The following is a 144,179-nucleotide window of genomic DNA, read 5'->3' on the forward strand; positions in this document are numbered from 1 at the left end:
ACTTTCTTGGCAATGAAAATCAAGGAAACAAACTCTTTATCTGTTCCAAAGCATACAACACATGACCACTAATTACTTCACGAAAATTCCTTTTCTTTTCAAAGACTCAAATGCTACTAAAGCAAACTTTTCTTCAAAAGAGTTTTTTTTGTATTTTTCCCTATATTAACAAAGCATGTAAAACTTACTTTAACAGAAATCAAAGTTAAAAAATCTATGGCAATCAAATCAACTCAATTTCACCCAAAAGAAAATCTAAGAGAAATTCACCTAAAAGTAAATCTAATGAGGCAAAAGCCTACCAAGTATGATTCCAGGATGTTTTACTCAGTCAAAATTTAACTAAGGACTAGTTAATGCAGAATCAAAAACCAATCAAAAACAAAAATCAAAATCTTTTGTTCTTTTTCTTAAGAATAAAATTCAAAGTTTAATCAACAAACTTTTTCGAGATTCGGCAAAGAGACAACACAAAGGTAGGTTTCTCACAAGGGTGGATTCTATGACAGGTCTGACTCCTAAGAAGACTAAAAAGACCAGGGAGATCCAAGGGTTTACAACTTCTAAAGCCAAAGTCACTACAGGACCAATGCAAAAATCAAACCCTAGGGCAAAATCTCTATGAATTTCACTAAAAATCTTGACACTGATGAAACAAGATTAGGTGAAGATTTATGACAGGCAACCAGTGGATCTGGGTAGTAAAAACAAATTAAAAACAAAATCTAAGAGGCAAAAAAGAAGAAAATTGAAATTTTCTCAATTTTGACAGGGTACGCAGGCAACCTGTTTGCACAGGTGCGTGTACGCTCTGTGCACAAAGCTGCAGTGCATACAGGTACGCACTGTGCTTAACTCAGAGGGTGCGTACTGCTAGCAAAACCAAGAAAAACTAAAATCTAATTTAACCCTAAGCTATCCCACCCAAATACACAGTCAAACAGCCAAAAACCAGAAAACAAATGACTTTTCTCAGATCAATGTTTCACACAAAGGAAAAATCATTCACATCAATGGAGTTCCCCAGCGGAGTCGCCATTTTGTCATGTGGAAAGAGTCAATTTTGTGGACAAAACCGACCTCCCTAGAAGCTAAGGCTTTCTAGTGACAAACAAGACAAGTAAACACTACCTTTCTCTAAATATGCATTTAGAATACAAGTAATCAGGTGATAATAACATACCTCTAGTCCAACGCTTTGTAGTAGTCCAGCCTCGCCGATCCAGATGAGCTCCTCCTCTTCGAAACCTACATTCACTAACAAGCCAAAAGATTACATAGCACCTGATAAACTTATAAAATAACACATATTCATCATACAGACCAAGGAGTATATGAAACAAATCATGAATAACAATCTGTTGAGAAAAATGATTTTATTTGCATTAAGTGGAAACAAAAGAAACCATTACAACCTGAGCCTTGGTGTTGTGCAGGTCCCTCCTAGGGTCCAGCAAGAGTTTTCCTTTACTTTGATCAGCTCACCCACTTCCAAATAAGGCTAGGAAAGGATGGGAATCTCTCCTCTCAAGCTCTATAAGGGAGTCCTAATTCCAGCAGCATCTACCCTTAGGAATGTTCAGCTTTCAACCTCCCCTCCCTCTGGCCCAATGCCTGTATTTATAGTGCTCTAGAGGAAGCTAATCAGGTCCACCATCAATGGGATAAGCCCCTCTTTGAATGGGATAGCTCCCCTCTTGATGGGATAAGTTCCTCTTTCATAGGGATACATGAACCATCTGGAGGCGCTCAATACACGTCAAACAAGCTTCTAGAATGCTCTAGAAATGACCACAAGTAACTTTTTTGAAGTGAAACTTGCGCCTTTTGACCTTTACAGGAGTACGCACCCACCCCTTTATAGACAGAGCGTACAAGTACGCAGGTATTGTGAACTTGAGGTGCGTACACGCAGGTAAGGCTAAGAGAAACTGCGTACCCAGAGATATATAGATTTTTAAAGACTTTCTCTCTTTCTTGGAGTTTGACATGAAGAGCAGAGGTATGAGACTTGCCAAGGAGGATAGTATGACAGTTGATGGAGCCATACTAACTGCAAATAGTCATGGTGACAAATTTTAGTGTAACAAATTCCAAATAGTGCTGCAAAACCCTGGTCTTTCCTTTGCCAAAATGCTGAAGTAAAATGTACAATAAAGTCTCCAAGCCTCTTCCCAAAGAGTCCAACCCTGAAAATGACTAAGAAAATCCATAATATAGGCAAGCTAACACATTCCCTTGCATCTAGGGGTCAAGCTCATCATCCTAGGAGCTGTTTCAACCAATTCTAAACAAAGCACTACAATCTAGGTAGTCAAAACAACTTGCCTCTATAAGCTAGGAAACCAATTCATTCATTAAATTTTTTCTATTTTATGAATTAATCATCTAGAATAGGTAAATAAGTGTCAATTCAACATAAATCTCCATTAATTACATCAAGAAGGGTGAAAAATCCCATCACAAGTAAAAACTGGTCAAACTGGCTACGTTTCCTGAGCTGAAGATGAAAATTGTGCCAAAAAAAAAAAACCCTGATGCGCCGCGCGCCTGACCCCTATGCACTGCACGCCTTTCCACCTACATTTGGGGCACTTCCTGGCATCCAAATTGATCTCAGGTTGGCTTGTTGGAAAGCCCTAGATGTCTACTTTCCAACCCAAGTGGAATTTTCCAATTTGATGTCCATTTGCCCCTCTAAAAGTGCATTCTCCCAAGGCTGCTTCCTGTGTGTCCAAAAAGGGGCAGTGAGGTCATTTTTTGCATGTTTTTTGACCTTTTGGGGACCCAAACCTTGATGAAATGCCTTGGCAATAGCTGAGCAGGTATATTTCATCATGAAAAATCCAAAAATGCAAACCATTTGTGATTTGGACCTCTCAATCTTATGGGTCGCGCGCTGTGCGCTACGCGTTGAGCCAAAAAACCTGTTTTTTAGAGCCAAAAATTCAAAATTGACAAAATTTCTTCCAAATTCCTTGAAATTTGGGCTGGGGGTCCCCAATCAAGTACTATGCTCAGCCAAAGAGGCTTCGGCCAAAATCTGAAGACGATCAAGCTCCTTTTGTCTTTTTTGTTTCTTGACCGCTTTCTTCAATTTTGCCTTAAGACTCCTAATTCGCGCCTTGCAAACTAGGTTCCGGACCTTGTAATGCATAGCCATGTGTTTCAATAATGCATTGTCTCTATTGGCCTTTTTCAGCTTTTCCTCCAAGTAGATGTTGACCCTCTCGAGATTAGCCTCTCGATCCTCATTTACCTATTGCTCTAGAGAGGTGAACTCAATTTCTCTATGTTGGGCAGTTTGGCGATTCTCACGGATGCTCTGTAGCTCTATGATCACGTGCTGGTCCTCAAGCTGTTTATTCCGCTACTCTAGATACCTGATATATTGGGTCTTCTCTAATTCTGAAGCTGTCTCATCATCATGAATAGTAACAAAACCCGATGGCTCACCTGAAGGCCTCTCCTCATGCTTGGGCTTCTTGCCCTTATCCTGTACTTGCGGTGCTACTGTCGAAAGCGAGGCCCCTTCCACACGAGGTGGAGATAACACTCGCTGTGCTGATGAAGTCAACGAGACCCCTTCCACCCCGGGTGGAGATAGTACTCGTCGTGTAGATGCAAATAAGACCCTGTAGCCTCACTGGTATGTCACATATGGAGGAGCACTTATATGCTCAGTCTCGGAAATGTCTGGCTGGTGTGAAGGTCCTCCCTCGTCATGAACTATCTTGGGAGGTGGTTGTAATGCTGCAAAGTAATCATGGGAGATGAAATATTCCCAAGTAATGCCCTGCTGTGCCAACTGATGCATCACTACGATTTTAATCAATGCATAATGATAGATGCTCTTATGCTGATGTGCTGGGCTCTTCCTTTGTACTAAAGGCACCATCCTTTCTATGTTATGACACATGAAAAATGGAATGTTCATCATACGTACCCTTGTGAAATGCATCAACAAACGAACATGGTACGCATAGAGTCATGAGAATCTGCCCTCGCAACTGAAATATCGGATGATGAGTTTCATCAATGGTGCATACTCATCCTTTAGGAATCTGAAAGGAAAAACTGCACTCAAATGTCTTATATACCCAGCTTGATATATGGCTCATAGTAGAATCTGTCTAACTGCTGGCGTTTACTCCATTCCTCCCCTACATTTGGTATCCCAGTGGCCTGAGCAATAGTCTTGGGTGACAAGGTGAAATTCACTCCAGCAAGGTTTACATGACCATCCTGCAAATGTAGAACAAATAAACGGACTAGTTCCTGATGATGCTGGATTTGTGAGATCCGCTCACAATATTCAAAACATGATTGATACCGAAAACAGTCCATTGCAAGTGGACAGGCTTGCAATTGAGCCAAAGAGGTAGGCTCCTCCCTAACATGTTGTCCACTTTTTCCACCTTTGTGATACCTCCGTGGCACATTAGGTACATTTACCTCCGATGTAGAGTCATTATCATAATCCTGCTCATATACTGACTCGGTCTCTGACATGTTCTTTAAAAACAAGGTAGCTGGAATATATATATGCTGATATACAACTGTGTGCAAAATTGACTGTAGACTTTTTCTTTTTCTCAAAAAGTTGTGACCAAGGGGACACAAATATACAAGGGAATTGTTAAGAAAGGGAAAACATTAGGGAAATGGGGAAAATGGAAATAAAACAAGGAATTTAGGGAAGGGAAGGGGCATGGAAATCTTGAAGTTTTAGGGTTTGGGATGAGGTAGGAATATATGTTTGTAGTAGAAGGGAGGGGTTAGGATTTGAGGGAGGATAGTGTAGGGTTCTATGAGGAATTATTGGGGAAAATATTGGTGAATATAGGGGATGGGAAACAAAGGAAATAGGAAAACCTTGACAACATTTATTTTTGAAAACCCTACAGCAATCTTGGCATTTAAATCCTTACAGCAAATTAATGGACAAGGAGGGTTTTTACACTTGGTTTTTTCATGGCAAATATAGCATAATTTCTTTACATAAACCTTTCAAAACCAAGAATGAGCCGTGGATAAAAGCCTACCTGTGATTTGATGCGTGAGAAGAGGTGTTTGAGTGTGTTTTGGACAAAGTCTGGGCATAAACTTCAATGCGCCGCGCGCCTCACCCAACGTGTCGCGCGCTCCTGATGCGCCGTGCGCGTGTAAGATAGCACTGGAATTTGTCGCCTGATGCACTGCGCGCCACTGATGCGCCGCGCGCCCTGGAAACGGCCCAATTTGCTCACAAACTCACAAAATCGCCTGAGAACAATTCTCTTTGCTCTTGTAATGTGGAATAGGTTGCAAATGAGGAGAAATATCTTCATATAGACTCCTTGTTGATTTTTGCTTAACCCAAAACCCATTTTCTTATGTTTGGTTGTTGACACTTTTCCAAAATTAATAGGCTCTATCCTTTTTGGTTTCCCCTTTTAAAATTGGTTGAAATAATGATTTTCTCTGATAATTTTTTGCAGGGATAGCTCTGATATGCTCTGGCAAAGGAGACCAAGGCTGCACTTGAACGATTGAAGAACTGAAAATTTTGACAACTTTTACAAAAATGAGATGGCGACTTATCTTCAAAACAGAGTTTTGAAGAGAAGTCCTAATTCAGCTGTAGAATGATGAAAATTATTGAAGTGATGATCTATCAAAGACATCCCTCTGGCCTGCTGGTCTTCTAAGACTTTTCAAGACAAAATTGACTCAACCCTAGACCTAAGACCTCAAAATTTAAAACATGATTGTAAATGACCTTTGAAGACTTATTTTAATAAACAGGCCTGAACCAGCAGTGCTAAGCACGAGGGGAATGAGTGACACAACCCGCTCCATCAGAGTTATGGCATGCCTAACGAAATGCAACTGATCAAAACTGATGGGACACCTGATCATGAAATGCAAAAGAGCTTTGATCTCTGACGGAGGGATAACTAGACCGACTCTAACAGGTGGCAGGTTCTGAACTAATGTCTTTCTTGGATGGATTTTCAGGGTACAATCAAGTGTTGGTACATCCTGATGATCAGTTGAAAACCACATTCAGAACTAAATGGGGCACATATGCATATCGGAAGATGCCATTTGGTTTGATTAATGCTGGTGCTACATTTCAGAGAACCATGGACATCGCATTCAAAGGTTTAGTCAATAAATCTGTAGTAATTTATTTGGATGATATAACAGTGTACTCCAAGAAGCGAAGCGACCATCTCAAAGACCTCAAACAAATCTTTCAACGGTGTCTAAGGTATGGAATTTCACTTAACCCAAAGAATCTTTTTTTTCATTAAGTGAAGGGAAACTTCTAGGATTCATAGTGTCAAAGTCCGGTATTCACATTGATCCCGACAGAATCAAAGAAATTTCTGAAATATCCCTACCTCATAAAAAAAAAGCCATGCAATCTTTCCTTGGTCAAATCAATTTTGTAAAGAGATTCGTTCCAGATTTTTCGCGAATCGTGTCTCCTTTGCAGACCATGATTAAAAAGAATTCAAATTTTAAATGGGGTCAAGATGAACATGAAGCATTCAACCTAATTAAGCAAGCTATTATTAATGCTCCATCTTTAGCAACCCTAAATTTTTCAGAATCTTTTATTTTATACATATTAGCCTCAGATAAGTCATATGTCGCGATACTAACTCAAACGAATTAAGAAAAAGTGGAAGCTCCAATTGCGTTTTTTAGCTCAAATTTACAAGGTGCTGAACTCAATTATTCTGACGTGGAGAAACAAGCTTATGTTGTTTTCAAAGTGGTCAAATACTTCAGACCTTTCTTACTTAAAACCCATACTAAGATCATAGTACCGTTTCCAGCGGTAAGGAATCTTCTAGTGCAGAAGGATGTGGGTGAGAAAAGGGCCAATTGGGTTACTGCCTTACAGGAATACGACCTTGAGATCAAACCAGCAAACATTGTAAGAGGTCAAGGCTTCTGCAAAATGTTGGCCGAAGCATCGCAAATTTCTGAAACTCCATCTAAAGAGGTACAAATGGGTGAGGTAAGCCTAAACGAAGCAGAATCATTATATGATGATATCATTTATTATCTTAGGAACAGGTATGCTCCTTCACACCTTGATCATACTAAGAAAAGAGCTCTAAGATTGAAAGCTAAACAATATCAGCTCATAAATGATATTCTTTTCAAAAAAAATTATGATTCTGTTCTTCTTAGGTGTCTTGAAAAAACTGAAGCTGAAAAAGTTTTGCAGGAACTCCATGATGGGCCAGCAGGCGGACACTATGCTGGAGATGCTACTGCACATAAAATCTTACGCGCAGGATATTACTGGCCCATGCTGTTCAAAGACTCACACAGTTACGTGAGAAGATGTCAAGTCTGCCAAACTACTGCTGGGAGACAAAAGAAGCCATCCCTGCCACTACAACTGGTAAACATCGACCAACCTTTCAGTCAGTGGGGCTTGGACATAATAGGTGAGATCGTTCCTCACTCTTCTAAGCAGCATAGATACATCCTCATGGCAACAAATTATTTCACAAAATGGGTAGAAGCAGTTCCGCTCAAGACAACTAATTCTGAAAATATTATTGAATTCATAGATCAATTTATAATCACTAGGTTTGGATTGCCATCTGCTTTAATGTTTGACAATGCATCATACTTTTCTGGAAATGCAATGACTGATTTTGCACTTAAAAGAGGATTCAAACTTAAATATTCGGCCAATTACTATCCGCAAGGTAATGGGTTAGCTGAGTCAACAAATAAAAACCTAATTAGGATTATTAAAAGAACAGTTGACCAAAATCAAAAGAATTGGCACAAAGCTTTGGTATATGCTTTATGGGCAGATAGGATAACGCAAAAAGCTTCAATCGGCACTTCTCCCTTTAATTTAGTTTATGGGAAAGAAGTGGTTCTTCCAACTCACTTAGCCATTCCCTCTTTGTCTTTAGTACAATACATTGATGAAGTACCCACTTCCTCCTTACAGCTGAGACAAATGGAAATAATTAAATTAGAAGAACAGCGAGAACAAGCTAAGAAAACGCATGCTCATCATCAAGCGCTTGTAAAATCCTCTTTTGATTCAAACATAATGACCAGAAAAGATTTTCAGATGGGAGATTTAGTTTTAAAGTGGGATAAGGCTCATGAAGAAAAGGGCAAACACACAAAATTTCAAAGGATGTGGCTTGGTCCTTTTCAGATTGTTGAAGTCATAGGTCCATCAACATTTGTGTTACAGGATTTAGCAGGTAGGAGGGATCCTTTGCCTGTTAATGGACAAATTCTCAAGAAATATTTTCCATAGAAGATTATTCTTCTATTTTTTGTAGAATAGTTTTTATTTTCATAATAAAACTAGTTGTAAGTGGTTACATTAGGTATTTACAAAAAAGACACCTATTCTCTTTCAGATTTTGAGCTTTTCACTTGTATAAATAGCAAATCTTTTGGAAAAATGATCTTTATTATTAATAGATACAGTTAAAAACTTTAGCCTAGATATGATACGAGTTTCAACTTCAAGGTATTTGATGAAAGCAACCTTTAGTGAAGAAATTGTTTTATATCAGCATAATGAAAGGTATCAATAACAAAATGAAGATTCTTTGTAGAACAGTTGTTTCCAAAAACTCTATTATTGTCGTCCAGAGCCATCTTAAGGAAACAATGACTTCCTCCCTGTTAAAGGAAAATCGAATCTTTTAGAGGGATAATCCAAGGATACACTATATCTTGAAGAATAAGAGGTCTCATCACGAGCCGACTTATCATGATCACAGATATCATAACTTGCTGACTTTGCCAATACTGTCTACCACAACAGGGCAATGACTCAAGATTGTTGCAATCAAAAGACAAGGGGTCTCATCACGAGCTAGCTTGTTCAGCAAAGTTATGAATCAAGTGAGTGACTATGTCATAATTTGGCTACCAAACCAAGACATTGTTCTTTAAGAATAAAAAGAAAATCAAAACAATAAGTGTAAATATGGATTTTTCTTTGAAAGTTGTAGGTCACCTTAAGTAGGATACAGGATCATTGCTGGGTAACAGGTAACCCTATCGAGGCTATAAACGCCTGCTGGTAGCAGAGGCTCTACCTACGACAAATGAGCATATTTAAAAACTGGTTTACATAGGAGACTTTATTTTATCTTTACAATACCAACTAATGACTGATGTAAATACGAGGACTAGCCTAAGGAAGAAAATAATTAGAATGAAAAGAGGTTGAAACAAAATATCATTGACAGTTTAAAGCATAATGTACTCTATCTGTCCATAACAAAGTTTAATTTTCTGAAAAATTTTCTGTTTTGGAAGTTTGAAAAATTCAATAGGAAAACAGAGATAACTGGTTCTTCCAAGTGAATCTCCAATTTTTGTGGCCACCAACAACCCCCCCCCCCCCTCCTTATTTAGTATTAGCAATAACACTAGGTAAGAAAATATCGCATTGCACGAAGAAAATATCGCATCGCGCGAAGAAGATAGGGCATTTCCTTGTGAGTAAAATGATAAACTGCGAGAATGCGACGCGAAATCCATCGCATTGCATGCATTAAGAAACTCTCATAAACGAAAACTTTAAGAAATCGCCGATGGTCGATATGCAACATCGCATATCGCAACATCGCAAAAACAGCACATAACTATTTAACGAATTGTAACAATCTGCGATCTTGCGATCGCATGAAACAACAATCTACGATTCTGGAATAAACGTGATCGGCTAACCCTGCGATAACACATATTGATAAAATGCGATAATGCGATGATGTGATGCTGTGATGCGAATCGCAGAAATCGTCCATCGCAGATTTTCCCCAGCTCAACATTCAAGAAAAATTGAATACGTGCGTTAATGAAAATTAATGAATGTACGCCAAGTATTTTTTTTTTTTCTAGGTTAAGACTAAACTAAGTACCCACGGGGAATTGAACCAGTGACCTATCGCAAGGAGTGCCTTAACAACGCACCCATTCACCGTCAATCCAAAGCCCCGTGGGCTAATGTACGCCAAGTATTAATGAAATACAGTTTTGTGTTTTTTGAAGAGTTAGTTCACATCAGGTGGCATGTTTTTGTACATCCGTAGAGCTCAGAGCTTTCTTGTTAATTTTTATTATCATTACGCTCTCCTTATGTGTGAACTGTAGGAAGGAAAGACAGAAACAATATGAAGCAATGTGCAGGAAGCGATTAAGGAAAAAGGTAAAGCTCCAATGCTCGGAAGAAGAGAAGAAATGCCCACATGAACGGATACCGCATGCAACAGAGCCACAAATTTCAGAGTGCTACTGAGCTATTCATTACAGATCTATCAGTCAGAGCCATGGTTCAATGAATGGTTGAACAATGTTGATATCAACATGCGATTTAACGCTCAAGGGTAGAAGTTCACAAAAGCAGTATGTTTGCAAAATTTTAAAGCTTATACCCGGTAAAGGAAAGGCGCTAAAGGCGAAAAACGCACCAGAAAGGCCTGGATCAAAGAACGGAGGCAGTTTTCGATGCGCGATTAGCGCCTAGCGCTAATCGCGCATCGCTGAGAAAATTTCTCAAAAAGAAAAGTCCTTAACTGCTTAGTCACTCGTAAGCCCGGAAACGCAAGAAAGCAAAGGCAGAGGCAATTTAAGGGTTAACCAAGTGGAATTTAGGTTAATACTGAGCATACACAGTAAATCCACATAGCCAGAGATGATTCTAAAGCATATCTGCTATTTTTGTGGAAAAAATGATGCCAGCACTTGCCATTTCTGTTTGTTTAGCTCAACCAAAAGCGGAAGACAGTCAGCCGCTCTACCCAGGCAAGTATTGAATGCTCGCAACATTAAGGAGCAAATGTAGAAATAGTTAGATATTAGATTTAATTTTTAGAAATAATTTTGCTTAGAAAAAAGGCGGTCATTTAAACCGTATCCTGAATATGTGTAATTAAGTTATTTAGTTAGTAGTATTTAAACCATTCTCATGCATTTAGAGAAGGGTCCAGAAATTTACCAAAAACTTGTCCTCAGAACATGCACTTTTGCACCCTCCGAGGAGGTTTTGGTGAATGAATGGATCAAGATTTGTTGATGTTTGCATTTGATATCTGCTACTGATGTTGCACTTCTGTACTCTTAGTAGATGTTAGAGCAAGGAGAAATAAATTCTTATTGCTTGAAGCTTATGAGTAGGACCAGTCATAAATGGTACTTTTATCTCTTGACCATTTCTGCTTATATGTTAAAGTGATATATAGTTTTTAGTTGTTTATATGTTATTGCATGAATGCTTGAGTTACCATTTGGCACTTTTGTACGGTGGTAGTTATTTATTTATGTTTAATGTATGAATAGCTTATTATGCGATATGCTGCTCATAACTGTTTTGCCTAACTTTTTATGCGAAATAGTTCATCTTAATTGATTTCCTTTCTTATAATTACTGAATGATCTTTATTACCAGTTGTTATATGAAATCTATTTAGATCGCATAATACAAGAGTTACATCCCGGGTTAGCATAGATTAGATGTGTTGTTTTTATTAGATTACCATAGCATAGAATTAGATTAAAGTTTGAATTAGAATAGCTTAGATAGTTACTGTTAGATCAGCAACATCCAATTCTACACACACACACCCATAGATTGGGAAACTGGTCCCATTATCCCCAGTCAGACCCGTTATACCAAACGGATAAGGAGCTGCCAACCAAGGTCCGGACCGGGCGGGTATCCCCCTTGTTGTCGACCCGATTTTCGGGGCTTCAACAGAACCGACAAGGAATTAAGCCATGTTTTAGAGGGGATTTGGAATCTATTTGATTTCCATGGTGGAGGAAGAACGCATCCACGACGTAACTGAAGAAACGAATCGACGAAGCATTGTTGGCGCCGTTTAGAGGAGGACAAGTGGCCACTCCCTGAGCGTTCATGATGACGCCGAACAGGGAACTCCAAGCGTAGCTGCAGAAGGTGAAGAGACAGAAGCGGAAGAGGAACCAAATAGGCATAGGGATTGAATGGCTAAAAGCCATGAACATAGATAGTCAAATCAGTCAAGAAGAGATAGAAAGTTGAGAGACGAAGAAGTGGAACAATGAACCCGAGAGGAGGACTGAACACAGAGAGCAGTAAAGCAAAGCAGAAGAGACAGAGGGCCGAGCTGACCAGAGGCAGCATCGAGCACTAGAGAGCTTGAAGATTCAAGTCATCCCGTAGAGGAATCTATCCGAACTAAGCATCACATTTGGCTCTTTCCACTGTAGACCAGAAGGTCACAAATCTGGTAGGAAGAAGAAGAGTCTGTGTACTCCATTTGCTTGGGAAATCCAGGTAACCATGCCAAGCAAAATCTACTTCAGGAGAACTCACATTGAGTCCCTATATTGTAATTTCTCTGCTTAAAGACACAATAAAACAAGGCCACCACTGAAAGCTGGACCGGAGATGTAGCCTTGGAGAATAGGGTGAACTCCTTATTAAAATTACTTGTGTATTTATGTTTGCTTACTGTATTTCTCTGTTGTCTTTCCATTTAAATGGCTGTGTATTGGTAATTTGATCGATCCGTTGTTTTAATAACACAGAATACACACACCAGCACATGAGTTTGTAATACCTTAGTTTAATAAATCTTTAACTGATGTCACTCATAGGGTGAATATCAGATCAAGTGGTATTAGAGCTCTAGGCTGTAAGGTTAGACAAGCTTGTGTTAGTTTAGCTGTGAATGCCTCAAGATCAAAGCTCAAGTTAGTAGAAGGAGAGTTGGTGGAAACTAATCCTAAAATTGGGAGAGTCTATTCTCGAAAGACAATGTCAGAGGAAGGTTCTGCAGGCCAAACCCTCAATTCATAGAGAGTTTCCTAGCTATAAAGTCTATGGTTAAAGAAATGTACAAAGACTTTAGAAAGAAAAAGGTGGAAGATGCATCAGGCTATAAACAAGATAAAGAAGAAGATGAGTTTCACTTCCATGACCACTCCAAAGGAAATGGGAAAGAGGAAAGTTTTCTCACACCTCCTAATTGCCCTGTGCATAATAAGAAAGAATATTTGATTAAGCTAGATGTTAAATTTGATTTGCCTATATATGATGGACAGCTAAATGCTAAAAAATTGGACAATTGGATTAGACAAATTGATGTGTATTACAGGGTACAGAACATAAACTCAAACAAGAGTAAGAATCAGCTTGCAAGCCTATGCCTAGGAGGCACTGCCTTGGTTTGGTGGGAAGGCAGAACCCAAGGTGATATGAAAAGACATGGCAAGACCATCTCTGTCTAGAGTGAATTTGTTGTTGCAATAAAAATTCAGTTCTATCCATTAGCCTACATGCAACAAACCATGATGAGTTGGCAAACTCTTCGATAGTTGAAAGGGAAAAGTGTGCAAGGGTATACTCAAGAGTTCAGAAAGAGAGCATTGATGTTGGGTATCTCATTAGACTCACTAGAGACTCTTTTGAAGTACATTGGTGGTCTACACAGCTACATGAGGCATGCCATCCTCATGTTTAATCCCACTAGTATAGATGAGGTATCTGTACAAGCTACTCATCTAGAGGCTAGAGGAAAGAATGGCAATCCAGAAGTGTGGGGACCATCCCAACCCACTGTAAGCAAGAGCAAGGAGAAAAGAAAGTAGAAGTGGAAAGCAAGGAAGGCTAACACTGCACAGAAAGCCAAAGCTTCATGCACTCACTATAAAAAGGGGGGGCATGATGATGAGGATTGTTGGATTCTGCATCCAAAGCTGAGACCTAAGAAGTCCGAGGGCAAGAAGAAGAAGACAGCTGCAGCTATTCAGAGATATTTGGGGTCAGACTCGAGAGATGAAACAACTATAGCAACCACTTGTATAAAAGGTAATAATTTTGAAGCATCTACTAGTAATTCTGCTCAATCTGTTATTGATGAAGAAAATGAGAGAAATAGACATGAGCTTCTCCATATTCGAGTTATTTCCAAAAATAAAAAGATTGATACTTTGTTTGATAGTGGCTCACAAGTAAATTTAATTTCTGAAGCAATTGTAAAGAAATTGGGATTAGCAACTACACCTCACAAGAAACCATACCCATTAGGATGGTTGAATGATAAAGCACAACTACAAGTGACTAGACAGTGCAAACTCAAGTTTTCTTTTGGGTCAGCATTTGTAGATGAGGTTGAGTTAGTCATAATTCCTTTGGATATATGTGGAATTGTTTTAGGAAGTCCTTACTTGTATGATAGAAAGGATATATTCTATAGAGCTGAGAAAAAGTATCTACTTGTTAAAGATGGAATTGAATACTTTGTAAGAGCTCATAAGCTCAAGAATAATTATACTCTCATAAACTCAGGACGGATGAAAAGAATTATAAATTCATGCAAATGATTCTTACTGATAGTTGTAAAGGAAAAGAAACCTGATAAAACCAATGTATTTGAGGGCTGTAATGCTGAACAACAAGCTGATATAGAAAAGGTTGTTTTAGAGTATGATGTCTTGTTTCAAGAACCTAAAGGTCTACCACCCAAAAAGGGAATAGTACATGATATTATTTTGTAGCAAGATGTTCCTTTGCCTAACATTGGGATGTACAAGTTGTCTGCTTTAGAGAATGCTTAAATCAAGAAGTAGGTGCAGGAGTTGCTCGAGAAGGGCTTCATCAAGCCTAGCACATCACCATGTGGGTCACCAATCATTTTGGTGAAAAAGAAAGATGGCTCTTAGAGAATGTGCATTGATTACCGAGCACTGACTAAGATAATAATAATAATAAATCGTGATCCCCTTCCTCACATAGATGATCTTTTAGATCAATTGATGGAAGTTGTTTATTTCACCAAGCTGGATTTGCACAGTGGATACCATCATGTCAGAGTTGCAGAGCAAGATGCATGGAAGACTGATTTCAAAACAAAGCAGGGATTGTATGAATGGCTAGTTATGCCTTTTGGCTTAACTAATGCTCCTGCTACTTTCATGAGATTAATGAATGATGTACTCGGCCACTTCGATATCTACACTCCCAAACTAAGTTGCAGCAATCAAGACATTACAAATGGATGGGCTTTATACAATAGTTTCATTTAGTCATCAGATATAAAAAGGGCATACATAACAAGGTTGCAGGCATGTTATCTAGACCCATTATTAATGCATCTACCATACTTAAGCATAATTATGTGCTACCTGAAAGCTACATAGAACAGTATGCTCAGGATATGGACTTCAAAGATGTATATGCAACTTCGAGTCAAGGAAAAAGAGTAGAAGAATTGGACTATCATATAAAAGACCGACTCTTACATCATTGTGGGAAACTCTGCATTCCACAAACTGAGAGGATAAAGATAATTAGGGAAGCACACACTTCTCTGATATCAGGTCACTTTGGGGTAAGTAAAACAGTTGCACAGCTGCAAAGATTCTGCTATTGGCCGAAAATGAATGAGACAGTTTCTAGATATGTAAGAGAGTGTGCCATGTGTGCTAAAAGCAAGCCCAACAATAGAAAACTAGGCTTGTACACTCCATTGACAGTTCCTTTTCACCCTTGGGAAAGTGTTTCCATGGATTTTTTTGGAGGACTGCCTAAATCTAGGAAAGGTTATGACTATCTATATGTTTTTGTGGATAGGTTCAGCAAAATGTGTATTTTGATACCTTGTAGTAAACAGATCACAGCTGAACAGAATGCAAAATTGCTCTTAGAACATGTATGGTTTCATTTTGGATTACCCACTTCCATTGTATCTGATCGAGACGCCCGATTTGCGGGGAAGTTTTGGTCGAGTCTGTGGGAATTTATGGACACCAAGTTGAATAAAAGCACAGCTTTTCATCCACAAACAGATGGCCAGACAGAAGTAGTAAACAGGATAGTGATCTAGTTACTGATGGGATATTGCAGTAAACATCCTAAGCTTTGGGATGAACACTTGTGTTATGTGAAGCATGCTTACAACAGAGCCAAACACTCTTCTACACAAAGATCTCCTTTTGAGACATGTTTTGGTTTCACACCAAGGTCTCCTTTAGATTTTGTCTTTGGTAAAGATACCATGGTTGATGGACACAGTGATGTGAACAAGGCAGCTAGGTTCATTGAACAGATCTAGGAGATCCACCAGGCAGTACAGGAACAGCTGGGAAAGAGCCAGGCCAAGTACAAGGCTAGGCATGATAAGCATCGGATGGAACATAGTTTTCAAGTTGGAGACCAAGTCTGTCTATATATCAGCAAGGATAGGATGTGTTACGCATTAAATTGTCACTGTCTCCCTGTCAGTCTCCCTACTGTCTCATGAAATCAAATGCACCATGCTCATGCTCTCTAAACTGGCCAAAAGACCCACTTTGCCTAAGTTTATTGCATCAGCGCGTCTGTTATTAAAATAACCGCGCTGACGGGCGGCTTATAGTGTAACTGGTGCGCTGCCAGCGCGGAAGCACACGGGTTTCCCGCGCTGGTCGAATTTTATGCGCCAGCGCATCCTATGAAAGTATTAAGCCGCGCTGACACAGTCTGCTTTGTTTATGTGATGCACTGTCAACGCGTCAGTTCAGTGTTACACCCGCGCTGATCCAGTTTGGGCGAATTTGTTCCAATAGCCAGCCTTCCAGATGGTTCCAGGCTTGGTTGTTAGCCTTGTGAGTATCGCCCTCCCTTCTATGGCATGTTTGCTCGTCATTTGGAACCACCTTCCTTGAAGATAAGCTTGTCCTCCCATCATTCATGGAGACTCCTTCTCTATTTAAACCTCCACCATTACCATGAGCAGCTAGTTTGGATAGTGTGGAATTCATAGTGCTTGGATTGTTGCTGCTAGTAGGTAGTTGGTGTGACAAGTGTGGTTTTGTTAGAGGAAGCTTAAGGAAGGTTGTGAGTATTGCTTGTGTGAGAGAGAGCTTTTGTGTTGGGAGAATCTACCTCCAAGGGTGAATGCTTAAGAGACTTGCTGGCTGGACCCTCTAGAGAAGGACTCAGCGTCAGAACTTTGGTTGTACCTTTCTCTGTTATTGATTTAATAATAGATGACTACTGTTATGGTTCCATTCTCATTTGTCTCTGTAATGGTTAATGTGAATTACATCCTTTCTGACTAATGTATAATTGCTTTTATTAGATTTCACGCTTGTGTTTGTCTTTCTCTTTGTGTGTGCAGGTATCTATTCGCGGAGATCGCGGGAGATCGTGACCGGCCAGAGCGAAGGAGCGAGAGCGGCATCTCTTCATCAAACAATAGCGTTGGAATCCAAGTAGGTGTTCATTGCCTCTCTTTTAATTGCAATTAGGAACTTGCACAGTAGCATTGATTGATTGTTGCTAGACCCATTCTGGGCTAGTAGGGATCGCCTCTATCCGTAGAGGGGATTTACCTCTCCAACAGGATGCAAGGTGAAGGTAAAAAGCTAAAGCCCATCAGGTATGGACCTTTTAGGATACTTGAGAAGATTGGTGAAAACGATTTTCACCTTGATTTACCAGCTTACATGCACATCTACTCAGTCGTAAATGCAGATTACTTGAGATTGTTTGAACCTTCAATGATTGAGGACCCTCAAGAGCAAAGTCAATTGCCTTCTATTGATGACTTTCTACCTGAATACCTTGTTGAAAAGTGTGCAACAAGAAATGCTTGTTGAGAATGCAACAAGATTATGGAGCTTAGTGAAAAGAGTCGCCTTCACTAAGTGGGCCCGCAGGAAAATTATGGCGCAAGTTCTATTTTTGATCCCAGCAGGGATGATCACAGTGTGGGTGATCACAATGTGGGTGACCACATTGTGGGTGACCACAGTGTGAGTGATCACAGTGTGAGTGATCAAAGTCTATTTTTAGACTGGCTGTCAAAAATAGAAAAGTCAAATATTATTGTCTCATAATAATATTTGGACTATAAACTTGATCTTATTCTCTTGGAGCACTTCAGGATGAGCTACGGATGTGGTACATGCAGATCCCAGAGGGAAATACTTGGTTACCTATGGGATGACTAATATTTGCATGCAGGACTTCAGTTAGAACTCAAGTGAGTTGAGTTTAGTGGACTAGAGGTGCAGTTGATGGAGTTGTGTTCAGTTTAGCTTTGTTAAACTGGTTGTATTTAGTCTAACTGATCAATAGACTAGAGATGAGTTGGGTGAATTAGTTATTAATTAATTCACAAGTTATTAACTCATAATGCAACTATAGAATACATCAGTTAACTCAGTTGCATGTCAGTGCATGTTCAGTTCAGCAAGGACAGGTGTTAGAGGATCAGATTGCTATCAGTTGTGACTATAGCTGTGCATGATGATTTGCACAATCAGAGGGATTGAGTATGCCAATGAATTCGCCAATATCAAGAATTGTAGCTTGTGTTCACGTCCAACAGAGTGTGAGTGATTATTTGCAGGTCAAATACGAGTTTGGTAAGCCATTCTCATCAGTTCTTGAGCAGGTATTGAGCTGTAGAGGCAGGCAAGCAGTGGAATAGATTTGGAGATCAGATCTGAGCTGTATTGTGTGTAACAGGTGGAGCTGGTACTGGATTGCTTGTGATAAGCATTGTACTTTTTAATGTTACGTGATTCAATCAATATAATATACAGATAGTGTGGGGTTTTTAGCGAGATGCTTTCCCCGGGATACATATTGTGTTTATGAGTTTGATTGATGCTTCTATGTGTGCCTGTGAATGTTTCTGCTTCTGTAAATTGATGATCAACGTAGAGGAGATTATGTATTATACATGTTCCGCTTATAATTGTATGATCAGGATAATATCTGTGAATATGTGTTAAATTATTCAAAATTTCTACATACCTCAATTAGTTGCAGGAAGACATAGTGCTGGACAGGAAGGTGAGGACAACGTGCAGGGGAGATGTTAAGTACCTCAAGATTGGGCTCAAAGGGTCGAAGCCAAGCAGTGCAAAGTGGATTGAGATTGGACAAGTGAAGAAACAATATCCTCACTTAGTCGATGCTTGAAAACCAACTTTTGGTGGTCCAAAAGCTTTTTCAGTGGGAAGGCCGTGATCCAAATTGGATCCATATAAGACTGTCAAAGAACCATGACTGTATCATGTCAAAGAAAATCTCTAAATAAATCCAAAAAAATGATCAAAGACACCCTAAACCAGTGGAAATGGCAACCAACGTGGAACGACGAGGACCTCGGTCAAAGCGGGCTAACCGAGGCCCATGGAGACTGCGCAGGAGGTCAAAGTAGCCCCTGGGAGCCCCAGAATGGGAAAAGGAGGTGGAATTTGATGCGTGATTAGCGCATCACTGGGCGAACAGGGCCGTGAAGGAAAAGCCCAAGCACTCAGTCGCGTGGGGGAACCGGAGGACCGCGGACGGAAAAGGGAAAAAGAGCTAAACGTACAAGGTGGGACGCGCACTCTGGAAACTGACGGTTTTTATCATGGCGTCCTTAAATGGTAAGAGGTTTTGGACGAGAGCGGAGCGATTCCATACATCGATCGATGCATGGTAGGCGGAGGTGAGATAAAACCGTCGTTGATCACGTGCTATTGGTCGAGTAAGTCAATCACACAAAACGTGCGTATGGCGTCGGATCTAGAGGGTCTAGATCGGACAGTTGAGATCGCGTCTGATGGAGGAAGCAGAACCGAAAGGGAATTAAGCTGTGTTTTAGAGGGGATTTGGAATCTGTTTGACCACCATGGTGGAGGAAGAATGCATCCACAATGTAATTGAAGAAACGAACCAACAAAAGCATTGTTGGCACCATTTACAGGAGGACAAGTGGCCACTCCCTGAGCGTTCATGATGACGCCGAACAGGGAACTCCAAGTGCAGCTACAGAAGGTGAAGAGACAGAGGCAGAAGAGGAACCGAACAGGCATAGGGATCGAATGGCTAAAAGCCATTAACATAGATAGTCGAATCAGTCAAGAAGAGACACAAAGTCGAGAGACGAAGAAGTGGAACAATGAACCCTGAGAGGAGGACTGAACACAGAGAGTAGTAAAGCAAAGCAAAAGAGACAAAGGGTCGAGCTGACCAAAGGCAGCATCGAGCACCAGAGAGCTTGAAGATTCAAGCCATCCCGTAGAGGAATCTATCCGAACTGAGCATCACATTTGGCTCTTTCCACTGTAGACCAGAAGGTCACAAATCTGGTAGGAACAAGAAGAGTCTATGTACTCCATTGGCTTGGGGAATCCAAGTAACCACCTTGCCAAGAAAAATCTGCTTCAAGAGAACTCACATTGAGTCCCTGTATTGTAATTTCTCTACTTAAAGACACAATAAAACAAGGCCACCATTGAAAGCTGGACCGGAGATGTAGCCTTGGAGAATAGGGTGAACTCCTTATTAAAAATGCATGTGTCTTTATGTTTGCTTACTATATTTCTCTGTTGTATTTCCATTTAAATGTCTATGTATTGGAAATCTGATCGATCCGTTGTTTCAATAACACAGAATACACATGCCAGCACATGAGTCTGTAATACCTTAGTTTAATAAATTTTTAACTGATGTCACTCATAGGGTGAATATTAGATTAGCGGCTCATTCCTTTGTCGATTCTGCTTCATCCATCAGGTGCGATCTCATCCGTCCGATCTGAATCCCCCAGATCCAACACCATATGCATATTTCGCACGGTTGACTTGCTCGACCGATAGTGCGTGATCAATGGCATTTTTCTCTCACCTCCGCTTACCATGCGTCGATCAATGAGTGGAATCGCTCCGCTCTTGTCCAAAACCTCTTACCATTTGAGGGTGTCTTGATCAATACCACTGGTTTCCTAGAGCGCGGGTCCTGCCTTTGTCCTTTAACACTTTTCTCTTTTTCGCCCATGGTTCTCCGGCTCCCATGCATCTGAGTGCTCGGGCTTCCTCCTTCACGGCCCTTTTCACCCAGCGATGTGCGATTAGCGCTAAGCACTAATCTCACATCAAATTCCAGCTTTGTTTCTCGATCCGGGGCTCCCAGGGGCTACTTTGACCTCCTGCACAGTCTCCATGAGGCTCGGTCAGCACACTTTGACTGAGGTCCTTGTCGTTCCATGCTGGCTGCCATTGCCACTGGTTCAGGGTGTTTTGATCGTTGTTCTGGATTCTTTAGATATTTGTCCCGACCTGATACAGTCATGGTTCTTTGACAGTCTTTTATGGATCTAATTCAGATCATTGTAATAACTTCATTCATTAATTATTTAACTGAGATCACTCACAAGTGATTTTCAGATCAGCAGTGCATTGTTTTGTCAGAGCAGTCTCTAATTTCAAGGTCGAGATTGCTAATGGGGGGACAATGAAATGTGAAGTCTGTGAAAATGTAAAACGTCAAATGGGGGATATCACCTAAAGACCCACATGTTTACCATCAACATGGGTGGGTGTGACATTGTCTTGGGTGTTGAATGGCTCTGCACACTTAGCCCAATCACAATGGATTTCCAGGAGTTATATATGAGCTTCAAGTAGAATAACCACACACATACGCTCTGTGGACTCTAGGCAGGTGCTCCTTCTATCATCAGCTCGCATAGGATGGAAAAATTGTTAAAATAGGGCCACCATGGAGTTATAACCCAATTTAATGCCATCCAGGGCTTCGAACCCACTTCTCTTCATATTCATCTTGAGATGCAACAGGTCTTAAAAAATCATCTGCAAGTCTTTGACAAGCCTCATGAGCTTCCACCCTCGAGAGGGGAACGTGATCATAGCATTACTATGTTCCTAGGGGCACAACCACCAAATGTGTGCCCATATAGATATCCTTTTGCCCAAAAAATGAAATTGAAAAAATCATCAAGGAACTCCGGGATGCTGGTGTCATTCATCCTAGCATTAGTCCTTATTCATTGCTTGTGGTCATGGTGCTCAAGAAAAATGGGGAATGGCATATATGTCCAGACTTTAGGGCCCTCAACAAGCTGACAATCAAAGATAAATTTCCCATCCCGGTTGTTGATGTTTTTTTGGATGAACTAAATGGGGCTCAATTCTTTACTAAGCTCGACCTTCACTCGGGCTATCACCAAATTCACATGAAAGAAGTAGACATTCTAAAGACTGCTTTCTGAACTCATGAAGGCCATTATGAATTCTTGGTCATGCCATTTGGTCTCTATAATTCCCCATCCACCTTTCAAAGCCTCATGAATCACTTGCTCAAACCATATATCAGAAAATTTGTTGTTGTTTTCTTTGATGACATCCTCATCTACAGCCTCACCTGGGAAAAACATATTCAGCATGTAGATCTGCTCTTGCAACTGCTCCAGAAGCATAAATTATTTGTCAAATTGTCCAAGTGCTCTTTTGGCATGGAAGAAGTTGAGTATTTGGGCCACATTGTGGGGCGTGAAGGTGTCAGGGTGGATCCCAAAAAGATCCAAGCAATGCAGGATTGGCCTCAACCAAAGACCTTGAAGAGATTGAGAGGATTTTTGGGTTTCACCGGCAACTATCACAAATTTTTCCATAATTATGGTCGCATTTGCTAGACCCCTCACTCACCTTCTCAATAAAAATTCATTCCTCTCGAATGATGAAGTGTAATAGGCATTTATAGCTCTCAAACATGCGATGTGTTCCATTCCTGTATTAGCACTACCCGACTTCACCAAATCTTTTGTGATTGAATGTGATGCTTCAGGTATGGGTATTGGGGCTGTCTTAATGTAGGAAGGTCAACCCTTGGCCTTCACTAGCCAACAACTAAGTGGGACAAATCTGGGACAATCTACCTATGAGAAGGAGATGATGGCCATCTTACATGTCGTGGATACCTAGAGACCATACTTATTAGGGTGGCGTTTCCAAATCCGCACAGAGCATCAAAGCCTTAAATATTTTTTGGAGCAATGCCTATCCTTGCCACAACAAAATAAAAGGCTAGTCAAAATGTTGGGATATGATTATGGGATAATTTACAAGAAAGGGTGAGAAAATGTCGTAGCAGATGCTTTATCATGCCAATTTGAGGAGGAAAGCACCCTACAATCTCTCTCCCCATTCCAGAGTGGATTGAAGAGGCTTGCAAGGAATGGTTTTCACATCCTTTGCTCTCCCAACTCATTAATAAATTGCAGGCGGATCCAAATTCCACAGCGGGCTACTCTTGGCAGGATGAGATTCTTCGCTACAAGGACAAAGTAGTGATATCACCAACATCCACACTTAAAAGTCGCATTTTGGTAGAGTTGCACTCATCTCCCACTGTAGGCCATTCAAGCTTTTAGAAGACTTATGCTCGCACTCGACATTCATTCTTTTGGATAGGCATGAAAAAGGACATTCTTACTTTTTGTAGCTGAGTGTGATGTGTGTCAGCACCACAAAGGAGAAACATTCAAATCCCCAGGCACATTACAGCCATTGCCCATCCCTGCCTCAATCTGGATGAAGGTTTCTATGGATTTCATTACGAGCCTTCCGAAATTAGGAAACAAGTCAGTCATCATGGTGGTTGTGGATAGACTTTATAAGTATGCTCTTTTTTTCACCCTACCCCACCCTTTTACACCAGCTTTGTTGGCTCAATATTTCATGGAACAGATCTTCAAATTTCATGGCATTCCCACTTCCATTGTGTCTGATCGTGACTCGACCTTCATTAGTAACTTTTGGTAGGAACTCTTCAGGCTACAAGGTACCCAACTACAACTCAGGTACTTCCTATCATCCCCAAACTGATGGTCAAACTGAAGCAGTCAACAAATGTCTGGAGACCCACCTCAGGTGTTTCACTTCAGAAAAGTAACATCTATGGGTACAATGGTTACCTCTAGCTGAATGGTGGTATAATATTAACTATCATGCCACTACCAAAATGACTCCATATGAGGCAGTTTATGGTCAACTCCCTCCTTCACCTACTTCTTATATCCAGGGATGCTTGAAGGTACAAGAAATGGATCAACTCCTATAGAACCATGCAACCATGCTGGCCCACCTCAAAGAGAATCTCCATCAAGCTCAAAATCGCATGAAGCAACGGGCAGACCAACATCATTCAGAGCGCAAATTTCAAGAAGGGGATCAGGTATCCTTGAGGCTGTAACCATATAAGCAAACATCACTCAAAGACAAGGGTTGTCAGAAATTATCTCCAAAATTCTACGGACCGTATCAAATACTTTAGCGCATCGGAGAAGTAGCCTACAAGCTAGCCTTGCCACCCATTGCAAAAATCCAATCTGGCTCCAACCTGAATAGGTTCTTGACACGCGATAATGGCACCTGCGTAGCCGCATGATCAAGGAAGTCCTTGTTAAGTGGGAAGACACCTCCCCAAAAGATGCGACCTGGGAACCAACCACTGTTCTTTAGCAGTTTCTGCAGCTTTAGCCTTGAGGACAAGGCTATTTTTATGGGGGAGGGCATGTTAGGGTCCAACGCTAACCCCCTTATTTATGTAATAGGGTCAATTCATAGTTATAGTTAGTTAAAGAGTCAATAAAGCCCATATTAATAATTGTAAGTGGTTGACCCACATTGAAAGAAAGGACCACAATTAGTTGCAAATGGGCCATGGTATTAGATAGATGGTATTAATAAGAACCATGGTACTGACCCATGGTAATGCATGTATGAATTCTATATAAAGGATAGAGACTCCCCTTGAGGAGCGTCATGTCTTATTTTGTAATTGATCCCAGCTCTATTGGAGGTTGCCCCCTCGAAGAGGCAAGTGAACATTGCTTTCCTTTCTGAATAATAAAATACATGCTGTTATTTCTTATTGTTCTATGTTTTGGGTATATTTCTTCGCATATTTGGTATGCTGGTATCTTCTGGAAAGTCAAGAGCATAACAAGGACGGTGTGACTTCATGCAGGTTTCGCACCATATGCTTGTATCCACCTGGAAAGGTGGGTGCATGGGCCATTTTGTCCGTCATATTTGTCTTTTAACCGCATCTAAGGCTTCCCAAATCGTAGGCACATCATCCTTTGGTAGTCGCACTATTCCTGTAAACTTTGTTGGTGCGTACCCCACCATCTTGCGAACGTAGCTCATAGTACCCATCTTAGAGCGTTGAAGCATTGTTGTTCTGGTACTTCTATTTCAAATTTGTTCAGGAAGTCATCCACCTCGCTCGACCCGTCATACGTAGGTAGATCTCTTAACTTTGTTGCTACGTAGCGCAGCGACCTTGTCATCATGTTATAGTTGAGCGTGGTTACCTCATGTAACCAGTTCTGCCATCGCTCTATCTCCTCATCAGAATCTGATGTGCAAGAGCTTTCGCACTCCCACAAGATTTGGCCATCCGTGGTTGGATCTACCCAGTCCTACTCCCACGCGGTTATTTTTTAGATACAGTCCAGGTCATCCTCATTGTCATAGTCGCACATTGGCTCTATGTAGCGCAATCCTTCTGCAAGGTCTAAAGGTACCACTACACGCAGTGACTTTTTCTCAAAGATCATCTTGCGCTTCTTTAGATTTATTACGCCATTCATGTCAGTGGCCCAATCTATTCCCAGTAGCAAGGGGTAGGGATTGCTGTCATCAACAATATCTATCACTTTGAAATCTACTAGCACATTGGCTCCTTCGATATCTACTGTGATTCTCTCCAATCTCCCCATAGGTAGGATCTTTTGCTGGTTCACCATTCGCAGTTGGATAGGAGACCATTGCAATGCAGGCCTGCCCATGCGCTCCCATGTCCGCTTTGGCAGGACGTTCGCATCTGATCCTAGATCTAGAATCACTTGATCCATCTCATATTCCTCAATCTGCGCGATCAATCTCATCTCCCTTCCTATTCGCGTTGTGTGCTTGCCGAGCTTCTAGACTATGCATGGTTCTCCTAGTGCGGTCCCAATGCATCTAGTTATGAGTTCTTGCAACCCTTTTACAGCCTTGATGTGAAATAGAAGCTTCATGCATGTCTCCAGGAACATAATGAGCATCGATGGGTCCATTTCCGGCTCCATTTTGTCTTTACTTCCTGAAGTGGAGGCATCAGCAAAGCTCCTCTTAGCTTCCATGAAGATCTCCCTAACGCGCTCCAAATCAAATTTTGGTTCCTTAGTTGGAGCCTTGCGAACCCAGGTACTTTCTTTAGGCTGCTTTTCTTTGTCATCCCTTATCGTAATACCACTTTGGAGCACGATATTTACATTAGGGTCTTCCTCGCGAGGCTTAGACCTCATCATTTGTAGGTTCTGAGTCGGGGGAGATTGGAGTGCTCCTTTATCGCGCAACCTCACTATTAGTGTTGGACAGTCCTTTGTCTCATGGTCAAACAACGTACAATACAAGCATGATGGTCGCATTGGATTTGTACAATCACGAGCATAATGCCCCTGTCCTCTGTAATTGTAACATATCGGCTGTTCGCGACCTCTTCCTGGTCACATTCCACCTCGACCTCGTCCGCGCCCCTGAAATCCAATGTGTGCCATCCCTACATTTTGATCGAGGGCCCGTGTTTTGGCCTGAACTCTGTATGTAGGATTCCGATCCATCATCAGCTCATAACTTCTAAAGGTGAGCTCATCATGGCCTACTGATCTACAGAAATTACATAACAACTACTATGAATTCTACGTATACTTCTGTAATAGATGGTAGTTATTTGTAGCATGCTTTCCTCCTATCTGACAAATCGCACACCATAATGCAGGTGCCGTGCTTGGTCCTACTTGTGCCTCTGGTCTCAATGGCATTGGTCCTCCTCCCGCGAGGTAATTCACGAACACTAGACAGTGGTCCTTATTGTGCCCCTAGCCCTTGCACTTGACGCACCATACCTTGTCGCACACTTCTAGACGAGTTGTCTTGTCTTCTTTCAAACTCTTCATCTCAAGGCAGAAGTTTTGCAACTACAGATGAATTTGTTGGACTCCCAAGTTAGGATCTTGTATCAGAGTCTCGTGCAATATCATCGCGACCTCCAAAGCCTCAGCCTGAGTGGTTAGCCTTTGTTCCGACAATGCGTTCCATAGATGCGGTGTTAATGAGACTACAAACCATTCGCGACGTTACCCATCTGTTAAGGTCATGCTTGCTTGGTGAATTGTGCACTTTAGTCTTTGATCCAACTCCCACGAGGTTTCGCCTGATAGCATTGTGATTTCCTTGAATCCAATGATCGACTGTGCCACCGATTTTGGTCTGCTAAATTCCTTGTTTAGTGCAGCTTAGATATCCACTATCCTTGCATTCATATTGTCATTGGAATGCTTAATGTACCAAGTCAGCACGCAATCCTATAGAGCGCTGACCAATGTTGACTTCTTTATATTGTTGTACGTGGCACCTTGTGCTTCCCATACAACTTTTACCACGAACCACAATTGGTCCAGATATTCATTCCCTACTCCCTTAAACACTGATAGCTTTATCACGCTGGCCATACTGCTTCGCGGTGGTGGCAAAGATGGTATGGGTGAAGTTGGGCGTGAAGACGGTGAAACTGTTGGTGGTGTGGGTGGGGGTGGTATGCGTGGAATTCTCTACCTTATCAGGTTGATCACACTTCTTGGCGAAACCGTCGTGAGTTCTTCTTCGCCCCCTCATGGAGGTGAAATAAAGGGGCTAGTTTCTAGTTCTATACTACCTTCGCTTCTATAGATCCTCCCACTCCACATAGCCCCAAACATCAATTTATTCGCATAACCTGTTTTTCACACAATATCATTTTAATCCAAGTGTTCAAAGATTTAACGTACTTACCTCGTGGTCCCTTGAGGAAGCATCGTTCTACCTCGCTATAGCTGACTGAAGTATCTACCGCGAATTTGGTGATGAATCCTCCTATGATTTGATCAAGCCAATGATCGACAACATGCACAATCTGATCTTCTGATGCTTCCAATCTACGCACCAATTCTGGAGTCCACACAATAGGTTTGTCGAGTTTACACCTTCCTTGGCTATCTTCTAGCTTCACGATCCACTCGTACAACTCAGTAGCGAAGGATAAAAAGAAATTTTCATGGATATATGTATACAAGTAGCAATCTAACCACTATTCCTTTGATAATCATGGATTCCTGTTTTCCTGCGCTGCGAACTCATGAATCTTTTTGTGCAACCACTCTTCAATTCCTTTCTTTGTTGGATTCTAGTTATATGACATCAAACATCTCTATGTAGATCCCAGTCCTGGAAACGGAACCATTTGTTGGCTTAGTGGGGCCTGATCTAGGTTCAGAGTTAATTAGCCAACAAATCCCGGTACTACTAGCCCTTTCAGCAACAGTCTGCAAAGCGCAGTCTGAGGTCTCACCTGAAGTAGTATGGGAGGGTGCTAGAACCAGGTTTTCGCACCTTGGAGATGTATGATGAGTTTCGATTGGTCCTTTGTTTGTTCCTTCACGCAGGTGGCTTCGTGCACCTTCCATTCCTCATGGCCTGATACCCTGCCTTCATGCAGCCCTAACCAGGGGTTGTGCCGCGCTCTACGCTAATACCTGAGATCTTATTTATCTTCCAATATTATTTAAGACCCTTCGCCTACTTAAATTCCTTAAGTTTTAATACAAAACATTCATATAGGTTCGCGCAATAAATAAATAGTATATTTGAAAATTATATCCAATCATATATTAAACCAGGAGAATATACACAGAATTATTGAAAAACTTCTCTTTATTGATTCTCCAATGTTTATAGACTCGACCCACCCTGCGCACTCAGTTGTGGACTACTAGGCCTCTGCGCACTCAGTTGTAGAGCCTTCTCCTACTCTATGACCCACAGACACACTTTACACTTCGACTCAATCACTTAGACTTCTCATTCCTCTATTATATTCGTTATTCCTTCGTTATCTTCTACACTTAGAGCCTCACTCTATTTATACAATCCCATGGTCCGTGGACCATGGGTAGGTCTATACGGTTGACATTACATTACAAAACTAGGGTATACAACCCTGTGCCTCTATCATACTTTCACACCCCACGCCCACAATTTGCGGAGCTTTTACAACAAGACTTGGTCAAAGCTTCGGCTTTAAGCCCCAAAACATGCCTTGGGATGGATTCCGCGCCCAACAACTTCTTTTTTATGTGACTGGATTTTTTGGTATTTTCTGAGTAGTTGTCTCATACATATTTCTCATTGTGAAGATGTCTTCATTACCCTTAGAATACGTAGGATACGTAGATGGTGTCATTCGTCACACATGGCACATTGCATCAGCTGCCTGGGTCATTTACACTCCTAAGTCAAAACTGCTTTGTTTCGGGGGAGTCTTTCTTGGTACTGCCACCAAAAATGTCGTTGAGTATATGTTTGTAATTTAACTTCTCACTGAAGCATCATCTCGGGACATCTCCAATCTCGTGGTTAGGTTAGACTCTCAGCTTTTCGTTATGAAATTGACAAATCATTATCACATTCACTATCTAATCTTGTTACGTCACTATTTAAGGGTATGACTCTTGGAACGTCAGTTTTAATTTATTACATATGAAAACATTCCTCGAGAATTTAATGCAATTGTTGATTCATTGGAAAACTATGTATTAGATTGGCATCTGTCTCATTTATTATAGATACATGTATGAAAGTAAAGATTTACACAGTCAAAAATTTACAAAAACAATTAAAAAACATTTACATCATAAAATACCAAAATATCTGTATATATATATATATATATATATATATATATATATATATATATATATATATATATATATAGATATATAGATAGATATTGAATCCAATCTTTTACATTAGAAAATTTCCCAAAACTTGGGTGTTTTTAAGTACAAAATGGCTACTGAGCCTCGCTATAAACACCGCTGGCTATACCATGCACCTACTAACAGAGCCTACTGCTCATGAAAAGGCAATACGGCTTTAGCTATCCTCTGAAGAGGAACCAAAAACCGCTCAGGCACACCAACATTGTGTCGCTGCATGTGAGCGGGAATATCCCTCATAGGAAGCGGGGGAACACCCATGCTTAGACCTTCGAGGTTCCTCAGAACCTCGCGGAGACTCTAGGCAGCATCCCCATCTTTGGGTAGTTGGCCCCCTTGCTTCACTTAGTGAGGTGCGCCTACAGGTGTTGGCTTGATGGGCCCTGACCCAGGTTCAGTGTTAATTAGCCAATCAAATCCCTACAATACAGGCCCTCTCTGCATCAATCCAGGCAGTGCAAACTGAAGTCTCACCCGAAGTAGTATGGGGGGATGCAGGAACCAAGTTTCTGCATCCAGAGATTCTAGTGATGTCCTTTTATACCCTAAACCTTCCTTCATGCAGGTTGATAAGCCCTTTAGGGCTTATCGCTATACTTCTCTTATTCATCCTTTAGACCTCCGTGAAGGTAAACAATTGTCCTTTGTGTACCCTAGATAGGCAAATCAGACACCTATGCACCTTTATAATTACTCTTTACTTCTGTTTTTACCCATATTAGCTTAATTATTGAATAACTTCACATGCATTAAGATGATCTTCGCGTAAACATATATTCTTACTTGCGTTCATATAACAAAGAAAACATATGGATTCGTGCATCAATATAACATTTAAAACATAAACCAAGTTTTCATCATAACATAATCATATGCGAAAGTAAAACAGATCATACACAAATAATTCCAGAATAATTCTATTTATTTATGCTTCAGATCTTCTTTACAGACTCTAACCGCCCTGCGCACATAGCTACAGGGATCCACGCACTTAGCTACGAACTTCTACCCTAGGCCTCTACGCACTCAGCTATAGAGCCTCTTTCTTATGCTAAAACTCTTCGCTCTTAGCTTTCCCAGATCCAAAACATGTCAAGACTCAATTGAACTGAACTAAACTGCCTAGATTCGTCTAAGACTTCCCTTTTTATACAATCCCATGGTCCGCAGACCATGGGTGGATCTCTTAAACCTTACACAAGTTACATAAACTAAGGGTAGAAACCCTTTATGACTCTTTACATCTTCGCACTCTGCAACCAAAAAATGTGGAGACTTTACCTTCCTATACAAAAACTTGGGCTTTCTGTCCCAAAACTTGGGCTTTTAACCTCAAAATTGACCCTAGGGGACACATTTCCAATAGCAGGTCGCACCGGTGCCACATCTGTGTCAAGAAGAAAGCTTCATGTCAGTACTTGTTCATCCATAAACAAATAAAAACATTACATAAACATTCAAAAGCTCAAAAATACTTTAAATACTCTTAAAAAACCTTCTTACCTTGAGGCCCCTAGTTTGTACCAGGTGGCAGAATCAAGTTAGGATCGCCTGTAAAGTCCATGCCCTCTAGGCATAGTCATCTATCATCAGGATCTGATCACTGAGCCATTCGAAGAAATATTCTTCAAAAAAATACCGGATGGGTCCCCCTCTAGTGCGAGGATCGAGAGATGCCCATCGCCCTTGCCTGGGCTCTCTTAGATCAAGTGGACCTACGCTCATCCGTGGTCTCATAACGGGCACCCTATCAAGTATAAAGGATACAATGAGAGTACCATACCCAAAGCTATGTTGGGTTCGAGTGTTACATGTCATCAACTACGCCTTCATCTGATGAAGCATTGCCTCACACCAGTTCAAGATCTAGGCCTGGACACAATCAATGGCAAGCAACAATTGGGCCTGTGCCACAACATGGGGACTCTTAGACCCTGCCAAGCGCACAATCATCCATAATATATCCGTCATAGACTTGGATCTGATTCGCTCTATAGGGACCTTGTTGCTCACAAGTCCTCTCTTAGGAATACAATAAGACTAGATCATCTCTAAGGTGGATCGGGGATCATGCCTACTATTGGGCATGGGATCCCCCGCAACAGGTTTTGGGGCTTAAAGCCTGATTTTTGGTAAATTGTATTGTAATACTCCATGAAGTGCGGGTGCAGAGCGCAAAAGTCTAGGATGAGTCATAGGGTTGTTCGCCCTAAGAATGGTAAAATAATGCAAAGTTGTGTCAACCTACCCATGGCCCGCGAACCATGGGATTGTATAAATAGAGCGAGGTTCTAAGTGTAAAGATAGTTTTTTGGGCAAGTAGAGAATAGATAGATGTGAAGGCATGATTAGAACATAGGAGCAAAGTTGAAGTGTATTGGGTCATAGTAGTAGGAAGAGGCTCTGTAGCTGAGTGCACAGAGGCCTAGTAGAGTCCGCAGTTGAGTGTGCGGACCCCTGCAGCTGAGTGCGCAAGGCGGAGTCGGGTCTGTAAGTGGGATTGTACTTGAAAAGGAATACTAATAAAGATAAGTTTGATTCGGAATATTGTGCATCTATGTTTCTGTTTATCTTTATGCATTTATATTGTTTATGATTATGCGCGCTTACCTGAATGTTGAATGAAGTAATAAGAATATTGGGCCCTCACAAGTTAAGTTAAGCACTAATCTAATAGTGCAGTAAGAATAGATATCAGGGTAGTACTTTCTTTGTGCCCTTACAGAGGTGCGCGAAGGTAGTGGCACAGGTCGCGAAGGATAGGCAGTTGCGTGGAGTAGCGCAAGTGGGCAAGTTCAGACTACGAACCTATAGAAACTTCATCAAGACATCCCTAGGGTGCGGAAACCTGGTTCTAGCACCCTCCCATACTATTTGGGGTGAGACCTCAGTCTACGCTCCATAGATTATTGCCAAAAGGGCCAGTAGTACCAAGATTTGCTTGGCTAAATCACTTTTGAACTTGGGTCAGGCCCTACTAAGCCAACAAATGGTTCTGTTGCTGGGACCAAGAACTACATAAGGGATGTCTGATGTCGTGCCATTGGAACCCAACAAAGAAGGAAATTGAAGAGTGGTTGGACAAGAAGATTCACGAGTTTGTGGCATAGGAAAATAAAACTCCGCAAGTATCTGAGAAAAAGTGGTTTGATCACTACGTGTATATGGAAATCCACGATATTTTCTTTGCATCCTTTACTTCTGAACTGTATGAGTGGATTGCGAGGTTAGCCAACAACCAGGGAAGGTGTAGGCTCGACCAACCGATAGTGTAGACTCTGGAATTAGTGCACAGGTTAGAAGCCTCAGAAGATAAGATAGCGCAAGCTGTGGACCACTGGTTCGACCGAATAATAGGAGGATTTATCACTGAGTTCGCGGTGGACATGACTGTCAGTTACAGTGAGGCAGAGCGACGTTTTTTTAAGGGACCGTGAGGTAAGTATATTAAATATTTGAATACCTAGATTAAGATGTTGTTATATGAAAAGCGGGTTATGCAAATAAATTAATGTTTGGGACTACACGAAGTGGAAGAATATATAGAAGCAAAAGTAGTGAAGAATTAGAAAATAATCCCTTAATTTCACCTTCACGGGAGAGCGAGGGCAAGCTCGTGAAAGTTTCCCCAAGAAGCACGGTTAGTTTGATAAGGCAGCGAATTCCGCGGTTACCACCCACACCGCCACCCACTTCATCTCCTTCACCTCCATCTCCACCACCTCCACCTCCATCTCCACCACCTCCACCTCCATGGTTCAGTATGGCGGGCACAATCAAACTACCAATATTCAGAGGAGTACGGAATGAGGATCCAGACCAATTCTGGTTCGTGGTAAGAGCAGTATGGGAAGCACAAGGTGTCATAGATGACAACATTAAGAGGTCAACATTGGTGATCACACTGTAGGATCACACATTAACATGGTACATCAAGCACTCTAATGACCACCTAAACGCAGGGATAGCAGAGATCCAAAATGCATTGAACAGAGAATTTTGCAGGCCAAAATCAGAGACACAGTCAATCATTGAGTTTAAAGAGATCGCGATGCTTCTGAGCGAGAACCCCTAGGATCTATTCTAAAGGCTAAAGATTACGATCCGTGAGGCCAATATGACAGTAACGGATTCACAGCATCATGCATGGTTTGTAGCATCTCTGACACCACACTTGAGGATGGCACTGTCATAGCAGAAACTTTCTACCCAGGCCGAAGAATTAGAGATGGTGATGAGATTACATGAGACCCCGATACATGACCTTGGGTTGGGAGTGTAGAAAATCCACGTGCAACTACAGAATCTATGTTTGGAAATGCAAAGCTTGAAGCAGGATAGGGAACCGCAGCCAAAGGCACGCGAGGAAGTATGGTGCATAAAATGCAAAGGCCACGGTCATGACAAGGATCACTATCCAATGTTTGCGAACTACTTGACAGGAGGAGGGCCAATGCCATTGAGATCGGAGGCATAGGTAGGGCCGAGCGCAACACCTGCTTTATGATGCGTGATCTGTCAGATAGGAGGGAAACACACGACAGAAAATTGTCATTTGCTGCAGAAATATACATAGACACCCCAGCAATTGTTTTGTAATTTCTGCAGATCAGTTGGCCACGATGAGCGCACTTGCCTCAGTTACAAGCTAATGATGGATCGGATCCTAGCCTATAGAATGTAGACCGAAACGTGAGCCCTCGACCCAGATGCAGGGATGGTACATGCTGGATTTCAAGGGCGATGTTGAGGATGAGGAGGAATGGGATTAGGAAGGGGCCGCAGATAGTTAATTTGTTACAATTGCGGAGGACCAGGGCACTATGCCTACGACTATACCAACCCAACGAGGATATCCTGTATGTATTATGATCAGTTTGATCATGAAACAATATACTATCCTACGTTGATCACAAAGATCCACGAAAAAGGGGTATTCCAGCCTCCCCTATTTCAGAATATACAAATGATGAGGTCTAAACAGCGCGAAGAGGACCCAAATGTAAACATGATGCTCAGAAGTCGTGTGACCATGGGAGAGGATAAGAGAAAGCAGCCAGAGGAAAGTACATGGGTTCACAAGGCTCCTGCAAAGGAACCCGAGTTTGACTTAGAACACGCATAGGAGACATTCATGGAAGCTAAAAGAACTTCGTAGAGGCCTTCACTTCAGGTAGTAAGGATCAACCAGAGCCAGGAATGGATCCTTCAATGCTTACTACCTTTCTGGAGACATGCATGAAACTGCTATGCGACAACAAGGTGGTTAAAGGACTACAGGAACTGATCACCAGGTGTGCGGGGTCAGGGGAACCACGCGTCATCCAGAAATTGGGGAAGCATGCATTGCGCACTGGAAGAGAAATGAGGTTGACTGCACAGATTGGGGAATATGAAATGGATCAGGTAATCCTAGATCTGGGTTCGAATGCGAATGTATTACTGAAGCAAACATGGGAACGTATGGGCAGGCCCGTGTTACAGTGGTCCCCTATTCAATTACGAATGGTGAACCAACAGAAGATTTTGCCCATAGGAAGGTTGGAAGGGGTAACAATTGATATTGAAGGCGTAAGCACACAGACATATTTCAAAGTAATAGAGATTGTTGATGACAGCAATCCATATCCCACGTTGTTAGGAATAGACTGGGCCACTGATATGAATGGAGTCATCAACCTGAAGAAGCACAAGATGATCTTCAAGAAAATGTCATTATGTGTAGTAGTCCTACTGGACCCAGCTGAAGGAGTGCACTACACTGAACCAGTGCGCGACGATGAAAGCAATGATGATCTTGATTTTATTTACAAGATAACTGCATGAGACCAGGATTGGGTGAATCCAAATCTGGATGGGAGGATCTCGTGGGCGCACGAAAGCTCCTGCACTTTGGATTCAGACGAAGAATTAGAGCGATGGTAGAACCGATTACATGAAGTAACGACACTAAATTGCAACATCATGGTTAGATCACTGCGTTGTATGACAATGGAGGCAAGAGAGCTGCTGACATATGATGGATTGATAGAGGTGGATGAATTCCTGAACAAATTTGAAAGCGCAGTACCAGAATAGCAGCGGTTCGATGCGTTGAAGTGGGCACTGCACGCAACACCCGCACAATGGTGGGGTACACATCAAGGAAATTTTGAGGTCTGGCACAGATGTAGAAGGATGATGCACCTACAGTTTGGATGCCCCCATCTTCGAACGAGAGTTGAGTGGCAAGGACGAAGAAACTTGCGAGCCCAACTGTGTAGATGGGTACAAACATGTGCTGTGCAGCCCACTCAAGCACACCCCAAACGAAGGATCGAAAATCGAGACAGCATGCAGCAGCAGGAAAGGTGACGCGCACCACAAAAGTTCCATGTAGAAGCATTCAAGAAGGTATGCGGAGTCCTGGACAGGGTTCACGAGGCAAGATGAACTGATTGGGACCTGCACGTACCAACAATTCGATGGGCCTATAGGGCCATGTGCAAAAACCTGAGCGTGGAGATGATTCTGAAGCTGAAGAGTAGAGTTGAGACCATAATTTTGGAAGAAAGGAATCCTCACGCAATAGCTGTCATAGGTGGGACAGTACACAAGGACTCGGACAAAGGAATTATGTGGTTACAGGACGCCATTCGGCGAGGGAACCTTAAACTTTGTGAACTCGAAGAAAATAGGGTACAACTGAGGAAGAAAAGCATGTTAATGGACACAAAGATCAACAAAATGGAAAATGAAATCGTGCAAGCATGTCATGTCGATAAATTAAGAATGACAGGACAAGATATGGGCAACCATACTACTGCATTAGAAGATTGCCACTGAGAATTTGTGGCTCTGCTACCATGGCTGCGACCGCACCTTACTAGACAAAGTAACCAGGGGAGTGCACTGCATAAGGAAGAACGTGCGGTGCTGACTTTCATGAGGGTAATTGAGGATTACCTGTGGACTAGGCTAGAAGGTAAATTGAACCCTCGCACAGGTGGTGCAACCACCTAACTATCCGTAGGGAGCACAGTCTCAGCGCTCCAAGCAGTTGAAAGAGAGCGCGGGACTATAAAAGAGTCTGTATGGGAGTTGCGTGATAAGGAGGTTGTGAGCAAGATCAGTATGTCACAGGGGTCTCGCCTGCACATAGGGGGCTGCAATGCCATGCAGGTAGGCTAGGAAGTAACTGTTGGTGTCACTGTTCATGACACGATGTCCAACTTAAGACAACGAGGAGCGGCCAGTGGGAAATTAAGACATGAATTAAGAGCTAGATTTGGGATGATTTGCTGCCAAGAAGGCATTAATGACTAAGAAGTGGGGGAAATGGTAAAATTCAAATTCAAAAGATGCTATAAAATCCCTAGGGCTAGCCATGAGGCAACACTTGGTTGTGTGAGAATTGAGCAATTGCAAAGCAGTAAGCGCTGCGTACTCTTACCACCTTTGACTATAGACATAATGATTGTTGCCAAAACAAGAGTGTGATTCGCTGAAGATACCGCAGAGCCCCATATGGCCCATGAGGAGCCCGGAGAGACGGAAGTTTCACTAGAAGTTCCAAAATCACCACAAATGCCATGGCTAAAGAAAGATAAGCAGACTGTGGGCCCAGTCCTTGTATCCCTAAGAAACCCACAGTTTGGAAAATTGTTAATGGGAGAAAAGGGAAAAGCCATCACCGTTGAATCAGATGAAGAGGAGGAAGACTTGCAAGATCTAATCGCTTAAATTGAGGTGCAAGACAATGTGGTGGAGGATGTCTCACCAATGCCTTCTACAATAAAGTTACCTACGTACGTCCCCTTGTGGAAAGGGAAAGCCAAGATATCGAAAGACCTGGAGGCCACGAAGAGTGCGCTCCAAACCCCGCTCCTCCCTGACGGTATAATGTTTGAAGGTCTGCCTTTGGGATGAATACCTACCATGAAGTTCGAGGATTGGGACCTCATGGACAATGAGAAGTTCCCACACCTAGCCACGAAGAGTTTAATGAAGTAGAAATGGTTGCGTGGGGTGGAGAAGGCTGGGTTACTCCATTTGCGATGGATACCCCACTACCACCACATGCCCATCACCATTTTCATCATCAGGTAGCTGCTATGCCTGGTGCATGATGGGTATCTCTGGCTAGAGGAGCCTATTCCCATCACGATCGACCTAATTCATAGAATTTCTTGACTACCCTTCAAAGGACACGACCCTGCGGCCATAGCGGGAAAAAGCAGTGACTTGGCCCTCGCAAAAGCCATGAAGGCCAAGTATAAACTAGAGAAGAAAAAGTGGGGGTACTTAATAGCAAGAATTAAGGACAAAGGGGTGCATGTAGCCACCTAGCTGTTGGCCAGCAAGCTGATGAGGAAATTTCACGCCGATGAAGTACCAGCGTCTGTGATTGTGCTGGTAGAGTAGTGTACAGAGGGGGTACAGTTCAACTGGGCGCAGTTCCTCTCCGAGGAGTTTTTGACGAACTGCAAGGAGGCCTAGGAGTAGGTTAAGACCTTCCACTACGTGTGGTTGCTCTTATCCATCTTGTTGGTTGCAGAGGAACTACCGGAGGACAGCGAATTTCCCAGTATTGAGGATGATCTACCCGAAGCCAAGAGGTACACCTCACTCTGGGCTACAAAAGATGTGAAGGGGATTCACGAGATGAAGGTGTTCTGGGGTTCATGGAGGCAAGCATCCAAATGTGGATCAACCGAAGGCCACGCTCATCTCCCACAATTTATAAGAGCTTGTAGAGCTTGGCAGAGTTAAAGGTAGATATGCATAACCTATATATCTGGGCATGCAAGGATCCAGTGCAGAAATGGGTGAAGCTTCTGTTCATCACAGTGGATGATGTGATTTTTGCAGTAATGGAATCACAGCCTCTAGAGTGGCGTGCCCTGGACTTGGCAGGAATGGAGAAGGTCGCAGCCCAAGAAAGAAAGAAGGACACCAAGCTGCGCATCGTGTAGCTGGCTGAAAAGAGGCGCCAAGAACAAGAAGCAGTTATACAACAGAAGATGGTCGATGCAGTAGCAACAGTGCAGATGGCAAAATCCACAACATCACCAACAGAAGAGCCCGAGGAGGGCTAGGAGATGTCCATGGGGCAGCAGACCAGGGAAGTGGACAGTATAGAAGAGCACGTGGACCCCAGTTCAGCATTGACCCAACTCAAGTGACCACGCATCCCTGAGAAAATAGCTCCCAGGAAGAAGGTAAAGGTGACGAAGACGTCCATCGACTTGATCACACTCACAGAAGGTGATCTATTTGACATCGGTAAAATGATCCGCGAGGTCACAAAGGATGCGCTCTAGGAAATGAGGATGGAGCAGAACACTATGTTGGGGGTGCTCAGCGTGCAACTAGAAGGCTTATAGGTACAACCCCCCCAAATAGGTACAATGGCTCCATACATCACAGCAAGAACCGCAGAAGCTGAACAGATGCTGCGAACCCATAAGGACAACCCTTTTGTGTTTCCCGAAGGCACCCTGGTAGTAGCAAGCGAGGTTGACCAGGCTGCGATGAGCAACATGAAAGGCGTTGGCTTAAACTTGGCAGCCCTGCCACGTGAAACCATATACTAGTTATAGGATGGGATCATTGCAGAGATTCGCGCCAGGGAAGGCCATGCGATCTAGGTCTTGAATGAGCAGAAAATCAACATGGATCAGCTCAGCCTCCAGCGTGATGAGTTGGTTGTGTAGGCTCGCGGACTGGTGCAGGTGGTAGAGGATGTGTGTAGGAGCATCCCAGAGTTGGCTGTGCCGGCAGAGCTACCCGCAGCAGAGCAGGTCCACAGATTGGCCGCCAGAGTCCGTGAGGCTAGGGAGAAAACAGTGAAGGTTTAGATGGATCTGAACCTGTAGATTGCCAAGCTACGGTTGAAGGCATAGCCTTCCATGCCCCCAGAGGTTAGAGGGCAGCCCACTTGCGCTATCTAAACAGGGTTGGAGCAAATCGGCCAAGCGATACAGGATTGCACCGGGATGTTGGATCAATCACTAACCATGCTTACATACCTAAAGGAAGATCCAAACCTACAATGCCTAGAGATAGAGGTGCGTGAGTTTCAGTGTGAGTACGACAGTGTCTGGGGGACCATACAAATGGTTTTCCTTACTCAACTACTCGCCAAACTACAGCAGGCAAGGGAACTGAAGGACCAATTAGACGCCGCGCAACAAAAAGAAGCTCTGCTTAAAGCGCACATCCAACCATGGATAGATGAAGCTTTCACAATTACAGCTACCATTGAAGGAAAGCTGGCACAAATGCAAGAACTTTATGCTGTTAGACAGGAATGCGACCCTGCTCACGAAGGTTCAGAGATACGCATGCAGCAAGTACAACATACAGCGGAACAGTGTGCCTCTAACACCCAATCTGTGTGAGACCTGCTAGATGGACTCCGCGAAAAGATTGACGTACCAACAGAGTGACTCGAGATGAGTCACGATGACTGTATTGGGGGCCTGTTGGGCATGGGATTCCCTGCAGTAGGTTTTGTGGCTTAAAGCCTGAGTTTTGGTAAATTGTATTGTAAGACTCCATGAAGTGTGGGCGTGGAGCGCGAAAGTCTAGGATGAGTCATAGGGTTGTCCGCCCTAAGAATGGTAAAATAATGCAAAGTTGTGTCAGGCTACCCATGGTCTACGGACCATGGGATTGTATAAATAGAGCGAGGCTCTAAGTGTAAAGATAGTTTTTTATAGGGGGGAAGTTAAAGTGTATTGGGTCGTAGTAGTAGGAAGATGCTCTGCAGTTGAGTGCGCAGAGGCCTAGCTAAGTGCACGGACCCCTGCAGCTGATTGTGCAGGGCAAAGTCGGGTCTGTAAGTGTGATTTTACTTGAAAAGTATTACTAATAAAGATAAGTTTGATTTGGAATATTTTGCATCTATGTTTATGTTTATCTTTATGCATTTATAATGTTTATGATTATGCATACTTACCTGAATGTTGAATGAAGTAATAAGAATATTAGGCCCTCACAAGTTAAGTTAAGCACTAATCTAATAGCGCAGTAAGAATAGAGATCAGGGTAGTACTTTCTTTGTGCCCTTACAGAGGTGTGCGAAGGTAGTGGCAAAGGTCGCGAAGGATAGACAGCTGCGCGGAGTAGCACAAGCACACAGGTTTAGGCCGCGAACCTCCAGAAACTTCATAAAGACATCCCTAGGGTGCGAAAACCTAGTTCCAGCACCATCCCATACTACTTCGGGTGAGACCTCAGTCCGTGTTCCACAGACTATTGTTGAAAGGGCCAATAGTAACGGGATTTGTTTGGCTAAATCACTTCGGAACCTGGGTCAGGCCCCACTAAGCGAACACCTACCCTCGGTCAAGTTTTCTCGTGCCCCTCTGCATGACAAACCAATCAGAAAATAGATGTCATCTTTGTTGATCGAGAGCTCATGACCCCCAATCCTAAACATCCCTTAGTGTGCATCCCAATTCTAAATGATCCAGCTTAAAAGTTCCTCCTGACATTTCATCAGGTCAAGATTTGCATATTTCATCAAACCACATCGGTGCAATGCAAGTATGCAAGCTTGATCATTTTGCATAAGTAGTTCCTATCGATCATGGGCTCGATCCCTCCATAAACTAGTCATCATGGCTAAAAAACTGCACAAATCAACCCAACAATCAGTGCAAATGGGGCAAAAATGCTTAAGAAATCACTGATTAGGGTTTGGAAATGTGCCTGCATACACTGACGCCCCCTTAGGGAAAACAGGGTGCACTAATGCCCTCCTCTAGGTCATGAAGGGTGTTTAATGCTCCTCTAGACCTAGAGGGGGGCGTTAATTGCATTTATTGAGATAGAGCCTCCCCAAATCCTAAACATCCACCCCCCAATGTAGCTAAAAAGGTCAAAGAATGCAAGATAAGGGTTTTTCCATCTACCTGGAACAAATAGCAAGTCGAATGGTTGCCTAAATTTCCTACAATCATCCGTGGAATATCTGCTCCTCTTTAGCTCTAGAACACTCTCACAATGCTCAAATGATGAAAATGGTGAAAATGGAGGCTCAAAAACTCCCTTAAAGTCACTCTGAAGGTATGAATTATCTTAATTAAAGTCATTAAAATAGAAGTAGTTCATTTCCTATGTTATTTATTAGGCGCCATGTTGAAATATTGTCAAAAATTACTCTTTTCTGATTAAAGGAATTTCAGGACTGAATTGCAAAAATGACCATGTTTGGTTCATTATGAGCACTTTCTTTTATGGGATCTTTTCTCACTCTTAAACTGAAAAATCCCTGAGTTTTCGTCATCGAGATCGTTAAACTCCTACGACAACGATATGAGCGCTTTCTTTTTTGGGACTTTTTGTTGCTCTTAAATTGAATAATCCCCGAGTTTTTCCCTTCTTCGGGCTCATTAAATCTATGAAGAAGTAATGAACAGTTATTTTCCCTCTTTTTCCTTGCTCATTAAACTGAAAAATATACCTCGAGTTTTCTTCATTTGACTCATTAAAATTTGGTGAAGATCTATTGAGTTTGTCGTCGCATGAATCATAAAAATTTCGCGACGAATATTCAGTTTACTCTGTCTCCTCGTACTCGTAACAAAATGACGCAAACATCTATTGAGAATAAGTTTATCTCTTTATCCGGAATCAGTAGATTAACTTACGGAAAAGGAAACTTTTCGAGTACACTATTAAACCTTTGTCGCACCAGGTTAAAAACTGTGACAAAGGGACCACCCTAGAGTCACTCTTTATGATCTTTTCAGACTCTCAAACTATGAAAATACCACCGAGTTTACCCATCTAGACTCACTAAATTAATTATATGGGGAATTTTGAAAATACAATTGCTTTATGTCAGTATTTTGAAAATATATTTTTGGCAGCAGTCGCTCCCTTGAACATGGCACTCCCTCAGCAAAACCTTCCTTGTGACGACCTCTCAATATGAACCTTACCATCCTATGATTTTAGCCTATATACTTCGATGTTCTTGCATCTCTGTATCCTAACACTCTTTGGTGTTCATGAGTCTAGTGCTCCATGACTATAACTTCGTTCTGTGCCTTCTATTCTTCAAGGGAAAATCTTTATCTTATGTTTCCTCCATCAAACCATCAAGCATATTCTTCCATCATGTCCTCTGTCGATTTGACCCAATGCTCAAACTATTCTTCAAAAAACAATCATTCATGTCCCGTTTCATGTCGACTGATGTAGGACACATTATTTCCTACCTTTCGACAAGTCTCTTCCTATCGTCTTCAACACTCTATCTAGGAATCAGAATCAGAAACACTTCAGTGCCTTGGAACTTGCAGACATCAGTGGCAGCTTACCTTGTGTTTGGCTAGGGGTTTTCATTATTGGCTCTTGGTTAAATGATTCTACGAGTGTTCGATGAAAAAAACATTGTTCACACTCGCTAGATTTTACTGTGCATATTGGAGACCATCAACATTATCAGTGGCCATCCTTCGTTTGTTAACAGTCTCCATTATTGACTAGTAATAAGACAATTTCGTACATGTTCGACTTCAATGCCTTTATTCACATGTATCGAACTATGATGTTAAGGTGAAGCAGAAATCAAGATCTTGGGTAAAGGCCTACATCACTCAGCCTTGTTTCCTCTCCTAAGTTGCGTATATTATTTTTCGGAGACAGCTCATCATAATGATATTATTATGACACAAGTTCCACATTGTGCTTATCGACGGACATGATCATCATATCTCTTTGTTGAGAAATTTATTTGACATAGCTACTAAGCATGGGAATGCCCAACTCAAGACATGATTTTAGATTTTTCTTTATATTTTTGTATTAGGTTTCTCATATTCTCAAAGCTTTGACCCTCTCTCTCTTTTTTCAAAGAAAATGACAATTATATAAAGTATTTCAGTCATCGTCTCTGCCTTTGAGCTCACACTTTAGGGGGCATCTATTACATAAGAAAATGACCTCCTCATTAGCTCAGAGGAGAAAAGAAAGATGACTGAAAGACTGACCAGGTTCATAGGCCTATTTGTCAAGCTAATGCTCTCCAGGAACTAGCAACCTGCTTTATAAAGATCCCTGACCATGCATCAGGTGCGTTAGTACCTAGGGTAACTCTATTTGTTGCCTCGAGAAGAGTGTTAGTCAAACAAAATGAGTTTGTATGAGTCAAAGGAACAAGTTGACTGAGAAATATCCTTATATTAACTCCTATGTCAGCTCATAAAAGCAGGGAAACATCCAGATTCGATGTGTTTGGAGGAATTACTATTCCTAATGGAGTCTGCAAATAGGGAAAGAGCATAAAGCATGGAAACATCTCTGCTTTTGTCCAAAGGAACTCATGAAGGATTTTACAAGGCTTATCCTCTCATGCTATATATGTGAGGCTAGGCCATTGTGGAAAAGGTTGAAACATTTGAAAGGATTTCCTCTTGGACTATTGAAGCTAGTATTAGATAGGGCTCTTCAAGAGGTTAAGAAGGGGAAGAGAGAGAGAGGAGCTGGAGGAGTAAGGGAAGGCTGATGCAACTGATGGTTGTAATCACTCTTTTCTATCATTAATATAGACCTGCAATTGTGTTGTCCACTCCATGGCATTGGTATTGTAATTTGTTTACATGTTTATGCAACGTTATTATTATGAGTGGCTTAGATGTATGCAGTTAGATATCCCTATATGTTAGTGCATTGATTGTTAAAGTTATATGTTGTGATATTATGCCTTGTCTATGTGCAGGTATTGATCTTGGAGCTAGATGAGGGGTCTTCCATTCTGCTACTTTGTGCTCTCCAGCAACACCACACCAAGACCTGAGGTAATAGTCCTTGTTCCTACTTTGATTCTCATTTGACTAACATGGATATATGCATGTATCTCTGGGCCAGCTACAGCTAATCTAACTGTTGCCAAGCATCCTAGGAAGATCCTTGAGGGTATCTCCATCATCAAACACACATGCATTAATCCCTATAGAAATCACCCTCATGAATGTGATCAGAGCATTTCATAGTTCGAATGGTATCACCAACCATTCAAATAACCCCTATTTCATCTTGAATGCAGCCTTCCATACATCATGTTTTGCAATCCTGACCTTATGATAACCACTGCAAAAGTCCAGTTTTGTGAAATAGATAACATTTTTCAATTGATATAATAAATCATTAATGCGAGGGAGAGGGTATTGATTCTTTACTGTAATTTTTTTGAGTGCTCTGTAGTCTACGCACATCCTCCATGTACCATCCTTTTTCGGAACCAACATGATAGGTGAGCCGCATGGAGAAGAACTTGGTCTTATGACACCTTGGTTCAATAATTCATGTATGCTCTTTTTTATCTCCTCCATCTCGATGGCTAACGACATGTACATACCAATGTTGGGTAAAGGAGCATCCTACTACAAGTGAATCTCACGTCAGATCTCATGCTTTGGAAGGAACCCACTTGGTTCTTGAAAAATCCCATCATATTTAGAAATAATTTCATACAATTCCTTTTTATTAGTGGGATCACAACCTTAGAAAGCTTCAAATATCTCAACATATTTTTCTCTCACTTCCATGCACATACACCCTTTGCTGGAATTAATCAATCTCTTCATCTGACCTGCACTTACAAGACTGGCACTGATTTTGGCATGATGAGCTCTAACAATGTATTCCACCTCATATTTCGTGAGATGATACTTATTTTCATGGAAAAATAAAACTACTTTCCTTTCATATAAATACAGATTCCCTAATACAATACCACAAATATCCAAGGGTACAACATCAAGATCAACCTCATCAACTAGTTTGGATGAAATCGAAAATATAGCTCTACACTCCTTGGTTACATGTAATTTTTCTTTATCACACATCCAACCAAGTGGGTATGGTTTGAGATGATGCTTAGTCTCTAATCCTAACTTTTTAACCTAGGATTCTGAAATCAAATTTTCTTGTGACCCGGATCAAACAAGGTTTTCACTTTAGTATGTTTCATTATGAATCTAATGTGGAACAATTCAATTCTCTTTCATTCATTAATAAGAGGCTCATTTGAAGAAATTGTACGTGCATGTGATTCAAAATTTTCATTAGCATGAGGAGAAAGAGTGCCTTGTGTTCCCACTATTGTGATCAATGTCTCATCACCCAAATCAGATACAAGGTCCTATTGTGTGGTTTCCACCAGATTTTTCTTTCCCTTTCCACCAAGACTCTTTGCTTTCAACTCTGGATGCAATTTCCAACAATGTTCATCATCATGGAATTCCTTCTTCAAATGTGTGCAAGATGGTTTGATCCTTCCTCCTTCTTGGTTGCAGCTGCCTTCTTATCCTTTCCCTTGCCTTTTCATTTGAACCTACCATTATGAGGTTTGAAAGATGATTTATTTGGCTGCTTTTCTATATCATTCTTGCCCCTGATTTCAAGGTGAATGGCCTTCACACTAGCTGCATTGATTAGTAGGCTCAAATAATACTAAAGAAAGTATGATGTAACTATGTAAAGAACCAATATACTTTGTTACAATTTTGGGAGAATCAAGTGAAATTCCCAAATACAATTCTTGTTTTCTAAACTCTTTCGCGAAGCTTTGTACATTTTGACCCTTTCCTTGCCTTAAATATTTCCTTTCCATTAAAGCCTTCTATTGATAACCCAAAGGCTAAAAATGATCTTTTAATGCAGAAACAAAATTGGACCAAGAAGAAAGGATATTACCCAAGTTTTTGCTGCCTTTTTGTAACTTGCTCTCCCACCAAACAAGAGCAGTGCCACTCAGCTGAAGAGATGGTAATTGGATCTTTGCCTCATCTTCCTCGATCTTTTGAATCCGGTAATAAACCTTGATCTACATAATCCAATTATTTAGTTTCTTTGCATTACATTCTCCATTATGTGAGGGTAACTAAAACTTTACATCTAGCTTAAATAATGGCTTCTTAGATGTATTCCTATGATGCCTTTTAGAGTGATGAGAAGAAGAAGAAGAAGAACTATCACTAGAGGATGGAGAGGGAGGTTCGAGAGGATCTCATCTTCCACCTTCATGATTTACCGATGCATGGTCATTTGGCTCTTTCTTCTCAGGCTTGATTTTCTTCTCATACTTTGCAAACAACTTGTTAACTTTCTTTGTCATGGTGAAGAAGATCTTGCAATAATTGCGCTCTTCCTTCATTCTAGCTTCCTCATATGCCATGCTCCATCTTCGTGGTGGACGCCCCACTTTGGGATCAAAGGATTTAAGTTTTCCTTCACCTATTTTGAGCTTGTTCCTGGTTAACATTCACTCATGCAACTCACATCAAGAAGACCTACTCTAAGACCAAACTTGATCCAGATGTTTTAACTTCAAGGATGCATTCAGAATTGCATAAAATAGCACACTAACCAAGTAAATTAACACATGTAAAAGAAGCGGAAACCATGAGATCAAAGGCACACAAACGATTTGATTATAGAGTTCACCCAATGTGGGCTACATCTCCAGGCCCTGCTTAAAGTGGGGAGGCCCTCTTTCAATGATTGGCAGCAAAGAAATCAATTACAATTAACGTTACAAAAAATGACCCTTATACCTCCAATTCCGATGATGGCCTGAAAATAGAGACCTTGGCTAGAGAAACTGGCTGCACGGATGGATTCTTGGTGCGAAAATGTACAAAATGACTATAAACTTGTCAAATTTTGACATTGTCACCTCTGGCCCTCTAAGGGAATCATTTTAGTATCTAATTTGATCCCTCACTCATGGTTTCACACCTCTGATCTGCTAAGGGTTCCACTCCACTCCTCTGCCACTGGTCCCTCGAGCAAATGATTTGAGTGTTTATATATAATTTCTGGGGTAGATTGGTCAAGTTATGGGTCGTTGGCACAATGGTAAGGTTCAACGGATTTGGTGGGGGTGGACGGGTTTCAAACCATACCCACCCCATACTTGGTGTATTTGTTTTAACAAATGCAAATGGTTTTTATTAAACTCAGTGGTGAGTTTTAGGTCAGTCTCCCATATACGTGGTACCAATCGAGTGGATTGGTGGGTCAGGTGGGTCTGCCGGGAGTGGCCTACCCACCACTTTATTTAACATATATATGTTAAATATATTCGCACACTGTTGGAACATTGGGGGGTGGTGAGGGTGGCAACCCGCTACCCCTTGCCCCCCCCCCCCCCCCCCGCCCCTGCAAACATATATTTTATTTGTTTTTTTGTAACATAATGGTTAAAAATATTCCACTGGAAAATAAGGGATATTAGAAAAATTAAATAGGTGACAAATTCGCTCGTTTTGACTATTGTGATGGGGTTCCTTGGGTTAGTTTTGTTAAAATGTTACAAGTCTTCGCATTTTGAGGAGCAGAGCATGAATAGCCCAGGTCACTAGGAGTCAAATCCCCTTAGTTTTTGTATTGTTTTGAAATCCGCCCATGGTTTGTGGACCATGGTATTGTAATAGAAAATAGTATATAAAAGGGTTTCTTAGAGAGTCTAAAGGGACAACTGAAAATAATGAGATTTTTATATGTTGTGAGTCTATACGATCTTTCTGTGTTTTTGGCCAAGGGGAAGGCTCCTGTAGCTGATTGCATGAATACCTTGGTAAGTCTGTAGCTGAGTGCGTGGGCCCCTACAACTTTGTGCATAGGGTCTCAAAAGTTTGTATAAGGAAGATCTTAGTAATAAAGTATATTTAAAGCAATTCTGTGTTTATTTTTATATACTTGCGTATTTTCTGTATTTACACACAATCAAATGACATTTATCTGTATTTTGTCTCAAGTACTCCGCGAAGATCTGGATCTACTATTATATGTTATTTTATGCATGGTTCGAAATTTACGCGAAGTTTATAGTTTTGTTTTACTGAAAAATCACTTTAAGTTTGGAAATTTCATGAATAGGGGTTCGCGAAGGTAAGACTAGGCTAGAAACTAAGAAATGCCTTAACCCCACATCACATACCCTTCTGGATGTAGAAGCCTAATTCTAGCATACCCCAATACTACCTTGGTTGGGACTGCAGTCTGCACTACACAGGTTGTTGCTCAAAGAGATGGTAGTGTAGGGTTTTGTTGGTTAGCGTAGCTAACTTTGAACCTAGGTCCAAGATCCCTCAAGACAACAAATGGTTTTTTTGTCGAGACCGGGATCTATCTGAGGGATGTGTGATGTGGCATAAGTGGATACCAACTAAGAAGGAAATCGAGAAGTGAATAGATCAAAATTTTCACTATTTTATAGCTTAGGAGAATAGGAATCCTTGCTTGTCAAAATAAAAGTGGTTACAAAGGTATCTCTACATAGAAGTGCACAAAGTTTTATTTTCAACGTTCCCTTGCTAATTACATGAGTGGATTTCCAAATTAGCAGATAGCGAACCTACTTGGAAGCACGACAATCCCATTGTGTGGACTCCAAAATTCGTCAAACGTCTTAAAGGATCTAATTATAAGGTTGCAAGGGTTGTTGATTACTAGATTTATATTATCTTATGTGCTTCCATCACTGAATTTGCAATAGATACATTTGTGTCTTATAATGAAGTTGAATGACGATTCTTCAAAGATCTGAGAGGTAAGTACCTGAAATCGCTAAAAACCTAGTTTAAAATGCTCTTTTGTGAAAGGGGGATTATGCCTTTACCTTAATGTTTAAAAGGGGTCTGATTGGATCTACACGAAGTGGAAATCGATTTAGAGTAGATCTAGACAATTTCATCGAAACTTAATACAATCCCTTATTGGGAAATTATGAAAGTGCAGAAGAATGAAGTAGCCATATACGCCCAGAGGTGCAGCGCAGCCAATAGATAAGGGTACTTTAGGAATTCCACATCCATCCACTCCACCTCCACCTTCGCTTATGCCTCATACACCTACACCTCCATCTCCATCTCCACCTCCGCTATTCAGAATGGAAAATACAATGAAAATTCCTATATTCAGGGGTCAAGGATCAAAGGATCTCGATCAATTTTGGTTCGTCACAGAGGCTGTGTTGAAAGCGCAGTAGATCAAAGATGATGAAATGAAGAAAGCACAACTAGTTACAACACTACAGGATAGAGCACTTACTTGGTACATTAGATACAACACAACTCATCTGACTGCTTCATTGACTAACACAAAGTATGCGTTGAATGCATAATTTATGAAACCGAAGTCAAAAGCTCAGTGTGTGACGAAAATCAAGGAGATCAAGAAGATGGTTAATGAGTTTGGGTGGGATATAACATCGACTGAAGTGCTTAAAGAGTCAAGCTAACCTTCAAATTTCTGATTAACAACATAGGGAATGGTATATAACTTCGCTATTACCTCACTTAAGATTTCCCTTATCTCAACATAAGATTGGGTCTTAGGCCGAAGTGTTAGAAATCACGATGAAACTAGAAGCCTCACCAATATAGGAAACAAATGTAGGAGTTCAGTAGATCCAGGAGTAGTTATCAAGCTTGCATATGGAGTTACAGGATCTAAATAAGGGAAAGGAGGTTAAGTCAGAGACACATTCTAAGTTTTGGTGCACAAAATGCAATTTTGAAGGTCATCGTAAGGATCAATGCCCTATATTCAGAGATTATATAGTTGCGGGAGGTCCTAACCTGCTAAAGCCATAATCTTCCGCAGGATCAAGCACCGGTGAAAGTGCCCAGTGTAAAATCTGCCAAGTATAAGGACAACATTCGACAAATAATTCTTCCCTATTACAAAAGTTTATAAATTCTCCAAAGAAACTCTTTTGTAATTTCTGTAAATTGGTTGGTCATGATGAGAGGAATTGTCGAAGTTATGAACTAATGATGGACAAAAATCTGTTGTATAGAATGGAGGCTCAAAACCACGCGCAGAACGACCAAGGCTCACCTACGGCTCATGAAGGATTCCAAGGATGAGGAAGAGGAGGAGGGGGAGGAGCTGGAAGAGGTCCGAGCCAGATTATTTGTTAGAACTGTGGAGAACCATGACACTTTGTGTGAAACTATCAGAATACAATGCACCCTTCATGTAAATATTGTTGTCAATTTGATCATGTTATAGAAGATTGCACAATGTTAATAGAGAAGATGCAAGAGAAGAATAACCAACAACTGACACAAAATATTAAGATGATGAGATCCAAGCCGCGTGAAGACAATCCTAGTATCAACATGATCACGTGAAGCGATGTAGCCACTGGTGAAGACAAGGTCGAAGGAAAACAGCTAGAATCAGATTCATGGTTCCAAAAATATGATGAGAAGAATGTTGGGTTTGATTTACATAGAGAAAAATAGATGTTCATGGAGGCAAGAAAGAGTTTTATGGGACCAGGTGCTTCTGCATCCCAGAACTAGATGTCGATAGTATCATGAAGGGAGAAACCTAAAGATGATACTGCAACACAAGATTCAGATCTCACAGTGTTAAAATCATTTTTGCAGACCTGCAAGAAGTTATTACAGCATTAGAAGGCAGTAAAAGGACTGCAAGAGATGATAGATAACGGTGCAAACAAGGATAAGCTGTTATCAAGACAATGCGTGGTCAATAAGGTGAACCAAAGCAAGAAGAGAACTGGTAGGAAGATGTGGTTGATTGTGCAGATTGGTGGTTTCTAAATGGATCAGGTAATCTTATACTTGGGCTCTGATGCTAACGTATTGCCGAAGCAGACTTGGGAACTTATGGGGAAGCCTAAGTTATAGTGGTCACCACTTTAACCACGCATGGCGAATCAACAAAAAGTAATTATAATGGGTCGCCTGCATGGAGTAACTGTAGATATTGAAGGTGCAAGAGTAGTAGATGATTTCATAGATATTGAGATCGTTGATGATAATAATCCATACCCAGCGTTGCTCGGGATTGATTGGGCCTTTGACATGAACTCAATCATTAACTTAAAGAAGCGAAGTATGATATTTGAAAAGAATGAACTTCGAGTAATTGTCCCGTTGGATCTAGCTAAGGATGTCTGGTACACAGAACTAAATTGCGACTATTATGAAGACGAGGACATTGAGCACTTATATAAGTTAACAGCGTGAAATGAATATTGGATCAATCCCATTGCGGATGGAAGGATCAATCCCAATGTGACTAATTCCCCCCTCTAGTTCTAAAAGGGTGTTAAACTCCCTTCACGACCTAGAGGAGGGCATTAGTTTTCCCTATTTTCCATAAGAGAGGGCATTAGTGCATGAGGGTGCATTCTAAAACCCCAGCAAGTGATTTCTCAAGCATTTTTGTCCCATTTTAACTGATTTTTGGTTTGATTTGTGTAGGTTTTAATCCATCATGACTAGTTTAAGGAGGGAACGAGCCCATGATTGTCATGAATTGCTTACGCGAAATGATCAAGCTTGCATACTTGCATTGCACCGATGTGGTTTGATGAAATATGCAAGGCTTGACCTAATGAAAGTTCAAGAATAACTTTTAAGATGGATCATTTAGTGCTAGGATGAACACCAAGGGGTGTTTAAGGTCGAGGGTCATGAGCTCTCGATCCATAGAAATGATATCTATTTTCTGTCTAGTTTGTTGTACAGAGGTGCACGAGCAAACTTGACAGACGGCAAGACCAATCCATGATCCACCCTAGAGCTGATCTAGGCTTATTTCATTCTTGAGAGTGGACTTGTGAGCAACAGGGTCCCTATAGAGCGGATCGGATCTAGGTCTATGAGGGCCATATTATGGATGATTGTGTGCTTGGAGGGGTCCAAGTGTCCCCATGTTGTGACAAAGGTCCAATTGTTGTTTTCCATTGATTGTGTTTAGCCTCAGATCTTCAACTGGTGTGAGGCAGTTCTTCATCAGCTGAAGTCGGAGTTGACGATATGTGACACTCAAACCCAATAAAGTTTTGGGTATGGTACTCTCATTGTATCCTTTATACTTGAGAGGGTGCCCGTTATGAGACCACATATGAGTGTAGGTTTGCTTGATCCGAGGGATCCCATGCAGGGACGATGGGCATATCTCAATCCTCGCACTGGAGGAGGACCCATCCATCATTTTTTTGAAGAAGATTTCTTTGAATAGCTTAGTGGTCAGATCTTGACGATAAATGACTATGCCTACGAGGGCATGGACTTTATAGGCAATCCTAACTTGATACTGCCACCTAGTACAAATTGGGGGCCTCAAGGTAAGAAGGTTTTTTAGAGTACTTTAAAGTATTTTTTAGCTTTTGAATGTTTATGTAATGTTTTGTTGTTATGGGTGAACAAGTATTGACATGAAGCTTTTTCTTGACACAGATGTGGCACCGGTGCAACCTGCAGGCATGCCTCGCCAAGTGAGGTGAGGGGACCAGCTACCTGGAGCTGGCATGGGAGCAGCTGCTGAAGATGGGGATGATGCACAGAGTCTCCGCGAGGTTTTGAGGAACCTCGAAGGTCTGAGCATGGGTGTTCCCCCCTTCCCATGAGGGAGATTCCCGCTCATATGCAACGACACACTGTTGGTGTGCCTGAGCAGTTTTTGGTTCCTCTTTGGAGGATAGCTAGAGCTGTATTGACTTTTCATGAGCACTAGGTTCTTTTAGCAAGCGCATGGTATAGCCAATGGGTGTTTATAGTGAGGCTTAGTAGCCATTTTGTACTTAAAAAACCCAAGTTTTGGGAAATTTTATGATGTAAAAGACTGGATTCGATATATATATATATATATATATATATATATACATATATTTTGGTATTTTATGATGTAAATGTTTTTTGTAAATTTTAACTGTGTAAATCTTTACTTTCATACATGTATCTAAATAAATGAGACATATGCCATTCTAATACATAGTATGCCAATGAATCAGCCACTACATGAAATTCTCGAGGAATGTGTTCATATGAAATAAACTCAAATTGATGCTGCAAGAGTCGTACCCTTAAATAATGACGTAACAATATTGGATTGCGAATGTGATAACAATTTGTCAATTGCATAACGACAAGCTGAGAGTCTAACTTGACCACCAGATTGAAGATGTCCCAAGATGACGCTTCAGTGAGAAGTGAAATTACACTCAGTAATATTATTGGTGGCAGTACCAAGAAAGACCCCCCCAGAATAAAGCAGTTCCTTATCAGGTGTGTAAATGACCCAGGAAAATGATGCAATGTGCCATGTGTGACGACTGGCACCATCTGCGTATCTATGCTAAGGTTAAAGAAGACATTTGCATGATGAGAAATATGTATGAGACAAATACTCAAAAAGTACCAAAAAATCTAGTCACATAAAAAAGAAGCAAAACTTATAAATACATAGAATTACAAAGCACATGCCTAGTGTAGTACTAGGCATAATACTTTTTCAGATAGAGCCCATTTCGGGGCTCATCGAGCAGGATTCATTCACAATCCTGAAGTTCATATGCCCCTTTTGAGAGGGCCTTGGTGATTACATATGGACTGAGCCATAAGGGTTGAAGTGTTCCTGCCCCCAAGAGGTCATGTCTTTTATCATAGAGTAAAACAAGATCTCCCTCTTGGTAAGAACGAGGCTTGACGTTCTTGTCGTACTGGGCTTTGACTCGACACATATGGGCTTCAAGTGTTAATTCAAAATCTCAACAAGTTTCATCCAGTTGATTGAGGTATAGCAGGTGCTCTTCTTCGTCGTAGTGTTGGGAAAGAGTTAAACATCAATTTTTAGGGAAGGAATTTTACACTTGATAGGTAAAACTGCTTCTAAGCCATAAACTAATTGAAAAGGTGTAAAGCCTGTAGCGGTTTTCACTGAAGTTCGATATGCCCACAACATAGGATATAACATTTGGTTCTAGTGGGTTTTGTGATTACCTACTAACCTGTGGATCATGGTTTTAAGATGCCATTAATGGCTTTTACTTGGCCATTAGCTTGGGGGTAGTAGGAGGATGATTGGTCTTGGCGAAAACTGAGAAATGATGTTAAGTCAGACATCAGTTGATTCTAAAAATGAGACCCATGGTTTGTAACGATCATGCGGGGCACACCGAAACAACAGATAACCTAATTAAATAGGAATAGCATTGCAGTTTCTCCATCGACCCGAAAAGTGGGAAGGGCTTCGACCAATTTTGTGAAATATTCCACCACTACAATAATGTAGTTGTGTCTGTTATCACTCCTCTGGATCTCCAAGGCTGAGGAACAGTCCAGTTGAGGTAACCACAAACCAATCTTTTGACTTAGTAGCTATCCCTACAAAGCCAGAGAGGGCTCTCTAAAGAATCACAACCAAGAGGGCTAGATAGATTAGGGTTTTAGGCTAGATATGATGTGCAGAGGTTGTTTGATTTGATTTGGTGGGGTTGTTGGAAGAGGATTAGGTCAAAGAGAATAGGTCATGGAAAATAAGGGTATGATTGCAGACATTTGATGGAGTAAGGTAGGTAGGACTCAAACACTTTAAGGTTATGAAGTGAGATGGATAAGACTAGTGAGGTGCTAGAAAGAGCAAGACAAGCATGTATTCTTTCTAAACTGAAGAAAATGGAAAAACTATGAATATTTCCCCAAAGCAGAGCATGTAAGATGTATTTTGCTCATCAACTTGAAAATCAACATATCATAGAAGTGAAATGAAATATGGGAGTAAAAGACATTCAAACATATGCAACATAAGAAGAAAATATGTAAAAATTCCATACCACAGGTATTCCATCAAAATAGCTACAACGTATTCATTAAATTATGCCAAATATTGATTACACTAGTGTTTTTTATCAATAGCCAAACATCCAATTGAATCCCCCCACTCGAATGACTAAGAAAATACATAATATAGGCCTCAAACCAACTCCTCCTAGCCTCAGGGGTCGAATCCATGAGAGGAGGAGTAGTTGCAAGAAAGGCTGAACTAATAGCTAGAGTATAGGGTGGTCAAAGTGACTCATCCCTAACTTAAGTAGACTAATTCATTACAAGTTATGTAGGCCATTTACCTAATGTATTTACCCTAGGTAATAGTAAAAAACATAATAATTACATCATCCTTATCAATTATATAAGTAAAACACCAATTTCCCATAGGTGAAAATCAATTTGGAGAGAAACATTGAAAATCTAGGATGACCATCAAACACTCCCTCTCTTTGTCAAACACGTCCTTTCTTTGTCAAGCGCGACCTCCAAGTTCAAGACTGCTTTTGGGTGCCTTCCTGGTGTCCAAAGTTGCTCCAAGATTGCTTGTTGGAAATCCCTTCAAGTATACTTTCTAGAAATGTCTTTCGATTTCAAATTGGAGCTCATTTTCCTTACCAAAAACTCAGTCTCCCAAGACTAGTAAATGCGCAGTGCCCAAGCCAGAAATGGGGCAGAAAGGTGGTTTTTTGGTGGTTTTTGATATTTTTTACTGACCTGTTTGTCTCCAAATGCCTAGAAAATGCACAAGGTGCATGTCCTCATCACTCTGAATCGAATGGTGTTGAACTTTTTCTCAATAGATGCCCCAAAAAGAGCACATCACCCTAGGTGTTGTGCATTTGACCCTTTTCACTGTGCTAAAATTTCCTTAAAAAACACAGTAATTCAAAACTTGCAAAAATTTGCTCAAAACTTGTCAAAATTGGTGGGATTATGGTTGATCATGTGCTTGAGGCATGGAGTGATGCCTTGGTAAGAATATCTAGCCTCCTTTTCTCCTCTTGCTTGGTCAAGGCTTAAATATTTGCATGGGCACTTTTGAGCTTGGCTCTTGCAATTTTGTTTCTCGTGGCATAATACTTTTCCATCCTTCTTTGAATATCATTATGCCTTTTGGCCTTGACTAGGAGTTTCTCAAGATGACTATTTACCCTCTCGAGCCAATGTTCCCAGTTCTCATTTACCATTTTGGAAAATTGCTCATTTAGGGTGAGCTCATTAGCTAGTTCTGCCTCCCTTTTCTTTTATAGCTCCATAGCTCTCTTTAGGCCTCTAGTTTTTGTCCTTCTTCTTGGAACCTGTTCCTCCAGCTGGTCACTGTATTCTCCATATGCCTCATAAATTAAGGCCTTAGCCTTTTCAGCCTCTCTCTTTTCTTTGATGAGCTGAAACTCCATGAGCTCATGTTTGACCTCAAACTGCCTGTTCTCCTATTCATAGTATGAAATAATGTATTTGGCTCTTTGCAAGTTGACCTAGAGCTCCCCTATGAGTGCATTCTTCTCCTTGATGACAATGGTTGTGTTCTCACTATCATCATTTTTGCTTAGGTCAACTAAGTGAAAATCTTGCTCTGTCTCATGGAGGTCCTACTACTGCTGCTGGATCTCTACCTCTGTCACCTTTTCCTTACCCTTCTATACTTGCTTTGTTGATGAAGAAGGAAAGGAACCTCCCACAATCTATGGGAAAAACACTTGCCTATTCCCTCTCTGATAAGTATGTGTCAAGGTACCTAAACCAGCCCTTTTAGGCTTGCTGCTCTCACCATGCTCAATGTATTCTTGCTCACTCCCTTCATCTCTACCAGGTGAATGAATAGGCTCATGAAAAGGTGATGATGGAGGTGATGGTGTGGCTGACTCATTATATGAAGATGAATGATGTATGGGCTGAGGTGGAGGAATGGAGGTGGGTGAATGAGATGATGAAGGTGCTTCTTGGCCATGCTAAATAGGTTGGACAATGAAAATCTCATTGGATATAAAGGTGTCCCATGCAATGTTAAATTGATCAAGGTAATGTAGGACTATCATCTTGATGAATGAGTGGTGAAAGATGCTTTTCATTTTATGATCATAATCTTTCTTTTGGGCAATGAATGACATCTTGTCGATGCTCCGGTAAAGATAGTAGGGCATATTGATCATTTTGACTCTTGTGAAATGCATGAGTAGCTGGATATGATAGGAATAAAGCCTAGAAAACCTACCCTCACAACTGAAGTACTTCATGATGATTGTCAGCATGGGAACATATTTGTCTAGGAGGTAAAAGAAAGGAAAAATCCTCTTTCTCTCATTCTTGTACCTTGGTTTAAGATATGGCTCATAATAGAAATGATCCAATTCTCCTTGTTTAAACCATTTTTCCCCAACATTTGGGATCTTAGAGGCAGTTGATATGATAGCAGGAGATACAGTGAAGATGACACCAGCAAGGGTTACATGTTTGTCATGCAGGTTGGTGATGAATAATTTTGTCAACAAAGGATGATGTTGGATCCTTTGTACTTTCTCACAAAACTCAAAATAGCCCACATTCTTAAAGCCTGCCACAGTGATGGGAGATGCCATGAGTTCTTTCGTATTGTTTGGCTTATTTCTAATTATTCTCCCTCCTTTCTGAGATAAGTTTCTCTCCTGTCTTTCTTCCTCACTATGACTTATGTCCTCTTCTTCTGCCATGAGTTATTGGAGTCAAACCCTAGGGAGATGATGAAATGGAATGTAGGTGTAGAGAGTATGGAATGGTGTGAGGAAATTGAAGAGATGAAAATGGGGATGTGTCATATGGGGGAGGTAACAAGGGGTAATTTTGAAATGTTGGAATGGTAGTGGGATGCTAGAAAATGAAATTTAGGAATGGGTTTATGTTACTAGGGTTTTGAATTTAGTAGGACACCAAAACACAATGAAACACCATATAGTTCAACTGTGGAGGAGAGGAGTGATATTATTTCAACCTACTTGTTTGCTAGAGCATGTTGGTGACACATTTTGAAGATTGGAGATGATGTAGTGCTCTTTCGTCAACCTCTGGACATTTCAGGAAAATTTGCAGCAATTTGGTCAAACGCGACCTCTCTCAATAGGCGCGCAATGCCCTTAGAAAACACAGCATTTTGAGGAAAACATGTAGCACCAGTTCAGAACGCGCCCTCTAGTTTCGAAACACGCCCTCTCGTTTCAAAACGTGCCCTCTGCCCTTGTTTTGCATAATTTTTCAAAAATTCCCTTTTGCTAAGGATGCTTTGAGAGTGTAGGAGTGCAAATGAACGTTGAATTGATGTCTTTGAGGCCTTTTATATTTGGATGGGTTTAATTTATACTTTGAAAACCCATTTTCTAATGTTTCATGTCACTTTTCAAATTTTCACTCTAATGCTCTTTGACTTCTGACCTTTTCCTTTGTAGGTGGATGATGTTGAGATTTTGGCAATGGAATTGAGTAAACATCTAAAATGGTGACTTATTACATATGATAAACATAAAACTACAAGAAAAAAATAAAAAATATTACATCTCTCTTTTGAAATGAAGTTACAAACTGGAATGAAATTCTTGCTTAAAATTAAATTTGGAACTTCAGCAACCATGGTTACGTACTTGTAAACCCTTATTTCACTGAAAAAGGGATATTATTTCCTTTAATCTCATACTTTTTTGGCCTTATACAGTGAGATGGTGCTTTATTGGACCTTGGGAAAATGAAACCTAGGTGACCTAATGGAACCTTGAAGGACTAGACTTCAGGTGGACTTGACTGACATAAAACATGATGAAATGAGCCTTTATAGTCAATGGATGCTCAGTAAGACACATGAATATGGGCCAACAAATACAATTTTTTTGAGAGGGGAGTGTGGTTTTTTATTTTGGGCTACCATCAGTGAGTAAATTTTTACATGATGACCTAGGTTGAATGACAAAAATTTCAAATGGGACACTAATATGATATAAAGGAGGAGTTTTGATCACTGATGGCAGTATGCAAATACTAACTCTAACATTGGGATTGTTTGGGGATGGTATCTCATTGGAGGTGCCAAGAACACCGTAGACCAAGTGGCTAACCATGTGGGACAATACAGTCAAAAACTTAAACTAGAATTCATGACTAAACACTGACAACCCAAATGACACAAGTAGTTACAAAAATTATTAATAGTAGCAGACCATCGAGAGTTGAGGGCTTCAAATCCTGATGACAACCACTTGCCTACTGAAGAAATATGTACAATCATGTGAAGTGATCCTTCCAGTGTAACCAATCTAGCATATGGCTACTTACTGAAATTCTGCTCTCACTTTCCTCGAGCAGGAAAAATGATGTGCATGTAGGCAACTCACAATAAAAACTGAAACCAAGGATTATGCTAACAAAACAGACAACATTCATCTTCTCCAATGCTTGCAAAAGACTGATAAGGGGATCTTGAAAATCTTGAAGCATTACCTTGTCTTGAGATCCAGCAAAAAAAATACAAGTAGTCCCTTCATTCTGATCTGAAAGAACAGTTGGTTGTTGATTGATAGGAAGGCAGAGGGACATATAACCTTCTGCTATCTGAGTGTTGGTTGTAAATTCCTCAAGCATGAGAAATTCTGACTCGATTTTTGGCATACTATCTCTCTCAGGCTCATACTCCTCAAATTCATAGTCTAAGTCATCCTTAAACAGAAAACATTCTTCAAGATTATCAAACATGACAGCCCTATCATCTTCATGAAAGAAAACAATATCTGTTAGTTGATCTCCTTGCAAACAATCATCAAATATGAACATTGAAAAAGGAGATTGTCTTTCTTCATGTTGATCTGTAAATCTAATTTCAAGATTGTCCTCCTTTAAAGTTATATTTTCATTTTCAAAAGTGGAAGAAGTTTCACTAACACCTTCTTGACTATGTGAACACTACAAACCTGCATTAGCTTGGGCCGTGACATGACTTTTTAGGAGTTGATCTATCTCATATTTAGACAGAGGAGAAAGTAATTTTTGTTTTCTTTTGCTAAAACAGTGATTGTGTTCTTTTCCTCCTAAAGATTCACAAGGATGCTGAATATGGTCTTGTGTATCAAAGTGACTAGCTTCTTTAGATTGTTCTTGAAACTCAAAACTGGCATTTCTGTCATTTACCACAGAGTCATCCAAAGAAGATTTTTCATTTGAACAAAGATCTCATCTTGTTTTTCATAAAGGGACTGGATTACCTCCTTCTGAAGACTTTGTTCTGATGGGATAAGAACACCTGGGTTGATAATTTCGTTATCTTCATTCAAGGTGATCTCAATAATAGAGGTTTCCTTCATGGGATCCGGGAGAACTTCTATCTGAAGTGATGGATCAGTCTCCAAGGAGGTGACTCTTGATCTTCTACTATGATTTTTCAAACTCCAATATGACCTTTGAAATTCTAATGACTCTATCACTTTCTAGTGTCTTTTCACATTCCGTGACGGATTCTTGGACTTCCATACATTTTACATATTCTCATTTTGAAATAAAACAATTACATTCCAAAAATGATGTTTCAAGATACATTCACACATATGACTTTGTGATGACACTTGGACAAGCCATGACTTGGTATTGATGACATAGAACTTCATTATGTTGTCTCCATGCCAAGCCTTTCTCCTTGTTTTTGTGACTTTGAATTCTTCATGATGGATCTTTGATTTCTCATCTTCACCCTCTAAAGGGTATGGATCAATGTTAGAACCTTTTAATTCAACATGAAATGCCACCATTTTGTCTTGTTCCAGGGTTTCTTCATGTCCTTCATGATGGTTCTTTCTTCTGTCCCTTCTTCTTAAGTGCTCTCTTGTAGCCTCTCCTTGATGATTTACCTTGAGGATCAAGTTGTTGTGTTGAAATGATAACACTTGTAGATGAAGTCCACTCATGGTAGGCCAACATCATTTTGGAAACCACTTATTCTACCTCTTCTTTTCTCATGGAAGATGCTAACTATGATGAGGCAACAAACAATTGTTTTGAGAGTAGGAGGTTAATAATTGCATAGTTGAGCATCAAATGGGATAAGGGATGACCTCCATGTCCAATGGAAGTATGAAATGCATAGTAGGAGGCAATTGTAAGAAAGGGATTGCGGAATGATAGGTTTCAGTTAACAAGGGTGGCAAGAGGTGACCTACTACTCACTAGAACTGTGCAATGTGTAGTAGGAGACTCACTAGATGATGGGACTACATATTTGGGAAAGTTAGTTAGAAAAGGAGGAAATTTTACACACTATAAGTGTGAATGCACAATAGATGAATATGAGGCTTAGGAGACTACACAATTATGTAAGTTAGTGACATAGGGACACTCCACTATCCACTTCAACTACACAATTCACAATATAAGGTGGGAGAAATCATGAACTACGTAGTTGACAGGGCTAAGTAGCCACAGTAATGGTCCGGAATTCAAGGTTCCTCAATTTATAGTTAAGGGATACTATCCTCTAGGAATGCATAATGTGTAGTTCCAAGAGGTAGAGGATGCTTCACTGTAACTTAATATTGCGTAGTGTGTGGTGACAAGAGGGAGAAAGGTTAGAAAGTTGCAAATACAGTGAAAGCTTTGAAAATGGCTAAGTGTGGGATGAGTGAGACAAGAGAGAAAAAGACATGCAAACAAGTCCTAAAATAGTGATCTCACACTCAAATCACATCAACATAAGCTAAAGAATTCACAGTACCCAAAATCAATATGCATATCTTGAAGTGACAACAAAGAAACATATTTCTATGTGCGACAATTGAAACACGGCTTTGTGACACTTAGAATACAAGTTAAGGGATAAGTGTTGATTGCAACCAGAAAGTGTGCTAGGATGCAGGAGAGATTCTAGTGCATATTCTTCTGATGGATAGGATCAACTAATGCATAAGAGTTTTCTAGGGTTTCCTCTAGTAGTGCGCCAAAGTACAAAACATACAAGAGTGAAACTAATCAAAAGCGACACTTGTGATTGTAAGAAAAAGTGAAAAAGACAATTACAAAAGCTAAATAAAGTGAAAGAGACAAATGCAAAAGTGAAGAAAAAGAAAAGTGACACTTGTTAAAGAGAAATCAAGCAAAAATGATAGTCATGAAAGTGAAAATGAAACTTATGAAAGTGGAGGTGTGAAAAAGCGATAGTTGAGAAAATTCACTTGAATGATGATATAATTGCAAATAAGAGTGAGTGATACTGTCAACCAAAAATGTGTACTGAATTACCACATGGATTGTGCAGTCACTATCCCTATTAACTGCATAAATAATGTCATCAGGGATTGTACAATGACCTAGAGTTGCACAATGTTTTCCATTAAGGACTACACAATCACTGTTACTTTAAACTTTGCATGCTTTATTTCCAGAGGTTGTGCAAGCATTGTTCTCAAGGTCTGGGCAATGCTTGTCTACAAAGATAAACATTGATTGTTAAGCTTGCAAGAAATAGGTGTGCTTGAAAATGCATCAAATGCTTAGAATGTGTAAGAAAGTGGCTTTGACAATTAAAATCTCGGAAGAAGGCTCAAAATGTCAACCAATCATGAATTGACTATGATCAACTTGGTTTGAAAAATTGTAAGATCACATGGAGGCTCCAAACTTCAATCAGAAGAATTTTTTTTAGGGTATTTGTTGTAGCGACAACAAATGCCTTGGAATAAGCATGTTGGAAGCAATATAATTTTTGAAAATAATGTTTTCAATTATAGAAATCCTTTTGTCGCATTCCTATACCATGCTGAATGCTACACCTATGGAAATTTCATGCATAAGGAAGTAGAATACCAATATAGGAAGACAAGGCACCATTGAAAAAGTGTCAAAAAAAAATAGGCAACTCGATCATTGAAGAAAAAAATAAATAAAATAGTATAGGAAGTCATGTTTTCTTTTAACGCTCAATGCAAAGGCGACATGCTAAAAAGAAAAAGAAATCAACAAAGCTCTACTATTTTGCTTAAGAATAATCAGAGTAAAAGACTCTTTGTTTTAGCTATGGACTCCTTTGAAACTACTAGCTACAATAAGCATACATCTCAAGCAAGAAAAGGAAGTAGCGACTAAGCAATTTTTCTTTGAACATAAATAAAAAAGGGAGCAAGAAGATTTCGATGAATAAAGAGGAGATGAAGGAGAAGTGCATTTTAGCCCATGCACAACTAAGATGGAAGCCAAAGAAGGATGAAAAATAAATTAAAAGGTAATGCTCCTATTAGGACTTATCCCACCAATATTTGGAAGAAAAAGGAGGATAATCTACTCAAGAGGAGTATATAATCGATTTATATTTATTAAAAGAAGACATTGGATTTAAGTGAAGCCAAATAAATTAGTTGTAGGAATAAAAAAAGAATAGATAGAGAAATGCATTTGAATGTTTGAGGTATTTTTGACCTCAGTTTTTGTTATAAAAATATTTTTTTTTATTTTATATACATAACAACATTGAAAGAGAAATATAATGTGCAACTAACATGGTCTAAGAGAGAACCAATACATCGACATTTCATATTCCATGGAGAATATGGCTTGCAGTATAAGTGTGGATTGATAAGAGGCCCAAAGTTAAATCAAGTTGAGAGGATCAGTCTCCAAGTAGAAGCAAGTAGGTAGATGCAAAGAGATCAGGGAAAAAATAAGAGAGCATAGGCTCAAGGGGAGTTGCATTTGTTGGCATTTTGGCACAGGGGTGGCACTATGATACAGGTGTTGTCCTTGATGGCAACTCTCTTTGATGACAGATCTTCGTTCAGTCTACAGAATGAAGAGAAAATCTCATATACGCAGGTTAATTAAGTCCAAGTTGCGTATACACGCTGGTGATCTGCATACTAAGTCGCGTATACGTAGGAGAGCTATATACGAAGGCGCGTATACACGCAGATGCATGAACAGAAAAGGGCGTATATGTCGGGAAACTTCCTTTTGGTCCGTGGTAGTTAGTCCTCAGTACTTGAGCCTATGAATTTGGACCAAAGTATCTCGACAGACGTGTTGATCCCTAGTTTTTTAAGTTGATGGTATTGGATTTCTATGGTTTTGGCTCTTGGTATTGAGCAAGGCCTAAGGCTATATAAGGAGAAGAAGATCATTAGGGAAAAATATCTTTTGAAAAGACTTGAATATCTGAAAAAGAAAGAGATCTGATATGCAGGTTCTGGGTTGCTTGATCTAAGCTAAGGAGAGATCATATCGGTTGATGGAAGACTAGATCTAAGGATAGATCGGGATCTAATGGTTTGAAATGCACTATTATGATATGGTTGATTATGCGTATTTCTAGATCTGCATACTGACGCAATGTTATGTTCTGGGTCTAACTGATGTCTGGTACAGCTGCAAGTTAAGAGAATTTATTTTTAGATCTGTACGCTGGTTGTCTTCGGTAAAAGCGCGTGTATACGCGGGTTTCTCTCATTGAAGTAGCGTATATCTTTTGAAGTTTGATTTTTGGGTTGCAGTTGGATCTGAATGCTATTACAAAGTTCTGTAGTCTGCTCTGAGTTCTTGTGACTGGTGTTGACATGGTTTCAGTGGTTCAGTGATTCAAAGATTGATGATGCTAGTATTGGTTGTTTTGTGCTTCAATGATCTGTTGTGAAAGTTGAATGAATTGTGGTCTTCAGATTGTAATGTTGTGCTTCAGGAATATCCAGTCTGAAAATGTATGAAAGGTGGTACCTGAAAGAAAGAAGATTGTAGGTCAGCACCTACGTACTAGTATCTTAGCTAGTACAAGAGCAAAGGGGGTTGGAGCTCCCTTCCAAGGGAGTTTGGAGAACGAGAGAAGGTTGAAGCCTTCAGCAGGTTGTAGCCTGCGTACTGGTATAAGGCTGCACCAGTACAAAAAGATTGTAAACTGAAGTTTCATATTAAAGAAAGATAGAGACGACTTGCAGCAGGTGGTTTTCACCCACATTGGGTTTCCACCTTATATCATGGTGTTCATGTGTGTGGTTTTTGTGTGATCTGTTCTACTGCATCTGTTTACTCTTAATATGGTGAATAATGTCCTTATGCACTTAACTGAAGATAAACTAACTGAATTATAAGATTTCTGGCTATACGCTGTTTTCTTTAGACACAGTTGCGTGTACACGCTGGTTCACTTAACGAAAGTAGCGTATATGTTTCTGAGCATTGAAAAAGTTTTATAGTTCTGATAATACTGATTCACCCCCCTCTCAGTATTATTTTCAACAATTGGTATCAGAGCAGGTCCTTCAAAGAAGCTTGACCGCTTGAAGGTAGATCGTTCATCATGAGCAACTACGAGAAAGAAGCATCAATCAGAACTACTTCCTTAGGGTAGATGAGATTGTCAATTGCATGCAAAACTTGGGTGAAGAAATAAAAGAGGCTATTGTGGTTGAAAAGGTTCTAAGATCTTTTTCCCCCAAGTTTGAATCTAAAGTGTCTGCCATAGAAGAAAAAGAAAAATTGCAAATTCTTACTATGTCTCAGCTTCACGGAATTCTAACCGCTTATGAAATGAGAAAGGGAGGTCCATCAGACAGAAGAGAAGCTGCCTTCAAGGCTTCAGGCAAAGAAGATTATTATGAAGCAAGTCATCTGCCAGAAGATGAAGAAGAGGAATCAAATTTTGTCAGAAATCTTGAAAGGGGTTCTGGAAGGTTCAGAGGTAAGTTACCTTTTAAATGCTTTGCTTGTGGAAGAGTAGGTCATTATGCTGCCAAATGTCCTCACAAAGATAAGAATGACAAGGGAAAGGAACCTGTTAAATGGAACAAGAAACAATATGAAAAGAAGAAAAGCTATTACACTCATGAAGATAGTGATGGACTTTCAAATAGTGATGAAGATGAACAAGGTAATAGATATAAACTTTTGATGGCTTTTGAAGATGATGACTACAAGGATGCTATAGATGTAGAAGGCTTTTATGAAGAAATGAAAGATCTCAAAGTTTGTTTAGAAGAGAAGAGTGCTATTATTGATTCTCTACAATGTCAACTAGCTGAAAAGGAAAAACATCTTGAAAAATTGGAATGTGAGATTGTTTGTCTTAGAAAGGAGATTGAGAAAACCAAAACAATTAATCTTAAGTTTGTTAAAGGATCTGAAACCTTGGATGAGATTATCAATGTGCAGCGATCTCCTCTGATCAAGACAGGTCTTGGATATAATGGAGAAACATCTCAAGCCTCTACCTCTAAAAGTTATCTTGATGCAGCAAGGAGAAGCGAGCAAAGGCCAAATAAAATCCATCAGGTAAATCAGGGACAGTTTACCCCAAGAAAAAATAAAGACCATCAAGAAATTCGGGGACAAACTGCCTTAAGGACAAACAGAAGCTACAAACAGCCACAGGTAAAATCTTCCCAATTTGCTCCAAGAATGAATGTGAATAGAAGCTACAATCGGTTGGATGATAGATCTGATTATCGCAGAAGTTTCTTTAATGGCCAATGCTTTTCTTGCCATAATTTCGGTCACAAAGCAGCTCAATGTGTTGCCTACAAGACAATCATGACTAGAGAAGCTCAAAAGCAAGGGAGAATGACTGGAACCATGAAAAGGACTTATAACAATTTTTCGGTTCTTGAAAATGAAGTTGAATGCTCTATTTGTAATAACTTTGGTCATGAAGACTCTGAATTCAGGAGCAGGTTCTGGAAGACAACTCAGAAGGAACAAACCTCAAATGTTAGAACATGGAGAATAAAAGAATCACAACCAGAAAGATGTGGGATATCCTCTTATGCAGAAGGTCAAGAAAGTCTATGGTACATTGACAGCGGATGTTCAAAGCATATGACAGGGGACAAAGAAAAGCTTGAGTCATATACCACATTAGAAAAGGGGAAGAAATTTTCTTTTGGGAACAATATCTCTGCAGCGATAAAAGGAAAAGGTGTTGCTCCGTTGAAAGAGAAGGTCAAAGCAGGAAATGTTTTATATGTTGATGGATTGAAGCATAATCTTCTGAGTGTCAGTAAGATGTGTGATCAAGGAACCGAGGTAATATTTAGATCAAATGGATGTTGTGTTCGCGATCTTGATACAGGTAAAACAGTGATCAAAGTAAGAAGGACTCCAAATAATCTATATATCTTTGAGGAAAGACAACAATGCTACTTAAGCAAGGATGATGAACATTGGCTATGGCATCGGAGGTTGGGGCATCTAAGCTTTTCACAAATAAGGAAAGCATGCAAATATCAGGCAGTTCGTGGTCTTCCAGATATCAAAATTCCAGACAATACCATATGCAAATCTTGTCAGTTTGGAAAGCAAACCAGAACTAACTTTCCAGAGAAGGAAGGATCAGCTAGCATGCCTCTCGAGCTAGTCCATATAGATGTATGTGGTCCATTTAGGAAGAGGACACCTCGAGGAGAAGAATATCTGATATTATTCATTGATGATTTCTCCAGATTTGTTTGGTTAGGGCTCATGAAGCACAAAGATGAAGCATTCGAAAAATTCAAATCCTTCAAAGCCTTGGTTGAAAATGAATCAGGACACCAAATTAAGTGCCTCAGATCTGACAAAGGTGGGGAGTTTACCTCAAACGAATTTTTTGATTTCTGTGAAGAACATGGGATAAGAAGAGAATTCTCTACAGCTAGAACTCCTCAGCAAAATGGGGTTGTGGAAAGAATGAACAGAACAATCCAACAAATGACTCGTGCTATGCTTGATGAATCAGGTACTCCCGCAAACTTCTGGGGTGAAGCTACACATGCTGCGGTTATTATTCTTAACAAAACAAATGTCCGAGTAAACAGCACTCAAACACCTCATGAGCTCTGGAGTGGTGAGACTCCTTCGGTGAAGCACTTCAAAATCTTTGGGAGCAAATGTTATATTAAGAATACTGATGAGAAACTTGGCAAACTTGAACCAAGAGCAGATGAGGGCATTCTTCTTGGTTATTCTCCACATAGCAAAGCATACAAGTGCTAAAATAAAAGACTTGGCAGAATTGTTGACAGCATTGATGTAGTGGTTGATGAGAAGGGATATATTCCTAGGCAAGTTCATCATGAAGAGATTGAAGAAGATGAAGGCTACCCTCAAAGGCGGAATGATGAAGAAGAAGAACCTCAAGAAGAAGAAGAACCTCAAGAAGAACCAAAGGAGCAGACAAGAATAGAAGAGAAGACTCCATCCAGATATGTTCAAAAGAATCATCCAGAATCTCAAATTGTGGGGCAGAAAGAAGCAGGAGTACAAACAAGGACTCTTGCAGAAGCTTCAAGCTATTTGGCATTACTCTCCTCCACTGAACCACAAAATGTGAAAGAGGCATGCAAGGATGAATGTTGGGTCAAAGCAATGGATGAAGAACTTGAGCAGATCGAAAAGAACAACACTTGGGAACTGGTTCCTAGACCAAAAGATAAGAATGTCATAGGGACAAAATGGGTCTTCAAGAATAAATTGAATGAAAATGGAGAAGTAATTAGAAACAAGGCCAGACTTGTTTGTAAAGGGTATGCGCAGCAAGAAGGGATAGATTTTGAGGAGACCTTTGCTCCTGTAGCAAGACTTGAGGCCATCCGAATGTTCCTTGCTCTCTCAAGCTTTCAAAACTTCAAGGTATTTCAAATGGACGTGAAATCAGCCTTTCTGAATGGAGACTTAGAAGAAGAAGTATATGTTGAGCAGCCAGATGGTTTCATTCTTGGGAATGATCCAAACCTTGTATGCAGATTGAAAAAGGCTCTTTATGGTCTCAAACAAGCTCCAAGGGCTTGGTATTATCGGTTGGACAAATATCTTCACCAACAAGGTTTTTCAAAAGGATCAGCAGATAGCAATCTCTATATGAAAGTTGAAAATAACAAATTGCTAATACTTGTTGTGTATGTAGATGATATTATCTTTGGTAGCAATGAAGAGGCTATGAGTCAGAACTTTGCCGTGGTTATGCAGAAAGAATTTGAAATGTCATTACTTGGAGAATTGACATACTTTCTTGGATTGCAAATCCAACAAAATGAAGGAGGTATTTTCTTGTCTCAAACCAAGTATCTCAAGCAGATCTTGAAGAAGTATGGCATGGAAGATTCAAAGCCAGTTTGTACCCCCATGGTTACAGGATGCAGCCTCAGTGCAAATGACGAATCAGCAGCAGTTCACCAACCCACTTATAGATCCATGATTGGGAGTTTGCTTTATTTGACAGGTACCCGGCCAGATATTATGCATGCAGTAGGAATTGTTGGAAGATTTCAAGCCAACCCAAAGGAAACTCATCTTCAGGCAGTCAAAAGAATCTTCAAGTATCTTCAAGGGACCCAAAACTATGGCTTATGGTATCCTAGAGATACAGATCTCACTCTTCATGCTTACACAGATGCAGATTGGGCCGAAAGTGTGGATGATAGGAAAAGCACAAGTGGTGGTGCTTTCTTCATGGGTTCCAGATTAGTATCTTGGTTTAGCAAGAAACAGAGTTCGATTGCTTTATCTACAGCTGAAGCAGAATATGTGGCTGCGGCATCTTGTTGCACACAACTTCTTTGAATGATGCAGACCTTGCAGGATTTTCAAATCACTTGCACGCCACCAGTCTCTATCTTATGTGATAATACAAGTGCAATCAGCATTTCAAAGAATCCAGTCATGCACTCAAAGACCAAGCACATACCAATCAAGTACCATTTTCTTCGGGAACAAGTGCTTGAGCAGAAGGTCAAGCTAGAGTATGTTCCTTCTAAGGAACAAGTTGCTGATATTCTCACAAAACCACTGCCCAGGGAAACTTTTGAATATCTCAGACAAAAGCTGGGAGTAGTTGATGCTTCATCCTGCTGTTGAAGCTTGTCTGTTCTACAGAAAAGTTGGTATACGCAAGTTACGTAAGGGAAATCCGCGTATATACGCATATTTATGGTGGGAAAGTCGCGTGTATGATGTACGCGTGCTGCAGTAAGTATATCCGCGTACATACGCAGGTTTATGCAGGAGAAATCGCGTATATGGAGTTCTGAACAGCAAGGTCAGACTCTGGTTGGAAAAGGTCTGAGATGGGTATGCCAGAATTCTTCAGGCACAGTTTCCGGGGGTGCAGCAGGCACAGGTTCAGGGGGAGCAGCTTAAAGTCTCATAAAGCATTGTTGGCATTTTTGATGTTTGACTGATGTTGGTTTCAGGAGAAGGAGCTCAGAAAGAAATCTTGGTTGCTGATCTAAAAGATGTTTATCAGATGCTGCTGGTGACTTTCATAAGTCTTGGTCTAGATTTTTTGTCTCTATGTCATGTATCTCTTGTGTGATATCTCTTTTATGGTGACAAGGTCATGTAACGGCCTATGTTGGTTTCCCCACTATGCCTGGGATGAATGATGTACTATAATTGATTGTTTCTGATGTGTCCCCTCTTGGTAGGGAGTATGGATGTATGTATTGAGTCTTTTGGTGATGGGAAGGTCCCTTATGGTGTATAAGTCTTGGTTCTCTTTGAAGAACATCGTTTGCAGATCTTGCCTACAGTCAGGGGGAGCATGATTCAGCACAGCCCAGCAGAGGCATCAGCATGTACTCAGGGGGAGCACAGCCCTTTGCCCTTGATGACAAAGGGGGAGAATGATTCTAAGGAACTTGAGGTTGCCATCAAGTCCAAAGGGGGAGATTTTCAGCATTTTGGCATAGGGGTGGCGCTATGATACAGGTGTTGTCCTTGATGGAAACTCTCTTTGATGACAGATCTCCGTTCAGTCTACAAAATGAAGAGAAAATCTCATATACGTAGGTTAATTAAGTCCAAGTTGCGTATACACGCTGGTGATCTGCATACTAAGTCACGTATACGCAGGAGAGCTATATACGAAGGCGCGTATACACGCAAATGCATGAACAGAAAAGGGCGTATATGTCGGGAAACTTCCTTTTGGTCCGTGGTAGTTAGTCCTCGGTACTTGAGCCTATGAATTTGGACCAAAGTATCTCGACAGACGTGTTGATCCCTAGTTTTTTAAGTTGATGGTATTGGATTTCTATGGTTTTGGCTCTTGGTATTGAGCAAGGCCTAAGGCTATATAAGGAGAAGAAGATCATTAGGGAAAAATATCTTTTGAAAATACTTGAATATCTGAAAAAGAAAGAGATCTGATATGCAGGTCCTGGGTTGCTTGATCTAAGCTAAGGAGAGATCATATCGGTTGATGGAAGACTAGATCTAAGGATAGATCGGGATCTAATGGTTTGAAATGCACTATTATGATATGGTTGATTATGCGTATTTCTAGATCTGCATACTGACGCAATGTTATGTTCTGGGTCTAACTGATGTCTGGTACAGCTGCAAGTTAAGAGAATTTATTTTTAGATCTGTACACTGGTTGTCTTCGGTAAAAGCGCGTGTATACGCGGGTTTCTCTCATTGAAGTAGCGTATATCTTTTGAAGTTTGATTTTTGGGTTGCAGTTGGATCTGACTGCTATTACAGAGTTCTGTAGTCTGCTCTGAGTTCTTGTGACTGGTGTTGACAGGGTTTCAGTGGTTCAGTGATTCAAAGATTGATGATGCTAGTATTGGTTGTTTTGTGCTTCAATGATCTGTTGTGAAAGTTGAATGAATTGTGGTCTTCAGATTGTAATGTTGTGCTTCAGGAATATCCAGTCTGAAAATGTATGAAAGGTGGTACCTGAAAGAAAGAAGATTGTAGGTCAACACCTACGTACTAGTATCTTAGCTAGTACAAGAGCAAAGGGGGTTGGAGCTCCCTTCCAAGGGAGTTTGGAGAACGAGAGAAGGTTGAAGCCTTCAGCAGGTTGTAGCCTGCGTACTGGTATAAGGCTGCACCAGTACAAAAAGATTGTAAACTGAAGTTTCATATTAAAGAAAGATAGAGACGACTTGCAGCAGGTGGTTTTCACCCACATTGGGTTTCCACCTTATATCATGGTGTTCATGTGTGTGGTTTTTGTGTGATCTGTTCTACTGCATCTGTTTACTCTTAATATGGTGAATAATGTCCTTATGCACTTAACTGAAGATAAACTAACTGAATTATAAGATTTCTGGCTATACGTTGTTTTCTTTAGACACAGTTGCGTGTACACGCTGGTTCACTTAACAAAAGTAGCGTATATGTTTCTGAGCATTGAAAAAGTTTTATAGTTCTGATAATACTGATTCACCCCCCCTCTCAGTATTATTTTCAACAGCATTATTAGCAGAACCAGGCATAATTCCTTGGTCTTATAAATAGTTTATTACTTAGATGGTGTTATTTAAGCAACATACCCTATTTGGAGCAGCACGATCTCAGGGGGATAAGAGTTGATGATTAGCATGCTCAAGAAGAGTGAGAACAATAACTAAAGTGTTGGAAGCAGTGAACAACAAGCCAAAATGCATCACTAAAAACTAGTATGTGCAACAACAACAATACCATTGTTGTGTGGATTAGTATAAAGATGCATTGGAATATGAGAGTATTCAGCCATTGGCAAAAGAGAGGGCCAAAACCATGAAGTGTTAAATATTGGATGAACTTTCAAAGAAGAGATAATATATGTTCATGGGGAGTGTTGTACCTGTTAGTGTTAGCCTTTGTAGCCTTCCTCCAGTGATCAAATATGCTCTTACAAAGTGATTTTAAGGTGTCAAGGTCAATTTTGTCATTTCAAAGAGTCTTCAAGCAAAATTTGGTCACTAGGCATTAGTTCTAGGGTTTGCTTTCACTCTTTTCAAAGTTGCCCAAATGTCAGTCTATGTCACTATTCAGATGAGTCTATCATCATTCATATGGTTGTAATCATCATGTCAAGTTCCATTGGGTCATTTTACAGCTTATTCATGCTTCAGTTGTGCCTTGTTAAGGTCCATTTCCCTCTCCTAGGGTTTTGGAGGTAATTTCTCTTGGATGGTCAAATCATTAGCAAAACTTGTATCCAGATGTTCATACACCTTCCCCTATCCTTCATGTACCTTATTAAACACTTCCCATCACTGAGATTCCCCAAATTCCTCATTTTTCCACAAACCCTAGTTTCTTGCTACAACCTGGCAATTTTCTAGGTTGGGCCTATGTTTTGCCCTTTTGGACCCCTTTCCCCTCACTCAATCTCTGAGATTCCACTTTCCCCTGCTTCCTAACATCCCTCCCTACTTCCAAAAATTTCCCCAATAATTTAGAAGCCCTTTATCCCCTTCATTTCGCTTCATTTCGACAAACTCCCTTGTTTCACACATCGAGATAGGTTTACTCAAATGATGCTTCTGAGCAATAAAAGATGAATTTGGGAAAACTGAGAGATTTTTTTGTCCACAATAGGCCAGGGAAGAAAACCCTCCTTCACTTTTTACACAGGTATAATGGTTTTGGATAAATTTCAAAAATACAATCGCCTCGGGAGAATTGATACACCTCTGAAGTGACCTTGGGAAAATCAATTTTTCTCCTAGCTTTGTTGGCCAAATAACTTTCTTGATGAGTCAAAGAATAACTAGACAAAATGATCTTTCCAATGAGCTATCATGAGCTCAATTTGGAATTAAGGAAGGCATTCAAAAGTTGACTGCAACAGCACTCTGCCTTGAGGCAGCCTCATTTGGCACATTTTGACCAGTCTTGGGAGATTTGATTTTTGACAAGGCAAATGAACTCGAAATTGAAAAATTCCAATTGTAGTGGAAAGTAGACTCAGAGACCTTTCCAACGAGCTATCTATGCCTGATTTTGACACCGGGAAGGCTCCAAACGCCTCTTACAAAATGCGCTACGCATTGGAGGTGAGCGCTACGCATTGGGCCTCACTGGCCAATGTAAAAATATACAGGCGCTACGCACTAAGGTGTGCGCTACACGTTGGGTTCGGGTGCTACGCACTCAGTCACAGCACCAAATTTTTTTGTTCATACGGCCAGATCTTATCAAATCACCTCCAAATCTTGCAAGTAGGTGTTTCTTAGCTGCTCAGTCAATTTGAAATTGCTTGTAGTGTGTTTGAGGGGAAAATGTGATGTATTGGGTGTAAAAAAAAATGAAACCCTAGGCTCATGCCAAAGTCATTCTTTAGGGTTTTAAAGGACATGTGGGTGGCTGGTGAAGATTTTTCCACTCTCCCTTGATGAAACACAGCTCCATACTCATTTGTAAGATTTTTGCCAACATCACAAAGGGTACACTTCATACTTTTGTTCGTTTGCCAAAACTGTCCTTGTGATCAAAGCAGTGACTATTTTATGCCAATCTACTTAAACAGAGCTATTACCACTGTGGCTTGTTTCTTATGATGCTTTGGTACACATGTAACATGTTTAGGTTTTGAACATACATTGAACTTTTGATTTCATTACACCTATATCAACATACATATTGCAGACATCTTGTTTTCAGCGCCATGTCAGACACAGATTCAGTTTATAAGCAGGAGGTAGAGGCTAACCGAGAGTTTTGGCTTGAGAAAGTCAATCGACATCTGGAAGAGTTGTTGGCGAAGGCTAATAGAGACAAAGACATGCTTCGCCACATGAAAAATCATTATTGGGCTCGCATGCATGTTGGCAAAGCAAAAATGAAGATTTTGCAAAGGAGGTTGAGCAAAGCACTAAAACGGCGAAAGAAGCTAGATCCACTTTGAGTTTTGGCCGAGGCTTTGCTGGCTGAGCATGACACATGATGGAGGGTCTCCACTCCTAATTTGAGCAAATTCGGAGAAAATTTTGTCATTTTGAAATTTTTGGTCTCAAAAAACAGTTTTTTCCGCTCTATGGGTAGCGCGTCAGTGCGCTCGCTTTTGATTGGGACACTTGCTGGAGAAAAACCTTATGTTTTTGGGTTTGTCATGGTAAAATATACATGCTCAGCTATTTTCCAAGGCTTTTCATCAAGTTCTGGATGATCAAAAGGCCTAAAAACACCATGAAAACCACCTTGCTGCCACCTTTTGCAACAGCAGGAAGTACTTCTAGGCGAATGCAATTTTGAGGGGGGAAATGAGCTCCAAATTGGGAAATTCCACTTGCGTTGGAAATTAGACATCTAGGGCTTTCCAACGAGCTATCATGAGCTCAATTTGGATGTCGGGAAGTGCCCCAAAAACAGGCGGAAATGTGCGCTACGCATAGGGATCAAGGCGCTACGCATTGGGGTTTTTGGTCCAGTTTTCATCCTCCAGCTCAGGAATTCGGCCAGTTTTCACCAGTTTCACTCCTTGATGTGATTTTTGACCCAACATGATGTAATTTGATGTATGTAAGGTAACATGGCACCTATCTACCTTCTTCTAGATGATTCATTCACAAATTAGCAAGAAATTAATGTAATGAATCAGTTTCCTTCTTTTTAGAGGCAGGTTGTTTTGGTCACCTAGATTCTTGCTCCATGTTTAGAATTTGTTCAAACTGCTCCTAGAAGGAGGAGCTTGACCCCTAGAGGTTAGGGAATGAGGTTAGCTTGATCTATATATGTAAATTTTCAGTCAGTAGCACAGGTTGGACCCTTGGGAAGATTTTGGCAAACTATTGTACATATTTTTTCATATTTTGGCTAAGGAAAGATCAGAGATTTTGCAGCACCTGTTGGGATTCTTGTGGCTTTCAGCTCTTGATGGTGTTTTTTCTTAGTTATTGTAAGTTTATTCATGTTTACATGTATGCCATTCCTTCTTATGCTTGTGAAACTAAATGAATGAGTAAATGAGGTTGAATTCATTGTTCACAGTGCTCTTCCTTTGAAATTTGTTTAGTTTTACATGTTTTCGTCAGTTTGGAGAGGATCCATGTTCTCCTTTGCCCTCTTCAGCTCCTTGTCATTCTGATCCATCCATACACCTGATCAAAGGCATCAAGACTATTGCCTACCTCACCCCAACTCGATTTCTGCAAAGATATGACCTCAATCCCCGCACCCAAAATTGGTTTTCCCATTTCTCCAAAAAAAAAAACTCAAAAATCTAAATCAACTTTCCTATCTCTTTACTAGCCTAAAATCAGTATTAATTTTAGTCATCTCAGCCTCTTTGAAGATCTTTTGCCGAGATAGACCCGGAGAGAGCCCTCTCCTGTCCTCGTAGGGCTAGCTACGAGGCTGAGCTTGGTTTGATGTGGCCTTCAGTTTTTCCTTCCTCAGCCTGAGGCAGATTTGAGTGCTAACAATACCTTAAGAAACCAATTTCCTGGTTGTGGAGAAATTTTGCTTAAGACATTAATGATTATCGTTTGTTGCCACTTGTTTGTCACTTTATTGTTTGTTGTATTCTTAAATGAAGGACCTGGAAAACTTGGTCTTTAACTCTTAATACATATGTGATCGAAAAATCTTAGAATGCCATTTGTTGCTAGATATAAATGATGAATGAAGAAAGCTTGAAGGAGAAGTTTAAGATAATATGTATCTTAACACAGAACCTACTATCCATCACTTAGAAGAATTATGAAAATGAGAACTGAATCATAGACAATATGCTGCAAGGACTCCATATAGTGCGGTTAGCATGGGTTCCTTCAACAACCCTTTTGGTTGGAATCCATTAGTTAGTTCCAACCCCTAGGTTTAAATTATTGGGGGCACCATTCCAAATATGCATATAACAACCGGGAACATTACTGTTCCCCCTCCATTTACAAACTAATAGGGATAGTCGTTGATTGACATGAACCCTCCTTATGTCAATCAAGAGCCTATGGCTAATTACATGGCAAATGGGATCCCTCAATAAGGTCTCACTCAATCCATATTGGCACCCCACTCTCAACTTCAAATGAGTCAAGGGGGCACTCCTTCTCCTGGGGGCACTTATATCCCCCAGCGTAACAACCCCTATGGACAGCCACAATATATGACTGTACCCCAAGGAAATTATTATTCCACTCATCCTATGTATAATATTGGGAACAATAAGATGGGAGGACCACAAGGATCCTCAAGTAATTTATCATCGCCTTGGTTTGATTCGGGGGCATCAAACACCTTGCCCTTCTTGGAAATGCTTAACATCCCCAATTTGTACAAACTCACCAATGACCCTAGCTATCACAACTTACTATGGCCTCCAAACCCGCACAAAATTCCCACAGACATCTTGAAGTTCGAAGGGAAACAAGGGGAGGATCCAAGTATGCACATCAGTACCTATCATTTATGGTGCATTTCTAACTCCATGGTGGATGATAGTATCCGGCTTTATCTCTATCCCCGCACCCTTACTGGCAATGCAGCCAAGTGGTACATTGAGTTACCACGCACATCAGTCAATACCTTTGGTGCTTTAGTGATGGAATTTTTAAAGCACTTTCGGCTACCCATCTGCTACGAAACTAGGACAGAACTCCTTACTTCTTTACGTCAGGACACCGCCACCCACATATCTGATCACATCCATGAATGGAGAGGTAGGTGGAGGCTAGTCAAATCTCCCCTCCCAGATTATCTACTAGTGGATTGCTTCTTCAAATCCATGCTCCCTCAAATTGCTAAGGATGTTTCCTTAGGTGGTTCGGTCACAGAAGACCAATCCATTTGTCGTGCCCAATACTTAGATTTCATATATTTGCAGTCTAGCACTTCATACAATGTCATTCCCAATGCCCCTAGAAACTACAATGCTCCCGCTACTCAGCAACATGGTGCGAACACTGATGGTATTATTGGCCACTACCTCTGGGGCTACTGTAAAATAGCTTAGAAGCGACATTGCCTAGTTGTCAGTTGACCCCGCTACCCAATCAACTGCTCTCCCTACCACCACGATAAACTATGTGTAGTATACACAAAAACCTGGCAGTAAGAACAAGAAGAACAAGAAAAAGACCACTCCTTCTAAAGCGTAGTCAACCAAGCAGTCCAACCCAAAGCAGAGAGTTTTCACACCTCTTGACAGTGGAAAGGACAAAGTTGTCAAGTTCCCTTGCAAAATCTGTGTGGAAGACCATGTGACACATCGTTGTCTGTGTCTCCACGAATGCACATATTTCCTTGCTCAAAAGGACACTGGCCGAACCCCCACGGTCCTAAACAACCCTTTCCCTACTCAGCAATAACAACATCTTATTGCAAACCAAAATCAACCCCCGCAAGGGGGCAATGGTGGTTCACATCATCCTTTAGCCAGTGAAGGACCATTTACCATTTACACCTTTTAAATGGTCGATCTTCAAATCAGAGCCAAAACCTATGGATCTCCAGTCACTAATGTTGAGAAAACCTCCTGGAGTTGAAACACACTGCTGCCTACCGATCTTCATATCGAAAGGCAAGTTGTTGATCTTGTGATTCGCCCCCCAAAAGGGGTACTTCGTTACACAATGCATAATACATCTACACATGCTACCTAGAACTACAGTATTGTAGAATATTTGTCGCAAGCACCGTCAGCTATGTCGGCGCTCGAAGTATTGAAAACTTTTCCAGCACAAAGGAAAGCTTTGCTTTCGGCAATTGGTGGGGTTGACCCTTGGGATTCCATGCTTGCAATTTTCAACACAGACAAATGTAAACCTCCCCTTTCACACCAGCTTGTGTTTCAGGTGAAAATATTTTTGAAAGGACGAGGGGTACATCAAACTATCATTGATGAAGGTGCTTCAACCTGCGTCATGTCAGCCTCATGTTGGCTCACCTTGGGTTCTCCAACCCTCTCACCGCCATTGAATTCCCTTAAAGCTTTTGACGGCCACACTTTCATCCCAAAAGGTTACCTTTCCAGCTAACCCATAACTTTGAGTGGGAAAATGGTAATGGTGGATATCGAAGTCTTGGATCAAAAACTCGACTACAATCTGCTATTGGTTCATTGTTACATAGTAATTTGTCACTGGACTCATATCCCCTAATCATAGATAGAGTCAGTCTCTGAGTGACATCTCCGTTGTGTCATACATAAAATAAATACGTACACATCTTCCCATTCATTCAAGAAGATTAAACAAGTGCCCTTTAATCCTGAAGATTTCCCCTTTCACCTATGTTTCTGCATCGTCGCAAGTAAACCTCATTCACTCTGCTATGATTCTCTGTAATGAACTATAACGTCGTGACGTCATCGCAGGGGTGCATCTGTTTCCTACGATGGTCGAATTTTAGGGCTCGACGCAAGTCATCAAGATCCTTCTTGCGACGATGGCTCTGAACACACTGCTTCCTTGCGACGTCATCTCTAAGCCCTAGTGTATGACTTGTGACAATCCAAATATGGCGAGTTAGTTCAAACAGAATGCTTCTAGGTGATTCTAGAGCTAGTTTTTGGGTCAACGGAGTTCGCTTTTCCTCATCTGGGATGGTGGTTCCACCTTTTGAGAAACCTCCTTTGAGGATAAGCTCCCTCTCCCTCATTTCATGGAGGCTCCTCCTCTTATAAAAGCACTCCCTATTGCTATGATCAGCTAGTTTTTGGATTTGAGCAAATTAGCTAGCTTTGGTGTGAGTTTGATAAGTTTACAGTGTGAATTGTTGATAGTTAGCAATTGGTTGTGGATTGCCTTAGCCTTGTACTAGTGCTTATGAGTGAGAGAGAGAGTTATCATCTTCTTGGGAGACCCTTTCGAGAGTGAATGCTTGGAGAAACATACTGGCGAGACCCTCCAAGAAAGCTTGCGATGTCAAGGCTTGGTTGTAAGCTTTGCTTTTGTTCATTTTAATACAATCAATGGTGATTTCCTATGTCTTGTGTAAAATATACTTGATAGCTTATGGTTCCTTGACTCTGTAAGTAAATAAATCATTTTTGTACTCTGTCATGTGTTCTATTGTTCTCTTGTGTTGTTTTAGGTGAATTTCTCATCAAGGAGAAGGAAACGATAGTTGAAGCAGTGCAACGAAAGCTTCATTGAACACCGGTTTGAGGTAGGCTCTTTCAACAATCATTGTTTAAGGAAATTAGTTGTTGTTTTGTCTTGCTGTGACTAGACCCACTCTAGGGCTAGAGGGATTGCCTCTGTCTACAGAGGGAGCATTTCCTACATCACAAGCTGGCGACTCCGATGGGGATCAAACCTAGAATCTTTGGTTTCACAGACCAGGAAACGATAGCTGAAGCGATGCAACGAAAGCTTCATCAAACATCGGTTTGAGGTAGGATCTTTCAACAATGACTGTTTAAGGAAATTAGTTTTTTTTTTGTCTTGCTATGACTAGACCCACTCTAGGGCTAGAGGGGTTGCCTCTGTCTACAGAGGGAACATTTCCTACATCACAGTCGCAGTTGGACTTATTCCATGACTACCATTGCGTCTACTATCTTTCATTTCATCCTATTTCCATTAGATGGAAGGATAGACACAGTGGACAAGATGTCCTTTTGCACCCCAGATTACTCCCCGTTACCTAGTGGTTTTGTACCCTTAGTGGGTGGTATTCCTCACTCTTACGTTAGTATCGGTACTAGTCTATTAAAGGGCTCTTCCCTGATGGGTTGTTTTCCTCTCCGACCACCCGCAGTTCCATAGATGGTCTCTATGGTATCATCTATTCCTCATGAACTAATTGATCCTTGGATCCTCCTGGCCCCTTTAGAAATTGACTCTTACAGAGAATAAATGCCATTTTCACCAACTGAATTGGCCTACCAAGCTATTCAATCTGTATATGAATCTCAAGTCACTTTGGTCATGACCAATGGTACTGCCTCCTCTCCCATAAATTCTCCTTCTAACAATCTCCTCAATCAAGTCCTACCTTGGGACGAAGCTATTCAAGAGATCATGTGTTTAGAAGAGCGACCTTGGGAGTATTCTCACCATCGCATTTTGATATTTAATTTGAACACAATGCCAATTAAAATCTTGTCTTTTGACACACCTGAAATCATTTCCTCGCCTTATACAACTATCCAAACTTTGGACTTGGAAGGTAACATGGGCAATATTTCAAAGACATTGTTCATCAATATTTCAGTCAAGACAGGCATCGTGGAAAACATCCAAATTGGAGTCGATTGCACTCCTGAAGAAATTGCAAGCTTCACCTACCTTTATAAGGAATTCTATGATGTATTCTCTTGGTCTTACAAGGAAATTCCCAGCATAGATCCATCAATTGATGAACATGAGATCAAGGTGTATGACAATGCCAAACCTATCTGTCAAAGGCTTATACTAGTCCACCCCCACAAAATTGCAGCCATCAATACTGAGGTGGAAAAATTGTTACGTGCTGGTTTCTTCTACCTCATTCCCTTAACGGAATGGGTTTCCAATCTGGTTCCTGTAGATAAGAAATAGGGTACCATCCCTGTCTGCGTCAACTACCGGGACTTGAGCACTGTGGTTCCAAAAGATAATTATCCGACACCGTTCATTGACCAAATAATTGGCGACTATGCTGGTTGCGAATCCTTCTCATTTATGGATGGTTTCTTAGGTTACAACCAGATCGCCATAAACCAGTAGACCAGCACAAAATCTCTTGCATTTTACCTTGGGGAATATTTGCATATCAAAAACTCCCATTCTGATTAAAGAATGATGGAGAAACATTTCAACGGGACATGGACTACGTATTCCATGATATTAGACATATTTTTCAGGCTTACTTGGATGACCTCCTAGCCCATTCCAAGAATCGAACTCAACACCTAGTTCAATTATGAGCAATATTTCTTAGGTGTAGGTTCTATAACATACATTTGCATCTGCACAAATTCGTTTTCTTTGTCAAGTATGGACACCTACTTGGTTTCATTGTCTCAAAACATGAGATTAGGGTTGATCCCGATAAGGTAAACGAAATTACTCAATTGCCCGAACCACAATCCATTTTGTAGCTCCAACATTTGCAAGGGAAAGAAAACTTCTTACGATGGTTCATCGTAAATTATGTTGATTTGATGAAAGACTTTATGCACCTACTCAAGAAGGGAGTGTCATACTTTTGGGATGATCAAGCCCAACGATCATTTGATGCCTTGAAAAAGGAATTTATATCAGCCCCGCTACTTAGGGCTCCCAACTATGGGCGTGACTTTCTCCTCTATCTAGCAGCCTCGCCATCCTCTCTTGGAATGGTGTTGGTACAAAATCATGATGATCTGAGTGAGCATGTGATCTATTATCTATCGAAAGGCCTGGCTAGGCTTGAACTTAGATATTCACATGTGGAAAAGCTGTCCTTGGCAGTTCTCTTTGTAATCGATTATGACATTACATACTGTTTCAGGGAAAACTAGTGTCGATTCAAACTGCTAGTCCCATTAATACGGGTAGCTATCTTAGAAATAAAAAAGGAAAGCTTTTCAAGAGTTCCTTTAAGTGTGATAAATGGAAGAGAAGAAAAGAGGACCAACCTGGATCTTCCGCTTTGATTATAGCTTGATTTATCCTTTCCTTGATAGAATTTTCCACTCCTCTCCTACTTTTCCCACTTCAAAGAGTACCTATAGAGTCAAAGTAACAGCAAACTATCAAAGCATCTCTATCTAAAACATCATAAACAATGCATAATCAGAAACACATTTACCATACAATTCCATTCATAAACAATAAGATTCACAAATACAAGATCATATAGAGGAAAACTCAAATAACTTTATTAATAGTAATGTAAGAGAGGATTAAAACCCAGCTATCTGATCCAGCATCATCCTCCCAGTTGTAGAAGCCCTCTTCACCTCATGAACAAGCAAATCACCCAACAATGCAATGTCTCTTCTCACCAACAGACCAACAGTACTTCCTTACAAAATACAAAATTCCAGCCTCTAGATCTCTCAGATGAGGGATCCATTTATAGATGTCTTGAAAGGGTGTGAGTCAGCTCTAGGTTTTTTATTAGTGTCATTCCACTGATAGTTATTGGTTCCACTTGGAGATTTCATGATCTCTTACTCATCCCTAGGCGAATTCAGAGAAGCAAGTGTCACAGGAGAAGTTTTTGGAAGATTCCATGATCATCCACCTTGCAAACTGTCTTTTCCGTTTGTCTATTCTCGCTCATCGCACCCCGCAAAAGGCCATTTAAGTATGCATCGCACCTCGCCAGTTAGGCAGTCAGTATGCATCGCACCTTGCCCATGGAGTAGCCTGTATGGTCCAGTTTTGGCCAGTTCTAAGTATTTTTTCATGTGGAACTTTTGGGAAATGATGTAATCAGTTGACCATGATCCTTTAGGGTGTGAAACAAAACTTTTAGGGACTTAAGGAGCCCTTAGTTTATGGACATATGAGGTTGAGGTTGCAGTGTCCAAATATGTCTATAACAGTTGCGCCCTAAAGCATGAGGTCGTAAATCTTCTGATGTCAGGTGAAATGCTTTATTCATGAGGATCCGAGGTATTCGAACTGGAACGTGATTTGTATAAGATACAATACCATACATCATCATCATATTATTTTCATGATCTAGCTGAGGCGGGAATTCCCATGCTTATCTTTATAAATACATTTTCATGTACATAGGACAGACAATCGTCTATTGTTGCAGACTTGTGATTCTTCGCATGAAGAGTCATCTTCCCTGGCTAGATGACTATCTGTGTAGCTTCTATGTACAATTGATGTCTTTATTTTCTTTGATGACATCCTCATCTATAGCCTCACCTGGGAAAAACATATTCAGCATGTAGATCTGCTCTTGCAACTGCTCCAGAAGCATAAATTATTTGTCAAATTGTCCAAGTGCTCTTTTGGCATGGAAGAAGTTGAGTATTTGGGCCACATTGTGGAGCGTGAAGGTGTCAGGGTGGATCCCAAAAAGATCCAGGCAATGCAGGATTGGCCTCAACCAAAGACCTTGAAGAGCTTGAGAGGATTTTTGGGTTTCACCGGCTACTATCACAAATTTTTCCATAATTATGGTCGCATTGCTAGACCCCTCACTCACCTTCTCAATAAAAATTCATTCCTCTCGAATGATGAAGTGCAATAGGCATTTATAGCTCTCAAACATGCCATGTGTTCCATTCCTGTATTAGCACTACCCGACTTCACCAAATCTTTTGTGATTGAATGTGATGCTTCAGGTATGGGTATTGGGGCTGTCTTAATGTAGGAAGGTCAACCCTTGGCCTTCACTAGCCAACAACTAAGTGGGACAAATCTGGGACAATCTACCTATGAGAAGGAGATGATGGCCATCTTACATGTCGTGGATACGTAGAGACCATACTTATTGGGGTGGCGTTTCCAAATCCGCACAGAGCATCAAAGCCTTAAATATTTTTTGGAGCAATGCCTATCCTCGCCACAACAAAATAAATGGCTAGCCAAAATGTTGGGATATGATTATGAGATAATTTACAAGAAAGGGTGAGAAAATGTCGTAGCAGATGCTTTATCATGCCAATTTGAGGAGGAAAGCACCCTACAATCTCTCTCCCCATTCCAGAGTGGATTGAAGAGGCTTGCAAGGAATGGTTTTCACATCCTTTGCTCTCCCAACTCATTAATAAATTGCAGGCGGATCCAAATTCCACAGCGGGCTACTCTTGGCAGGATGAGATTCTTCGCTACAAGGACAAAGTAGTGATATCACCAACATCCACCCTTAAAAGTCGCATTTTGGCAGAGTTGCACTCATCTCCCACTGTAGGCCATTCAAGCTTTTAGAAGACTTATGCTCGCACTCGACGTTCATTCTTTTGGATAGGCATGAAAAAGGACATTCTTACTTTTGTAGCTGAGTGTGATGTGTGTCAGCACCACAAAGGAGAAACAGTCAAATCCCCAGGCACATTACAGCCATTGCCCATCCCTGCCTCAATCTGGATGAAGGTTTCTATGGATTTCATTACGAGCCTTCCGAAATCAGGAAACAAGTCAGTCATCATGGTGGTTGTGGATAGACTTTATAAGTATGCTCTTTTTTGCACCCTACCCCACCCTTTTACACTAGCTTTGTTGGCTCAATCTTTCATGGACCAGATCTTCAAATTTCATGGCATTCCCACTTCCATTGTGTCTGATCGTGACTCGACCTTCACTAGTAACTTTTGGTAGGAACTCTTCAGGCTACAAGGTACCCAACTACAACTCAGGTACTTCCTATCATCCCCAAACTGATGGTCAAACTGAAGCAGTCAACAAATGTCTGGAGACCCACCTCAGGTGTTTCACTTCAGAAAAGTAACATCTATGGGTACAGTGGTTACCTCTAGCTGAATGGTGGTATAATATTAACTATCATGCCACTACCAAAATGACTCCATATGAGGCAGTTTATGGTCAACTCCCTCCTTCACCTACTTCTTATATCTAGGGATGCTTGAAGGTACAAGAAGTGGATCAACTCCTATAGAACCATGCAACCATGCTAGCCCACCTCAAAGAGAATCTCCATCAAGCTCAAAATCTCATGAAGCAACGGGCAGACCAACATCATTCAGAGTGCAAATTTCAAGAAGGGGATCAGGTATCCTTGAGGCTGTAACCATATAAGCAAACATCACTCAAAGACAAGGGTTGTCAGAAATTATCTCCAAAATTATATGGACCGTATCAAATACTTTAGCGCATCGGAGAAGTAGCCTACAAGCTAGCCTTGCCACCCATTGCAAAAATCCAATCTGTCTCCATGTCTCATGCCTCAAGAAAGTAGTTAGGAATCATTACAAAATTCAAACCATTCTACTAGAATTTGATGAAGAAGGTTCGATCTGGCTCCAACCTGAATAGGTTCTTGACACGCGATAATGGCACCTGCATAGCCGCATGATCAAGGAAGTCCTTGTTAAGTGGGAAGACACCTCCCCAAAAGATGCGACCTGGGAACCAACCACTGTTCTTCAGCAGTTTCTGCAGCTTTAGCCTTGAGGACAAGGCTATTTTTATGGGGGAGGGCATGTTAGGGTCCAACGCTAACCCCCTTATTTATGTAATAGGGTCAATTCATAGTTATAGTTAGTTAAAGAGTCAATAAAGCCCATATTAATAATTGTAAGTGGTTGACCCACATTTAAAGAAAAGACCACAATTAGTTGCAAATGGACCATGGTATTAGATAGATGGTATTAATAAGAACCATGGTACTGACCCACGGTAATGCATGTATGAATTCTATATAAAGGATAGAGACTACCCTTGAGGAGCGTCATGTCTTATTTTGTAATTGATCCCAGCTCTATTGGAGGTTTCCCCCTCGAAGAGGCAAGTGAACATTGCTTTCCTTTCTGAATAATAAAATACGTGCTGTTATTTCTTATTGTTCTATGTTTTAGGTATATTTCTTCGCATATTTGGTATGCTGGTATCTTCTGGAAAGTCAAGAGCATAACAAGGACGGTGTGACTTCATGCAGGTTTCGCACCATATGCTTGTATCCACCTGGAAAGGTGGGTGCATGGGCCATTTTGTCCGTCATATTTGTCTTTTAACCGCATCTAAGGCTTCCCAAATCGTAGGCACATCATCCTTTGGTAGTCGCACTATTCCTGTAAACTTTGTTGGTGCGTACCCCACCATCTTGCGAACGTAGCTCATAGTACCCATCTTAGAGCGTTGAAGCACTGTTGTTCTGGTACTTCTATTTCAAATTTGTTCAGGAAGTCATCCACCTCGCTCAACCCATCATACGTAGGTAGATCTCTTAACTTTGTTGCTACGTAGCGCAGCGACCTTGTCATCATGTTATAGTTGAGCGTGGTTACCTCATGTAACCAGTTCTGCCATCGCTCTATCTCCTCATAAGAATCTGATGTGCAAGAGCTTTCGCACTCCCACAAGATTTGGCCATCCGTGGTTGGATCTACCCAGTCCTACTCCCACGCGGTTATTTTTTAGATACAGTCCAGGTCATCCTCGTTGTCATAGTCGCACATTGGCTCTATGTAGCGCAATCCTTCTGCAAGGTCTAAAGGTACCACTACACGCAGTGACTTTTTCTCAAAGATCATCTTGCGCTTCTTTAGATTTATTACTCCATTCATTTCAGTGGCCCAATCTATTCCCAGTAGCACGGGGTAGGGATTGATGTCATCAACAATCTCTGTCACTTTGAAATCTACTAGCACATTGGCTCCTTCGATATCTACTGTGATTCTCTCCAATCTCCCCATAGGTAAGATCTTTTGCTGGTTCACCATTCGCAGTTGGATAGGAGACCATTGCAATGCAGGCCTGCCCATGCGCTCCCATGTCCGCTTTGGCAGGACGTTCGCATCTGATCCTAGATCCAGAATCACTTGATCCATCTCATATTCCTCAATCTGCGCGATCAATCTCATCTCCCTTCCTATTCGCGTTGTGTGCTTGCCGAGCTTCTAGACTATGCATGGTTCTCCTAGTGCGGTCCCAATGCATCTAGTTATGAGTTCTTGCAACCCCTTTACAGCCTTGATGTGAAATAGAAGCTTCATGCATGTCTTCAGGAACGTAATGAGCATCGATGGGTCCATTTCCGGCTCCATTTTGTCTTTACTTCCTGAAGTGGAGGCATCAGCAAAGCTCCTCTTAGTTTTCATGAATATCTCCCTAACGCGCTCCAAATCAAATTCTGGTTCCTTAGTTGGAGCCTTGCGAACCCAGGTACTTTCTTTAGGCTGCTTTTCTTTGTCATCCCTTATCGTAATACCACTTCGGAGCACGATATTTACATTAGGGTCTTCCTCGCGAGGCTTAGACCTCATCATTTGTAGGTTCTGAGTCGGGGGAGATTGGAGTGCTCCTTTATCGCGCAACCTCACTATTAGTGTTGGACAGTCCTTTGTCTCATGGTCAAACAACGTACAATACAAGCATGATGGTCGCATTGGATTTGTACAATCACGAGCATAATGCCCCTGTCCTCTGTAATTGTAACATATCGGCTGTTCGCGACCTCTTCCTGGTCCCATTCCACCTCGACCTCGTCCGCGCCCCTGAAATCCAATGTGTGCCATCCCTACATTTTGATCGAGGGCCCGTGTTTTGGCCTGAACTCTGTATGTAGGATTCCGATCCATCATCAGCTCATAACTTCTAAAGGTGAGCTCATCATGGCCTACTGATCTACAAAAATTACATAACAACTACTATGAATTCTACGTATACTTCTGTAATAGATGGTAGTTATTTGTAGCATGCTTTCCTCCTATCTGACAAATCGCACACCATAATGCAGGTGCCGTGCTTGGTCCTACTTGTGCCTCTGGTCTCAATGGCATTGGTCCTCCTCCTGCGAGGTAATTCACGAACACTAGGCAGTGGTCCTTATTGTGCCCCTGGCCCTTGCACTTGACGCACCATACCTTGTCGCGCACTTCTAGATGAGTTGTCTTGTCTTCTTTCAAACTCTGCATCTCAAGGCAGAAGTTTTGCAACTACAGATGAATTTGTTGGACTCCCAAGTTAGGATCTTGTATCAGAGTCTCGTGCAATATCATCGCGACCTCCAAAGCCTCAGCCTGAGTGGTTAGCCTTTGTTCCGACAATGCGTTCCATAGATGCGGTGTTAATGAGACTACAAACCATTCGCGGCGTTACCCATCTGTTAAGGTCATGCTTGCTTGGCGAATTGTGCACTTTAGTCTTTGATCCAACTCCCACGAGGTTTCGCCTGATAGCATTGTGATTTCCTTGAATCCAATGATCGACTGTGCCACCGATTTTGGTCTGCTAAATTCCTTGTTTAGTGCAGCTTAGATATCCACTATCCTTGCATTCATATTGTCATTGGAATGCTTAATGTACCAAGTCAGCACGTAATCCTATAGAGCGCTGACAAATGTTGACTTCTTTATATTGTTGTACGTGGCACCTTGTGCTTCCCATACAACTTTTACCACGAACCACAATTGGTCCAGATATTCATTCCCTACTCCCTTAAACACTGATAGCTTTATCACGCTGGCCATACTGCTTCGCGGTGGTGGCAAAGATGGTATGGGTGAAGTTGGGCGTGAAGACGGTGAAACTGTTGGTGGTGTGGGTGGGGGTGGTATGCGTGGAATTCTCTACCTTATCAGGTTGATCACACTTCTTGGCGAAACCTTCGTGAGTTCTTCTTCGCCCCCTCATGGAGGTGAAATAAAGGGGCTAGTTTCTAGTTCTATACTACCTTCGCTTCTATAGATCCTCCCACTCCACATAGCCCCAAACATCAATTTATTCGCATAACCTGTTTTTCACACAATATCATTTTAATCCAAGTGTTCAAAGATTTAACGTACTTACCTCGTGGTCCCTTGAGGAAGCATCGTTCTACCTCGCTATAGCTGACTGAAGTATCTACCGCGAATTTGGTGATGAATCCTCCCATGATTTGATCAAGCCAGTGATCGACAACATGCACAATCTGATCTTCTGATGCTTCCAATCTACGCACCAATTCTGGAGTCCACACAATAGGTTTGTCGAGTTTACACCTTCCTTGGCTATCTTCCAGCTTCACGATCCACTCGTACAACTCAGTAGTGAAGGATAAAAAGAAATTTTCATGGATATCTGTATACAAGTAGAACTCTAACCACTATTCCTTTGATAATCGTGGATTCCTGTTTTCCTGCGCTGCGAACTCATGAATCTTTTTGTGCAACTACTCTTCAATTCCTTTCTTTGTTGGATTCTAGTTATATGACATCAAACATCTCTATGTAGATCCCAGTCCTGGAAACGGAACCATTTGTTGGCTTAGTAGGGCCTGATCTAGGTTCAGAGTTAATTAGCCAACAAATCTCGGTACTACTAGCCCTTTCGGCAACAGTCTGCAAAGCGCAGTCTGAAGTCTCACCTGAAGTAGTATGGGAGGGTGCTAGAACCAGGTTTTCGCACCTTGGAGATGTATGATGAGTTTCGACTGGTCCTTTGTTTGTTCCTTCACGCAGGTGGCTTCGCGTAACTTCCATTCCTCGTGGCCTGATACCCTGCCTTCATGCAGCCCTAACCAGGGGTTGTGCCGCGCTCTACGCTAATACCCGAGATCTTATTTATCTTCCAATATTATTTAAGACCCTTCGCCTACTTAAATTCCTTAAGTTTTATTACAAAACATTCATATAGGTTCGCACAATAAATAAATAGTATATTTGAAAATTATATCCAATCATGTATTAAACCAGGAGAATATACATAGAAATATTGAAAAACTTCTCTTTATTGATTCTCCAATGTTTATAGACTCGACCCACCCTGCGCACTCAGTTGTGGACTACTAGGCCTCTACGCACTCAGTTGTAGAGCCTTCTCCTACTCTATGACCCACAGACACACTTTACACTTCGACTCAATCACTTAGACTTCTCATTCCTCTATTATATTCGTTATTCCTTCGTTATCTTCTACACTTAGAGCCTCACTCTATTTATACAATCCCATGGTCCGTGGACCATGGGTAGGTCTATACGGTTGACATTACATTACAAAACTAGGGTGGACAACCCTGTGCCTCTATCATACTTTCACACCCCACGCCCACAATTTGCGGAGCTTTTACAACAAGACTTGGTCAAAGCTTCGACTTTAAGCCCCAAAACATGCCTTGGGATGGATTCCGCGCCCAACAGCTTCTTTTTTATGTGACTGGATTTTTTGGTATTTTCTGAGTAGTTGTCTCATACATATTTCTCATTGTGAAGATGTCTTCATTACCCTTAGAATACGTAGGATACGCAGATGGTGTCATTCGTCACACATGGCACATTGCATCAGCTGCCTAGGTCATTTACACTCCTAAGTCAAAACTGTTTTGTTTCGGGGGAGTCTTTCTTGGTACTGCCACCAAAAATGTCGTTGAGTATATGTTTGTAATTTAACTTCTCACGGAAGCATCATCTCGGGACATCTCCAATCTCGTGGTTAGGTTAGACTCTCAGCTTTTCGTTATGAAATTGACAAATCATTATCACATTCACTATCTAATCTTGTTACGTCACTATTTAAGGGTATGACTCTTGGAACGTCAGTTTTAATTTATTACATATGAACACATTCCTCGAGAATTTAATGCAATTGTTGATTCATTGGAAAACTATGTATTAGATTGGCATCTGTCTCATTTATTATAGATACATGTATGAAAGTAAAGATTTACACAGTTAAAAATTTACAAAAACAATTAAAAAACATTTACATCATAAAATACCAAAATATCTGTATATATATATATATATATATATATAGATAGATATTGAATCCAATCTTTTACATTAGAAAATTTCCCAAAACTTGGGTGTTTTTAAGTACAAAATGGCTACTGAGCCCCGCTATAAACACCGCTGGCTATACCATGCACCTACTAACAGAGCCTACTGCTCATGAAAAGACAATACAGCTCTAGCTATCCTCTGAAGAGGAACCAAAAACCGCTCAGGCACACCAACAGTGTGTCGCTGCATGTGAGCGGGAATATCCCTCATAGGAAGCGGGGGAACACCCATGCTTAGACCTTCGAGGTTCCTCAGAACCTCGCGGAGACTCTGGGCAGCATCCCCATCTTTGGGTAGTTGGCCCCCTTGCTTCACTTAGTGAGGTGTGCCTACAGGTGTTGGCTTGATGGGCCCTGACCTAGGTTCAGTGTTAATTAGCCAATCAAATCCCTACAATACAAGCCCTCTCTGCATCAATCCAGGGAGTGCAAACTAAAGTCTCACCCGAAGCAGTATGGGGGGATGCAGGAACCAAGTTTCTGCATCCAGAGATTCTAGTGATGTCCTTTTATACCCTAAACCTTCCTTCATGCAGGTTGATAAGCCCTTTAGGGCTTATCGCTATACTTCTCTTATTCATCCTTTAGACCTCCGTGAAGGTAAAAAATTGTCCTTTGTGTACCCTAGATAGGCAAATCAGACACCTATGCACCTTTATAATTACTCTTTACTTCTGTTTTTACCCATATTAGCTTAATTATTGAATAACTTCACATGCATTAAGATGATCTTCGCGTAAACATATATTCTTACTTGCGTTCATATAACAAAGAAAACATATGGATTCGCGCATCAATATAACATTTAAAACATAAACCAAGTTTTCATCATAACATAATCATATGCGAAAGTAAAACAGATCATACACAAATAATTCCAGAATAATTCTATTTATTTATGCTTCAGATCTTCTTTACAAACTCTAACCGCCCTGCGCACATAGCTACAGGGATCCACGCACTCAGCTACGAACTTCTACCCTAGGCCTCTACGCACTCAGCTATAGAGCCTCTTTCTTATGCTAAAACTCTTCGCTCTTAGCTTTCCCAGATCCAAAACATGTCAAGACTCAATTGAACTAAACTAAACTACCTAGATTCGTCTAAGACTTCCCTTTTTATACAATCCCATGGTCCGCAGACCATGGGTGGATCTCTTAAACCTTACACAAGTTACATAAACTAAGGGTAGAAACCCTTTATGACTCTTTACATCTTCGCACTCCGCAACCACAAAATGTGGAGACTTTACCTTCCTATACAAAAACTTGGGCTTTCTGTCCCAAAACTTGGGCTTTTAACCTCAAAATTGACCCTAGGGGACACATTTCCAATAGCAGGTCGCACCGGTGCCACATCTGTGTCAAGAAAAAAGCTTCATGTCAGTACTTGTTCACCCATAAACAAATAAAAACATTACATAAACATTCAAAAGCTCAAAAATACTTTAAATACTCTTAAAAAACCTTCTTACCTTGAGGCCCCTAGTTTGTACCAGGTGGCAGAATCAAGTCAGGATCGCCTGTAAAGTCCATGCCCTCATAGGCATAGTCATCTATCATCAGGATCTGACCACTGAGCCATTCGAAGAAATATTCTTCAAAAAAATGCCGGATGGGTCCCCCTCTAGTGCGAGGATCAAGAGATGCCCATCGCCCTTGCCTGGGCTCTCTTAGATCAAGTGGACCTACGCTCATCCGTGGTCTCATAACGGGCACCCTCTCAAGTATAAAGGATACAATGAGAGTACCATACCCAAAGCTATGTTAGGTTCGAGTGTTACATGTCATCAACTACGCCTTCATCTGATGAAGCATTGCCTCACACCAGTTCAAGATCTAGGCCTGGACACAATCAATGGCAAGCAACAATTGGGCCTGTGCCACAACATGGGGACTCTTAGACCCTGCCAAGCGCACAATCATCCATAATATATCCGTCATAGACTTCGATCTGATTCGCTCTATAGGGACCTTGTTGCTCACAAGTCCTCTCTTAGGAATACAATAAGACCAGATCATCTCTAAGGTGGATTGGGGATCATGCCTACTATTGGGCATGGGATCCCCCGCAACAGGTTTTGGGGCTTAAAGCCTGAGTTTTGGTAAATTGTATTGTAATACTCCATCAAGTGCGGGTGCAGAGCGCAAAAGTCTAGGATGAGTCATAGGGTTGTGTTGAGGCCACGAAAATCGTTGCAACAACATAGGGGAAACCACCCGGTCCGGACCTTAGTACAGCTCCTTTTCCGTTTGGAATAGTGGCTCCGATTGGGGATAATGGGACCAGTTTCCCAATAATGGATAAAAGTGGGATAGATGAGTAACTTATGATGTATGACGGTGGTAAGCGAACAACTAAAACTTATCGGCGAAATATATTAACTATAATCTGATCTCGGGACTTATCAATCATTAAAGCGTAGCGTTTGATAATCTGTGCTTTAAGGCAGGCATATAGATGACTCTAACGTTAAAGCATAGATGTTTAAACCATTTAAGATTGCTCGGCATAATTAGTTATGTAGAGCGATAATAGCGAATTACTACACTTCGTCATTCATATCATTGCTACATGCATGATTAAAAGAAAGGGCATATCACAAAACATCCAATAGTGGAATGAAATGAAGATTTGTTGTTACAGCGCATACATGTATTCAACAATAGCAAAAATAATAACACAGTGATTCATATAAGAGGAAAGAAAACAGATGCAGATAAAAGTACCATGTAAGCTGCTTAACAATCCGGTGTATTAATCGCTATGTCGCAGTCCTTCCTTCAAACCAGAAAGCATTCCAAACAAGAGACAATAGTGCACAATTGTATAAAACAGCCTTCTCGTTAAATTAAGAACTATCGGTCGAGTTTCATAAAAGAATATAGGTTGAAGCACAGTAGTGCAAACTTCAGCCTTTAAGTCTATTACAAAATTTTACGACCCTTTCCAAAACAATGAAAGGGTCTATAAATACTAATCTAATCTAAATATCTAAGAGAAACTGAAAAGCTATTAAATTGGCATCAATAAATATTTTTCCATCTTCCTTGGCGATCTGGCAGTTGGCAGCAATGCTTCATTCGGTGGGCTCTTTGCCTTTAAACCTCAGCTGACATATCGCCAGCATTGGCTCTACTTCCGGTGGAGTGTTGAGACGCGAAGTGAGCTGGGCATCATATGTGGCATCCTGAATGTCGGGGATCAGGCATCCAAGAGCATATGTTAAACACTTGAGGGCCGACCTTTGAGCGTGTGGCTTGATTAGAAAGAGCCAATATGCCTCGGAGGTTAAATTATTTACTCCAGCGATTAACCTTCCCCTCTCCTCCAAGTCATGATAACTTGTTTGTTCAATCATGTTTGCTGTTGTTATGCTTCCAGGTGTGCACTGGGAAATCATGTTTTCCAAATAGAGTGTGTTATTGACTAAATCAATCATATTGCTGGCAATCATTTTACACCTTGAAGCTGCCCTTTCCGCTTTCATCATCTGAGTGTTCCATTCCATGAATAGTATGTCCTTGTACGTCTCATAGATTCTGGGCAAGTTCACTTCCTTCCCCACATCAGTATCTTGCCACTCAAGATATCCGGTTATGGTTTCTTCGGCCTGATCTAGCTCATTTCTGGCTTGCTCTATCCGCTGACATACTGCTGTAGATATTTCGCATAATGGCTCAGCCTCAGTAAGTTGCTGGCATAGGAGTCTAATCTGAGATATTAATGCGCCATTTATTTGAGCTGCTTCTGCTCTGAAATCCTCCACTTTCCGGGTGCCCTTGATGTCTTCAAGTTGCGCTAATAGTCGAGCTATTTGCTCGTCTTTTGATTTCGTCATCAGCTCATTCGCCTCTTTCAACTGTGCCAATGCCTCCGACAATTCTTTCTGCCTCTGGATTGCGCTCTGGTCTATCCTCTGCTTTTCGGCCTGCAGTTGTAGGGTTAATACATTGTTTTCTTGTTGTTGTGCCAGCAACTGTTCTTCTACCTGCGCTGCCCTGTTTTTCGCCTCGGTTACTTCTGCCTGTAATGTACAAATTTCCTGGTCCTTAGTCTTCAACAGAAGACTTACCTCCGATGCCTTGTCAATAGTTGCTGCAGAATAAGCTCCCGCATACTGCGACAGCTTTGTTAGATCATCGGAGGGATCGAATTCCTCCTTCCAGACTACATTGCCCGTGACTGTTTGCTCAGGAAAGATAGAAGGTTGATCAAGCCTTCGTCTCTTCCTTGAGCACTTAACAACGGCTTTATGCTTTGGACTGTAGAAAACATCCAGGGGAGGAATATCTTCCACCTGGAGAACAATTTGATCGGAAGGGTCTTTAGTAATTACCTCGACATCCTTTGAAATGGGTGGACCGCTGGTTCCGCTTAGAACCTGAGAAGAAGTGGTATCTAGTGCATCGCTTGTCTTAGAGGTGTCTGTATCTTTGGAGTCTTCCTTTCCATTGATAATGGAATCGAATTGGTTCCATTGTTTAAGCAATTCAGGATCAATGGAGGTTTGTTTTTGTTGCTCTGTCTGGGATTTGCTCCGCTCTTTTTCTTGTTCTAACCTCTGCTGCTCCTCTAACTCTTTTCACTGCTGCTCTTCTAACTCCCTTTGTCTCTCTTCTTGCTCCCTTTTCTGCCTATCTGCCAATTCCTTTTTCTGCCTATCTGCCAGTTCCTTCTTTTGTTTCTCCTCTTCTTCTTTCTTCCTCTGTTCCTCTATCTCTTTCTGCTTTCTCTGTTCTTGATCCTTCTGTGCCTTTTGCTGTTTTTCTATCTGCTCCTTCTTCTGCCTCTCAGCTTGCTCCTTTCTTTGCTTTTCTGCCTGCAGCTTCTTTTGCCTTTCCTCCTGTTGTTTCTTTTGATCATTAGTTGTAACAGGAGGTTGGCTCGTCTGTTGCCGAACAGGCTCGCTTGAGGAAGACGCTGGGGTTGTTGTCAATAAATCTAGAGGCAGAGTTTGCAACCTCTGCTCTCTAAGTTTATTGAACTCAGTTAACGTCTCATCATTGTATTTCATTCTAGCAAGCTCTTTGGCACCGCCTATTGTTTCAGCGGCGATGAACATGTCATCAAACATATCCTCTTGATGGTCAACTTTTGTTAATTTGGCCTGTTCTAGGGCAGTGTAGGCAGTTTTATGTGGATCATAGAGTCTGCTTGGGATAGTGGCCAGGGATAAAGCTTGCATCTTTGTTGCCTCTTTTTCTGCATGCTTGAGATCATGCAGAGTAAAAACACCAATTCTCAAGGGAAAAGAGGGCCAGCCCCTCTTCTTTTCTTTCTTGAGAGTTTGTGTGACACTCTCGGCCATAATCTGGTAGGAGATTTCTCGGGCCAACAATTTGTCTGGAACATATAAAGGGAGAACATGCGGCTTGGCCTGGCTCCCAAAAACCCTAATATAGGTCAAATTCTCTTCTCCGAACCAACTTTCCACAGCTGGTAAGTCGAAGGAAGCCTGATAGGAGATTTTGGGAATAGGCCGATCAAAAATGGAATAATGAATGGGAACCATAAAACCATTGCAAATTTGATACAAATGGTCCTTGTAAGAGGGCTTCCACAATTTCTGATGGTACAAATGAATGGGTGAGGGGTCTTGGGTGGTCCACCTCCAACCGAGGATAGGAAATTCAGAATTAAAACATAAAGTGTCCATAATGTAAGCGCTATAATAAAATGGTGGGATTTTCCTTTTGGAAACTCTGGATTTGGCTCTAAAGTCACGAACAGCTACGGCCAACTTATCAGAAAGAATGGTGGCCCAATCCATGATTATACTATTAACAACTGCTTCCATCAGGGGAACCATTTCTATGTCGAAATTAGCAGAGTCATGTAACCCCCATAGCCTACACATCATAATCCCCGCATAGCAATAGGGAGAAGCCAAAGAATCGACGGAGTACTTACCTGAGCTTTCGTGCTTGTGTTTGGCCGGATTCTGCCTCCAATCCCGGATGGGTTCAGATTGTACTTCATTCTCGGCTGCAAATTTCTCCACGAAGTCTTTGTTATAGATTCTCTCCAGCTCGGGCAAATGATACATTTGCCTTAGGTGCTCTGGCTTGAACGACCCGAAAATCCTTCCATCTCTTGTGTGGAACGTTCTATCAATGATTGGAATTTCTTCGATTGCCCAGCGCACTACATCAGTGTAGGGAAGGACCTTCTCTCTGGTTGCTATCCTGTGAAGAAAGGAGTCGGCCAAGTCTTTGAGAGTAGCATCGGACTTCTTTAGTACATCCACACTAGCCTCTGTCACTGTCACTTCTGGTTGCTCAGCCTCTAATAGATTATATGTGCCCTGCCATGAAGTCCTAGTGAGACCAGTGCACGTAGTGTCTGAAATTAGGCCTTTCTTCTTATCTACGGCAGCTTGTCCTGCAACAGATGTAGCAGCGGAGCCCGCGGTCCTCTTGGATTTCTTCCCCATCATGCTCATACTTCTCTCAACAGATGAATTCTACACAAAGGCAAGAGAAATCGTAACAAGGAAATAACAATGACAATCCATAAAGGGAAAGATATATCATTTGAAGCGTGGTGATATTAATTCTCAAAAGTGGCTACGGATCCAATCACTGGGAAGATATTGCAGATGCATTAATGGTGTTTTAAGGCCTGCTACTCATTAAATGACTATTACATCGTTATCCGGCTGAATGACCCCCTTAAGCGTGCAACATATATTTTGGCGGTTAAACGCAAGTGTTCGTTAATCGAAGGGGCAAAGTTTTAAATACACATGCATCACCTTATCCCTGCATTTAATGGTATTTTGAAATTTGCGCTTTATCAACCGGATGGCGATATAACTTTAAGGCTTCAAGCGATGAGTTTTTTGAGAATGCCGAGCGCCGATGAGCGATATCGCATCGCATCGGGGAATAGGTGGTACACAACTATTAGGAAAAGATCCTGTCGAGTGCCGATTGCGACATCGCATCGCATCGGGGGTAAGACCCGAGTGTCTTATCAAAGTGCATGAGATCCTGCCGATGGCCGATAGCGATATCGCATCGGGTCGGGGTGTATAACTTAAAGTGTTTCTTCCCACATGAGGGAGTGCCGATAGCCGATCGCTGATATCGCGTCGCGTCGGGGCGTGAGTTATGTGCCCTTTTTAGGTGTGCATGGAATATCGCCGATCGCCGATAGCGATATCGCATCAGCGAAGAACAAGGTGTCGTTGTAATGTATTTCTCATGTCATTGCGATATGCGATCTTGCGATCGCTTTATCGCAATAACAAAAGATTGCTTTATTATTGGGACACTATTACTAAAAAAGGCTTAAATACATAAACTCATTTGATTATCATACCTTTTTGAACACAAAAGTAATGATGCCAATTAAATTTTAAAAGGGACCCATTCCATATATTAATTTTATGTGTAAATGAAAATGTTATGAAATGGGGGGTTGTTGTAGAGCACAACAATTGGCGATTTGCTGGAAGAACCAGTTATCTCTGAAACAAATACAAACACTTAAGCTTTTCAAAACTAGAAACTCAATCAGAAGGGAAAACTTCTAATTTAACTGGATATTCATGCGTTCTGAACAAAGTGAACTTATTCTGTTAACTTCTTTCCTTTTGGTTTCAAGAAAAATAAATACATTCTAAGTCTTTAAAATAGGCCTTTATTGGTTTATAATGATAAAACGAAAACTTTCCCAAATCAGCTTTTATAATTAACCCCTCTGTCATAGGTAGAGCCTCTGTTGCCAGCAAACGTTTATAGTCTCGACAGGGATACCTTTTAACCATAGTATTGTTCACTTTTCCATTCACATAAGAGTGTAGTTAACAGAATGAATCCAAAATATGTTCTCATATTTTATTTTTTACCTGTTTTTCTTCTTGGTCATTGATAAGATAAAAAGCCATTGTCCTGGTTTGGTGGCCAGCTGTTGACAATGCCATTCACTGGTAATAATTTAACTGAACAAGTTGGCTCGTGATGAGACCTCTTGTCTTGAAATTCCAAGCCATTACCCTGTTTTCGTAGGCAGTATTGGTAATGTCAGTCAAACTATTTTCCTATGAACATGGTAAGCAGGCTTGTAATAATACCTCTTATCTTTAATCTTTTATATTTTAGAATTACACTCTGAGTAACCATAAACTTTAGTGAATGGGGTGAACAATTTTCTCCTTAAGAGCAGATGGATGACAGGTGAAGAGTTGAAGATGCTGAAAATGGGTTAGCTTCTATCTTAAAATGGATAACCTTTGGAGACCAGTTTTGAAAACAGAAAATGATTCACAGAACTTTTACCTCTTGAGAAGAGTCTTCAAAAGTTAGATTGTAATTTCAGAACACAAGGATATCCAGTTTCCTAAAAATTATTCCTTTTGATTGAGAGTTCTACTATCTAAAAGCAAATATTCTTATTATTTTTTGTGAGACAGCTTCTTCAAACACAGCAAAAGGTCAATGGGGATACTCTACAGTTTTATTTCCTACCGATCCTACAAACTACACAAATCTACAAAGAGGAGAAGGGATTACCTTCTTAATTAATGAATTTCTTCAGGATCAGGCCATTAACAGGGAGAGAATCTCTCAACCCTGATAATTCTTGCAACATAAAGGTTGAATGGCCTATCTTCTCACAGTTCTGAAATGGTCCAAGCCACATTTTCTGAAATTTGGTATGCTTACCTTTATCTTCATGGGCCTTGTCCCATTTGAGAACTAAGTCACCAACTTGAAACTGTTTGGAACCGGATGAGGTTAAGTCAAAGGATGCTTTGATGATTTGTTGATGTTTGGCATGAGTGATTCTGGATTTTTCCCTTTCTTCTTCTAATTTGAGAATTTGGTCATGTCTAAGTTGGATAGAAGAAGAAGGAGTCTCTTCAATGTACTGTACTAGGGCTAAAGAGGGTAGAACAAGATTCGTAGGCAATACTGCTTCTTTTCCATATACCAGATTAAATGGGGAGGAACCTATAGAAGCCTTTTGTGTAATCCTATCAGCCCATAATGCAAACACTAAAGATTTGTGCCAGTTTCTATGATTCTGTTCAACAGTTCGCTTAATGATTTTGATGAGATTCTTATTAGTAGATTCGGCTAAACCATTTCCCTGGGGATAATAATTAGCAGAATACTTCAGTTTAAACCCCCTCTTAATAGCGAAATCATATATAGCATTTCCTGAGAAATAGGAAGCATTATCAAAAATGAGAGCGTTTGGGACACCAGACCTTGTAATGATGAATTGGTCTATGAACTCGATGATTGCCTCTGAATTTGCTGCTTTCAAAGGAATAACCTCTACCCATTTGGTAAAATAATCGGTAGCAGTGAGGATGTACCTATGTTGTTTGGAAGATGGTGGAGTAATTTCCCCGATGATATCTAATCCCCATTGTTCAAATGGCTGTTCAATGTTGACAGGTTGCAGAGGGAAAGCTGATTTCTGTTGTCTTCCACTAGAAGTTTGGCAATTAAAACATTTTCTTACGTATTCATGAGCATATCTAAACAGAGTAGGCCAATAATATCCAGCATGAATAACTTTGTGAGCTGTTGTGTCTGCTCCAAAATGTCCTCCTGCTGGTCCATCATGTAGCTCCTGCAAAACTTTTTGAGCTTCAGGTTTCTCAAGACATCTTAATAGGATAGAATCATAATTTTGTCTAAAAAGCACATCATCAATAAGAGTGAAATTCTTTGCTTTTAGCCTAATGGCCCTTTTATTCTTGTAAGATAAATTTGGAGGAGCATAACCGTTCTTCAAATAAAATATTAAATCTGCATATTGAGATTCAGAATCAGTGGCACTTATCTGATTGATTGATTCAGTCTGATCCATATCGCTTGATTCAGGAATGTTTGATGCTCCTGCCAATATCCTGCAAAAACCTTGGCCCCTAACAATCTTTGCTGGCTTTATTTCTAAGTCGTACTCTTGAAGCGCTGTGACCCAATTGGCCCTTCTTTCACCTAGTTCTTTTTGAATTAATAGTTGCCTTACTGTTGGGAAAGGGACTATAACTTTCGTGTGAGTTTTCAAAAGGAAGGGCCTGTAATGTTTGACTGCTTTAAATACAGAAAAGGCTTGTTTCTCCACATCGGAATAATTTAATTCGGCACCCTGAAGATTTGAGCTAAAAAATGAAATGGGTGCTTCCAAGTTGTGAGCATTTTGCTGCGTGAGAACTGCAGCATAGGATACATCGGACGCAACGGTATACAATGTAAAATGATTAGAAAAATTCGGGGTATTCAAGGCTGGGGCATTGATTATTGATTGCTTGATAACATCAAAAGCTTGCTTTTCTTCTGTTCCCCACTTGAAGACTAAATTCTTCTTGATCATTGTCTGAAGTGGTAATACAATTTGAGAAAAAAATCGTTTGACAAAATTAATCTGACCTAAAAATGACTGCATCGATTTTTTATTGTGTGGGAAAGGGATTTCAGAAATTTCCTTGATCCGATCAGGATCAATATAAATGCCATCTTTGGATACTATAAAGCCTAAGAGTTTTCCTTGATCAAGAGCAAAGAAAGACTTCTTTGGGTTTAAAGAAATACCATATCTTTTGCATCGCTGAAAGATTTGATTTAAGTCATGCAAATGATTATATCTCTTTTTAGAATATACAGTAATATCGTCTAGGTAGACGACTACTGATCGATTAATCAACCCTTTGAAGGCTATATCCATGGCTCTCTGGAATGTCGCTCTCGCATTTATGAGTCCAAAAGGCATTTTCTGATATGCATAAGTTCCCCATTTTGTTCTGAATGTGGTTTTAAGTTGGTCATCAGGATGAACCAAAACTTGGTTATATCCGGAGAATCCATCAAGAAAGGACATCAATTCAGAGCCTGCTACTGATTGGAGGATTTGCTCCATAGTAGGTAATGGGAAGTTATCTTTCAAGCTCGCTTTATTCAGGTTCCTGAAATCAATACAGATTCGAATGTCGCCATTTTTCTTCCTGACTGGCACCATATTAGAGACCCAGTTTGAATGTCGGACCGGAAAAATAATCTTGGCTTTCAAGAGCTTGTTAAGCTCCGACTTTATCTGGCTCTCCAAATTTGGATGTATTTTTCTTAACTTTTGTTGAATCGGTTTCTGATCAGGAAGCATAGGAATGGTATGCTAGATAATAGATGTATCATATGTCTTCAAGTCATCGTATTTCCAAGCAAAGGCCTGTTTGTTTTTTCTTAATAGTTTAATAAATGCTTCCTTTTCTTCCTGAGAAAGTCCTAATCCTAAGTTGATGTTTTGAGGAGCATCGTCAGTGCCTAGATTTATTAATTCAAACCTAAGGGTGGAACTTTGAAGCTTTGTATTAATTACAGGTTTAAACCTGTCTTTGATATCATAAAGGTCTTCAAGCTTCACCACGGGTTTGGGAATTGAATTTTCTTGAGGCGCTTGTTTCATCTGTAGATCGTGATCATCTTCCTCAATGACTTGATTGTCATAGGATTTTTCCGAAGTTAGAAACTGCAAGATATCTTCGTCATGGTTAAATACTCTCCAATTAGTGACATTGTCAGGAATTGAAGGCCTAAAAAGTAATTCTACAGAAAATCTATCAAGGCTGTAGTCTTCAGAAGGTAGAAGCTTAGAAGCTACATTGGCTAGTAGGTCAGCTGCTGAATTTTGTGACCTAGGAATAGAAGAAATGTTGAATGCTGAAAAGTGTGAGGTAAGATCCTGTACTAGCGATTGATAATGCTTGAGGTGACTTGAAAGACAATGAATTGCATTCCTCACCTGTTTGACAATGATTTCCGAATCGCCGAACACTTTTAGATATCGCACTTCAAGGCTGATTGCTTTATATAATCCCTGGACTAAAGCTTCATATTCGGTTGTGTTATTAGAACACTCAAATTCTAACCTACAAGACAGCATTGTCTTTTCTCCTTGCGGACTAACCAAAATGCAACCTGCTCCTGAGCCTTCGCTGGACTTAGAGCTATCAAAATATAAAGACCAAAATAAAGGAGTATTAACAAAAATATCTACATTTTTCTCAGCATCAATAAAACATCTGGACTTATCAGTTTGTGAAAATTTTTCAATCTGAGATGTAAAATGATTGACTGAAAAAGGAGATGGTTGGGCAACAAAGTTGCCAAAGAATGATTCTGACAAATAGTTCCCCAAAATATTGTTGTTGAATGCTACAGGTTGGTTTTCTTGCTCAAATTCAGTAACTGTGTGGGTCATATGCTTCTCTCGATCGATCCTTATTTGATTTGGCTTTCCCTTGTAGGGAAGCCACATATGTGACCAATCAGTGGAAATATATCCATGCAGTTTTTCGGACCAATCTCTGCTCAAAATTAAACCATAAAATTTAGGTATGTCGGCAATTAAGATGTCAATCCTTTCTACAATCCTAGGGTCGGCAGACAACCTGATGGTTACAGAATTAATTTCTCCCACAACCTGCACTTTAGTCCTATCCAACTGTACAATATGAATGGCAGACTTCTGGGGTTCAATGTTCAGCTTAGAGCAAACTGAAGCTGGCATTATATTAGATGAAGCCCCTGAATCAATTAAACAGTTGTGCAGGTTTCTATTATAAATCTCATAAGTCAGCAGGAAGGGTGGAGTGTGAGAATTTGATTTATCTCCAATTAGAACTGAATCGGTAATTTCAACCATACCTGCAGGAGGCTGGCCTGAGTCATTGGCAGCTCTTGCACTGGGAAGGGGAGTAGAGGGAACAACATTTAATTCTTTAAGAAGTAACTTTTGTTGATGCTTTAGTTTGCTGAGTTCAAACATGGTTATATTTGCCTTAGTTTTCTTCATGTCATCAACAATGTTATATTCCATTGAATCGGATACCACTAGTGTCTTGGATGTTGAAGGAGAATTAGAAGTTGAAGGCTGGTTTTGGGGAACTACTACAGGCGACTTCTTCGGGGGGACTTTTTCCTTTGCTGTAGCAGCACCTGCGCTCCTCTTCTTTGAAGTTGCCTGGGCGGGTTCAGGAGTGCTTTTACTTCTTGTAGTAACCGGAAAGGCTTCTTCTTCATTCTCGGTATCAGAGTTTGGGAGTATAAAATCCCACATTCCATAGCATTCAGCTACTTCTTCTTCATCATCGGTTTGTGAAGTTGTTTCCTCTTCCTCTTCTTCTTGGTCTGAATCTGCGTTAGATATAACATTGGGTGGCTTTGATTCAGTTTTCTTATAAGTTCTAAATGGTCTTTTGTTTGAGGTTTCAGCCACCTGCTTCTTTATCTCGACCATTTCGTTAGACAATGTTTTAAGGACCTTTTGCAAACCTTCCATGTCATACGGGTCCTTTGGGGTTTTCTTCTTGGAATCTTCTTTAAACGAGACCTTTTTAGCTTTTCTATCTTCCAAAGCAGCTTTCTTTTCTAGGGCATTGATGCGCTTTTTAACAGCAAGTGCTTCTCTCATGTTTTCAGCTAAGGTAGGTTTCCCAGCCCTGTCTACAAAAATAGCTATGTTGGCAGGTAGGGCTGTAATATACCATTCGCTTCGGATTTGTTCACTTGGTTTAGAAGCGGTGGGGATTTTATTCAGGAGTTTATTAAATCTAGCATTAAACTCTTTTATTGGCTCCCTATGCTCTATTCTCAGATTGGAGAGGTCGTTTATTAAAGTAGCTAAGGACCTATCATCTCCATATTTGGTAAGAAACTGCTCTTGGCATGTGTTCCAACTGGTAATTGAACCAGAAGGTAAGGAAAAATACCAGGATCCTGCTGATCCTTGTAAGGTGTAGGGGAAGAGTCTTACAACAACATCTTGCTCTATCACTCATTTTAAGTTAACTGCTAACATAAAATTGTTAATGTGTTCTTCAGCCTGGGTTCCGTCATCTGGATTAAATTTAGGTAGCCATTTTTCGGGAGCATCTGGTAGATCATGCAATGGTGCAGGCATGTTGACTGCACCTGGCCTAGTCCATGGGTCTGCCATTATGATAGCGACAGTGGTTGACACTACTGTTGGGATTCCAGATGTATGGGAAGGGATCAAAGATGAGGAGTGAATAGGTTGGGATATTGAGGCTTCTGATCCCTGATGAACGACAATTTGTAACGGGGGAGTGGATGGTTGACCTCGCAGGGGAGAAAATGCAATCGAGGACGTGGATGAAAGCTCTTCACTATCAGATCCTTCAGTAATTTTCTTCGCCTTTTTCCGTTTAGGTAAAGGAAACTCAGTGGGTTCAATACCGAGTTTTTCGCTCTGAAGTCTGGTGAGAGGGTGAGTGAGGTTGAATTGCGAAGTCGCACTGCTTTCTGATACCTCAGATTTCTGTGGTGAAATCGAGAAGCTCTGAAGTTCATGGATTAGAGACTGGACTTCAGGTGATTCAAGATCTAATTGTTCTGTGGTATGATGGGTTTGAGCAGTGGTAGTTGATTCCCCTTCTCCTTGTTTGGATACCGGCTAACCAGTATGCAAATGGGAAGGTCGAGGGGATTCGGAGGGGGAAATACTCTTGGAATGGCTTATAGGTTTGAACTTATGTGCCATTCACAGTTGATGCCCTCCTTTTAGCAACAATTATGTTGAGGCCACGAAAATCGTTGCAACAACATAGGGGAAACCACCCGGTCCGGACCTTAGTACAGCTCCTTTTCCGTTTGGAATAGTGGCTCCGACTGGGGATAATGGGACCAGTTTCCCAATAATGGATAAAAGTGGGATAGATGAGTAACTTATGATGTATGACGGTGGTAAGAGAACAACTAAAACTTATCGGCGAAATATATTAACTATAATCTGATCCCGGGACTTATCAATCATTAAAGCGTAGCATTTGATAATATGTGCTTTAAGGCAGGCATATAGATGACTCTAACGTTAAAGCATAGATGTTTAAACCATTTAAGATTGCTCGGCATAATTAGTTATGCAGAGCGATAATAGCGAATTACTAAACTTCGTCATTCATATCATTGCTACATGCATGATTAAAAGAAAGGGCATATCACAAAACATCCAATAGTGGAATGAAATGAAGATTTGTTGTTACAGCGCATACATGTATTCAACAATAGCAAAAATAATAACACAGCGATTCATATAAGAGGAAAGAAAACAGATGCAGATAAAAGTACCATGTAAGCTGCTTAACAATCCGGTGTATTAATCGCTATGTCGCAGTCCTTCCTTCAAACCAGAAAGCATTCCAAACAAGAGACAATAGTGTACAATTGTATAAAACAGCCTTTTCGTTAAATTAAGAACTATCGGTCGAGTTTCATAAAAGAATATAGGTTGAAGCACAGTAGTGCAAACTTCAGCCTTTAAGTCTATTACAAAATTTTACGACCCTTTCCAAAACAATGAAAGGGTCTATAAATACTAATCTAATCTAAATATCTAAGAGAAACTGAAAAGCTATTAAATTGGCATCAATAAATATTTTTCCATCTTCCTTGGCGATCTGGCAGTCGGCAGCAATGCTTCATTTAGTGGGCTCTTTGCCTTTAAACCTCAGCTGACATATCGCCAGCATTGGCTCTACTTCCGGTGGAGTGTTGAGACGCGAAGTGAGCTGGGCATCATATGTGGCATCCTGAATGTCGAGGATCAGGCATCCAAGAGCATATGTTAAACACTTGAGGGCCAACCTTTGAGCGTGTGGCTTGATTAGAAAGAGCCAATATGCCTCGGAGGTTAAATTATTTACTCCAGCGATTAACCTTCCCCTCTCCTCCAAGTCATGATAACTTGTTTGTTCAATCATGTTTGTTGTTGTTATGCTTCCAGGTGTGCACTGGGAAATCATGTTTGCCAAATAGAGTGTGTTATTGACTAAATCAATCATATTGCTGGCAATCATTTTACACCTTGAAGCTGCCCTTTCCGCTTTCATCATCTGAGTGTTCCATTCCATGAATAGTATGTCCTTGTACGTCTCATAGATTCTGGGCAAGTTCGCTTCCTTCCCCACATCAGTATCTTGCCACTCAAGATATCCGGTTATGGTTTCTTCGGCCTGATCTAGCTCATTTCTGGCTTGCTCTATCCGCTGACATACTGCTGTAGATATTTCGCATAATGGCTCAGCCTCAGTAAGTTGCTGGCATAGGAGTCTAATCTGAGATATTAATGCGCCATTTATTTGAGCTGCTTCTGCTCTGAAATCCTCCACTTTCCGGGTGCCCTTGATGTCTTCAAGTTGCGCTAATAGTCGAGCTATTTGCTCGTCTTTTGATTTCGTCATCAGCTCATTCGCCTCTTTCAACTATGCTAATGCCTTCGACAATTCTTTCTGCCTCTGGATTGCGCTCTGGTCTATCCTCTACTTTTCGGCCTGCAGTTGTAGGGTTAATAGATTTTTTTCTTGCTGTTGTGCCAGCAACTGTTCTTCTACCTGCGCTGCCCTGTTTTTCGCCCCGGTTACTTCTGCGTGTAATGTAAAAATTTCCTGGTCCTTAGTCTTCAACAGAAGACTTACCTCCGATGCTTTGTCAATAGTTGCTGCAGAATAAGCTCCCGCATACTGCGACAGCTTTGTTAGATCATCGGAGGGATCGAATTCCTCCTTCCAGACTACATTGCCCGTGACTGTTTGCTCAGGAAAGATAGAAGGTTGATCAAGCCTTCGTCTCTTCCTTGAGCGCTTAACAACGACTTTATGCTTTGGACTGTAGAAAACATCCAGGGGAGGAATATCTTCCACCTGGAGAACAATTTGATCGAAAGGGTCTTTAGTAATTACCTCGACATCCTTTGAAATGGGTGGGCCACTGGTTCCGCTTAGAACCTGAGAAGAAGTGGTATCTAGTGCATCGCTTGTCTTAGAGGTGTCTGTATCTTTGGAGTCTTCCTTTCCACTGATAATGGAATCGAATTGGTTCCATTGTTTAAGCAATTCAGGATCAATGGAGGTCTGTTTTTGTTGCTCTGTCTGGGATTTTCTCCGCTCTTTTTCTTGTTCTAACCTCTGCTGCTCCTCTAACTCTTTTCGCTGCTGCTCTTCTAACTCCCTTTGTCTCTCTTCTTGCTCCCTTTCTGCCTATCTGCCAATTCCTTTTTCTGCCTATCTGCCAGTTCCTTCTTTTGTTTCTCCTCTTCTTCTTTCTTCCTCTGTTCCTCTATCTCTTTCCGCTTTCTCTGTTCTTGATCCTTCTGTGCCTTTTGCTGTTTTTCTATCTGCTCCTTCTTCTGTCTCTCAGCTTGCTCCTTTCTTTGCTTTTCTGCCTGCAGCTTCTTTTGCCTTTCCTCCTGTTGTTTCTTTTGATCATTAGTTGTAAGAGGAGATTGGCTCGTCTGTTGCCGAACAGGCTCGCTTGAGGAAGACGCTGGGGTTGTTGTCAATAAATCTAGAGGCAGAGTTTGCAACCTCTGCTCTATAAGTTTATTGAACTCAGTTAACGTCTCATCATTGTATTTCATTCTAGCAAGCTCTTTGGCACCGCCTATTGTTTCAGCGGCGATGAACATGTCATCAAACATATCCTCTTGATGGTCAACTTTTGTTAATTTGGCCTGTTCTAGGGCAGTGTAGGCAGTTTTATGTGGATCATAGAGTCTGCTTGGGATAGTGGCCAGGGATAAAGCTTGCATCTTTGTTGCCTCTTTTTCTGCAAGCTTGAGATCATGCAGAGTAAAAACACCAATTCTCAAGGGAAAAGAGGGCCAGCCCCTCTTCTTTTCTTTCTTGAGAGTTTGTGTGACACTCTCGGCCATAATCTGGTAGGAGATTTCTCGGGCCAACAATTTGTCTGGAACATATAAAGGGAGAACATGCGGCTTGGCCTGGCTCCCAAAAACCCTAATATAGGTAAAATGCTCTTCTCCGAACCAACTTGCCACAGCTGGTAAGTCGAAGGAAGCCTGATAGGAGATTTTGGGAATAGGCCGATCAAAAATGGAATAATGAATGGGAACCATAAAACCATTGCAAATTTGATACAAATGGTCCTTGTAAGAGGGTTTCCACAATTTCTGATGGTACAAATGAATGGGTGAGGGGTCTTGGGTGGTCCACCTCCAACCGAGGATAGGAAATTCAGAATTAAAACATAAAGTGTCCATAATGTAAGCGCTATAATAAAATGGTGGGATTTTCCTTTCGGAAACTCTGGATTTGGCTCTAAAGTCACGAACAGCTACGGCCAACTTATCAGAAAGAATGGTGGCCCAATCCATGATTATACTATTAACAACTGCTTCCATCAGGGGAACCATTTCTATGTCGAAATTAGCAGAGTCATGTAACCCCCATAGCCTACACATCATAATCCCCGCATAGCAATAGGGAGAAGCCAAAGAATCGACGGAGTACTTACCCGAGCTTTCGTGCTTGTGTTTGGCCGGATTCTGCCTCCAATCCCGGATGGGTTCAGATTGTACTTCATTCTCAGCTGCAAATTTCTCCACGAAGTCTTTGTTATAGATTCTCTCCGGCTCGGGAAAATGATACGTTTGCCTTAGGTGCTCTGGCTTGAACGACCCGAAAATCCTTCCATCTCTTGTGTGGAACGTTCTATCAATGATTGGAATTTCTTCGATTGCCCAGCGCACTACATCAGTGTAGGGAAGGACCTTCTCTCTGGCTGCTACCCTGTGAAGAAAGGAGTCGGCCAAGTCTTTGAGAGTAGCATCGGACTTCTTTAGTACATCCACACTAGCCTCTGTCACTGTCACTTCTGGTTGCTCAGCCTCTAATAGATTATATGTGCCCTGCCATGAAGTCCTAGTGAGACCAGTGCACGTAGTGTCTGAAATTAGGCCTTTCTTCTTATCTACGGCAGCTTGTCCTACAACAGATGTAGCAGCGGAGCCCGCGGTCCTCTTGGATTTCTTCCCCATCATGCTCAGACTTCTCTCAACAGATGAATTCTACACAAAGGCAAGAGAAATCGTAACAAGGAAATAACAATGACAATCCATAAAGGGAAAGATATATCATTTGAAGCGTGGTGATATTAATTCTCAAAAGTGGCTGCAGATCCAATCACTGGGAAGATATTGCAGATGCATTAATGGTGTTTTAAGGCCTGCTACTCATTAAATGACTATTACATCGTTATCTGGCTGAATGACCCCCTTAAGCGTGCAACAGATATTTTGGCGGTTAAACGCAAGTGTTCGTTAATCGAAGGGGCAAAGTTTTAAATACACATGCATCACCTTATCCCTGCATTTAACGGTATTTTGAAATTTGCGCTTTATCAACTGGATGGCGATATAACTTTAAGGCTTCAAGCGATGAGTTTTTTGAGAATGCCGAGCGCCGATGAGCGATATCGCATCGGGGAATAGGTGGTACACAACTATTAGGAAAAGATCCTGTCGAGTGCCGATTGCGACATCGCATCGCATCGGGGGTAAGACCCGAGTGTCTTATCAAAGTGCATGAGATCCTGCCGATGGCCGATAGCGATATCGCATCGGGTCGGGGTGTATAACTTAAAGTGTTTCTTCCCACATGAGGGAGTGCCGATAGCCGATCGCCGATATCGCGTCGCGTCGGGGCGTGAGTTATGTGCCCTTTTTAGGTGTGCATGGAATATCGCCGATCGCCGATAGCGATATCGCATCGGCGGAGAACAAGGTGCCGTTGTAATGTATTTCTCATGTCATTGCGATATGCGATCTTGCGATCGCTTTATCGCAATAACAAAAGATTGCTTTATTATTGGAACACTATTACTCAAAAAGGCTTAAATACATAAACTCATTTGATTATCATACCTTTTTGAACACAAAAGTATTGATGCCAATTAAATTTTAAAAGGGACCCATTCCATATATTAATTTTATGTGTAAATGAAAATGTTATGAAATGGGGGGTTGTTGTAGAGCACAACAGGTTGTTCGCCCTAAGAATGGTAAAATAATGCAAAGTTGTGTCAACCTACCCATGGCCCGCGAACCATGGGATTGTATAAATAGAGCGAGGTTCTAAGTGTAAAGATAGTTTTTTGGGCAAGTAGAGAATAGATAGATGTGAAGGCATGATTAGAGCATAGGAGGAAAGTTGAAGTGTATTGGGTCATAGTAGTAGGAAGAGGCTCTGTAGCTGAGTGCACAGTGGCCTAGTAGAGTCCGCAGTTGAGTGTGCGGACCCCTGCAGCTGAGTGTGCAAGGCGGAATCGGGTCTGTAAGTGGGATTGTACATGAAAAGGAATACTAATAAAGATAAGTTTGATTCGGAATATTGTGCATCTATCTTTCTGTTTATCTTTATGCATTTATATTGTTTATGATTACGCGCACTTACCTGAATGTTGAATGAAGTAATAAGAATATTGGGCCCTCACAAGTTAAGTTAAGCACTAATCTAATAGTGCAGTAAGAATAGATATCAGGGTAGTACTTTCTTTGTGCCCTTACAGAGGTGCGCGAAGGTAGTGGCACAAGTCGTGAAGGATAGGCAGTTGCATGGATTAGCGCAAGTGGGCAAGTTCAGACTACGAACCTATAGAAACTTCATCAAGACATCTCTAGGGTGCGGAAACCTAGTTCTAGCACCCTCCCATACTATTTGGGGTGAGACCTCAGTCTGCGCTCCATAGATTATTGCCAAAAGGGCCAGTAGTACCAAGATTTGCTTGGCTAAATCACTTTTGAACTTGGGTCAGGCCCTACTAAGCCAACAAATGGTTCTGTTGCTGGGACCAAGATCTACATAAGGGGTGTCTGATGTTGTGCCATTGGAACCCAACAAAGAAGGAAATTGAAGAGTGGTTGGACAAGAAGATTCACGAGTTTGTGGCATAGGAAAATAAAACTCCGCAAGTATCTGAGAAAAAGTGGTTTGATCACTACGTGTATATGGAAATCCACGATATTTTCTTTGCATCCTTTACTTCTGAACTGTATGAGTGGATTGCGAGGTTAGCCAACAACCAGGGAAGGTGTAGGCTCGACCAACCGATAGTGTGGACTCTGGAATTAGTGCACAGGTTAGAAGCCTCAGAAGATAAGATAGCGCAAGCTGTGGACCACTGGCTCGACCGAATAATAGGAGGATTTATCACTGAGTTCGCAGTGGACATGACTGTCAGTTACAGTGAGGCAGAGCGAAGTTTTTTTAAGGGACCGTGAGGTAAGTATATTAAATATTTGAATACCTAGATTAAGATGTTGTTATATGAAAAGCGGGTTATGCAGATAAATTAATGTTTGGGACTACACGAAGTGGAAGAATATATAGAAGCAAAAGTAGTGAAGAATTAGAAAATAATCCCTTAATTTCACCTTCACAGGAGAGCGAGGGCGAGCTCGTGAAAGTTTCCCCAAGAAGCACGGTTAGTTTGATAAGGCAGCGAATTCCGCGGTTACCACCCACACCGCCACCCACTTCATCTCCTTCACCTCCATCTCCACCACCTCCACCTCCATGGTTCAGTATGGCGGGCACAATCAAACTACCAATATTCAGAGGAGTAGGGAATGAGGATCCAGACCAATTCTGGTTCGTGGTAAGAGCAGTATGGGAAGCACAAGGTGTCATAGATGACAACATTAAGAGGTCAACATTGGTGAGCACACTGTAGGATCACACATTAACATGGTACATCAAGCACTCTAATGACCACCTAAACGCAGGGATAGCAGAGATCCAAAATGCATTGAACAGAGAATTTTGCAGGCCAAAATCAGAGACACAGTCAATCATTGAATTTAAAGAGATCGCGATGCTTCTGAGCGAGAACCCCTAGGATCTATTCTAAAGTCTAAAGATTACGATCCGTGAGGCCAATATGACAGTAACGGATTCACAGCATCATGCATGGTTTGTAGCATCTCTGACACCACACTTGAGGATGGCACTGTCATAGCAGAAACTTTCTACCCAGGCCGAAGAATTAGAGATGGTGATGAGATTACATGAGACCCCGATACATGACCTTGGGTTGGGAGTGTAGAAAATCCACGTGCAACTACAGAATCTATGTTTGGAAATGCAAAGCTTGAAGCAGGATAGGGAATCGCAGCCAAAGGCACGCGAGGAAGTATGGTGCATAAAATGCAAAGGCCATGGTAATGACAAGGATCACTATCCAATGTTTGTGAACTACTTGACAGGAGGAGGGCCAATGCCATTGAGATCGGAGGCATAGGTAGGGCCGAGCACAACACCTGCTTTATGATGCGTGATCTGTCAGATAGGAGGGAAACACACGACAGAAAATTGTCATTTGCTGTAGAAATATACATAGACACCCCAGCAATTGTTTTGTAATTTCTGCAGATCAGTTGGCCACGATGAGCGCACTTGCCTCAGTTACAAGCTAATGATGGATCGGATCCCAGCCTATAGAATGTAGACCGAAACGTGAGCCCTCGACCCAGATGCGGGGATGGTACATGCTGGATTTCAAGGGCGATGTTGAGGATGACGAGGAATGGGATTAGGAAGGGGCCGCAGATAGTTAATTTGTTACAATTGCGGAGGACCAGGGCACTATGCCTGCGACTATACCAACCCAACGAGGATATCCTGTACGTATTATGATTAGTTTGATCATGAAACAATATACTATCCTACGTTGATCACAAAGATCCACGAAAAAGGGGTATTCCAGCCTCCCCTATTTCAGAATATACAAATGATGAGGTCTAAATAGCGCGAAGAGGACCCAAATGTAAACATGATGCTCAGAAGTGGTGTGACCATGGGAGAGGATAAGAGAAAGTAGCCAGAGGAAAGTACATGGGTTCACAAGGCTCCTGCAAAGGAACCCGAGTTTGACTTAGAACACGCATAGGAGACATTCATGGAAGCTAAAAGAACTTCGTAGAGGCCTTCACTTCAGGTAGTAAGGATCCACCAGAGCCAGGAATGGATCCGTCAATGCTTACTACCTTTCTGGAGACATGCATGAAACTGCTATGCGACAGCAAGGTGGTTAAAGGACTACAGGAACTGATCACCAGGTGTGCGGGGTCAGGGGAACCACGCGTCATCAAGAAATTGGGGAAGCATGCATTGCGCACTGGAAGAGAAATGAGGTTGACTGCACAGATTAGGGAATATGAAATGGATCAGGTAATCCTAGATCTGGGTTCGAATGTGAATGTATTACTGAAGCAAACATGGGAACGTATGGGAAGGCCCGTGTTACAGTGGTCCCCTATTCAATTACGAATGGTGAACCAACAGAAGATTTTTCCCATAGGAAGGTTGGAAGGGGTAACAATTGATATTGAAGGCGTAAGCACACAGACATATTTCAAAGTAATAGAGATTGTTGATGACAGCAATCCATATCCCACGTTGTTAGGAATAGACTGGGCCACTGATATGAACGGAGTCATCAACCTGAAGAAGCACAAGATGATCTTCAAGAAAATGTCATTATGTGTAGTAGTCCTACTGGACCCAGCTGAAGGAGTGCACTACACTGAACCAGTGCACGACGATGAAAGCAATGATGATCTTGATTTTATTTACAAGATAACTGCATGAGACCAGGATTGGGTGAATCCAAATCTGGATGGGAGGATCTCGTGGGCGCACGAAAGCTCCTGCACTTTGGATTCAGACGAAGAATTAGAGTGATGGTAGAACCGATTACATGAAGTAACGACACTAAATTGCAACATCATGGTTAGATCACTGCGTTGTATGACAATGGAGGCAAGAGAGCTGCTGACATATAATGGATTGATAGAGGTGGATGAATTCCTGAACAAATTTGAAAGCGCAGTACCAGAATAGCAGCGGTTCGATGTGTTGAAGTGGGCACTGCACGCAACACCCGCACGATGGTGGGGTACACATCAAGGAAATTTTGAGGTCTGGCACAGATGTAGAAGGATGATGCACCTATAGTTTGGATGCCCCCATCTTCGAACGAGAGTTGAGTGGCAAGGACAAAGAAACTTGCGAGCCCAACTGTGTAGATGGGTACAAACATGTGCTGTGCAGCCCACTCAAGCACACCCCAAACGAAGGATCGAAAATCGAGACAGCATGCAGCAGCAGGAAAGGTGATGCGCACCACAAAAGTTCCATGTAGAAGCATTCAAGAAGGTATGTGGAGTCCTGGACAGGGTTCACGGGGCAAGATGAACTGATTGGGACCTGCACGTACCAACAATTCGATGGGCCTATAGGGTCATGTGCAAAAACCTGAGCATGGAGATGATTTTGAAGATGAAGAGTAGAGTTGAGACCATAATTTTGGAAGAAAGGAATCCTCACGCAATAGCTGTCATAGGTGGGACAGTACACAAGGACTCGGACAAAGGAATTATGTGGTTACAGGACGCCATTCGGCGACGGAACCTTAAACTTTGTGAACTCGAAGAAAATAGGGTACAACTGAGGAAGAAAAGCATGTTAATGGACACAAAGATCAACAAAATGGAAAATGAAATCGTGCAAGCATGTCATGTCGATAAATTAAGAATGACAGGACAAGATATGGGCAACCATACTACTGCATTAGAAGATTGCCACTGAGAATTTGTGGCTCTGCTACCATGGCTGCGACCGCACCTTACTAGACAAAGTAACCAGGGGAGCGCACTGCATAAGGAAGAACGTGCGGTGCTGACTGTCATGAGGGTAATTGAGGAGTGCCTGTGGACTAGGCTAGAAGGTAAATTGAAGCCTCGCACAGGTGGTGCAACCACCTAACTATCCGTAGGGAGCACAGTCTCAGCGCTCCAAGCAGTTGAAAGAGAGCGCGGGACTATAAAAGAGTCTGTATGGGAGTTGCGTGATAAGGAGGTTGTGAGCAAGATCAGTATGTCACAGGGGTCTCGCCTGCACATAGGGGGCTGCAATGCCATGCAAGTAGGCTAGGAAGTAACTGTTGGTGTCATTGTTCATGACACGATGTCCAACTTAAGACAACGAGGAGTGGCCAGTGGGAAATTAAGACACGAATTAAGAGCTAGATTTGGGATGATTTGCTGCCAAGAAGGCATTAATGACTAAGAAGTGGGGGAAATGGTAAAATTCAAATTCAAAAGATGCTATAAAATCCCTAGGGCTAGCCACGAGGCAACACTTGGTTGTGTGAGAATTGAGCAATTGCAAAGCAGTAAGCGCTACGTACTCTTACCACCTTTGACTATAGACATAATGATTGCTGCCAAAACAAGAGTGTGATTCGCTGAAGATACCGCGGAGCCCCATATGGCCCATGAGGAGCCCGGAGAGACGGAAGTTGCACTAGAAGTTCCAAAATCACCACAAATGCCATGGCTAAAGAAAGATAAGCAGACTGTGGGCCCAGTCCGTGTATCCCTAAGAAACCCACGGTTTGGAAAATTGTTAATGGGAGAAAAGGGAAAAGCCATCACCGTTGAATCAGATGAAGAGGAGGAAGACTTGCAAGCTCTAATCGCTTAAATTGAGGTGCAAGACAATGTGGTGGATGATGTCTCACCAATGCCTTCTACAATAAAGTTACCTACGTACGCCCCTTGTGGAAAGGGAAAGCCAAGATATCGAAAGACCTGGAGGCCAAGAAGAGTGCGCTCCAAACCCCGCTCCTCCCTGACGGTATAATTTTGAAGGTCTGCCTTTGGGATGAATACCTACCATGGACTTCGAGGATTGGGACCTCATGGACAATGAGAAGTTCCCACACCTAGCCACGAAGAGTTTAATGAATTAGAAATGGTTGCGTGGGGTGGAGAAGGCCGGGTTACTCCATTTGTGATGGATACCCCACTACCACCACATGCCCATCACCATCTTCATCATCAAGTAGCTGCTATGCCTGGTGCATGAGGGGTATCTCTGGCTGGAGGAGCCTATTCCCATCACGATCGACCTAATTCATAGAATTTCTCGACTACCCTTCAAAGGACGCGACCCTGCGGCCATAGCGGGAAAAACCAGTGACTTGGCCCTCGCAAAAGCCATGAAGGCCAAGTATAAACTAGAGAAGAAAAAGCGGGGGTACGTAATAGCAAGAATTAAGGACAAAGGGGTGCATGTAGCCACCTAGCTGTTGGCCAACAAGCTGATGAGGAAATGTCATGCCGATGAAGTACCAACATCTGTGATTGTGCTGGTAGAGTAGTGTACAGAGGGGGTACAGTTCAACTGGGCGCAGTTCCTCTGCGAGGAGTTTTTGACGAACTGCAAGGAGGCCTAGGAGTAGGGTAAGACCTTCCACTACGTGTGGTTGCTCTTATCCATCTTGTTGGTTGCAGGGGAACTGCCGGAGGACAGCGAATTTCCCAGTATTGAGGATGATCTACCCGAAGCCAAGAGGTACACCTCACTCTGGGCTACAAAAGATGTGAAGGGGATTCACGAGATGAAGGTGTTCTGGGGTTCATGGAGGCGAGCATCCAAATGTGGATCAACCGAAGCCCACGCCCATCTCCCACAATTTATAACAGCTTGTAGAGCTTGGCAGAGTTAAAGGCAGATATGCATAACCTATATATCTGGGCATGCAAGGATCCAATGCAGAAATAGGTGAAGCTTCTGTTCATCACAGCGGATGATGTGATTTTTGCAGTAATGGAGTCACAGCCTCCAGAGTGGCGTGCCCTGGACTTGGCAGGAATGGAGAAGGCCGCAGCCCAAGAAAGAAAGAAGGACACCAAGCTGCACATCGTGTAGCTGGCTGAAAAGAGGCGCCAAGAACAAGAAGCAGTTATACAACAGAAGAAGGTCGATGCAGTAGCAACAGTGCAGATGGCAAAAGCCACAACATCACCAACAGAAGAGCCCGAGGAGGGCTAGGAGATGTCCATGGGGCAGTAGACCAGGGAAGTGGATAGTATAGAAGAGCACGTGGACCCCAGTTCAGCATTGACCCAACTCAAGTGACCACGCATCCTTGAGAAAATAGCTCCCAGGAAGAAGGTAAAGGTGACGAAGACGTCCATCGACTTGATCACACTCACAGAAGGTGATCTATTTGACATCGGTAAAATGATCCGCGAGGTCACAAAGGATGCGCTCTAGGAAATGAGGATGGAGCAGAACACTATGTTGGGGGTGCTCAGCGTGCAACTACAAGGCTTATAGGTACAACCCCCCCAAATAGGTACAATGGCTCCATACATCACAGCAAGAACCGCAGAAGCTGAACAGATGCTGCGAACCCGTAGGGACAACCCTTTTGTGTTGCCCGAAGGCACCCTAGTAGTAGCAAGCGAGGTTGACCAGGCTGCGATGAGCAACATGAAAGGCATCGGCTTAAACTTGGCAGCCCTGCCACTTGAAACCATATACTAGTTATAGGATGGGATCATTGCAGAGCTTCGCGCCAGGGAAGGCCATGCGATCTAGGTCTTGAATGAGTAGAAAATCAACATGGATCAGCTCAGCCTCCAGCGTGATGAGTTGGTTGTGTAGGCTCGCGGACTGGTGCAGGTGGTAGAGGATGTGTGTAGGAGCATCCCAGAGTTGGCTGTGCCGGCAGAGCTACCCGCAGCAGAGCAGGTCCACAGATTGGCCGCCAAAGTCCGTGAGGCTAGGGAGAAAACAGTGAAGGTTTAGATGGATCTGAACCTGTAGATCGCCAAGCTACGGTTGAAGGCATAGCCTTCCATGCCCCCAGAGGTTAGAGGGCAGCCCACTTGCGCTATCTAAACAGGGTTGGAGCAAATCGACCAAGCGATACAGGATTGCACCGGGATGTTGGATCAATCACTAACCATGCTTACATACCTAAAGGAAGATCCAAACCTACAATGCCTAGAGATAGAGGTGCGTGAGTTGCAGTGTGAGTACGACAGTGTCTGGGGGACAATACAAATGGTTTTCCTTACTCAACTACTCGACAAACTACAGCAGGCAAGGGAACTGAAGGACCAATTAGACGCCGCGCAACAGAAAGAAGCTCTGCTTAAAGTGCGCATCCAACCATGGATAGATGAAGCTTTCACAATTACAGCTACCATTGAAGGAAAGCTGGCACAAATGCAGGAACTTTATGCTGTTAGACAGGAATGCGACCCTGCTCACGAAGGTTCAGAGATACGCATGCAGCAAGTACAACAGACAGCGGAACAGTGTGCCTCTAACACCCAATCTGTGTGAGACCTGCTAGATGGACTCCGTGAAAAGATTGATGTACCAACAGAGTGACTCGAGATGAGTCACGATGACTGTATTGGGGGCCTGTTGGGCATGGGATTCCCTGCAGTAGGTTTTGTGGCTTAAAGCCTGAGTTTTGGTAAATTGTATTGTAAGACTCCATGAAGTGTGGGCGTGGAGCGCAAAAGTCTAGGATGAGTCATAGGGTTGTCCGCCCTAAGAATGGTAAAATAATGCAAAGTTGTGTCAGGCTACCCATGGTCTACGGACCATGGGATTGTATAAATAGAGCGAGGCTTTTAAGTGTAAAGATAGTTTTTTGGGCAAGCAAAGAATAGATAGATGTGAAGGCATGATTAGAGCATAGGGGGGAAGTTAAAGTGTATTGGGTCGTAGTAGTAGGAAGATGCTCTGCAGTTGAGTGCGCAGAGGCCTAGCTAAGTGCACGAACCCCTGCAGCTGATTGTGCAGGGAAAAGTCGGGTCTGTAAGTGTGATTTTACTTGAAAAGTATTACTAATAAAGATAAGTTCGATTTGGAATATTGTGCATCTATGTTTTTGTTTATCTTTATGCATTTATAATGTTTATGATTATGCATACTTACCTGAATGTTGAATGAAGTAATAAGAATATTAGGCCCTCACAAGTTAAGTTAAGCACTAATCTAATAGCGCAGTAAGAATAGAGATCAGGGTAGTACTTTCTTTGTGCCCTTATAGAGGTGTGCGAAGGTAGTGGCACAGGTCGCGAAGGATAGACAGCTGTGCGGAGTAGCACAAGCACACAGGTTTAGGCCGCGAACCTCCAGAAACTTCATAAATACATCGCTAGGGTGCGAAAACCTAGTTCCAGCACCATCCCATACTACTTCGGGTGAGACCTCAGTCCGTGTTCCACAGACTATTGTTGAAAGGGCCAATAGTAACGGGATTTGTTTGGCTAAATCACTTCGGAACCTGGGTCAGGCCCCACTAAGCGAACACCTACCCTCGGTCAAGTTTTCTCGTGCCACTCTGCACGGCAAACCAATCAGAAAATAGATGTCATCTTTGTTGATCGAGAGCTCATGACCCCCAATCCTAAACATCCCTTAGTGTGCATCCCAATTCTAAATGATCCAGCTTAAAAGTTCCTCCTGACATTTCATCAGGTCAAGATTTGCATATTTCATCAAACCGCATCGGTGCAATGCAAGTATGCAAGCTTGATCATTTTGCATAAGTAGTTCCTATCGATCATGGGCTCGATCCCTCCATAAACTAGTCATCATGGCTAAAAAACTGCACAAATCAACCCAAAAATCAGTGCAAATGGGGCAAAAATGCTTAAGAAATCACTGATTGGGGTTTGGAAATGTGCCTGCATGCACTGATGCCCCCTTAGGGAAAACAGGGTGCACTAATGCCCTCCTCTAGGTCATGAAGGGCGTTTAATGCTCCTCTAGACCTAGAGGGGGGCGTTAATTGCATTTATTGAGATAGAGCCTCCCCAAATCCTAAACATCCACCCCCCAATGTAGCTAAAAAGGTCAAAGAATGCAAGATAAGGGTTTTTCCATCTACCTGGAACAAATAGCAAGTCGAATGGTTGCCTAAATTTCCTACAATCATCCGTGGAATATCTGCTCCTCTTTAGCTCTAGAACACTCTCACAATGCTCAAATGATGAAAATGGTGAAAATGGAGGCTCAAAAACTCCCTTAAAGTCACTCTGAAGGTATGAATTATCTTAATTAAAGTCATTAAAGTAGAAGTAGTTCATTTCTTATGTTATTTATTAGGCGCCATGTTGAAATATTGTCAAAAATTACTCTTTTCTGATTAAAGGAATTTCAGGACTGAATTGCAAAATTGACCATGTTTGGTTCATTATGAGCACTTTCTTTTATGGGATCTTTTCTCACTCTTAAACTGAAAAATCCCTGAGTTTTCCTCATCGAGATCGTTAAACTCCTACGACGACGATATGAGCGCTTTCTTTTTTGGGACTTTTTGTCGCTCTTAAATTGAATAATCCCCGAGTTTTTCCCTTCTTCGGGCTCATTAAATCTATGAAGAAGTAATGAACAATTATTTTCCCTCTTTTTCCTTGCTCATTAAACTGAAAAATATACCTCGAGTTTTCTTCATTTGACTCATTAAAATTTGGTGAAGATCTATTGAGTTTGTCGTCGCATGAATCATAAAAATTTCGCGACGAATATTCAGTTTACTCCGTCTCCTCGTACTCGTAACAAAATGAGGCAAACATCTATTGAGAATAAGTTTATCTCTTTATCCGGAATCAGTAGATTAACTTACGGAAAAGGAAACTTTTCGGGTACACTATTAAACCTTTGTCGCACCAGGTTAAAAACTATGACAAAGGGACCACCCTAGAGTCACTCTTTATGATCTTTTCAGACTCTCAAAATATGAAAATACCACCGAGTTTACCCATCTAGACTCACTAAATTAATTATATGGGGAATTTTGAAAATACAATTGCTTTATGTCAGTATTTTGAAAAGATATTTTTGGCAGCAGTCGCTCCCTTGAACATGGCACTCCCTCAGCAAAACCTTCCTTGTGACGACCTCTCAATATGAACCTTACCATCCTATGATTTTAGCCTATATACCTCGATGTTCTTGCATCTCTGTATCCTAACACTCTTTGGTGTTCATGAGTCTAGTGCTCCATGACTATAACTTCGTTCCGTGCCTTCTATTCTTCAAGGGAAAATCTTTATCTTATGTTTCCTCCATCAAACCATCAAGCATATTCTTCCATCATGTCCTCTGTCGATTTGACCCAATGCTCAAACTATTCTTCAAAAAACAATCATTCTTGTCCCGTTTCATGTCGACTGATGTAGGACACATTATTTCCTACCTTTCGACAAGTCTCTTCCTATCGTCTTCAACACTCTATCTAGGAATCAGAATCAGAAACACTTTAGTGCCTTGGAACTTGCAGACATCAGTGGCAGGTTACCTTGTGTTTGGCTAGGGGTTTTCATTATTGGCTCTTGGTTAAATGATTCTACGAGTGTTCGATGAAAAAAACATTGTTCACACTCGCTAGATTTTACTGTGCATATTGGAGACCATCAACATTATCAGTGGCCATCCTTCGTTTGTTAACAGTCTCCATTATTGACTGGTAATAAGACAATTTCGTACATGTTCGACTTCAATGCCTTTATTCACATGTATCGAACTATGATGTTAAGGTGAAGCAGAAATCAAGATCTTGGGTAAAGGCCTACATCACTCAGCCTTGTTTCCTCTCCTAAGTTGCGTATATTATTTTTCGGAGACAGCTCATCATAATGATATTATTATGACACAAGTTCCGCATTGTGCTTATCGACAGACATGATCATCATATCTCTTTGTTGAGAAATTTCTTTGACATAGCTACTGAGCATGGGAATGCCCAACTCAAGACATGATTTTAGATTTTTTTTTATATTTTTGTATTAGGTTTCTCATATTCTCAAAGCTTTGATCCTCTCTCTCTTTTTCAAAGAAAATGACAATTATATAAAGTATTTCAGTCATCGTCTCTGCCTTTGATCTCACACTTTAGGGGGCATCTATTACATAAGAAAATGACCTCCTCATTAGCTCAGAGGAGAAAAGAAAGATGACTGAAAGACTGACCAGGTTCATAGGCCTATTTGTCAAGCTAATGCTCTCCAGGAACTAGCAACCTGCTTTATAAAGATCCCTGACCATGCATCAGGTGTGTTAGTACCTAGGGTAACTCTATTTGTTGCCTCGAGAAGAGTGTTAGTCAAACAAAATGAGTTTGTATGAGTCAAAGGAACAAGTTGACTGAGAAATATCCTTATATTAACTCCTATGTCAGCTCATAAAAGCAGGGAAACATCCAGATTCGATGTGTTTGGAGGAATTACTATTCCTAATGGAGTCTGCAAATAGGGAAAGAGCATAAAGCATGGAAACATCTTTGCTTTTGTCCAAAGGAACTCATGAAGGATTTTACAAGGCTTATCCTCTCATGCTATATATGTGAGGCTAGGCCATTGTGGAAAAGGTCGAAACATTTGAAAGGATTTCCTCTTGGATTATTGAAGCTAGTATTAGATAGGGCTCTTCAAGAGGTTAAGAAGGGGAAGAGAGAGAGAGGAGCTGGAGGAGTAAGGGAAGGATGATGCAACTGATGGTTGTAATCACTCTTTTCTATCATTAATATAGACTGCAATTGTGTTGTCCACTCCATGGCATTGGTATTGTAATTCGGTTACATGTTTATGCAACGTTATTATTATGAGTGGCTTAGACGTATGCAGTTAGATATCCCTACATGTTAGTGCATTGATTGTTAAAGTTATATGTTGTGATATTATGCCTTGTCTATGTGCAGGTATTGATCTTGGAGCTAGATGAGGGGTCTTCCACTCTGCTACTTTGTGCTCTCCAGCAACACCACACCAAGACCTGAGGTAATAGTCCTTGTTCCTACTTTGATTCTCATTTGACTAACATGGATATATGCATGTATCTCTGGGCCAGCTACAGCTAATCTAACTGTTGCCAAGGATCCCAGGAAGATCCTTGAGGGTATCTCCATCATCAAACACACATGCATTAATCCCTATAGAAATCACCCTCATGAATGTGATCAGAGCATTTCATAGTTCGAATGGTATCACCAACCATTCAAATAACCCCTATTTCATCTTGAATGCAGCCTTCCATACATCATGTTTTGCAATCCTGACCTTATGATAACCACTGCAAAAGTCCAGTTTTGTGAAATAGATAACATTTTTCAATTGATATAATAAATCATTAATGCGAGGGAGAGGGTATTGATTCTTTACCGTAATTTTGTTGAGTGCTCTGTAGTCTACGCACATCCTCCATGTACCATCCTTTTTCGGAACCAACATGATAGGTGAGCCGCATGGAGAAGAACTTGGTCTTATGACACCTTGGTTCAATAATTCATGTATGCTCTTTTTTATCTCCTCCATCTCGATGGCTAACGACATGTACATACCAATGTTGGGTAAAGGAGCATCCTACTACAAGTGAATCTCACGTCAGATCTCATGCTTTGGAAGGAACCCACTTGGTTCTTGAAAAATCCCATCATATTTAGAAATAATTTCATACAATTCCTTTTTATTAGTGGGATCACAACCTTAGAAAGCTTCAAATATCTCAACATATTTTTCTCTCACTTCCATGCGCATACACCCTTTGCTGGAATTAATCAATCTCTTCATCTGACCTGCACTTACAAGACTGGCACTGATTTTGGCATGATGAGCTCTAACAATGTATTCCACCTCATCTTTCGTGAGATGATACTTATTTTCATGGAAAAATAAAACTACTTTCCTTTCATATAAATACAGATTCCCTAATACAATACCACAAATATCCAAGGGTACAACATCAAGATCAACCTCATCAACTAGTTTGGATGAAATCGAAAATATAGCTCTACACTCCTTGGTTACATGTAATTTTTCTTTATCACACATCCAACCAAGTGGGTATGGTTTGAGATGATGCTTGGTCTCTAATCCTAACTTTTTAACCTAGGATTCTGAAATCAAATTTTCTTGTGACCCGGATCAAGCAAGGTTTTCACTTTAGTATGTTTCATTATGAATCTAATGTGGAACAATTCAATTCTCTTTCATTCATTAATAAGAGGCTCATTTGAAGAACTTGTACTTGCATGTGATTCAAAATTTTCATTAGCATGAAGAGAAAGAGTACCTTGTGTTCCCACTATTGTGATCAATGTCTCATCACCCAAATCAGATACAAGGTCCTATTGTGTGGTTTCCACCAGATTTTTCTTTCCCTTTCCACCAAGACTCTTTGGTTTCAACTCTGGATGCAATTTCCAACAATGTTCATCATCATGGAATTCCTTCTTGAAATGTGTGCAAGATGGTTTGATCCTTCCTCCTTCTTGGTTGCAGCTACCTTCTTATCCTTTCCCTTGCCTTTTCATTTGAACCTACCATTATGAGGTTTGAAAGATGATTTATTTGGCTGCTCTTCTATATCATTCTTGCCCCTGATTTCAAGGTGAATGGCCTTCACACTAGCTGCATTGATTAGTAGGCTCAAATAATACTAAAGAAAGTATGATGTAACTATGTAAAGAACCAATATACTTTGTTACAATTTTGGGAGAATCAAGTGAAATTCCCAAATACAATTCTTGTTTTCTAAACTCTTTCGCGAAGCTTGTACATTTTGACCCTTTCCTTGCCTTAAATATTGCCTTTCCATTAAAGCCTTCTATTGATAACCCAAAGGCTAAAAATGATCTTTTAATGCAGAAACAAAATTGGACCAAGAAGAAAGGATATTACCCAAGTTTTTGCTGCCTTTTTGTAACTTGCTCTCCCACCAAACAAGAGCAGTGCCACTCAGCTGAAGAGATGGTAATTGGATCTTTGCCTCATCTTCCTCGATCTTTTGAATCGGTAATAAACCTTGATCTACATAATCCAATTATTTAGTTTCTTTGCATTACATTCTCCATTATGTGAGGGTAACTAAAACTTTACATCTAGCTTAAATAATGGCTTCTTAGATGTATTCCTATGATGCCTTTTAGAGTGATGAGAAGAAGAAGAAGAAGAACTATCACTAGAGGATGGAGAGGGAGGTTCGATAGGATCTCATCTTCCACCTTCATGATTTACCGATGCATGGTCATCTGGCTCTTTCTTCTCAGGCTTGATTTTCTTCTCATACTTTGCAAACAACTTGTTAACTTTCTTTGTCATGGTGAAGAAGATCTTGCGATAATTGCGCTCTTCCTTCATTCTAGCTTCCTCATATGCCATGCTCCATCTTCGTGGTGGACGCCCCACTTTGGGATCAAAGGATTTAAGTTTTCCTTCACCTATTTTGAGCTTGTTCCTGGTTAACATTCACTCATGCAACTCACATCAAGAAGACCTACTCTAAGACCAAACTTGATCCAGATGTTTTAACTTCAAGGATGCATTCAGAATTGCATAAAATAGCACACTAACCAAGTAAATTAACACATGTAAAAGAAGCGGAAACCATGATATCAAAGGCACACAAACAATTTGATTATAGAGTTCACCCAATGTGGGCTACATCTCCAGGCCCTGCTTAAAGTGGGGAGGCCCTCTTTCAATGATTGGCAGCAAAGAAATCAATTACAATTAACGTTACAAAAAATGACCCTTATACCTCCAATTCCGATGATGGCCTGAAAATAGAGACCTTGGCTAGAGAAACTGACTGCACGGATGGATTCTTGGTGCGAAAATGTACAAAATGACTATAAACTTGTCAAATTTTGACATTGTCACCTCTGGCCCTCTAAGGGAATCATTTTAGTATCTAATTTGATCCCTCACTCATGGTTTCACACCTCTGATCTGCTAAGGGTTCCACTCCACTCCTCTGCCACTAATCCCTCGGGCAAATGATTTGAGTGTTTATATATAATTTCTGGGGTAGATTGGTCAAGTTATGGGTCGTTGGCACAATGGTAAGGTTCAACAGATTTGGTGGGGGTGGACGGGTTTCAAACCATACCCACCCCATACTTGGTGTATTTGTTTTAACAAATGCAAATGGTTTTTATTAAACTCAGTGGTGAGTTTTAGGTCAGTCTCCCATATACGTGGTACCAATCGAGTGGATTGGTGGGTCAAGTGGGTACGCCGGGAGTGGCCTACCCACCACTTTATTTAACATATATATGTTAAATATATTCGCACATTGTTGGAACATTGGGGGGTGGTGAGGGTGGCAACCCGCTACCCCTTGCCCCCCCCCCCTGCAAACATATATTTTATTTGTTTTTTTGTAACATAATGGTTAAAAATATTCCACTGGAAAATAAGGGATATTAGAAAAATTAAATAGGTGATAAATTCGCTCGTTTTGACATTGTGATGGGGTTCCTTGGGTTAGTTTTGTTAAAATATTACAAGTCTTCGCATTTTGAGGAGCAGAGCATGAATAGCCCAGGTCACTAGGAGTCAAATCCCCTTAGTTTTTGTATTGTTTTGAAATCCTCCCATGGTTTGTGGACCATGGTATTGTAATAGAAAATAGTATATAAAAGGGTTTCTTAGAGAGTCTAAAGGGACAACTGAAAATAATGAGATTTTGATATGTTGTGAGTCTATACGATCTTTTTGTGTTTTTGGCCAAGGGGAAGGCTCCTGTAGCTGATTGCATGAATACCTTGGTAAGTCTGTAGCTGAGTGCGTGGGCCCCTACAACTTTGTGCATAGGGTCTCAAAAGTTTGTATAAGGAAGATCTTAAGTAATAAAGTATATTTAAAGCAATTCTGTGTTTATTTTTATATACTTGTGTATTTTCTGTATTTACACACAATCAAATGACATTTATCTGTATTTTGTCTCAAGTACTCCGCGAAGATCTGGATCTACTATTATATGTTATTTTATGCATGGTTCGAAATTTACGCGAAGTTTATAGTTTTGTTTTACCGAAAAATCACTTTAAGTTTGGAAATTTCATGAATAGGGGTTCGCGAAGGTAAGACCAGGCTAGAAACTAAGAAATGCCTTAACCCCACATCACATACCCTTCTGGATGTAGAAGCCTAATTCTAGCATACCCCAATACTACCTTGGTTGGGACTGCAGTCTGCACTACACAGGTTGTTGCTCAAAGAGATGGTAGTGTAGGGTTTTGTTGGTTAGCGTAGCTAACTTTGAACCTAGGTCCAAGATCCCTCAAGACAACAAATGGTTTTGTTGCCAAGACCGGGATCTATCTGAGGGATGTGTGATGTGGCATAAGTGGATACCAACTAAGAAGGAAATCGAGAAGTGAATAGATCAAAATTTTCACTATTTTATAGCTCAGGAGAATAGGAATCCTTGCTTGTCAAAAGAAAAGTGGTTACAAAGGTATCTCTACATAGAAGTGCACAAAGTTTTATTTTCAACGTTCCCTTGCTAATTACATGAGTGGATTTCCAAATTAGCAGATAGCGAACCTACTTGGAAGCACGACAATCCCATTGTGTGGACTCCAAAATTCGTCAAACGTCTTAAAGGATCTAATTATAAGGTTGCAAGGGTTGTTGATTACTAGATTTATATTATCTTATGTGCTTCCATCACTGAATTTGCAATAGATACATTTGTGTCTTATAATGAAGTTGAATGACGACTCTTCAAAGATCTGAGAGGTAAGTACCTGAAATCGCTAAAAACCTAGTTTAAAATGCTCTTTTGTGAAAGGGGGATTATGCCTTTACCTTAATGTTTAAAAGGGGTCTGATTGGATCTACACGAAGTGGAAATCGATTTAGAGTAGATCTAGACAATTTCATCGAAACTTAATACAATCCCTTATTGGGAAATTATGAAAGTGCAGAAGAATGAAGTAGCCCTATACGCCCAGAGGTGCAGTGCAGACAATAGATAAGGGTACTTTAGGAATTCCACATCCATCCACTCCACCTCCACCTTCGCTTATGCCTCATACACCTACACCTCCATCTCCATCTCCACCTCCGCTATTCAGAATGGAAAATACAATGAAAATTCCTATATTCAGGGGTCAAGGATCAAAGGATCTCGATCAATTTTGGTTCGTCGCAGAGGCTGTGTTGAAAGCGCAGTAGATCAAAGATGATGAAATGAAGAAAGCACAACTAGTTACAACGCTATAGGATAGAGCACTTACTTGGTACATTAGATACAACACAACTCATCTGACTGCTTCATTGACTAACACAAAGTATGCGTTGAATGCATAATTTATGAAACCGAAGTCAAAAGCTCAGTGTGTGACGAAAATCAAGGAGATCAAGAAGACGGTTAATGAGTTTGGGTGGGATATAACATCGACTGAAGTGCTTAAAGAGTCAAGCTAACCTTCAAATTTCTGATTAACAACATAGGGAATGGTATATAACTTCGCTATTACCTCACTTAAGATTTCCCTTATCTCAACATAAGATTGGGTCTTAGGCCGAAGTGTTAGAAATCACGATGAAACTAGAAGCCTCACCAATATAGGAAACAAATGTAGGAGTTCAGTAGATCCAGGAGTAGTTATCAAGCTTGCATATGGAGTTGCAGGATCTAAAGAAGGGAAAGGAGGTTAAGTCAGAGACACATTCTAAAGTTTGGTGCACAAAATGCAATTTTGAAGGTCATCGTAAGGATCAATGCCCTATATTCAGAGATTATATAGTTGCGGGAGGTCCTAACCTGCTAAAGCCATAATCTTCTGCAGGATCAAGCACCAGTGAAAGTACCCAGTGTAACATCTGCCAAGTATAAGGACAACATTCGACAAATAATTCTTCCCTATTACAAAAGTTTATAAATTCTCCAAAGAAACTCTTTTGTAACTTCTGTAAATTGGTTGGTCATGATGAGAGGAATTGTCGAAGTTATGAACTAATGATGGACAAAAATCTGTTGTATAGAATGGAGGCTCAAAACCACGCGCAGAACGACCAAGGCTCACCTACGGTTCATGAAGGATTCCAAGGATGAGGAAAAGGAGGAGGGGGAGGAGCTGGAAGAGGTCCAAGCCAGATTATTTGTTAGAACTGTGGAGAACCATGACACTTTGTGTGAAACTATCAGAATACAATGCACCCTTCATGTAAATATTGTTGTCAATTTGATCATGTTATAGAAGATTGCACAATGTTAATAGAGAAGATGCAAGAGAAGAATAACCAACAACTGACACAAAATATTAAGATGATGAGATCCAAGCCGCGTGAAGACAATCCTAGTATCAACATGATCACGTGAAGCGGTGTAGCCACTAGTGAAGACAAGGTCGAAGGAAAACAGCTAGAATCAGATTCATGGTTCCAAAAATCTGATGAGAAGAATGTTGGGTTTGATTTACATAGAGAAAAATAGATGTTCATGGAGGCAAGAAAGAGTTTTATGGGACCAAGTGCTTCTGCATCCCAGAACTAGATGTCGATAGTATCATGAAAGGAGAAACCTAAAGATGATACTGCAACACAAGATTCAGATCTCACAGTGTTAAAATCATTTTTACAGACCTGCAAGAAGTTATTACAGCATTAGAAGGCAGTAAAAGGACTGCAAGAGATGATAGATAACTGTGCAAACAAGGATAAGCTGTTATCAGGACAATGCGTGGTCAATAAGGTGAACCAAAGCAAGAAGAGAACTGGTAGGAAGATGTGGTTGATTGTGCAGATTGGTGGTTTCTAAATGGATCAGGTAATCTTATACTTGGGCTCTGATGCTAACGTATTGCCGAAGCAGACTTGGGAACTTATGGGGAAGCCTAAGTTACAGTGGTCACCACTTTAACCACGCATGGCGAATCAACAAAAAGTAATTATAATGGGTCACCTGCATGGAATAACTGTAGATATTGAAGGTGCAAGAGTAGTAGATGATTTCATAGATATTGAGATCGTTGATGATAATAATCCATACCCAGCGTTGCTCGGGATTGATTGGGCCTTTGACATGAACTCAATCATTAACTTAAAGAAGCGAAGTATGGTATTTGAAAAGAATGAACTTCGAGTAATTGTCCCGTTGGATCTAGCTAAGGATGTCTGGTACACAGAACTAAACTGCGACTATTATGAAGACGAGGACATTGAGCACTTATATAAGTTAACAGCGTGAAATGAATATTGGATCAATCCCATTGCGGATGGAAGGATCAATCCCAATGTGACTAATTCCCCCCTCTAGTTCTAAAAGGGTGTTAAACTCCCTTCACGACCTAGAGGAGGGCATTAGTGTGCCCTATTTTCCATAAGAGGGGGCATTAGTGCATGAGGGTGCATTCTAAAACCCCAGCAAGTGATTTCTCAAGCATTTTTGTCCCATTTTAACTGATTTTTGGTTTGATTTGTGTAGGTTTTAATCCATCATGACTAGTTTAAGGAGGGAACGAGCCCATGATTGTCATGAATTACTTACGTGAAATGATCAAGCTTGCATACTTGCATTGCACCGATGTGGTTTGATGAAATATGCAAGGCTTGACCTAATGAAAGTTCAAGAATAACTTTTAAGATGGATCATTTAGTGCTAGGATGAACACCAAGGGGTGTTTAAGATCGAGGGTCATGAGCTCTCGATCCATAGAGATGATATCTATTTTCTGTCTAGTTTTTTGTACAGAGGTGCACGAGCAAACTTGACAGATGGCAAGACCAATCCACGATCCACCCTAGAGCTGATCTAGGCTTATTTCATTCTTGAGAGTGGACTTGTGAGCAACAGGGTCCCTATAGAGCGGATCAGATCTAGGTCTATGAGGGCCATATTATGGATGATTGTGTGCTTGGCGGGGTCCAAGAGTCCCCATGTTGTGACAAAGGCCCAATTGTTGTTTTCCATTGATTGTGTCTAGCCTCAGATCTTCAACTGGTGTGAGGCAGTTCTTCATCAGCTGAAGTCGGAGTTGACGATATGTGACACTCAAACCCAATAGAGTTTTGGGTATGGTACTCTCATTGTATCCTTTATACTTGAGAGGGTGCCCGTTATGAGACCACATATGAGTGTAGGTTTGCTTGATCCGAGGGATCCCATGCAGGGACGATGGGCATATCTCAATCCTCGCACTGGAGGAGGACCCATCCAGCATTTTTTTGAAGAAGATTTCTTTGAATGGCTTAGTGGTCAGATCTTGACGATAAATGACTATGCCTACGAGGGCATGGACTTTATAGGCAATCCTAACTTGATACTGCCACCTACTACAAATTGGGGGCCTCAAGGCAAGAAAGTTTTTTAGAGTAATTTAAAGTATTTTTTAGCTTTTGAATGTTTATGTAATGTATTGTTGTTATGGGTGAACAAGTATTGACATGAAGCTTTTTCTTGACACAGATGTGGCACCTGTGCAACCTGCAGGCATGCCTCGCCAAGTGAGGTGAGGTGACCAGCTACCTGGAGCTGGCATGGGAGCAGCTGCTGAAGATGGGGATGATGCACAGAGTCTCCGCGAGGTTTTGAGGAACCTCGAAGGTCTGAGCATGGGTGTTCCCCCCTTCTGATGAGGGAGATTCCCGCTCATATGCAACGACACACTGTTGGTGTGCCTGAGTAGTTTTGGGTTCCTATTTGGAGGATAGCTAGAGCTGTATTGACTTTTCATGAGCACTAGGCTCTTTTAGCAAGCGCATGGTATAGCCAATGGGTTTATAGTGAGGCTTAGTAGCCATTTTGTCCTTAAAAAACCCATGCTTTGGGAAATTTTATGATGTAAAAGACTAGATTCAATATATATATATATATATATATATATATATATATATATATATATATACATATATTTTGGTATTTTATGATGTAAATGTTTTTTGTAAATTTTAACTGTGTAAATCTTTACTTTCATACATGTATCTAAATAAATGAGACATATGCCATTCTAATACATAGTATGCCAATGAATCAGCCACTACATGAAATTCTCGAGGAATGTGTTCATATGAAATAAACTCAAATTGATGCTGCAAGAGTCGTACCCTTAAATAACGACGTAACAATATTGGATTGCGAATGTGATAACAATTTGTCAATTGCATAACGACAAGCTGAGAGTCTAACTTGACCACCAGATTGAAGATGTCCCAAGATGACACTTCAGTGAGAAGTGAAATTACACTCAGTAATATTATTGGTGGCAGTACCAAGAAAGACCCCCCCAGAATAAAGCAGTTCTGACTCAGGTGTGTAAATGACCCAGGAAAATGATGCAATGTGCCATGTGTGACGACTGGCACCATCTGCGTATCTATTCTAAGGTTAAAGAAGACATTTGCATGATGAGAAATATGTATGAGACAAATACTCCAAAAGTACCAAAAAATCTAGTCACATAAAAAAGAAGCAAAACTTATAAATACATAGAATTACAAAGCACATGCCTAGTGTAGTACTAGGCATAATACTTTTTCAGATAGAGCCCATTTCGGGGCTCATCGAGCGGGATTCATTCACAATCCTGAAGTTCATATGCCCCTTTTGAGAGGGCCTTGGTGATTACATATGGACTGAGCCATAAGGGTTGAAGTGTTCCTGCCCCCAAGAGGTCATGCCTTTTATCATAGAGTAAAACAAGATCTCCCTCTTGGTAAGAACGAGGCTTGACGTTCTTGTCGTACTGGGCTTTGACTCGACACATATGGGCTTCGAGTGTTAATTCAAAATCTCAACAAGTTTCATCCAGTTGATTGAGGTATAGCAGGTGCTCTTCTTCGTCGTAGTGTTGGGAAAGAGTTAAACATAAATTTTTAGGGAAGGAATTTTACACTTGATAGGTAAAACTGCTTCTAAGCCATAAACTAATTGAAAAGGTGTAAAGCCTGTAGCGGTTTTCACTGAAGTTCGATATGCCCACAAAATTTGATATAACATTTGGTTCTAGTGGGTTTTGTGATTACCTACTAACCTGTGGATCATGGTTTTAAGATGCCATTAATGGCTTTTACTTGGCCATTAGCTTGGGGGTAGTAGGAGGATGATTGGTCTTGGCGAAAACTGAGAAATGATGTTAAGTCAGACATCAGTTGATTCTAAAAATGAGACCCATGGTTTGTAACGATCATGCGGGGCACACCGAAACAACAGATAACCTAATTAAATAGGAATAGCGTTGCAGTTTCTCCATCGACCCGAAAAGTGGGAAGGGCTTCGACCGATTTTGTGAAATATTCCACCACTACAATAATGTAGTTGTGTCTGTTATCACTCCTCTGGATCTCCAAGGCTGAGGAACAGTCCAGTTGAGGTAACCACAAACCAATCTTTTGACTTAGTAGCTATCCCTACAAAGCCAGAGAGGGCTCTCTAAAGAATCACAACCAAGAGGGCTAGATAGATTAGGGTTTTAGGCTAGATATGATGTGCAGAGGTTGTTTGATTTGATTTGGTGGGGTTGTTGGAAGAGGATTAGGTCAAAGAGACTAGGTCATGGAAAATAAGGGTATGATTGCAGACATTTGATGGAGTAAGGTAGGTAGGACTCAAACACTTTAAGGTTATGAAGTGAGATGGATATTAAGACTAGTGAGGTGCTAGAAAGAGCAAGACAAGCATGTATTCTTTCTAAACTGAAGAAAATGGAAAAACTATGAATATTTCCCCAAAGCAGAGCATGTAAGATGTATTTTGCTCATCAACTTGAAAATCAACATATCATAGAAGTGAAATGAAATATGGGAGTAAAAGACATTCAAACATATGCAACATAAGAAGAAAATATGTAAAAATTCCATACCACAGGTATTCCATCAAAATAGCTACAACGTATTCATTAAATTATGCCAAATATTGATTACACTAGTGTTTTTGATCAATAGCCAAACATCCAATTGAATCCCCCCACTCGAATGACTAAGAAAATACATAATATAGGCCTCAAACCAACTCCTCCTAGCCTCAGGGGTCGAATCCATGAGAGGAGGAGTGGTTGCAAGAAAGGCTGAACTAATAGCTAGAGTATAGGGTGGTCAAAGTGACTCATCCCTAACTTAAGCAAACTAATTCATTACAAGTTATGTAGGCCATTTACCTAATGTATTTACCCTAGGTAATAGTAAAAAACATAATAATTACATCATCCTTATCAATTATATAAGTAAAACACCAATTTCCCATAGGTGAAAATCAATTTGGAGAGAAACATTGAAAATCTAGGATGACCATCAAACACTCCCTCTCTTTGTCAAACACGCCCTTTCTTTGTCAAGCGCGACCTCCAAGTTCAATACTGCTTTTGGGTGCCTTCCTGGTGTCCAAAGCTGCTCCAAGATTGCTTGTTGGAAAGCCCTTCAAGTATACTTTCTAGAAATGTCTTTAGATTTCAAATTGGAGCTCATTTTCCTTACCAAAAACTCAGTCTCCCAAGACTAGTAAATGCGCAGTGCCCAAGCCAGAAATGGGGTAGAAAGGTGGTTTTTTGGTGGTTTTTGATATTTTTTACTGACCTGTTTGTCTCCAAATGCCTAGAAAATGCACAAGGTGCATGTCCTCATCACTCTGAATCGAATGGTGTTGAACTTTTTCTCAATAGATGCCCCAAAAAGAGCACATCACCCTAGGTGTTGTGCATTTGACCCTTTTCACTGTGCTAAAATTTCCTTAAAAAACACAGTAATTCAAAACTTGCAAAAATTTGCTCAAAACTTGTCAAAATTGGTGGGATTATGGTTGATCATGTGCTTGAGGCATGGAGTGATGCCTTGGTAAGAATGTCTAGCCTCCTTTTCTCCTCTTGCTTGGTCAAGGCTTCAATATTTGCATGGGCACTTTTGAGCTTGGCTCTTGCAATTTTGTTTCTCGTGGCATAATACTTTTCCATCCTTCTTTGAATATCATTATGCCTTTTGGCCTTGACTAGGAGTTTCTCAAGATGACTATTTACCCTCTCGAGCCAATGTTCCCAGTTCTCATTTACCATTTTGGAAAATTGCTCATTTAGGGTGAGCTCATTAGCTAGTTCTGCCTCCCTTTTCTTTTATAGCTCCATAGCTCTCTTTAGGCCTCTAGTTTTTGTCCTTCTTCTTGGAACCTGTTCCTCCAGCTGGTCACTGTATTCTCCATATGCCTCATAAAGTAAGGCCTTAGCCTTTTCAGCCTCTCTCTTTTCTTTGATGAGCTGAAACTCCATGAGCTCATGTTTGACCTCAAACTGCCTGTTCTCCTATTCATAGTATGAAATAATGTATTTGGCTCTTTGCAAGTTGACCTAGAGCTCCCCTATGAGTGCATTCTTCTCCTTGATGACAATGGTTGTGTTCTCACTATCATCATTTTTGCTTAGGTCAACTAAGTGAAAATCTTGCTCTGTCTCATGGAGGTCCTCCTGCTGCTGCTGGATCTCTACCTCTGTCACCTTTTCCTTACCCTTCTATACTTTCTTTGTTGATGAAGAAGGAAAGGAACCTCCCACAATCTATGGGGAAAACACTTGCCTATTCCCTCTCTGATAAGTATGTGTCAAGGTACCTAAACCAGCCCTTTTAGGCTTGCTGCTCTCACCATGCTCAATGTGTTCTTGCTCACTCCCTTCATCTCTACCAGGTGAATGAATAGGCTCATGAAAAGGTGATGATGGAGGTGATGGTGTGGCTGACTCATTATATGAAGATGAATAATGTATGGGCTGAGGTGGAGGAATGGAGGTGGGTGAATGAGATGATGAAGGTGCTTCTTGGCCATGCTAAATAGGTTGGACAATGAAAATCTCATTGGATATAAAGGTGTCCCATGCAATGTTAAATTGATCAAGGTAATGTAGGACTATCATCTTGATGAATGAGTGGTGAAAGATACTTTTCATTTGATGATCATAATCTTTCTTTTGGGCAATGAATGACATCTTGTCAATGCTCCGGTAAAGATAGTAGGGCATATTGATCATTTTGACTCTTGTGAAATGCATGAGTAGCCGGATATGATAGGAATAAAGCCTAGAAAACCTACCCTCACAACTGAAGTACTTCATGATGATTGTCAGCATGGGAACATATTTGTCTAGGAGGTAAAAGAAAGGAAAAATCCTCTTTCTCTCATTCTTGTACCTTGGTTTAAGATATGGCTCATAATAGAAATGATCCAATTCTCCTTGTTTAAACCATTTTTCCCCAACATTTGGGATCTTAGAGGCAGTTGATATGATAGCAGGAGATACAGTGAAGATGACACCAGCAAGGGTTACATGTTTTTCATGCAGGTTGGTGATGAATAATTTTGTCAACAAAGGATGATGTTGGATCCTTTGTGCTTTCTCACAAAACTCAAAATAGCCCACATTCTTAAAGCCTGCCACAGTGATGGGAGATGCCATGAGTTCTTTCGTATTGTTTGGCTTATTTCTAATGATTCTCCCTCCTTTCTGAGATAAGTTTCTCTCCTGTCTTTCTTCCTCACTATGACTTATGTTTCTTCTTCTGCCATGAGTTATTGGAGTCAAACCCTAGGGAGATGATGAAATGGAATGTAGGTGTAGAGAGTATGGAATGGTGTGAGGAAATTGAAGAGATGAAAATGGGGATGTGTCATATGGGGGAGGTAACAAGGGGTAATTTTGAAATGTTGGAATGGTAGTGGGATGCTAGAAAATGAAATTTAGGAATGGGTTTATGTTACTAGGGTTTTGAATTTAGTAGGACACCAAAACGCAATGAAACACCATATAGTTCAACTGTGGAGGAGAGGAGTGATATTATTTCAACCTACTTGTTTGCTAGAGCATGTTGGTGACACATTTTGAAGATTGGAGATGATGTAGTGCTCTTTCGTCAACCTCTGGACATTTCAGGAAAATTTGCAGCAATCTGGTCAAACGCGACCTCTCTCAATAGGCGCGCAATGCCCTTAGAAAACACAGCATTTTGAGGAAAACATGAAGCACCAGTTCAAAACGCGCCCTCTAGTTTCGAAACATGCCCTCTCGTTTCAAAACGTGCCCTTTGCCCTTGTTTTGCATAATTTTTCAAAAATTCCCTTTTGCTAAGGATGCTTTGAGAGTGTAGGAGTGCAAATGAACGTTGAATTGATGTCTTTGAGGCCTTTTATATTTGGATGGGTTTAATTTATACTTTGAAAACCCATTTTCTAATGTTTCATGTCACTTTTCAAATTTTCACTCTAATGCTCTTTGACTTCTGACCTTTTCCTTTGTAGGTGGATGATGTTGAGATTTTGGCAATGGAATTGAGTAAACATCTAAAATGGTGACTTATTACATATGATAAACATAAAACTACAAGAAAAAAATAAAAAATATTACATCTCTTTTGAAATGAAGTTACAAACTGGAATGAAATTCTTGCTTAAAATCAAATTTGGAACTTCAGCAACCATGGTTACGTACTTGTAAACCCTTATTTCACTGAAAAAGGGATATTATTTCCTTTAATCTCATACTTTGTTGGCCTTATACAGTGAGATGGTGCTTTATTGGACCTTGGGAAAATGAAACCTAGGTGACCTAATGGAACCTTGAAGGACTGGACTTCAGGTGGACTTGACTGACATAAAACATGATGAAATGAGCCTTTATAGTCAATGGATGCTCAGTAAGACACATGAATATGGGCCAACAAATACAATTTTTTTGAGAGGGGAGTGTGGTTTTTTATTTTGGGCTACCATCAGTGAGTAAATTTTTACATGATGACCTAGGTTGAATGACAAAAATTTCAAATGGGACACTAATATGATATAAAGGAGGAGTTTTGATCATTGATGGCAGTATGCAAATACTAACTCTAACATTGGGATTGTTTGGGGATGGTATCTCATTGGAGGTGCCAAGAACACCGTAGACCAAGTGGCTAACCATGTGGGACAATACAGTCAAAAACTTAAACTAGAATGCATGACTAAATGCTGACAACCCAAATGACACAAGTACTTACAAAAATTATTAATAGTAGCAGACCATCGAGAGTTGAGGGCTTCAAATCCTGATGACAACCACTTGCCTACTGAAGAAATATGTACAATCATGTGAAGTGATCCTTCCAGTGTAACCAATCTAGCAGATGGCTACTTACTGAAATTCTGCTTTCACTTTCCTCGAGCAGGAAAAATGATGTGCATGTAGGCAACTCACAATAAAAACTGAAACCAAGGATTATGCTAACAAAACAGACAACATTCATCTTCTCCAATGCTTGCAAAAGACTGATAAGGGGATCTTGAAAATCTTGAAGCATTACCTTGTCTTGAGATCCAGCAAAAAAAATACAAGTAGTCCCTTCATTCTGATCTGAAAGAACAGTTGGTTGTTGATTGATAGGAAGGCAGAGGGACATATAGCCTTCTGCTATCTGAGTGTTGGTTGTAAATTCCTCAAGCATGAGAAATTCTGACTCGATTTTTGGCATACTATCTATCTCAGGCTCATACTCCTCAAATTCATAGTCTAAGTCATCCTTAAACAGAAAACATTCTCCAAGATTATCAAACATGACAGCCCTATCATCTTCATGAAAGAAAACAATATCTGTTAGTTGATCTCCTTGCAAACAATCATCAAATATGAACATTGAAAAAGGAGATTGTCTTTCTTCATGTTGATCTGTAAATCTAATTTCAAGATTGTCCTCCTTTAAAGTTATATTTTCATTTTCAAAAGTGGAAGAAGTTTCACTAACACCTTCTTGACTATGTGAACACTACAAACCTGCATTAGCTTGGGCTATGACATGACTTTTCAGGAGTTGATCTATCTCATATTTAGACAGAGGAGAAAGTAATTTTTGTTTTCTTTTGCTGAAACAGTGATTGTGTTCTTTTCCTCCTAAAAATTCACAAGGATGCTGAATATGGTCTTGTGTATCAAAGTGACTAGCTTCTTTAGATTGTTCTTGAAACTCAAAACTGGCATTTCTATCATTTACCACAGAGTCATCCAAAGAATATTTTTCATTTGAACAAAGATCTCGTCTTGTTTTTCATAAAGGGACTGGATTACCTCCTTCTGAAGACTTTGTTCTGATGGGATAAGAACACCTGGGTTGATAATTTCGTTATCTTCATTCAAGGTGATCTCAATAATAGAGGTTTCCTTCATGGGATCTGGGAGAACTTCTATCTGAAGTGATGGATCAGTCTCCAAGGAGGTGACTCTTGATCTTCTACTATGATTTTTCAAACTCCAATATGACCTTTGAAATTCTAATGACTCTATCACTTTCTAGTGTCTTTTCACATTCCGTGACGGATTCTTGGACTTCCATACATTTTACATATTCTCATTTTGAAATAAAACAATTACATTCCACAAATGATGTTTCAAGATACATTGACACATATGACTTTGTGATGACACTTGGACAAGCCATGACTTGGTATTGATGACATATAACCTCATTATGTTGTCTCCAGGCCAAGCCTTTCTCCTTGTTTTTGTGACTTTGAATTCTTCATGATGGATCTTTGATTGCTCATCTTCACCCTCCAAAGGGTATGGATCAATGTTAGAAACTTTTAATTCAACATGAAATGCCACCATTTTGTCTTGTTCCAGGGTTTCTTCATGTCCTTCATGATGGTTCTTTCTTCTGTCCCTTCTTCTTAAGTGCTCTCTTGTAGCCTCTCCTTGATGATTTACCTTGAGGATCAAGTTGTTGTGTTGAAATGATAACACTTGTAGATGAAGACCACTCATGGTAGGCCAACATCATTTTGGAAACCACTTATTCTACCTCTCTTTTCTCATGGAAGATGCTAACTATGATGAGGCAACAAACAATTGTTTTGAGAGCAGGAGGTTAATAATTGCATAGTTGAGCATCAAATGGGATAAGGGATGACCTCCATGTCCAATGGAAGTATGAAATGCATAGTAGGAGGCAATTGTAAGAAAGGGATTGCGGAATGATAGGTTTCAGTTAACAAGGGTGGCAAGAGGTGACCTACTACTCACTAGAACTGTGCAATGTGTAGTAGGAGACTCACTAGATGATGGGACTACATATTTGGGAAAGTTAGTTAGAAAAGGAGGAAATTTTACACACTATAAGTGTGAATGCACAATAGATGAATATGAGGCTTAGGAGACTACACAATTATGTAAGTTAGTGACATAGGGACACTCCACTATCCACTTCAACTACACAATTCACAATATAAGGTGGGAGAAATCATGAACTACGTAGTTGACAGGGCTAAGTAGCCACAGTAATGGTCCGGAATTCAAGGTTCCTCAATTTATAGTTAAGGGAGACTATCCTCTAGGAATGCATAATGTGTAGTTCCAAGAGGTAGAGGATGCTTCACTGTAACTTAATATTGCGTAGTGTGTGGTGACAAGAGGGAGAAAGGTTAGAAAGTTGCAAATACAGTGAAAGCTTTGAAAATGGCTAAGTGTGGGATGAGTGAGACAAGAGAGAAAAAGACATGCAAACAAGTCCTAAAATAGTGATCTCACACTCAAATCACATCAACATAAGCTAAAGAATTCACAGTACCCAAAATCAATATGCATATCTTGAAGTGACAACAAAGAAACATATTTCTATGTGCGACAATTGAAACACGGCTTTGTGACACTTAGAATACAAGTTAAGGGATAAGTGTTGATTGCAACCAGAAAGTGTGCTAGGATGCAGGAGAGATTCTAGTGCATATTCTTCTGATGGATAGGATCAACTAATGCATAAGAGTTTTCTAGGGTTGCCTCTAGTAGTGCGCCAAAGTACAAAACATGCAAGAGTGAAAATAATCAAAAGCGACACTTGTGATTGTAAGAAAAAGTGAAAAAGACAATTACAAAAGCTAAATAAAGTGAAAGAGACAAATGCAAAAGTGAAGAAAAAGAAAAGTGACACTTGTTAAAGAGAAATCAAGCAAAAATGATAGTCATGAAAGTGAAAATGAAACTTATGAAAGTGGAGGTGTGAAAAAGCGATAGTTGAGAAAATTCACTTGAATGATGATATAATTGCAAATAAGAGTGAGTGATACTGTCAACCAAAAATGTGTACTGAATTACCACATGGATTGTGCAGTCACTGTCCCTATTAACTGCATAAATAATGTCATCAGGGATTGTACAATGACCTAGAGTTGCACAATGTTTTCCATTAAGGACTACACAATCACTGTTACTTTAAACTTTGCATGCTTTATTTCCAGAGGTTGTGCAAGCATTGTTCTCAAGGTCTGGGCAATGCTTGTCTACAAAGATAGACATTGATTGTTAAGCTTGCAAGAAATAGGTGTGCTTGAAAATGCATCAAATGCTTAGAATGTGTAAGAAAGTGGCTTTGACAATTAAAATCTCGGAAGAAGGCTCAAAATGTCAACCAATCATGAATTGACTATGATCAACTTGGTTTGAAAAATCGTAAGATCACATGGAGGCTCCAAACTTCAATCAGAAGAATTTTTTTTAGGGTATTTGTTGTAGCGACAACAAATGCCTTGGAATAAGCATGTTGGAAGCAATATAATTTTTGAAAATAATGTTTTCAATTATAGAAATCCTTTTGTCGCATTCCTATACCATGCTGAATGCTACAACTATGGAAATTTCATGCATAAGGAAGTAGAATACCAATATAGGAAGACAAGGCATCACTGAAAAAGTGTCAAAAAAAATAGGCAACTCGATCATTGAAGAAAAAAATAAATAAAATAGTATAGGAAGTCATGTTTTCTTTTAACGCTCAATGCAAAGGCGACATGCTAAAAAGAAAAAGAAATCAACAAAGCTCTACTATTTTGCTTAAGAATAATCAGAGTAAAAGACTCTTTGTTTCAGATATGGACTCCTTTGAAACTACTAGCTACAATAAGCATACATCTCAAGCAAGAAAAGGAAGTAGCGACTAAGCAATTTTTCTTTGAACATAAATAAAAAAGGGAGCAAGAAGATTTCGATGAATAAAGAGGAGATGAAGGAGAAGTGCATTTTAGCCCATGCACAACTAAGATGGAAGCCAAAGAAGGATGAAAAATAAATTAAAAGGTAATGCTCCTATTAGGACTTATCCCACCAATATTTGGAAGAAAAAGGAGGATAATCTACTCAAGAGGAGTATATACTCAATTTATATTTATTAAAAGAAGACATTGGATTTAAGTGAAGCCAAATAAATTAGTTGTAGGAATAAAAAAAGAATAGATAGAGAAATTCATTTGAATGTTTGAGGTATTTTTGACCTCAGTTTTTGTTATAAAAATATTTTTTTTTATTTTATATACATAACAACATTGAAAGAGAAATATAATGTGCAACTAACATGGTCTAAGAGAGAACCAATACATCGACATTTCATATTCCATGAAGAATATGGCTTGCATTATAAGTGTGGATTGATAAGAGGCCCAAAGTTAAATCAAGTTGAGAGGATCAGTCTCCAAGTAGAAGCAAGTAGGTAGATGCAAAGAGATCAGGGAAAAAATAAGAGAGCATAGGCTCAAGGGGAGTTGCATTATTAGCAGAACCAGGCATAATTCCTTGGTCTTATAAATAGTTTATTACTTAGATGGTGTTATTTAAGAAACATACCCTATTTGGAGCAGCACGATCTCAGGGGGATAAGAGTTGATGATTAGCATGCTCAAGAAGAGTGAGAACAATAACTAAAGTGTTGGAAGCAGTGAACAACAAGCCAAAATGCATCACTAAAAACTAGTATGTGCAACAACAACAATACCATTGTTGTGTGGATTAGTATAAAGATGCATTGGAATATGAGAGTATTCAGCCATTGGAAAAAGAGAGGGCCAAAACCATGAAGTGTTAAATATTGGATGAACTTTCAAAGAAGATATAATATATGTTCATGGGGAGTGTTGTACCTGTTAGTGTTATCCTTTGTAGCCTTCCTCCAGTGATCAAATATGCTCTTACAAAGTGATTTTAAGGTGTCAAGGTCAATTTTGTCATTTCAAAGAGTCTTCAAGCAAAATTTGGTCACTAGGCATTAGGTCTAGGGTTTGCTTTCACTCTTTTCAAAGTTGCCCAAATGTCAGTCTATGTCACTATTCAGCTGAGTCTATCATCATTCATATGGTTGTTATCATCATGTCAAGTTCCATTGGGTCATTTTACAGCTTATTCATGCTTCAGTTGTGCCTTGGTAAGGTCCATTTCCCTCTCCTAGGGTTTTGGAGGTAATTTCTCTTGGATGGTCAAATCATTAGCAAAACTTGTATCCAGATGTTCATACACCTTCCCCTATCCTTCATGTACCTTATTAAACACTTCCCATCACTGAGATTCCCCAAATTCCTCATTTTTCCACAAACCCTAGTTTCTTGCTACAACCTGGCAATTTTCTAGGTTGGGCCTATGTTTTGCCCTTTTGGACCCCTTCCCCTCACTCGATCTCTGAGATTCCACTTTCCCCTGCTTCCTAACATCCCTCCCTACTTCCAAAAATTTCCCCAAGAATTTAGAAGCCCCTTATCCCCTTCATTTCGCTTCATTTCGACAAACTCCCTTGTTTCACACATCGAGATAGGTTTACTCAAATGATGTTTCTG

This window comes from Pinus tabuliformis, chromosome Q (assembly GCF_031772625.1).
Source record: "Pinus tabuliformis cultivar Carrire ecotype Pingquan chromosome Q, CPIR1, whole genome shotgun sequence".
NCBI classification, from domain to species: Eukaryota; Viridiplantae; Streptophyta; class Pinopsida; order Pinales; family Pinaceae; genus Pinus; species Pinus tabuliformis.